At 42.8% G+C, this 144,179-nt stretch overlaps 8 protein-coding genes across 19 annotated transcripts; 1 reads left to right on the top strand and 7 right to left on the bottom strand.

Moving 5' to 3' along the window:
* Positions 1-1,304: 1,304 nt before the first annotated feature.
* ssr4 (signal sequence receptor, delta) lies at positions 1,305-6,461 on the bottom strand. Its single transcript, XM_083768747.1, has 6 exons — positions 6,300-6,461; positions 5,943-6,061; positions 5,727-5,801; positions 4,271-4,360; positions 4,096-4,161; positions 1,305-2,012 (listed from the first exon to the last, which is right to left on the bottom strand). The coding sequence occupies exons 1-6, from the start codon at positions 6,349-6,351 to the stop codon at positions 1,908-1,910; spliced, it is 507 nt and encodes a 168-aa protein (XP_083624873.1). The 5' UTR covers positions 6,352-6,461; the 3' UTR covers positions 1,305-1,907.
* A 1,147-nt stretch (positions 6,462-7,608) lies between these two features.
* On the bottom strand, positions 7,609-22,081 carry LOC310861839 (rho GTPase-activating protein 4-like). 4 transcript variants are annotated; one of them, XM_083769513.1, is made up of 22 exons: positions 22,007-22,081; positions 19,880-19,969; positions 19,442-19,613; positions 18,947-19,109; positions 18,053-18,115; positions 17,689-17,817; positions 16,270-16,398; positions 15,131-15,352; positions 14,353-14,457; positions 12,780-12,959; positions 12,198-12,282; positions 11,960-11,987; positions 11,690-11,783; positions 11,304-11,364; positions 11,081-11,158; positions 10,597-10,725; positions 10,156-10,261; positions 9,472-9,699; positions 9,152-9,207; positions 8,803-9,046; positions 8,652-8,694; positions 7,609-8,456 (listed from the first exon to the last, which is right to left on the bottom strand). In XM_083769513.1, exons 2-22 carry the CDS (start codon positions 19,947-19,949, stop codon positions 8,331-8,333), a joined length of 2,511 nt encoding a protein of 836 aa, XP_083625639.1. In that variant the 5' UTR covers positions 19,950-19,969; positions 22,007-22,081; the 3' UTR covers positions 7,609-8,330. The 4 variants fall into 4 exon arrangements, with proteins under 4 accessions (XP_083625639.1, XP_083625638.1, XP_083625636.1 ...); XM_083769512.1 differs by lacking the exon at positions 22,007-22,081 and adding an exon at positions 20,306-20,360; XM_083769510.1 differs by lacking the exon at positions 22,007-22,081 and having other exon boundaries at positions 19,880-20,224.
* A 3,332-nt stretch (positions 22,082-25,413) lies between these two features.
* naa10 (N-alpha-acetyltransferase 10, NatA catalytic subuni) lies at positions 25,414-30,867 on the bottom strand. The gene is made up of 8 exons (XM_083768844.1): positions 30,662-30,867; positions 30,369-30,467; positions 30,176-30,234; positions 30,039-30,084; positions 27,624-27,739; positions 27,230-27,274; positions 27,051-27,135; positions 25,414-25,980 (listed from the first exon to the last, which is right to left on the bottom strand). Exons 1-8 carry the CDS (start codon positions 30,680-30,682, stop codon positions 25,798-25,800), a joined length of 654 nt encoding a protein of 217 aa, XP_083624970.1. The 5' UTR covers positions 30,683-30,867; the 3' UTR covers positions 25,414-25,797.
* Positions 30,868-32,433: 1,566 nt separating this feature from the next.
* Positions 32,434-44,575, top strand: LOC310862263 (ceramide kinase). Its single transcript, XM_083770076.1, has 13 exons — positions 32,434-32,819; positions 33,636-33,731; positions 35,028-35,165; positions 36,197-36,325; positions 37,452-37,515; positions 37,630-37,775; positions 37,890-37,964; positions 38,428-38,580; positions 39,323-39,428; positions 40,432-40,535; positions 40,888-41,087; positions 42,960-43,267; positions 43,812-44,575. The coding sequence occupies exons 1-13, from the start codon at positions 32,681-32,683 to the stop codon at positions 43,924-43,926; spliced, it is 1,773 nt and encodes a 590-aa protein (XP_083626202.1). The 5' UTR covers positions 32,434-32,680; the 3' UTR covers positions 43,927-44,575.
* Positions 44,576-46,034: 1,459 nt separating this feature from the next.
* On the bottom strand, positions 46,035-59,917 carry LOC310861163 (glucose-6-phosphate 1-dehydrogenase-like). The gene is made up of 12 exons (XM_083768504.1): positions 59,784-59,917; positions 58,924-58,961; positions 58,655-58,763; positions 57,267-57,481; positions 56,662-56,820; positions 56,122-56,247; positions 55,938-56,031; positions 51,802-51,988; positions 51,372-51,607; positions 47,083-47,159; positions 46,803-46,895; positions 46,035-46,286 (listed from the first exon to the last, which is right to left on the bottom strand). Exons 1-12 carry the CDS (start codon positions 59,898-59,900, stop codon positions 46,196-46,198), a joined length of 1,542 nt encoding a protein of 513 aa, XP_083624630.1. The 5' UTR covers positions 59,901-59,917; the 3' UTR covers positions 46,035-46,195.
* LOC310861264 (kelch domain-containing protein 3-like) lies at positions 48,594-49,902 on the bottom strand (the record flags this gene model as incomplete). The annotated part of the gene is made up of 2 exons (XM_083768660.1): positions 48,594-48,679; positions 49,188-49,902. 2 exons carry the CDS (start codon positions 49,900-49,902, stop codon positions 48,594-48,596), a joined length of 801 nt encoding a protein of 266 aa, XP_083624786.1.
* Positions 59,918-61,000: 1,083 nt separating the features above from the next.
* galnt6 (UDP-N-acetyl-alpha-D-galactosamine:polypeptide N-acetylgalactosaminyltransferase 6 (GalNAc-T6)) lies at positions 61,001-72,577 on the bottom strand. The gene is made up of 11 exons (XM_083768814.1): positions 72,452-72,577; positions 70,313-70,833; positions 69,217-69,389; positions 66,816-66,965; positions 65,503-65,737; positions 65,288-65,405; positions 64,519-64,719; positions 63,452-63,583; positions 63,255-63,356; positions 62,149-62,307; positions 61,001-61,613 (listed from the first exon to the last, which is right to left on the bottom strand). Exons 2-11 carry the CDS (start codon positions 70,804-70,806, stop codon positions 61,488-61,490), a joined length of 1,890 nt encoding a protein of 629 aa, XP_083624940.1. The 5' UTR covers positions 70,807-70,833; positions 72,452-72,577; the 3' UTR covers positions 61,001-61,487.
* A 4,157-nt stretch (positions 72,578-76,734) lies between these two features.
* Positions 76,735-139,019, bottom strand: LOC310861872 (adenylate cyclase type 6-like). 9 transcript variants are annotated; one of them, XM_083769565.1, is made up of 25 exons: positions 138,752-139,019; positions 136,775-136,847; positions 135,357-135,455; positions 134,249-135,146; positions 104,243-104,392; positions 103,254-103,375; positions 97,953-98,064; positions 97,096-97,223; positions 95,548-95,706; positions 95,157-95,298; positions 94,324-94,452; positions 93,727-93,755; positions 91,776-91,923; positions 91,554-91,651; positions 91,265-91,352; positions 90,638-90,754; positions 87,617-87,766; positions 86,882-87,057; positions 86,635-86,664; positions 85,278-85,310; positions 85,033-85,165; positions 84,068-84,331; positions 82,773-82,977; positions 79,476-79,600; positions 76,735-78,886 (listed from the first exon to the last, which is right to left on the bottom strand). In XM_083769565.1, exons 4-25 carry the CDS (start codon positions 135,140-135,142, stop codon positions 78,758-78,760), a joined length of 3,561 nt encoding a protein of 1,186 aa, XP_083625691.1. In that variant the 5' UTR covers positions 135,143-135,146; positions 135,357-135,455; positions 136,775-136,847; positions 138,752-139,019; the 3' UTR covers positions 76,735-78,757. The 9 variants fall into 9 exon arrangements, with proteins under 9 accessions (XP_083625691.1, XP_083625694.1, XP_083625693.1 ...); XM_083769568.1 differs by having other exon boundaries at positions 134,249-135,143; XM_083769567.1 differs by having other exon boundaries at positions 135,357-135,417.
* Positions 139,020-144,179: the final 5,160 nt, after the last annotated feature.

Genomic DNA, 144,179 nt, shown 5'->3' with positions numbered 1-144,179 from the left:
GTTATTATTCAATTTGTGACAGTATATTCATAACAGATTTATGTTACTATACGATAGGCCGACTATAAATCCTTATAATAGCCATTTATAGTATCGCTTCACGATAATGAATATCACTGGCCCTTAACAAAAAGGGAAGGGGGCAGTGATAAAGAGCCTCTAGTGACACTACAAAAGCAACAGTGAGCTGCAACTATGTGTGCATTTGGCAGCACTGCAGCAAATCAGACTATTGCAATACAAGATGCTACGGTGCCTCTATACCAGGGGTTTTCAACTGATTTTGGGACCACCATCCCGACTAAGAGAAACCTGGGGACCACCACTATTGGTTCATGCACCACAGGGAGCTGGAGAGAATAGCTATAATATCAATATAATATCTAATAAGTGATTTTGTTTTACTGTGATTATGGTAAGCTCACATTTCATATCACACACACACCATACCGTAATAACTCCTGTAAGTTATTAAAAGTAAAATAATATAATTTTAATGCATGGCCAGGGACCACCTGCAATACCTCCACGGACCACCAGTCGTCCACGGACCACCACCAGTTGAAAACCCCTGCTCTATACTATAGAACAATTCTACAAGTTATATTTGCTTACTGCATGAAGAGAAAACTGAACACTTTGCTGCGTGTGAACTCCTGACGCCCGAGTCGTGTGTGTACCCCTCCTTTGGACATCTAGGCATACCAGTGGGGGAGCTCTTCACTGCCACCAAAGACAAAAATAGCACCCTATCTCCACTAATGGTGGAGTAAGATCTTCTCAAAGTTAACCCGTGATCATGTTTACACTTTACAGCAGCAGCAAAGCTACAGCACAATGTTGATCTCAAATAGACAATACTGTAGGAATTATATAAGTGCTCCAAGATAGGCTAGAAACTAATATTTAACATTTGTCTAGCTTTAGGAAAATATTTCCCCTGAAAATGATGGCCCTATCGTCTTGGCTTATTTTCCCAAAGACAAATCAGTCAAAATTGGAACAAAAACAAAAACTGATGATCCCACTATTTTGTTATTTACATTGCTATTTTAAGAATTCTTAAGTAGATTCTACTAAAGTAAAATAATAATAAATAAAAAGCTTTATGGAATAGATGTGCATTTGGATCTAGAGGTCAGTGGGTCTGATCAATCATTTACTGAAGTCACCCAAAACTCGTGCAAAGAATGTGTTGCTATGGATCGACGGCTCGTTAACCTTCCTCTCTGCCTTGGAACAAGAAGAATTTATGGAAGAGCCAGTCTGTTGCTGGATTCTCTCACAAAGCCAAAACACAACAGTGGAAGAAAAACAGAGCATTTATTCAGTTCACCGCTATAACAATGTTGGGCTTATCCAGGCCAGCCAGTGCGGTCACATTTGTGATGATCACTAAACAACATTACAATGTCATAAACAGAGGCGGAGATCTCCTGCTACTACTCAGATGTTCACCGTATCTGCAAAAATCCCAATCCATCCGACGGTCACCCACAGTGAAGAGAGAGTGGAGAAAACTGATGTCTGCATGTTCCTACTTCCCACAGACATTAATTAGTGCAGGTCCTTAGCTTTAGGACATGACCACCTGTTTTTCTTTATTCGCCGTTGGGTTTACAGGACTGTTGCTGTATATTGTTCAGATTTTTACAAAAACAAGAATAAAAGACAAAATATCCTAAATGTATCTGTAAATTGACAAGACTGACAGCATACAGACACAGTCTGCTTGAATAAAAAAAATTACAAAGATGTTTTGCTCTGGCTCCTCATCTGAAAACAGAGTCGGTGGCCAAATTAAATAGATCTGCCACAATATTAGATGAGAAGACTGGCAGATAGGTTGCACCAGAATGCAGTCTTTAAAGATCCAGTGGTTAAAATTATTTGACGTGGGGATCCTTTTATGCCTGAATGGTGCTCTTTGCGGTGAAAGCCAGATAGTAGACCAGAATACCAATGAGAGCAGCCAGAACCTCAGTCGACACCCATGGGCCATTCCAGGCACCCTGTTGTTAGATAGGAAAGACACCAAGATCAATACACCCCCGTGAAATGCAAATGAACAGAATCCAAGTTTAAAGTGCAATGTCCTGAATAAAAAGAACAACAAGTCCCTACAAGTCTAGGAAGAAAACAAATTACAACAAGCAACCAATGTTATTGTTGGACCATCTATGACTTACCACAGTCAACGTTTACGGGAGGGATCATTATCTTTAACATGTAAATGACACTAATTGGACACTTCCTGGAATTTGCTCTGAGATGATTTATCGCTGGCTTTACCACCTTAGATCTCGGTGACCAAATCCATAGAGCTTTACTCAAATGGCATGTGCACTTTTTAATTGCTTGTTTTATCCAATGGTAGAACAAATTTGTGAGGTTTATGCTAAAACCATGTGCAGGTTTCTTTGTTTTTAATGCAATGTTTACTTATGTGTAAAACTGCCTGTATTGTAGTATTGGATATTTTCACTGCCTCAGTCATATATATATATACACACACACACAGTCACACACAAGTCATCATTGCAAAAGTGAAGCACCTTCTCAATTGACTCATCTGGTAAAATAAAGTGTAAAGAAAAAACTGTTTCTACATGCAATTTGAAACTGGCCCCCGTAAAATCGGAATCACCACCCCTTTTTCCGCTCACTGTATGTGTTTCTTTCCCCTTTTTGATGAATTCCAGTTCTGTTCTTTGGCTATATAGAAGTGTTTCAGAAGAATATTTCAATCAATAAAATAAAAAAAGCTTGCGCAAACAGAGTACTGCGATCGGCTGGGTATGTATGTGTGTGTGTGACTTTGTGTATGTCTGTGCACCTCATGGCACGCTCTGCTTGCACACAAGTAGGCCATACATGGCCTACTTGTGTGCAAGGCGCAAGTTGGCATCTCGACAGAGTTCTAGTTGCATGTCAATTTAGCCATGAATAAGTGAATTATCAGTTATGTTTAGGTGGTTTGTACAGTAAAAGTCAAATGTTTCTATTTTCAATATTGTGAAGTAATTTTGAGCTACATTCTACGTTATGATGGCAAGGTGCCATCTATGCACAAGGCTATGTAAGTGATAAAGCATATTGATGTCCCAAAAATAGGAAATGAATGAGGCAGGGAGGTACAGGGACAGTTGATCATCAAGAAATCTGTGAATTTGTGTTTACAATCATGCAGAGACGAGCCTTTTCAGCTTGGCGTGGTTGAGAAGCAAACATTAAAATAATTAAAATAAACGAATCAACAAGAGTTGGCAGCCCTAATATGAAGAACTGTGCTTAACATTGTCAGAGTATGTCACCTTGGGAGTGCATTAACGCACTTATATCATATACCATGTATCAAGGAACAAATAAAACAATGTTCATAATTATTATCTATTCTTTAATATTTACATTATAGTTAATTTAGTCCAGTATGATGTGCAATTCCTCCCAACATTATGCTGAAAAAACAAGGGGATTTGCTTGTGGGGGGCCTGACTTGAAATTATTCACTGACTTAGTATGGGGTGCATACTTAGTTTAGACTAGTCATTGGTTAGACATAAAGTTGGTGAGGGGTGCGTTAAAACAACGGGATTAAGGTTGGTGAGGGGTGCGTTAAAACGACCGGATTAAGGTTGGTGAGGGTTAAGGTTAGGTTTAGGTGTGCTGCCCTGTGGGAGTATTAACAAATTCCCTGCCAGGTATTAATTAATTATTTTGCCCCTGCTGAGGTCTTTCCATTGGGTGCAGTACTATTGACATGTCGGAAAAGCGTACACACACCCTTTGTGTTAAGGCGAAGATTACCCCAGGTTGTGAACCGGAAGTGAAAGTCATCTATGTAAAATCTTGCTTGTTTTTTTTGTTCACCCGAAATATTTGTAACCATGATCAGCGACGCTTTAGTTATCGGCCGTGAAGCTTGTTTTGATTAGAACCAGAATCTGGGGAAAGAAATTTGGACGGGTGCGGCCATCTTGTTTCCGTGTTCATGGCCCGTTTACCTGAACAAAGCAACCCAGTGCTAATCATACACAACCACGACGTAAATTAATCAATATAAACTCTTAAAAGACTCTGTCTAACCAGACTCACCCTGTGATCCACGTTGACGGAGAAGAGAGGCTGGATGGATGCTACATCCTCATTGTTTCTCTGGGCCTGGGACACATACAAATCAATACCATCAGTCATAATGTAAAAGAGGGAGAAGCATAGCTTTCCCAATTACACAAGCACAGTCCTCTGTATGCTTGTGATCAAAACCCACCTTGCGCAGCACACTGTAAGATTCCTCATCATAGAACTTGACCTGATAGGTTCCGGAGCTGGCCTGTTTGTGAGGAAGGCTCCAAGACACCTGAGAAAAGTAGAATGGTATACATTGCCAGAGTTAGCCAGCAAACAATGCAGCATACTACTGTACATAGTCATTAGAGAGTCATTAGGGTTGGGATCTGGAGGAATCGGATCAAACATCCAACATTGTGGAACCGGAATCGGTTCCATCACATTTTGGAACAGTTTCTGGAACCAGGTTTTAATAACACTGTCAGAGCTCGTATGTGGCCTTCACGACTGGTGGTTCTCAAACTTTGAAATGTCAAGGACCACCATAACTTCCATTTGTTCCATGTGTACACTCTCGAGTTACAGACCTGTTAGGGTCTATTTGGAACCCCCCCATACCCATAGTCGTTAAAGCCTAGGGAACCGTTAAGGAATCAGACCATTAAGAGGTATTTGTTAAAAGAACAGGATTGATTGCTTTATAAATGTATTCACATTAGTAAGCACAGTTTGAGGAAAGCACAGGTCAATTATACAAGGTCTGCTAAGAGGAATCATCAAAATCCTAAAGGATTGATTGATTGATTTATTAACAGTTTGCAGAATTACAGTACATTTCAAGTACAACTACAACTGTTAACTGCGAGTGGACGACACCATAAAGCATTACACTTGTTTACAATAGGGCCCAGTATTTTCAATTCATCAAAACAATTAGACGTACGAATATACACAACTACTGTATATAGTCAAAACAGGAAATTATCATAGGTGGTAAAAAGGGAAAAGAAACATATACAGTGAGGGGAAAAGGGTGTGGTTGGGGGATTCAGATTTTACGGGGGCCAGTTTCTAATTGCAGCCGTCCGTAGGTGCCCTTTGAGGGCGGTTTTGAAGGAGTCAAGGGATTCACATGTCTTAATGACTGTTGGTAGGGCGTTCCACATTTTTGTGGCATAGGAGCGAAATTAATTTAGTCCCTCGTTTGTGCCGAATCTGTACATGGTTAGTTTAACTCCTTCTGGTGTTGTGGGTGTGGACTTCGTTGACATTAAGGAAGTATTTAGACAGGTACATGGGTATCTTGGTGGTGTATTGATTGTCTAATCTTGTGGACCAGACCCATTGCAAGATGCTGTACTCTGTCGTCAACCCTAAGCCATTCCAGCCTGCCAAAATGGGCAGGGGTGAGGTGGGTTCGGGGAGTGAGGCCAAGTAGTAGCCTGATCAGTTTGTTTTGGGAAGTCTGGAGCCCAGTTTTAAGGGCCTTAGAGGTGCTGCGGTACCAGGAGGTGCAAGCATAGTCAAGGTGGTTTTGTTGACCAGTGAGGAGATCCTGTATAGGAATCTTGTTCTTTGGTTGACTTTTTAGTTTTTCATTGATTTTTGGATCACAACCCAACATAGAAAGTAAGTACAGAGCACCATCCTCATACCTGGTACTTGCCAACATCTTGGCCTCTTGTCACTGGGAACTGCCTTCCGTTGACATCAGCATACAGCGCCACACTCTGGTGAAGAAAAGAATAAACAGGGCATTCCGTTAATCATTCAGCAAACCTCAGTTCAGAGGGACACGTTGTTTAAGAAATTTCATGTTCAGTTGAAATGATTACGAGTGTCGGTCGCATAATAATTAAACAAACAGTCACCTGCGCGCCGTTGGCACAGGCAAGGCTCAGTTCCACAATGAACACGGACTCGGAGGAGATGACAGCGTCATTCGTAGTGTAGGCCGAGGGAGTGATCACTGGCTCTGTGCAGCTTTCCGCTGTACAGAAGGGAGATACAAAAAAAGAATAGAGCTTGTATTGCAAACTCACAAAAAATAAAGAAACCTTTCCCCTAATAAGTTTAAAGCCTTTAGCGGCACTCAGATAGATGGAATGGAAGTCAACTTAGCACAGCCAGAGGGGGACGGTTTGGTTTGGCTAAAAGCTAACCAAAAGCTCTTAAAAACAAATTAAAAGACAACCAAAAGCAGAATTTTATCTACCGCAGTGACTTACCCGAACAGGCGCACACTAGCAGCGAGAGGAAAGCGGCTATTATTCTGATCATGTTGACGGGCTGGTGTGTTGTTGTAGTTCCAGAAAGGTTCTTATGTCTGGATGAAAAAAAGTGAATGAAGTCCACCTCAGCTATCCGCCGGTGCGCTGTAATGACGTGTACGTACCGTGGTGACGCAAAGCATTCTGGGAAGTCGGCGCCGAAAATAGCAGATCTCGAAGCTCACAGCGCGTGGCGGAAGCGACGTGCTCTGAGCTTATAGATCTGCTTTTTTCCAGAGCGCTACACCGTCGTGCGTTTAGAGCGAGCTTCTTGACACGTCATCAGAAAATTAGAAATATGCCGTTCTTATTTACTTATATTGTAGTTTTAAGCTTATTTATATATATATATATATATATATATATATATATATATATATATATATACACACACACACACACACACACACACACACACACACACACATACACATTTGATTTAAAATATAATTAATATTAGGCAATACAATAATCATTCTAGATATTCCCATTTACAAACATCCATAAGGTCTACTTCATCATGTAATTTGAATGGAGTACATTAATTAAACCATTTGAAAGTCTATCTCAAAATATTGTAAAACACTGTTGCGTTCATTGTATCAATCAGAATGGTTTATTTGATGTAAAGCTGTACAGAACATTATTCGTGTTGATGCATAAAAAAATATATCTCCATTGGAGGGCGAAGATGAAACTGACCACATAATACAGTTTGCCCTCTCAGTATGACTCCCATATTTTTTTCCAAACTGACAAGTGGTAAAACTGTGTGTGTAGTGTGTGTGTGCGTGTGCGTGTGCGTGTGCGTGTGTGTGTGAGAGAGAGTGAGTGAGTGAATTTGTGCGTGCCTGCGTGTGTGGCTGTGTGCGTGAGTGCGTGTTTCACACACATGTACGCACTCTCAGTATGACTCCATCATGGTAAAGTGGTAAAACTGTGTGTGTGTGTGTGTGTGTGTGTGTGTGTGTGTGTGTGTGTGTGTGTGTGTGTGTGTGTGTGTGTGTGTGTGTGTGCGCGCACTCGTGCATGCGTGCGTGCCTGCCTGCGTGTATGTGTGCAGGTGCATTATGTGCCACCCGTGTGTATGTTTGTCTGGGAGGTGGACATAGAAGTGTATGAGGGCATTTATTTCAAGGTCCAATGAGCAAAGCTAATTAATTTGCTATCGGCAATGTGGCATAAATTAACATTTCTGTCTGCACTGATTAACAGTGGTAGCTTACATGAAGGACAGGACAGGCACAGAATCAAGTTGAACACAATACAAGCTACAAATACTTTATGTCAAATAATTTCACAAATACAAAATCAGTAAATAAATGTATAAAAACATAGATCCATAGCCTCTTGCTAGCCTACTCTTTAGGCACATATTGCACTGTCAACTGACATGCTGTACATTGTACAAAACACTAACAAAAGGCTTCTCAGTATGAATGAACTCTTGTCCAACCGGAATAGCTCATAGTCTCAGAGCTGCTGTCTGAACAGACATGTCCAGCGAGGTGATTGTCAGTGCTCTCAGCCTTCAAACTGCCCATGGATGCTGACACTAGTACACACACATTCAAATCCTTTTCCTATTTTATATAATCCATCTACTGTCTGACAGAAAACTTGCATCTCCATATTTCATCTATATTTTTGAAACAAATCAATGCCCTATTATGTCATACTTTATCGTATGACGGTCACACAAAAATAGTGTAGTTTGTAGATCGGCTTCTTGTTTAGCTATTTCTTTAAGATTAACAGTTTCGCCTATAATGACATGCCCAAAACAGGGACGCCAGGTTGAAAGTGGTTTAACTGTGTCCATGGGTTTTTATAAATATGTCATTAAACCATTGAAAAGTAGTACCAAAAGCTTGTGACAAAATAATAACTACTTTGGATCCGTTGGAACACGGGTTCAAGGTTTCCGACGGCGACGATATGATCCAGTCAACCCAGTCGTCTTTCCATTTTTCTGCTGGTCTAAACTATCTAAACTTCCCTGCGCCTCCCTTTTCTCTGGAAAGGTAGCATGAAGCGAGAGGAGGAGGAGGGATCCTGTAGTGCTTTCTTAGAGAGCAGCTCCTTGAAGACAGAGTTCATCTGACGACAGACCTCCTGTGAGATGAAACAAAGCACATTGAAGATGGAGAGGAAAGATACAAGGCTCTGTGTCTCCTCTGCACTGCATGCCCCACATCCACTGAACCTCTAATTATGCTTCACTCAATGAGTTTGATAATAGCAACAATGTTCTGTGGACAGTCATTATGAGAAAAGTAATTTTGAAACTAAATGTGAAAGAAGCCAGACCTTGTCAACAGTGAAATCTTCAGAGGGAGAGACGTCCTGGGCCCTTAGGTGGAGATAAAAAAAGGCCTGTTAAAAAGATTTGTTAAAAAACCATACTGTTTCTTTACTGACCACGGATCAGTTGACGAACTGTCTAATCTGGCTCACTTACTCTCTCCATATGAAGCCAATGGACTTGGACCGTAGGGGCTTGCCATGGAAGGCGCTGTAAGCCATGGAAGGCGTTAGCATGAACTTGACACTTTGTCTTTGAGCAATGCTGGTCGCTGGTGAGAGTGGTGGTGAGATGACACTAGAGTTGCTCTGGTCTGCGGAAGCCCTGCTATCTTTACGCTGTATCAGCACTGGAAATGAGCTGGTGGTGTTTTGGTCAGTCATGGTTCCTGTTTCCAAATCTGTAGCGCAGTATAAAAAAAGTTTTTACTATTACTGAGACACACGATTTGTGAAGACAGTAACTGTCAGGGCTTCAGCATATGCACCGAATGATTTATTTGTACCATCTTTACCGTGGGTGTTTTCTGCCTCTCCATCTCCCTCTTCTGTGATGGCATCACTGAAAAGATTATATAAAAACAATAATACAAGTTTTATATCTCTCTCACACACACACACACACACACACACACACACACACACACACACACACACACACACACACACACACACACACACACACACACACACACACACACACACACACACACACACACACACACACACACAAATCGTATATGATCAAGAGTGATTTTTACAATGAAGTGTCTCTATACAAATATATATATGTGTGTTTGCAGTTGTAACATGTATCTTATCTCACCCGTCATCATGTTCCCGTGTCATACATTTCTCATAAACAGGTCCCTGTACCTCAGCCTGGCTGGGGAAGATGCTTTCATGTTGGAGGATTAGGTTCTCGACCAAGTTATTGATCTGAGCCTGCAGGGTGACCATGTTGTCATCGAGGGCACCTCGTACCAGAGTGGGGCCAAAACACACAGCCAGGTTGTACGGCTTCATCATGTTCTCATCACTGTACTGGGACACACTGGGTGGAGAAGGAGGAACCATGGTTATTATAGTTTTTACTTCATGTTTTCAATTTCAAGGGGTTTGCTAGTTTAGTTTAGTTATTATTTTGTGAAAGAGCTTAGCTTTAGTTGAGGTTTTATTAGATTTAGAGATCGTCAACTGAACTCGTCAACTGCTTGATCTGCATTCAATCCCTCTGTTCTTAATCCATTTCCATTCTCTCTGTTCCTACATTTCCCATGATGCATTTCAAAGGCATCAGCCTGGCATCACAACTTCGGCGACGTTTCAGAGACACATAGAAAACTACTCGGTTTTATCACTGCTAATGGAACGTATGTATCGAATGTATCGATAATTGTGAAAATTGTGAGCGTCCTTTTAAGCAAAAGGTTCCAAGTTCACCTTAACAATTGAGTCAAATTAATGTCTTTTAAAAAATATTTAAATGCTGAATTGTTACATCACTCACTGATGGAGGAATGCAAACAGGTATCTCAGTACAACAGTCAGAGGCTCAGGGTAGGATGAGATGACCGTTTTGAGATGAGCTGCTCTCTCAGCCTTCTCATCTAGTTCTGTGAAAGGAAACCACAGAAGGGAGATAAATTAAGAGATTCAAGCTGCCGTTGAAAACCATGCACCCACAGGCACACGCACCTGCACATACTAGATACAGACGTATGGCTAATTTATATTTCGAAGAATATTTATGTCAAAACTTTCACTTGTTTGCCTGTGACCCAAACAAGTGAAAAACAATCTTTGAATTTGTTTTTAATTCATGAAATGTTTAGCTTTTTGGGGATTTATTTTTTATTTTAATAACATTCATTAAAAAATGTAGGAAACAAAAAATTAAGGGACCCATAACAATTGACCGTGACAGAGAGTATACATTATTAAGCCTTACGGTAATGTTCCAGGAGCTGGCCGGTGCTGTCAATAGGGAATAAGGGCTTCTCCAAGCTTCTGAAATAAAGCTTCAACACTCCAGCCACAGAATCCAGGGAACAATCCCTCTCAGCCAGCGGGTCCTCTCCTGTAAGAGAAGCCCACAACACACTGTCCCACATTATTAATGCTCTTCCGAAAGGGTACATAATTATACTAGGGTTGATTCTGTGAGCGCACAAACACACACACGCACGGACACATGCACGCAGACACCCATGCATGAACACACACTCGCGCGCGCACACACACACACACACACACACACACACACACACACACACACACACACACACACACACACACACACACACACACACACACACACACACACACACACACACACACACACACACGGACGCATGCACGCTGCACGCAGACACCCACGCATGAACACACGCGCACACACACACACACACACACACACACACACACACACACACCTCGCTCAAAGGCATCCCTTAGGCTGTTGACATCCAATTGGGACCCTGGCACCCTGAAGATCCCCTCGTGGTGAAGACCTGAAATTATGGACAGATGGATGGATGGGTGGAAGGAAGGGAGGGCATATATTAACCAAATAAAAAGAATACACGCATGACACAAGTTATTGAGAGACAGCACTGACGACACTGTATCACTGTTGTCTGTTGTCAGTTGACTCACCATTGAGGTTGATGAATCGAACACAGCTCTCCACAACCAGTGGAATTTGTTGTCCAGATGCCTAAATGAAAAGAACAAGTTATCAACTTAAGAGATAAAGGGAGTCAGTCTACCAGTGCGCCTCAGCTTAATACGGCTAGTCCGGTGTATCACAGGAGCAGGGAAAACAGTTGCAGAAGAAGGGATAGACCTTAACCCTTTATTCATGTGATAGTACAAGAAAAGTTTAAATCTTCCTAATTAAAGTACTTATGAGAAATATAATATAATAATATGAGAAAAGGCAAAATAAATTAAATGAATGGACAGCTAGACCAAAAGAAAACATAAAGTAGGATGTTTAACTGTGACAGTATATACTGTGCTATTTGTTACCTCTATCTTACCTGTATGAAGGACAGCATATCCCCACTGAAAAGTTTGTGATTGTGAGTCAACTTGAATTGACTGTGAATTCTTCTCATAGACTTTCTGTTGGTTCTGCAGGGCGATACAGTATACCATGCAGTCACTACAGTGTATATATATATATATATATATATATATATATATATATATATATATATATATATATGGAGTAATACTCACAGTCATTGTATTTTATTTTTTACAATATTTCTTTCAAACAACTCCAAATAAGCATAATTCAGCTGTACCTGGGTTTATGGTCCTTTGTGACTACAGCTAGGAAGAAGAAAAATGAGAGAATGCAGAATTAGCTGTTATAAAGGAAAATAACGGTGGGTTTGTTTTGTTTAAAAAAAGGAACAACAATTTACTACTGACACGTCCGTAAAATGAGTTCATTGCAGTCAAGCTGAACAATGTGGTTCAGTGTTTTTGCCTTGCTGTAGAACTACCCTATGTAAGAATTGCAGAAGTGCTTATTGGTACCTTTTTCCACAGCCACTTTAAGCAAGTCATGTTTGGCTTGCAGTTTAGAAACCAGAGAGCTGTCTACCAGGTACTCTTTTACTCCCTGCAAAAGAAGTCAGCATTTCAAAGTCATTATAATGATTATTTATTAGATATTATTAGATATTTGAAGGTACATGTGTCCATTGTACGTTCATTCAAAGTCACTGTTGTCGTGCAATCGTCGGCTTGTGTCATCGCCACTATTTGTCCCAATTACACCATGTAAAATAACACTGTTTCTCACAGTGAGGTCAGGGGACCTCCAGGGGTCATTGAAGGTGTTCCAGGGGATCCCCAGCAATATGAAGAACAGTTTAAACACCAGCTATTCGGAAACAGCCGATCTACACACTCATGAAGCATTTTGATGTGATGCGTTGTGTGCTTGCGAATCTGCCATTTCCGAAACATTTAGCTAAATCTTGACTTGTCCTCTCTTATGGTAGTCCCATGGCATAAAATATTTTCAAATGGAAGTCCAAGGCTGCATACATATCAAGTTGGGTTCGAGAACCCCTGCTATAATCTATGAGGTTTAATACTACTGTGTGGACTCACAGTGACGTAGAGATGTTCTGCTTCTTGTAGATTGGCTCTCCGTTGAGCCACACTCGGCCTACTGGCTAGGTTCTCAGCACTGCCTTCCAGAGCTGAGCTGCTGGCTCCGCTGGGCTCCAGGTCATCGTCACAGATGCTTTCCAACAGGAAAGCGTGACCTGTCAGCAAGCATTTATGAGCCTGGGTTGCATCAGGAGAAAGGACGGTGAGAAACAAATGGAACTGGACCATCACCGAGAAGGAATGGATCTGTGGGAAGTGTCACTCTTGACTCAAGTCATGCAAAATCTAACTATTGGAGTGTGTTCTGTCCCAAGTCCATATTATTCCACAACTCATCAGATGGAATACAAACAGATCTTTTCTGGGAGTGAGGTTGAGAAAATACAAATACTCCTTGGGGTGTTATTCGTACACATACTGTACATGAAATTTGGTTGTTCAGAACTGCTTTAGAAATGTGGGCTGTGCCGCTGTGGCCAAATACAGTCTCAGTTTGGGAGGTTCTTTGACATGAAAATGTTTGACAACCACTGCTTTATGACTCGTACACACTGCCCGATATTTGCTCCGATTATGCTGTCGGGGACCATTTTTGGCGCTCGCTGACAAAACCCTCGATCTGACGCAAGATCGGGCTTTGATCGCAGAGGTTTTGCTCACTGTGTGTGAAAGGCTCTGCGAGAAGATATAGCGCCGATAAAAGCGCTCACCGATGCCTTCCCGACCGTTTCTGAATATCAAGCAGGTTTGATATTTGGCTCTCTTGCCGACTAGACATCGTACAGTATGAACTGGGTTGCGACCACGTCCTGAGAAGGCCATATTACAGCCAATGAGAGCACAGGACAGCTGTGCTCACTCACTGACTCTGTATGTCTGTCTGTCTGTATAGATAGATGATCATGATAATATATATAACCTTATAAAAACTTATAAAATAATAGTCTATAAAACCAACGCATTTCACTTGAATAATGTTGATAAAACCGCATCGGAATCAACAGTGCAGAGCAAACTGTTGGACCTTGTGCGCTCTGTGTGTGTGTGTAGTGTGTGTGTGTGCATGTGTGTGTGTATGTGTGTGTGTGTGTGTGTGTGTGTGTGTGTGTGTGTGTGTGTGTGTGTGTGTGTGTGTGTGTGTGTGTGTGTGTGTGTGTGTGTGTGTGTGCGCGCGCACACATACAGCGAGAGACAGTCATTTAATGAAAATCAAGATGAGAGATGCGTCCTGTGTCTGTCGGTCTCGCGCTTGTATCACGGTATCCTGCACGTGCGTGAGATGTCAAAATGAATTGGAATAAAAAACAAATGATGAGGCCTATATCGGGTCTGGATCTGGATCTTGGTGAACTCTTGTGTGTGATGCCTAGTCGCCGACCAATCGTTTAGTGTGAAAGCCACACAGATATAATGTCAGTCGATTAAAAAAAAAAGACTCCTGTAGTGTGAAATACATCAACAACGATCTGATGACTCGCCGACAACTTTAAAACTCCTACAGTGTGTAGGGGCCATGCTTTAGGGGGATTGCAGTGCAACAACAGTGTGGTGGCATAGCAGTGAGATGTACCTCTTCAGTTTCCTGGGTGACTGCAGTCAGTCTGGCCTGGATCTGTTCGTATCGGTTCTCCAGGTCACTTCTCATCTCACACTCACTCGCACTCACCTCTGACACCTGAACGCAAACAGGAAGCGGTGACTGAGCGTATAGTACATACAGTATTTCATAATCAGACGCACTCACGTTCTTGTGCAATGTGCATGAATACACACATTTGCACGCACTCATGCACACACCACAGACATACAGTACACACACACACACACACACACACACACACACACACACACACACACACACACACACACACACACACACACACACACACACACACACACACACACACACACACACACACAGTGCACAAGTGTGATTTATTATACTCTTTTGCATCTTTATCTAATTAATTTTTATTTACAGTATTTCGAAAACAATACTAATATTCACCTAGCCCAGGGTTCCCCAATTAATTTTCCTCAAGGGCCATATTTTGACTAGCGTACCAGGCTGGGGGCCGAGTCTGCACGCGCGAGGTCGAGGTCTTTCCCTGAAATTCATTTTCAGGGCAAGACCCCATTTGAAAAGGATGCCCAGTTTGACATGCATAGGCTACTGTCCCCCATTCAATGCCATTTATATCTGGGACCCTTAAAAAAAGGAAATTCTTTCATGGGCCACAAGGGGACGCTCTGTGGGCCGCAAATGGCCCGCGGGCCGCCTATTGGGGTACCCTGACCTAGCCTATGGAAGCGCACACGTACAGCACACACACATGCTGCAGCTGTACCTGGTCACCATCGTGAGGCAGGTAGGGGAACCGTAGAGGCATGCAGAAGATGTTGTGGTGGGCCTGCAGCAGGTGGTCTCTGTCCTGCCTCTCGTCCAGCCCGTTCACGGTCCCTTGGAGCTGCTGCAGGCCCGTGTCCAGGTTGTGTTGAGCCCGCCACCGGCTGGACATGTAGGCCCTCATCACACGGCCCAGGGTGAGGTGGTACCCCGCGTCTGCACACTGAAGTGAATGCATAGCACTGGTGTTACTTACTAGTCTCTCAAGACAGACTGTTGACTCAGACAGGGGTCGCTGTTTTCCCGTTATTTGCTGATGGGATTCTCAGATTGTTTCATTGCAAACTAGAGAGCGGCCAAAAAGTGGCCAATTTCATAAATAGAAGAGTTCTAAAAGCTGATTAATCTGATTTTTTTTTTTTAAATGAAACATTCAGGTGGAGAAAATATGAATAAAAGACCTGAATGTTGAGGTTAAATGCGAAAGTAGCCAATTGCCATTCTCTGAGACCCCCAAGGACGTCCCATGCATTCAACTTGAGGTTCCCTCAAAAGACTGTGTGAGACCTGAATTCATACTGAGGTACACTGATGTATACTCTCAGTGTGAATCTATCCGATTAAATGGATACATTTGCACACTCTATTAAAATGAACACATGACTTTACAGTTTGAGGACTGAGGACATCAAAGGTTATATTAAAGTCATGTTGTGTAACATTCATTCGAGTAGACTTTTGGATGACAACTCTGTAGCTCTGTTGTCATTACAGCATCTGTCTGGGTCTGTTAGAACTGCAATTCCCAGAATTCAGTTTGATACAAAGCCGAGAATGCTGCAGGGTGCCTCATTGGGATAGACAGTCGCAACTAGAAGTTCTCAAAAACACATTTCTGTAGAAGGTTTCTGAATTGCCCACAGCCCTCCGATGAGACACAGAAAGAAAATGGTGGTAATTTATCATGAACATTAGTGAGGACCAATTATATGATTGAAGATAGGTTGAAATGTAAAAAATAACATTTGTTTAATTCAAGCAATTTAGAAAGTTACACAGAATGGCTTTAAATGAATGCAGGACTTTAAGGTGTATGGGTATATTAAGGGCTGAGGCTGAAGCTGAAGCTGAGTTACTCACGTCTATGATACTGGAGATGTCTTGGACGTAGTACTTGTTCATGGATGCGTTAGCTGCTGCCAGGTTGAGGAGGTACTCATTACGGGCCTTGGTGCATTTCTGACGGATCTCCTGGACCTTCCCCTGTCTCTGTTATATAGTACATGGTCAACACGGGTCAGCCATGAAAGAACAATTAAATACACTATACAAGTCTGTGTGGTGGGTAATGGTTAGGTAATGTTTAATGAAAAGTGTGTGATGACTGTTGACAGACCAGAGCTCGATCAGTGAGAGAGGATGGAGGGAAGAGGGAGGGAGAGAGACGCACGCACGCACGCACGCACACACACACACACACACACACACACACACACACACACACACACACACACACACACACACACACACACACACACACACACACACACACACACACACACACACACACACACACACACACACACACACACACACACACACACACACACACACACACAGCCTGAATACTATTAACTAAAACGTTTGTATATTGTGTATAGTATCATTTCATATACAGTATAGGAAGCAAAGCATAATGTAGTCTATAAGTGTGAGACTTAACCCCTAACTTCTCTGTGTATTAAGGGCAGTTCCCCGCTGCTGCCTCCTAGTTAGGATGGGTTAAATGCAGAGGACACAAATGAACAACTAACAGGGACTCAAATATTATGTTATAGATCTCATGACATAATAAGTGAACATGAGAATTATCAGGAAATGCGACTAAATACGATTTTGAGAAAGCAGAGCAAAGCCCGATTTATGTTCCGTTGCATGTAGCAGAGCTTTCGTTTCTGGTGTAAACTTTTTCAATAGAAGGGGTGAAGAAGCTCTGTCTGTGTGGTATGATAGTAACCACATCCGCTGCTGAAGTGCCACTTGCTTTAATAACAGAAATAGACGCCAATGGCGCAATAATAGTTAAGGCATAGAAAGTTTTACTTTCAATGTAGAATGTTAATGATTATGAAACTAGTAGTAGACTGGTAGGGAGAGAAAGAAAGAGAGAATACCCTATTGTGCTGAATATAAGAAGTTATTTTCCAAATGGAAATATCCTAAAAAAAACAGGGTCGTATTATAATCGGAGACTAGACTATTTGACATTCAATGTTCTTTTTCCACAAATTAGTCTTGAAAATGGTGTCTTATTATCAGGGTCGTCTTATATTCGGCACAATACGGTATACTACAACAGTGAGCATTTACTCAGAGAATTCTTGAATAAAGGCAGAGATCTTTAATAAACCCTATATACTTATAGTTGACAGGGGTCTCCCCGTGTTCTAAACTACAGATCACTTTTAAGCTTTTCTCTTCTGCATTGTGGTCATATATATTTGCACATACTACGTGACATGTGTGCGTCCGTTATTTGTCATAGTAAAGGTTGTTTACTTTTCCAATTAGTTTCTCCACTTTCCTGGCGGCACTCTGCTTCTGTTTTTCTTCCATCTTTTCTGCCTCCTTCAGCTTCCCTTCTGCACTCGCGTACTCTGAGTGGTACTGGTAGTATGTCCTCCATGCCTGCACACACGCACACACACACACACACACGCACGCACGCACGCACGCACGCACGCACGCACGCACGCACGCACACACACACACACACACACACACACACACACACACACACACACACACACACACACACACACATTATGTACAGTAATATGCAAACACCCACATGCTGTAATTATTATTTTTAAAGTGCTTATTAAAGTGGAAAGATGTTTTGGGTAATTCATTTCCCACGTACAGTCTGTAGTTCTGTGGTGACATTCAGTAGTCCATCCTGTAACTGGGTGCAGACGTCCTTACTCTGTAAACATGCAGGACAGACCAAACAACACGGAACGAGTGAGATAAGGATACTGCACAACTGCAGGGAAAGAAAGACGGACAACACTGATGAGGTCGAGAGGTGCATAAGGGACAGAAACCAAGCTGTGAAACATTTGTGTTATTATGGACAGGTATACAGGGTAGAGAGACAGTAAACAGTAGTGTAGGGGGATGACACGCAGCAAATGGCCCGGGACAGCTGAATCAAACAGGGACTGGCTGTCAGAGAGCCCATGTGGTATGTGTGCACTAACCATTCAGTTGTCGGGTCACCCCAAAATGAGACCAATTTGAACCAAAGACCACCCTGGTAAATAGACTATGCACAGAGAATAACTCTTCCTACTTCTGAGCCCCAGCTTCCACACTTCCTTCACAGGTGTTATCGGTGATACTAATTAAGGCTCTGTTCAATTTGGTGTACAGACAGTCATTCTCAAATGTTTTAATTTCAAGGACCCTCATAACTCTCAGAGTCACATACCCGTACGGCGTACAGGGACATTTGGAACCAACTCAAGGACACTTTGAGACCCACTGGTGTAGCAGAGTGTTTCCAGTGAGCCAACGTACATGCACAATAGTATGGAGGGCTAAAACTGCCATATCTAAAAGCACCCAGCTGACTCTGTTTGACCAGAATGGAACAGAGCCTTAATTAGTATCATGGGTAACACCTGGGAAGGAAGTAGGGAAAGGGCCCGGAAGTAGGACAAGTTATTCTGTGTGCATAGTACAGAGCCACATGGCAAGTGATACAGTGTTTAGTTTCACCCCGTGTGAAGGGCTTATGTAAGTAGTACCGTACCTTCCTGGCCAGACGCTGTGTGTACTCCAAGCAGTGTGTGAGTGGCTGTATCAGAAGGTTACTGTAGCTCTCACTCAGCACGCTGTGCCCCCGAATCTCCTGACGATTCTGGGTCAACAGGGTCAGCCAGACCTGAGCCACTGAATGACCGCCAGGGTCCTTCCTGTAGGCCAAAGGAAGAAAGGAGAAAACTTCATTAAAGCATAATTTAAACACAACTTTTTGGTTGTTGAAAATCAGTTATTGTCAGCAAGCAAGCAAGCAGCACACGACAATCACTTTACAGAGCGATTCAGTAGTACGTTGTACCGATGTCAGTTGATGGAAGATATTTCACTTCTAGCATGCAGTGTCCAGCTAATACCCGTCGCAGGGACTTACCCCCAATCCAACCCTTGATGCTGAGTGTCAAGCAGGGAGGCACTGGGTCCCATTTTTAGAGTCTTTGGTATGACCCGGATACCATAACATAACCCCATCAGCTATTGCACCCACCTCTTGATCTTGGCAGAGAACCTTTCGGACAGTTTGTCCAGGGAGCGGGCGTACTCTCCCTCGATCTCCCCCCGCCGTCGCAGGTAGTCGGTGAGGTCCAGCAGCTGCTGGCTCTTCTGCTCCAGCTGGATGTCCAACACCTTCAGCTGGTCTACCAGCTGCAGACGTACCTCTGAGAGAGAGAGAGAGAGAGAGAGAGAGAGAGAGAGAGAGAGACAGAGACAGAGACAGAGACAGAGACAGAGACAGAGACAGAGGAGTGTTAATCATTATTACATTCATCCAAAGAACGTGTTCTGACCTGATCGCTTAAGATATATAAGACATACGATATACCGTATATACACATCGTATATCACTGTATATCCATATACTGCATACATAATATGCTGCATTATTATTATTAATGATACATTACTATAAATGTTTTTCATTTACCTTTGATTTGCGTGTCATAGTCCACCAGTCCAGTCCTCTCCTTCCTCAGCTTCACATGCATGGAAGTCATTGTTGTTCCAGGGTGGAATTCTGTAAAAGAGAAGCAAGGGTGCATATGTCCTTATACCTTATCTCGTTCAAAGTATCAAGTCCTTCTCACGCCTCTCTCCGAGTTTGTTTTGGTTCCTGTGTGTGTGTGTATGTGTGCACGTGTACATACATGGGGGGAGGGGGGGCTATTTTTGATCTTACTCCCCTGAACAAATAAAGTCTGGTAGAACTCATGATCCATATATACTCCATTGATGGACCTAATCAGTCCACCTAGTTGACACACTTTCTCATTCCCCATGCCCCCTTCCCTACCCCTCCTATTACACACACGCTGGTTTCCTCCTGTCTGAGTGAAAATAGAGCATGCCTTACTGTAACACATCTCCTGAAAAGTGGCCTTCCTCTGCACTTCTGCTCTGCTGATTGGAACACAACAACTAAACACGAGTTGGCATGTGTTGCCTGCTGCATGGCTCTCTGATGCAAGAAGTTCATAGGGGGGCAAAAATAGCACCAGCAACATGCCAGCTGCACTAAAAATAGGGGCAGCAGCACCACAAGGGCGCACAACTCTTGAGGGGATGTTTGTATTGAAGATTATAGGTGATTTTGGTCATGTAATGGTGTTGGTAACCGACTCTGGCGGTTCTATTCTGGTTGATATAGTTAGGTTAGGATAAACTTTAAAAAAAAATCATCACTTGAAGTATGCTAATCTGGATAGGCAAGCTTAATGTGAATCCACAATTTCATTGTAAATTTGTTCATTACTATTAAAATATGTATTTATTGCATTAGAGAATTTAAGTAACAGCAAGGGAAGTAGTATGAGTTCAACCGGGTATTAGTAGAGGGGTGGGTGAAGTACTGAGGTTATGATTGGATGATTCGACTGTAATACTCCTTTCTTCCTGTTTAATTTGAGATGGGAGCAATAAACCTCTAAGCAACAAACTCATCAAGTATAGAAACGGGAGAGAATACAGAAGTCTTTTTATGTAACGGCCTTTGGCTTGGAGCCCAGTGTGCCTGTGTGTGTGTGATGCCTGAGGGGCAGCCAAAACACATGATCGTTTAACAAGGCCTGTGATGAAGTGAAGATTAGCAACTATGTCGCTCTGTGTCATTTGTTTTTCACTTAGCTCTGTGGCGAGGAGAGCTTTAGTGCACTATGGAAAGGGGAAGCCAGGGGTGTTTCCTTGCTGAGGAAAGTGGATGTAAACCTTTTGCATTAATCCATGACACAGTACTCTTCGCTCTCTCTTTCTATCACTCTCACACACAGACACAGACACAGACACACACAGACACAGACACAGACACACACACACACACACACACACACACACACACACACACACACACAGACACACAGACACACACACACACACACACACACACACACACACACACACACACACACACACACACACACACACACACACACTCTCTCTCTCTCTCTCTCTCTCTCTCTCTCTCTCTCTCTCTCTACTTCCCCTTTCTTTTGAAACCAAAAAGTTGACTTGACAATGCATCATTTGTTCTCCCACATTTCCCAAGACAATTTAACGAACTTCACTAATGAACTGTACAGGACATGGCTCCACAGCATTGCAACAACACCCAAATTACGTACTTTAATTGCTCTACAGAGTGAATGCGTAATTTTTCCGCTCTCCTGTCACCCACTTTCCATCAGTCCCTCCATTCCTTCTCTATGTGGTCACTGCTGAATCACGCCATCTAGCATGGGAGGTTGTCATCACCATGAGCAACAATATTTCACTGATGCTCATTGCTCGTCTTTCCTCGGATGTATCTGTTCATCTGGTTACTGATGTAACCTATTCTTCAACTCTTAAATTTTCAATAAAACCTCAGGCTACATATGCTGAGATCAAGATGAGAAACAATGGTGAAAAGAAGCATATGTTCCCAGTCAATAAAACCTAATTATAAACATGTGAAATCTTACAAGATGGCCATTGGATGGAGATCTTTTTTTAAACAAGAAGCCTGGCCTGTCACTGAGAACAATATGTATTCAGTTCAAAACCAAATTGAAAGTCTTACCTGAAGAGAACCCTACTCCTCTGGTTTCTTCTCCACAATGAGATTCTGTAATGCCAGTTGGTGGTACAGTAAGCCCTGAACTGTTTCACCTCCCCCTCACATTGGACACGGATAGATGTGGGTGGGTGGAACTCACCATCTTCCTCTGTTTCTGTCTGTCTCCTCTCTCTCTCTCTCTCTCTCTCTCTCTCTCGCTCTCTCTCTCTCTCTCACACACACACACACACACACACACACACACACACACACACACACACCTCCCTCTATCTGTCACCCTATCTCACTGTCTGACACATAGACTTTGATACATACAGTACAGTAGTGCCTTGTGCAAGAGTAGTGAGTCTGACCCAGACCCTGTCTTGTCTTGTGTGGTTAGCCACAAAAAATAATTTCAAAAATGGATTGCTTTTTCATTTAAGCGAGAAGCAATACAAAATAACAAATCGATTAAACCACTCTTCTTTTATACTTCGTCACACAACGGCATCATACAAAGATAGTCCATCTACAAGCTAACAACGCATCGTTGCAATGCATTGTGACGTTGCTATTTTTTGAAAATATATACCTAGAATGATTAGAGGCAGGGTTTGGCTAATCTGCCCTACAAAGCCAAAGTGCAGTATTGAACTACATTTTTGGGCACTCCCGATTTATAGAGGGAATTACCTCAATAACAGATAGGCCTATACAATATACAATACAAAAATAAACACTTAAAGCCCTTTTTATGGGTTCAATTCTGTGTGTAGTTACTACACTTTGGCTTTGTAGGACATCAAATTATAGATTTATTCTTATAATAGATTAAATTGATTTAACTGTGCACCAATAATTTGTGACACATTGAGTGGCATAATAGATAGATACTCTTATAGATTATTTTATGAGAGATTTTTAGAGTTTTATGAATTTATGAAAGTTTGATTGATAAAGTTCAGTCTGGTACCCTAGTCTGTCATGTCAAGTCATGTCGTTAGCAAGAAACCGTTCCCTTCGTTTCCTTCCTTCCTCTAAAACAGGGGTGCCCAAAAGGTACATCGTGATTTACCAGTAGATTACAAAGGCTGTGCAGATTGACCACATGACATTCCCCTAAAAATATATAATTCAAAATATAAAAATAAATATATATATTTTTTGGCATCTCCCACTTGAATTAAGTTGACTTAATTGATTGACATCAAAAAGGGTTAGGGTTGTCAGCACAAATTTGCTTTTTTTCAGTGTTGCACACAAATGTCAGTAGCCTAGCATTACAAAGTTATATAATGTATATAGCCTACAAGAAAACCCTTCCAATTCCATTCTCCCCCCTTCTACAGTATTTCCCATTCCAAATGTTTGTCTTAACGCCATCAACGCTATTGCAAAGCTCCCTCTGGTACATTTTGAAACTATTGTCAGCAATAGGATAATATCTCTTGTTGAGCTGGCCATTTTGAAAGCTCTCAAGTCAAAAATCACACCCGTGTGAACTGAGTGGTGCAACTCCCCTCTCCCCCCCCCCCTCTCTCATTAGCAGGCAACAGTGCAGCACTATCTCTCTCTCTCCGTTTCTGGCACAACAGCGCCCCTACTGGTACTCATTAAAGTAACATATTCAGTCACATAGGTTAACACGGACATTGCTGTTCCTTGGAGTGGTTGCACCACTCAAAAACGTGTGGGCACCCCTGCTCTAAAGACTAAAACATGCACTAGAATCTGTCTGAATATCCCTGAATTTGCTGTTTTTGATCAATATCACAAAGAATATGGAACAAGGGGAAATCTACTGTAAATAGTCCATCCCTCATGTACAATTACGTTGCTCAACTTCAATATGACTACTTTAGTTCAAAGTAGGGGTGGGGGTGGGGTGGGTAAATTGTACATACAACTAAGATGTAAGCATAATGCATAGTTGATCCAGTAAGACAAGAGTGGATTTTCTGAGAAGTAGTTTGCTGGTCAAAAAAAGTCAGGTTGCTAAATATAGTCTCATTACTGTAATGTCATACATAGCACATTTTCAGCTGTGTACTTGACGAAGTTGACGGCAATCATCACCAAGAGCAATAACTTTCAGAGGAAAGCATGGGTTTCTGTGCCAGGCCAGAAAAACCAACTGCAGCATTGGATGTGTGGTATGTACAGCAGTCCAAACTAATGTCAGACACATACAGTACATTACACAACTAAACTTAGATTTACAATAGAACATTCAGCAGAACAATTTCAGCCAGTGACCAGTCCCTAGTATCCCTATTCTTGGCATGATATCGTAAGCGAACATTTGGCTGAAATAGGTTAACATTTGACAAAACATACAACATAAAAACAGGCTAAACAGCACATGCATTGTGAGCTTGTAGATCTGCCATTTTCGTCAAAGAAAACCAACCAAGCTATTTTCGTGCTCAGACAGACCCAGGGACCGACCCAGGGACATGTGGCCAGGCTGTTTCCGGCGAGCCGCCCCGCGTCCAAAACAGTTGAGAAATGAGTTACCTGAAAACCAACCAAGCTATTTTCGTGCTCGGAAAGACCCAGGGACCCACATAGCTCTGTAATGGAGTGGTTGCACCAGTCAAAAAGTGGGACCAAGTAGACCCATGGGGGACACGCCCAGTTCGAATAGAAGGCAGCATGCACGACTCCACGGACACACCCAGTTAACAGACCCAATTGTTTTTGTCCAACAAAAAAGCTCATTAAGTCGAAGTCATTTCTATAATTCCATGATTATGGAACTATTCATTGTACTTGAACATAAACTGTCACTTCATCGTTGGGTTGTCTTGGTACAGTCCTGCAATCGGTGCAAGCTCAGTGTGTGCAGGAATTCACTTTCTTTCAAATCTTGGGGAATTTGATTCCCTTCGCCACTGAAGACATAAAGCAAGTGGTGTGCATGTCATGTTGGCTTCAACGCTGTGTAAATATAACCTCGCATCACCAGGCTTTCCACCTCGGAGGAAAGCCTGGTCCGTTACAAAATTGCCGTGCAGTGAACCGGGTCTGGAGTGGATGTTATGGTTACGTGACACGTCATGTTGTAGTTATCAGGCAGGAAACATCATCTGGAACTTCCTTTCCCTCAAACCTCTCTCGTAGCTTGCGGCTTTTGAGAAAAATCGGTTTGAGGGAAGAGGAAGTTCCATATCGATGGTTCCTGCCTGATGACTAAGTCAAAATCGTAAGATTTGTCACACACATTACCGCTGCAGTGAAATTTGTTCTCCGCTTTCTCCGCTTTGATGTCGAGTGCCAAGCAGGCAGACACTAACCACACGGCCACTGTCTGGTTAAACAATGACTACAACATCATCCGCTCCTGACCTGATCATAAACCCGAAAAGGAATGCTGCCCAGGCTAGTGTAAATACGTACTCAATGATACAAGTGCAGTACTATATATATGTATTCATTTTACAGGTTTATTGGTAGTATTTTCGTTAAATACTCAAGATACCTGACAGAGGCAAATTGAAAAGCATTGTAAACATTTTCAATTTTGTACATTTGAAGCCGGGGCCCTCTCCGGAAGCAGTAACAACACCCAAGTATAATAAAATCTTTTGAAACCAGTTGTGAATTTGAACATGATTTTCATTTACAAAGCTTTCTCCCCATTTCCCAAGTCTCCGTTGTTGGTCAATACAATGAAAACAGAGTTCTGGAAAAAAGAAACTGTGGTTAAGGTATCAACAGCCAAGATGGTGAGACCCTCCAAGTAGCATCAAGTGAGGTTGGGGATAAAAAATAAAAAAAAGAGTAAAGGATGAATTTAAAAATAGCTAGAGTCATTGTGAATCAGAGGAAGAATCTTTGACGTCCGTGCTTTCTGTTGCTTCGCTAACTTCACTCAGCTCTTTACTCTCTCCTCCGCTGTCTCTTTCCCCCTCTCTCTCCTGGTCACCAGACCCCGACAGGCTGTGGGCAGATGGGGCATCTGGTCCCAACACACAGACTCCTGGTTTTCGATACTGCAGGCCACAGAGAGCACATTTGGCATTGGTTTTATAAGAGTTCGGCATGCTTGTATTGATTTCTTTACATGGAGTTGGAACAAAGCAAAATTTGAATTTCTTTCTTGTACCGTACCAAAGTCTTGACGTCACTCGTTCATCCCCTGGGTCGCGGAGGTTTCTCTCTATGGAGAATAACATTTGGTCATCTTAAAATCGTCTCATATAAGCATTGTGGTCCAAAAATTTACAAACTGTCTCTGCGATATTGTCGGGGAGGAGGCTCTGAATAATTTACGATACAGTCTCATCTCATATTTGATAGTCTGTAACTAATTTGGCGGCAGTAACATTAGCGTTTTATCACCATCAGATGATGCTTCATATTCATACGAGTCAAACCACCGTTTGTTTATTTTTTAACCCAGTTCTTAATTGCTGCGCTATATATATTTTTTTAAAGGTTTATGAATTCAGAATTTGAGAAAAAAAACACGACCCAGGTAGGATGTGTAAATTATGTCAGACTTCGGTGCTCTATTATGCTACATGATAAATCACTAGTGTTTGAGAAGTCATGAAGACTTTCAATGAAGAACACTAGTTCAAAACTCATGGCAAGCAATCAGCATGCATGTAGCTCTACCGTTACAGCCATGTGTGTTCCTGGCTTCTCAATGCCATTCTAATAACCTTGTGAACTTTACAGTTTTATTCACTTCAAGGAGCAGTTCTCAGTTGTTAACTTGTTACCGTGTAGATAAACAATGAACATGAACCATGAAGGAAAAAGAAAAAAAATCTGACTTGAGTAAAGAGAAGAGTACAACTACACATAGATATAATATTAAAAATCACACCTGTGTGAAGTGAGGGGCGCTAATATATTAAAGTCTAACTCATGTTGATTAGGTGATGTAATGGTGATGTAAAACAGACGGTGCAAACACAAACATTAAATGCCTTTAACAATAAAGATATGACGTAATGAGGCACATTATGACGTAAGGAACAAGGAACTAGACAACACACCATTAGTGCTAGAGAGTCGCCATCATGGCAAATACAAATTGGGATTAGAAAGTCACCTCGTCTGGTATTGGGGTCAAGTCTCTCTTCATGGCGTAGGCGTCCTCCCCATCTGCATAGTATTTAGGCTCTACTTCACTAATTCTGTGAAAGGCCATAGGAAAATGTATCAATATAACAAATTAATATATGAGCTACATGCAATAAATAATATTGATCGACAGACAAAAGGACTTACTGGAATTTCAGTGTGTTGGAGTACAGGTGCAAGGCAGCTCGGTTGCTAATATGATGAGAAAATAAGTAAACATAAGTTCATGGCAACAAAAACACAGGTGCCCAATTATTACATCCAGGGGTTGCTAGGTGATTGGGAACCTGGTTATTTATCTGAAAGAATAAAGAAATTAGTCTAGGGCTGCAAATGTCGATAATCGAGACATATATTGGAACTATGTTTAACTTTAACCACTGAATACAACACATTGTTGTAAGCATACAAGTACATCTGCCAATTTCACAAGAATGGGGGATTGATTATAAAACGATTATCAATTTCGTTTTACAATTAGTCTGATTAACTGTAAATACAGAAATACAAATGTTATGGACAGCTAAAAATGGGCATTTACCTTTTGCGCACATGAAGAGAGACATATTTAGCATTGAAGTTTTCAATCATGGCCCTGCTGGCCTGGTCCATGAGCTTTTGAGCAAGACCCAGCCGTCTGTGGGAGCGTTTCACAGCCTGGAAGACACAGACAGCAACTTATATTTACATTTCATATTTTGGCGGACTCTTATCTACAGTATCCATCTACAGACGTGTCGAACCGCGATCGACCGTCGGTTCTTCAAATCAGTCACATTCGACACAACATCCCTGCCGAGTGCCAAGGAGCCGACGCCTAGGCTTCTTGAAGCCTTCAATGATCGCTGAAACTGAGCCTGTGTGAGCCAACTAGGTCTCACTAAAAAGTTAAAAACGTGGATTCCAGTGTTACTTAACCTTTCTGGCTGGAGACCACGAATTTATTTTATTATGGTAATAAGTAGTTAGTACAGCTATCTATATATATATATTAGGGCTGACCTTCGATCACGTTTTTGATGATCGACGCTTCTATATAAATTTGTTTCGAACGCTTCGAAACCCAACGGGGAGGGGGGGGGTGCGATGTGAGGTGCGCGATGCGATGCGAGCAGTGACTCTTCGGCTTAAACAACGATATAGCGGAGAGAAAGGCATGCTTGGATTGGTCTCATTTATTTTCAACGATAAGCAACAACTGTTGCAGCCTTCATGAAAGCAGTGACGCACAAATAATTAGGCTTAATAAGTTAATAAAACATCCGACCGTAACAAGTCAACTGCCTGACACAGGCCTGACACCTCTCAAATAAAAAATATATAGCCTATAATCCAGAAAATGTAGGGATTTAGCTTCTCTTCCGATTGAAACTCAGATGTGAAAACACCAAAAAAAGCACCACCCGACCGTAACATGAATGCAACTCTTAAATCAATCAACCCCTTCAGACCAGGCTCTGTCTTGGGGTCGAAAAGCGCGGTTTTCAGTTTCACCAGCCCCTGGAAGTCCTGGAGCTCCAGGCGCGCTAATTTGCGCCGCGGTCTACGCCGCTCTCAGACCCTTCCGACGAGGCTCTTTCTTGGGGTAGAAAAGTGCGGATGACCGCGGCGCAAATTAGCGCGCCTGGAAGTCCCTCGGAGCCCAGGAGGTCGGGGGCCTTTTCCCCCGTCCCATGCGTGAAATTTTCGCCCCACTTGGGCCATCCCATATGTGATACGCTAATTTCTTGTCACATAGTTAACACACCACTTGTTCTTTGTTCTCCTTGCATATTTTAAAATGCAACCACTTTAGATTTATTTTGTGGCGGCATGACTGCAGGCTGCTGTGTGTTTACTTCCTTGTTACCTTAACACGAGTGAGGGGGAGAGGGAAGGAGGCGTTGCGGTGCTGCGAGGCACGAGCATGGCTCGCGGACCAAATGGGGCCGTCTCGCGGACCAAAAGCGTCCGCTTTTTTTTAATGACTATTCCCGTGCGTATCGATTGAACGTTGATTAATCGATTTTTTTGGGTCAGCCCTAATATATATATATATATATATATATATACATATATATATACATACATACATACACACGCACACACACAGTATGAATAAACATACCCTTTTCATTATGGCTTTAATCTAAAAGTACATTGTCTTAAAAGGTTTTGATAAGAGGGGGCTAATATTAGACTCAAAACCGAACCATCCGAGGGAAAAGACACACCTCCAAGTCCAACAGCTCTTTATTCTCTATCCTACAGTATGCGTTTGTTTATGAAGTCTAAAAGTCAAACAGAAAAGCAATTTTCCATTCATGTTTGCCAAAAACACTTTTTTGTGCGACAATTAATCGGAAAGTAAAATTTGCCGCAATTTGCAACACTAGACACTAGATAATGGGATAAATCTAGCCCCTTTCGGAACCCTCAGTTACCTTTTCTGTATTTTGGACGGCGGTACCCTAGGGTCCCTTCTCCAATTTTCTCCCTGGAAATAAAAACGTCTGGGTTTCCTAGGCTACTCTCCAATAGACTCACTGCACCACTGTCTGGTCACGGACACATGTATCGTCGCTTGAGTGTTGATTAGATGTTTCAAAGATGAATAAAGCAGCAGTAGGCGACCGCGGAAACGTGTGTAAGCGACGTTGCCATTAAGTATTTTTAATCTTTATTTGTGACTGGCTAGCTGGACGTTGCTGTATCATCTGGGCTCAGACATTTTAGAAACACAGATTTAAAAAGGAAACATGTCCTCTTCTTATTTTGAAATTAACAAAAGCTAAAGATCAGGCCATAACAGGAGTTATTAAAATAGACCCACGACACGACAGCATTAAACAAATCCAGCATGCCATGTATGCGGTCGGCCAATCAGAGGCAGTAACTAGGACATGTAAAATGTCATAATCATGACACAAAAGAGGTGTGCACTGCAGTCTCTCTGTGTTGTGGAGCATAGACTCACCAGGGATGTAATGTGACCATGAGGGACGTCATCTGGGTCCTCCTCCCTGGAAAGAAACAATTTGGTATGACCCATTAAAAACACCACAAATCAGATCCTACTTCATTCAATTGTGCAAAATATGGTTAGATACTCACATCTTGGCCAACACATATCCAACTATTTTACCATTTTCGTCTTCTGCAATGTAGGAGAGCTGAAATGTTGGCAATGGACATTTTGTTAAATGTGTGTACACTGTGTGTGTGTGTGTGTGTGTGTGTATATATATATATATTATACGGACGACACATAACATGTTTGTAAAAGTATATTAACAGTATAATTCACCTGAGGCCAAGACAATCCATGATAGAAGTAATATTTCATTTGGTAGTTCTCTGGCAGACACAGCAGGTTACAATGCTGCATGTTCATTAGGTCCTCTGGCTGTATGAGAAACAACGAAATGAAACAGGTGGCTGTATTAATCTAAATATTTATAGCATAAGCAGGAGTTATGATGACACAACATCAGCATCGCTAATAACGACTGCTAATCTTAGCTTTGGTAGCGAGCTAGGTAGCTAAGATTAGCCGGTTGGAACTGCATGGCTGCTAGAAACGCTCGTCGGCAAACTTACCCTCGCGTTTCGTATGTTCATTTTGTCAGATGGTTTGTGTATCAGGACTATGGAAACGCCAATGAACTCAACTGTAGCACAGACCAGAGGTCTATTAATTCATAATATTGACAGAAAAGATTAGATTGTACAAAGCTAGTCTAGCTAGCTGAGTGTGTGTGTGCTAGCAGACAGTAGACAGAGAGACAGGGGAAGGAACCAGGATGAAGCTTCCGTCAAACTGACTACAATCAGTAAAAACAGCGGCTGCACTTTGACTCCAAAATAAAAGCTCAGCTGCCGTGTACGATCGATTGATTGAAATGTACTGTAATTCATCAATCAATCAATTCAATTTAAATTAATCATACCGCGTCCGCGAATGAAAGTTTTTCCAAAGTAAATCATACCAGTGTCCTCCGGCCCCAAAACCGGAGAATATATTTTGGAACATTGCCGTTAACTTCAATATATGTTTATCACGCCGGAAGTTCTCGATCGGAGATCAATTTCCACATTATTGACAGAATTCTTCTGACAGCAGACCGTCACAGCAGAAACCATTCAATGACTTCATTTATGTGTGAGATGTTAAGATTGGTTATCAGTTAAATTGGACCAAAAAGACACACGCACACTATTTTACTATTGTAAAACAATAATAAACTGCAACTGCAAGATCTACTAGCATTGAGGCAATTTGCATCTGATTTTTCTTTTCTTTTTTTTACAAAAAACGAAAATGATATGCCCAGTTTTCATTATTTTTATTATAATTAAATAATTAAATGTATGGTTTACTTCTTCAAATTGCATTTATAATTTATGAATGCGTTTAACACGGCTAGGGGGCGGAGATACATATTCAAACATGGTGTCCGTGTTATGGGCCTTTCATTAGCTATGTCTAAAGAATATAAATTAATATATAGGGGATAGCTAGGCCAGTAGGCTACTAGGCCTACATACTGAAGCTTATTATTGATATTTTTTTCTCTGAACAAAACAACAAAAATAGCATCTCACAATATAGACCGACTAGGCTATATGTTGTGAGTTTATCCGCTATGTGTTATATGATGATTATGAACAGTGTGTGATTTTATCTGCCCATTTGTCTTTGTCACAAAAGTGTTTGAAAACCTAGGCTATCTATATCTCTCGCGTGTGCGAGTGTGTGTGGGTGTGTGGGTGTGTGTGTGAGTGAAACACGCACTCATGAGTGCGTGTGTGCATGCATGCATGCACGCACAAACTCACTCACTCACGCACTCACTCATACACGTAGGCGTAGCCACACACACGTAGCCACACACACACACACACACACACACACACACACACACACACACACACACACACACACACACACACACACACACACACACACACAGTCACACACACACACACACACACACACACACACACACACGTGACAGTTGTTAGTCTAGTAATAAGACACTTATTAGTTATTAGACAATTATTATAGTATAATGTCTAAAATCGTCATCGATATAAGCCATCTATATGCGCGCGCAGTCGCGCACATGTGCGCGTGCAACGCCTGTCTGTCTGGTTATGCAGGAATTCATCCTACCCTTGGATAACCTATAGGTATTCTTGTTGTGCGAGTCTGTAAGTGTATTCATTTTGTAGCCTACTGTAGTTTCGCTTCTCTTGTCCAATCAGAACACTAGGCTGCGGCGTGCAGGTGTCAGGTGGGAGGTACTGTCAGGATATTTTTTGGAACACCTCCTAGACCTAGACCTATGTTATGACATAGGATAGGTGCAACAACAGAGTGGTTTGGAACTTTCTCTGGACTATAGATTATTATAGCGCTAAAAGTTAATGTGCATGCATCTAATTTAAGCGTTATCAGATGAAGATGGATAGGAGGTTGGTACGGATAGGGATGCTGATTGATGACGAGATCAAAATGGATTTCTCCTCCCGGGATATATAGCATAAACTATGTGATCATAAATTGTTGAGCGCAGACTATAGTGTGACAGAAAAAGCGACCCTGCGAGTACGTTTATGGACATTTTCAGATGTGGGATGGATCAGAGGCTGGAGTCGAGTTTATGGGTCGGGAAAAAAAGGTATCGGGCGGTACTGACCGGGTGGTACTTCAACTGGACTGAAGTTGACAAGAAGAATCGCGACAAGAAAACCAGTAAGTGTGTCGCCTTTTCATCTCCAATATGGTTGGTCGTTAATTAGGCTATTATGGAAGTTGTAGAATATTGTTTCCAGCCGTTAACATTGCCCAGAGTTACATGGGGAACAAAAGAATATGGACGCACGTGTAATGAGCCTGTTCAACACGCAATGTTGTTGCTATGCACTTAAAGCCACCCATCCTGTCTGACAGCATGCAGGCAGAAGGGTACAGATAGTGAGATAAGTGAGATATGCTAAAAACTCTTTGTACATTGGACTGACTAGCCCACTTAATCTGTATCTGTCAGAAATGTGCATGCATGGAAAAGAGACATGCAACCAGTCATATCAATGATAACAAACAGGAGTAGGCACACACACACACACACACACACACACACACACACACACACACACACACACACACACACACACACACACACACACACACACACACACACACACACACACACACACACACACACAAAGTGTAATTTGAAGTTCACATATCATGCAGCCCAAGAACATTAATCCAGCAGCACAGTCTTCTTCTCTTATATATTACAGGCAGCCCAATCCTATAGGCCTATATTTTCTCTCAGTTAATATTGATTGATAACAAAATGCAACAACAAAATAGATATTTTCCTTCCTAAGGTATAGGGTCAGATTAGCTCCAGTGCTGGAATTAGGTAACTAAGTAGCCTATACATTAATAGTTTTATTTTATTATTATTTAACTACTTTTACTTGAGTTTCCTTTTTGATATAATTTAAATTATGTATCTTTTTAACTAGATAATCATAGAATATATGTTTTTGATTGAAGTTTCAGTGCCAGTAGCTGAATTGATCGGAGTGGAAGAGGACCAGGTGGAGATATTTCCCCTCAAGTCTGTTGTAGACACAGACAAAGACTTCACAGGTTGGTTTAAACCACGTATGCCCTATTTTATACACTGCCTACCCCTCTAAAATAGCTGCTCTTCAAGCTCACAACATGTCGATGCGATGGTTGTGAAAAAAAATAATATATAAAATCAATTAGTCTGATATAGATACTTTATCGTACACAGAGAAGATTGTGTTCACATCTTATGCCTGCATGTATATACTTAGGCCAGAATCAAGGAGAGGATAAAAATAAATTAATGCATGCTCTATCAATTCCAGACATTGCCTTATCCAGTTCCGAGTCCTACATAGACTCCATTATTCCAAATTAAAATTACATAACATATACCCAGATATTTCTTCGCATTGTGACAAATGTAATACAATAGATGCAAATCTTCTTCATAGCTTCGCCCTTTGCCCTCGGATACAAAGATGATTAAGATATTTGAGACGCTCTCTGATATTTTGAGTATTCATATTGACCCCGATCCTGTACTGATAATTTTGGGTTTGTCAGACTCCATGCCTATGTTGACGAGAGCACAGAAACAACTCTTCTCATATGGTCTGATTACAGCGAAAAAAACTAATTCTGACACACTGGAAGAAGGAGGAGGCTCCTGCATTTAAGCACTGGTTAAATGAAATGACTAGTACACTTCATCTTGAGAGAATAAGGTATTTCCTGAGAAACAGGGAGAGCCAGTTTGATAAGGTTTGGCTGCCCCTTGTCCATTACCTGAGTAGAAACAATTAATAGACAGGATACCATTGATATGGTTGACTGTACGCCATTTTCTTTTCAGATGTTTTCCATGAGCTTTATATCATCTTATTATATAGTATGCAGTGTCACTGAGCAGTATGGGTGGGAGGGTTAAGGGATTTCTTTCTCTTTTTTGTCTTGTTTATTTTTTCTTTAATTTTGTTTCATAAAAAAAGTATTTCATATCATAATGTTTGTAATTTATAATCTGTTCAATAAAAACATATTTGACAAAAATATCTGAACACTGTTTTATAGCTCCAAAGAACGTACTTTTTATTAATTAAGTTCGACCTTTAGGCATCAGGCAAAAAGACGGACAGATACTTTATTCATATACAACAGCATCATACTAAAATATAAAAAATAGCCAATCTACAATCTCATCAAGATGCGTTGTGAGTTTTGGAGATCCGCTATTTTCAACTTTTTTGTTGTTGGTGAAAAATTGGATTACAGATTGTTTTATTTTAAATTATTATGATTCATAATCGATTAGGCTAGATAATTGTTGCACCCCTGGTTTACTTTGAGTTCTTCCATATGTTCCGTATTCAGTGTTTTATGTGAAGCGCAGCAGCAGTGGCGGTTCCTATGGCTTGCTATGGAGCCTGGGCCGAATCCAGTTCAGCTGCCCCAGTCGGGATCTCAGAGACCAGTGGACAACGCAACTACGAGCCGCCCTCAAAACCCACAGTAAGGATATCCATGTCATATCATTCAACATCATCATACACCACATTCCGTGCTCAGCCAATCAAATCATCACATTCCGAGGTACAAACACACACAAAGCTGTGCATAGGAGGGGCTAGCACCCCACAAGAATATTTTTATTGCATGGCAATGTGCAATGTAGATCGACTATTTTCTCTATTTTTGCATGTTTCAGGGGTTCTAGCCCCGCCTATACACAGCTTTGTGTGTTTGTACCACAGAGTTTGATGATTTGATTGGCTGAGCATGGAATTTGATGATGTATGATGATGTATGATGATAAGAGCACCGCACCTCACTTCACACAAGTGTGATTATTTTTATATGGTCAAAATAGGGCTTTGATTATTAATCGATTATTTAAATAAATTATTGATTAACGCTATTTTTGATTGGCGCTAGGTAGGCCTTCAGCTTTGAGGGTTTGTGTAAACACAAACATTGTGTTAACACAAACATTAAATGCCATTGATAATGAATGGCCAGTTTTGAGTGTTTGTGTAAACACAAACATTGCATAAACACAAACATTGAAGACGAAGGTGAGGACGCAAATTCTGATTGGCCGGAATAAGATGATGTATGATGATAGGAGCACCCCTCACTTCACACGGGTGTGATTTTTATAGGCCTAATCGATTAAATTAATTAGTTTGATTAACTAACTATTGATCGGTAACTGTTGCACCCCTAGCTCACAGTAAGGTTGAGTCATTATACTGTATGAATGATGAGATCCTGACCCATTCCAGATGTTTGTGTCCCATGCTGATCCCAGTTTTGGAAAGTCCTAGCTAGCTCACCAATTACAGATGTTTTGACAGATCTTGTAATCAATTTTAAAAAGTGAAACCAGACTTTAAATACACAAACATGGTCATGATTTTACTATGCATGCCTGATTATTTCCACTATTACTAACAGTCCCTTGATGGTGGTGTTGTACTTGTAACTGACCTACAGTGTTTTGTTTGAAACTGTGGTTATCTTATCTTATCTGTCATCGTCAGGCCCTCTACGGCCTCACAGACTGTTGGTGTTCATCAACCCATTTGGAGGAAAGAAGAGAGGAAGAAAGATCTACCATTCTGTGGTTGCCCCCCTGTTTGAGCTGGCTGGTATCAGCTGTCATGTCGTTGGTAAGACAAGACAACGTACCTCTCTGAGACACCATTGAAGGTTTTCAATGGTTTTAATATCTATCTATTGAGCCTAAATGCACAGCTCTGTGTATCTGTCTCTGTCTGTCTGTGATGGCATAAGGGAATTTGATTGGATCATCAGCTGATCATAAATATTTAACTGCAAATGCACAGCATCTCTGTCTGTTCCCAGTGGTGTGTGCATTGCAGAGGACTCAAGGGTGTGATGTGCCAAAAATCTTTGTCTGTCTGTCTCCCAGGTCCCCTTTATGCCCATATTTGGAGATCCCTGATGTCATAGTACTGACATCTGGTATCCCAAGTTCCCAAGGCTTTAAAACAGGTGTCAAACAAACTTGTGGAGAGGTCAAATGCAGCCTGCAGCATGATTTAAACCTTACCTTCTTCCAACAATAGAGGCAGTTATTCCCACACCGCTGACTCTACCTGGAAGTGAAGGTCTACTCTATGGTGACCAAACCTGTTCTGTGAGAACAATAGCCAAGCCATGTTATATGGCAATGGTCAATTTACATGCTGGTTGACCATGGCCTCTCTCACAATGGAAGCTTGTTTTCTATTCCTCCTTCTTCAGACTTCAGTTCCAAATTTGCATTTCCACTTTGTTTACAATGTCCACCATTGTTAATTTTCCAAGCTGGCATGGAATGGAAACAAGCCTGGTTTTATCTAGCATCAGTATTATAATGACTCAAATATTAAATAATCTGCATATCAGCACCCCCACCACCTCAGGACATTGTGGAATTGCAGCTAAAACTGCTTTCAAAGTCCAGAAAGAAATGACAATGCCTGGTTATATCAGAGTGGTGATTGAGGCTCAAACCATTAGAAATAACTTTGGACATAGACAATATGATATTAAATATTAAAAGCAGTTTTAAAATGCATGTTATTTGCGCTTTAACCCATTTTGGGCGGGAACCCATTTTGGTGTGCCACCGAGTGGCACGCTACGAGCTTGTAGGTCTGCTATTTTTGAAAAATCGTGAAAATGTGGCTTTTTTGAGAACCACTGATACAGAAATATAAGGTCAGGCCTAAATGGGTTGAAGCTTAATTCATTAATTAATTTTGTAATTCCTTCGCTCCTGTTGTATAGTGACTGAGCGGGCAAATCACGCCAGAGATCACCTACTGAAGAAAGACCTGACAGGCTTCGACGGGTAAGTGTGGGCGTAAACAACACAAGTGGAATGAGGAGCATTACAGCTGACCTGGCTGCTCTCACCGGGAGGAGAATTTATGACAGAAACTCTCTCGTTGTTTGCTCACAACAGTGTGGTCTGTGTTGGCGGGGACGGAATGTTCAGCGAAATAGTGCACGGCCTGATTGGACGCACGCAACAGGAGGCGGGCCTTTCGGAGAACGATCCCACCGTGACTTTGCAGCGCTGTGACCTTCACATCGGGATTGTTCCTGCCGGTAACATATGCTGTGAACTGTGAAGCACACGGCAGTATGTCAGTCCATAAATACATACATTTTAAAACGTAGCTTTGAGTGCCACTTTCATGGCGTTGTGTTGTACCTATACAGGCTCTACAGACTGTGTGTGCTTCGCCACAGTGGGAGTGAATGATCCCACTACGTCAGCTTTGCACATCATCATTGGTAAGAGATGCTTATATTCTGGGTATGTACTTAATTATCATATGATATACAGTGCTACTTCAGTATAATAATAAAAAAATCTGTCTCAATCTCAATGAATTGAACACACAAGACCTCAATGGAAATAAGCCCTGGGCTTATTTCTCTTAGCTTTTTTGTTGTTGTTTGTTGATAAAACTATCGTGTGTGTGTGTGTGTGTGTGTGTGTGTGTGTGTGTGTGTGTGTGTGTGTGTGTGTGTGTGTGCGCGCGTGTGCGTGTGCGAGTGCGTGTGTGTGTGTGTGTGTGTGTGTGTGTGTGGGGGGGGGGTATATCAAAAGCATGGATCCACCCCAGCGAATCAAACCCTGGTTACAGTATATTTCCCTTGCATAGAGCACTAATATCAATATCCTGGATTATTGGAAATCACTTGGAAATCTGGCTTCTTCCATGCTTCTGTGTTCTTTAAAAACACCCTGCAGGAGACTCTCAACCTCTGGACGTGTGCTCCGTCCACCACCCCTCGGCTCTGGTACGCTACTCTGTGTCTCTGCTGGGATATGGCTTCTACGGAGACGTGCTGGCAGAGAGCGAGAGGCACCGCTGGATGGGGCCTCTCAGATATGACCTTTCAGGTATGGCACGCCCGAGAAGACCGCTCTACAAGCTCACTTTGTGACCTTGTAAATCTGTAAATTTTTCACTATTCTCTATTCTATTTAGCTTAAACTAGTCGTTGCCAGGTTTAAAGTGGAGAATGTCCCCGCATTAACCACTTTCAACCTGGCGTCCATAATGGAGATGATGGAATTTGTTTTGTAAAGGTTATATTTTTGGGATACATTGTTATATATAGACTGTATAGACTGTACAATACATACTGTAGCAGAGTTAGTGAGAAGATCAGGGGCGGAGGATGGAGCCGACATGATGATGCTCAAAATATGAACCTGACTATGAGACTGAAGAAAAGAAAAGCAAGGCATAACACATTAAAATAATAGCAGTAATGCAATACAGTGAGGACATGAATAACAAGGAATTTCTTCAACAAGCAATCAGGGCTGCCCATAGCATAGGCTATGGGCAGATTTGTGTTGTTAGGGAGATTTGTGTTGTTACATTTAGTTAAAAAAATGATTCAAAATGTGTCATAATTTTTACATTTTTAAATACATATTTCGAAAACAGCTGAACTTATTAGTGGTTAAAGTAAACTGTTCGTCCTCCTTTAGCTGGGGACCCCCTGGAACCCCCTCAAGGACCCCTAGCGGTTCCCTGACCCCACTGTGTTACTGTGCATGGCTCTGTTTCAAGCCTTTAAAATTGCATACGGTGTATACAGAAAGTGTTTCTAGCTCTCTGTTCTCTCCTTAGGTTTTATGGTGTACCTGAGTAACAGGACCTATGCAGGCATAGTTCACTACATTCCAGCAGACCAGCCGCTCTCCAGCCCCAGGGACAACACACGCTGCCTATCTGGGTAACAAGAAATACTAGTGCTAATGAGATAATATTGTATATTGTTTAGATTTAGATAGATCCCAAATGTACCTTGTAGTTGTAGCACATACTTTTTTCTTAGCACTGTCCATTTAGGCATTTAGCCGACACTTTTATCGACTTACAAAGCGCAAAGTTGGAGTAAGCACCATGAACCTTTGTCAACTAGTGACATATTTTGATCAGTCATGTAAATTTGTACACTCTAAGAATGTAACACTCAGAATTTGATAGTCTACTGTAGCTGGTTTCTATGCTTTTGTACAGCGCTTTATAGTTCCCACTGTCATGTCACTGTAGCTCGGCTATGCAAAGAAAACCAAACCACATAGTCGTCGTGTCTGTGTCACTATGACAACTAGTCAGTCCCTTGATACTCTAAGCACAATGAAAATTACCTATTTGTTAGAGTGATGGCCAACACCCTATTTACAACAGTGTTGTGAAATGTAGGACCTAGGAGTTAAGAAACAAAGATTAACCTAGTTTTCCGGACACAGTCAAGTTCCCTCATGGGAATGGAGGAAAGTGTTCTTGGCAGTTGCATCACAATTGCACGAGTGCCCCAGACATCATGGTCTCAGTTCACAGTTTGCTCATCGTCGTTGTTGCTACATGCAACAGAGACTCAGGTGTTGGGTTCACCTTAAGGAGGGCAGGAACCATGCCAACGCTAGGGGAATTTGATCTTGAAGAAAGATGAGCTAGACTAGTGTGAGAGTATGCACGTGTCTTTGTCAGGCTGTTACTGGGTACAACGTAAAGTATTGCATATACAGTAGGAATGGAATCCAAGGTCATTTGGTTTGTTATCCAGTGCCTGTGCGTGGTGGGTTTGTGATCTCAGATTCTGTGTCATGCTTGCGCAGATAATCTGTAGTATCACAGGAGCGGTGTTACACCACCAAACCCAATGCAATAGCATTGCAATAAATGGTTATTCCTGACGAAAGTGTCTAACTGAAAGATATTTATGTGTTTAGGTGCAGTGTGTGTTCAAGGAGTACAGAGAAGCTGTTTCCCCCGTCTTCAGATTGTGGCTCACTGTACAGCTCCCATTACAGCCAAGTCAGTAATGATACAGAAGGTAAGAACTAAGAATAACATAACTCCCAAATAGTAGTATATAGTGACTACATGGCATGGGACAATGTGACCAAATGGCAAACGTTTGTCATTTGACACCGTTCTTTCCTGCGGAAGTGCTGTTTTCAAACCTAAGACGAGATGATGGTGATGCCTCTGCTGAATAGCTGTTTAAATGATGGAGGCACGCCATCTGAAGTGGCCTTGAGCCACGAGAGGCACCACCGAGCAAGCCTAATGCGTGCCGCGCATACACATGCACGTCCACAATTTAAAGCTAGACATTTACAAGGATTAGTGCTATTTTACAATGAAATGCATCATTCCATCTATATCTCTACATCACTCTCCAGCTGCTGGATGGGTGAGAGTGGAGGGCAGGTTCAGGTGTGTGGCTCTCACATGTATGTCCAGCTCCTGTCCCAAAAGTCCTCTGGGTCTGTCCCCCTCCGCTCACCTGGCCGATGGGACAGCTGATCTCATCCTGGTGCGGGAGACTCATCCACTGGGTTTCCTCACCTTCCTCCACAGACACACCACTGCAGAGGACCAGGTACTGTAGAAGGCCGTCTGCCACAACATGGCGACACATTTATTAAAAAGTGGTTGTGATCCGCTCTGCTTCAGTGGTTAATGCAGTAGCAGCAGGGTGTGCTTGGCTCATGGGATATTGTTTACTTCAGAAGAAGGTTCCAAGTGAATACAGTAGTACACTATACAGCCAAATGACTGTTAAAAAAATGAGTTAGTTAGTTTATTTTCCTCCGCTTACTCTTTTATAGTAATATGCCTGAGCTCCCTACAGTAACTGATGAATAATCTGTTACTTTACATAATATGAAGTCCACATGGAAAAGAACCTAGACGCTCATAGAAAGTTAAAGGAAAATTCTGGACTAGCACCTTTCTTCCCATAATCTGATGGCAGGTTTATCACTAAATCGCTTAATTTGATCGCACAACAATTATTTTTTGTTTTATACATCTGTCTGACCGAAAAAGGGTTAGGGTTAGGGGGACTGCCGATAAACCCCACCTCCGTGCTTATAGCATGCTAGAGAAGGATTTGTTTTTTGCCTCTACCACTGATTGTTGGATATCATGACATTAGATTACGGTAAGAAAAGGGCTTGTCCAGAATTCTCTGGTTTTGCTCCATAGACCTGCTGTTGTACTTTAGTGTTAGATACGCTTGGTAAAATCAGCATCTGTTAAATGTCTAGGTTGTACTTACTTACTTACTTACGCCTATTACCCCTTCTGGGGTTAGGCCGTCAACAAGAGTTATCCAAGCATCTCGATCCTCAGTCAACACTTCCAGCTGTCCCCAAGTGTGGCCCATAGTTTTTGCATCTGCCTCCAGGTCTCTGCGCCAGGTGTTCCGTGGCCGACCTCTCTTTCTTTTCCCTTGGGGGTTCCACTTGACTGCCTTGTGGTGTTTGAGGCTGGTTTTCGGAGAGTATGGCCTATCCATCTCCAACGCCTTTTGTCTAGGTTGTACATAGAGACATTGTTAAATACCCTCCCTCACCACACACACCAACGTGTTTTTGACTTTCCAAATGTAATGTTGTTGATGAACATCAGAATCAAAATAACCTATTGGCCAAGTATGTTCACATAATAAGAATTTGGACATGGTGCATTCCTCTCATAGAAGAAAAGAAAATCGACAGATGAGAGTATAGATAATATAGTAGTACATCCCGTAACACCGGACGGATAGCTTCCACTCGATTGGCTAGTTCCACCACATACTTCAAACAGGTATGCCATAGCCTCAGTGAGTCTGAGATGATGTATTCACAAAGATTATATAACATAGGTGTCTTTGACACACTGGAATAATATTAGAACACACACACACACACACACACACACACACACACACACACACACACACACACACACACACACACACACACACACACACACACACACACACACACACACTTATAGTTAATAGGAATATAAGGAGTATATATCGGGAGATTTGGGACAATGCTCCACACGTCCCAGACTCTTCTACCTTTTGCCTCCAAAGCTATGGAATGAACTTCCGATTGCTGCAGACTCACTCCCAATCCTCCACCATAGTTTGAAAACTCACCTCTTCAGGTGCTAGCCCGTAGCAGATATTCTACTGTTAGACGGATTCGTTCTTAGCTTGCTTATAATTCTTGATGACTCTTTCTATGTATTTGATGTATTACCATCTGTTGTTCTTGCTTACTTTGAATCCCTCTGGATTAAGAGCATATGCAAAATGCCTAAATTGTAATCTTATAATATGGTAATAAAGTATTATTTTTCATCGTCATGTCAAAGTCTGCATATTGTGGAAATTCAGACCTCTCACTGGCTGTGAGCGTCTATCAGGACAATGACCATAATTGTACCGTATTTGTCTTCTAACATGTTTCAGTTTGACCTACCCTTTGTGGAGGTTCACCGAGTGAAGGCTGTGCGTTTCTCTCTCCCTCCGGGCGAGGAGGAGGATGCGGACGAGGAGTGGGCAATGGGTGGAGGGACAGGTGAACAAAACGCAGAGATCATGAGCAACAATGGATCCCAGCAGCATCTGGCAGGGGGATCGGCGGAACGAGGGGTGGGAAGCGACAAGAAGCAGCAGAAGAATGAACTGCTTTGTGGACTGTGCTGTAGAAAGTCACCCTCAGTCTCCGTGTGGAACTGTGATGGAGAGATCCTGCCTTTCACTGAGATTTCCTGCAGGTGAGGAATTGATCAAAGTACAGGGATAATAGTCACTGGGGCCAAAGACAGGCTTGAGAGACCTAACCTCCCCCATAACTGAAAGATCACCTGGTCAATCCCCATAAATAATGACTGTTGATGCTGTGCTCTTGAAAGACATTAAACCACTTTCTTACGGCTTTGTAGTTCACTGTGGAAAGAAGTGAGATCAATTGAATTGATGAAAGCACCCACTTCTATTAAACAAACCCCCTCCCCGCCCACCCTCCTCAAAAGGTCATCCGCTTCATTCAATTACATTTTTATAAAAGAGTCAAATTACAATAAGTAGTGAAGTCAAGACACTTTATGTAGAGCAGAGACCTGGCAGAAATCATTGGGAACAAAATAGGATACATACATATTGTAGGTACCATTCTGCTGCTGTATTTGCCATAGCATCATGTAGCATTCTGCTGCTGTATTGGCCATAGCATCATGTAGCATTCTGCTGCTGTATTGGCCATAGCATCATGTACCATTCTGCCAGTCTTCATCAGCTTTGCTGTATTTTCTCCCTTAGGATCCATGGTCAATTGCTGCGTCTCTATGCTCGAGGCATTGAGGACAGAGCAGCTATCCAGAACTCTAGAGAGGGGACCAGGAATCGTGAAGGGACACATGTTCTTCACAACTAATGTTTGTTCAGTTCAGTTGTGCAGTAAGGTCACAGTTGTGAATGATGATGGGTTAATGAGGTTTTAAGGCAAGGGAAATGCTGAATGTATCAACGCTATAACCAACCAAGCCTTCGGTTTCTGTATACTGTTATCTCTCTTGCAAAAAAGACCTCAGGTAGGTTTTTAGCAACAATATAAGACCTATTAAGTGTGTTTATTTATTCTGAATGTCTGTGTTTGATGTAAATGGCTGATCCATGAGTATACGTACTAATGATATACTTTATTGTGATAATGTTTTCTACACAAAAATTGTCACTTGAATTTGATAATGTACTGTATAGTATGGTTTTTGCATCGGTCAATATATTTATGTTATGAGTGTCCAAGTCAGTGACATATTTGCACATGCTAACGGAGACCAAAAGGCTATTGAATGAAAACACTTTAAAGACCATTTTCAGTGTATTAAATGGCTGATCCATGATATACGTACTAATGATATACTTTGTGATACTTTATTGTGGTAATGTTTTCTACACAAAAACTGTCACTTGATTTGATTATGTACTGTATAGTATGTTTTTTGCGTCAGTCAATATATTTATGTTGTCCAAGTCAGTGATATATTTGCACATGCTAAACAGAGACCAAAAAGCTATTGAATAAAAACACTTTAAAGAACATATTCAGTTTATTTTTTTTAACCAAAACAGCACATCATCCAATGACAGAAATCCTGTCTATGTATCCTTGGACACAGTAACACCCATAAGTCTATGTACGATAATCGCAGCATGTAACACTTTGGGCTGCAAACCTTCCTTTGCAATTTCTGGCAGGTACACAGAGCAATCACTGTGTCTGTCATTTGCTGGTTTGTGTGTGTGTGTGTGTGTGAGAGAGAGAGAGAGAGAGAGAGAGAGAGTGTGTGTGTGTGTGTGTGTGTGTGTGTGTGTGTGTGTGTGTGTGTGTGTGTGTGTGTGTGTGTGTGTCTGTGTGTGTGTGTCTGTGTCTGTGTCTGTGTGGACGGGGGCCCCCCCAGCTAGGCCATGTACCTGGTAGAGACAGACACGGGAAACAGTATCAGTCAGCAGCAGAGGGCTTAAAGCAGACGCAGGGCGGTCAGGGCTGACTAACTGGAATGTACACTCTACAGTCTGGTGAGGTAGTAATGATCATTGTGTGAAATCTAGTTCATGCAATACAAAGGAAACTAAATATAGATGTGTTTATAAGGTGTTCAGCAGCCTAAATTTGAGCTGAGATCCAAACTTACTTAAATTAAGTTGACTGAAACTTACCTAAATTGAGTTGACTGTTCGAGTTCCTGTCTTTTCCCAGGTCTGTCTTTGTACAGTACTAGGTAACACTTCACAACCACGAGCATCGGTCAGAAGAGCACCACTTTGTACTGTATACATGTTACTACTGAGCCAGGCCAGCCAGCTTTCCTGGTCAATGTAATATAACTTAAAAGGGACAATACTGTATGCTGTGGAGCAGAAGTTAACATAGGTGTGTAATTGTTTATCATTATAATAATAATAATTATTTATTTATTTTAACAATTTTATGGGGGACTTTTTTGCATTCATTGATAGATATACAGGAAACGGGGAGAGAGTTGGGGGAAGACACGCAGCAAAGGTTGTCGGGATCGGGACTCGAACCGGCAACATGCTGCCAGGCTGGATTGCCAGCCTAGGTGTCCGGACCACTAGGCCGGCCCCGGCCATTATAAATGAATGTTGACACTAGTAAACACTGGACTGCTGAGTAGCACAGAACACAGTCCTTGGCATTAATGCGACTCCAGTGTAAACTGGAAAAGGCATTCCACTATCAGAGGGTAATGGCTGATTTATACTTGGCTGCGTGCTGTGTCGTGACCGAAAATAGCAGCTCTACAGTGTAAAGAGCAATTCACATTCACTGTGTGACTTACGCTGGTTAGGTCTCAACTCAAATGCATTTGTATAGCCCTTAAGCAGTGACATCCACAGCAGTGAGCATAAAGTAGTACAGGCACAAAAAAACCCGGCAAAGTGTAATTTATTCAGCCATGCTATTTCAGACACACACTGATGGAATCAAGTTATTGCAATGATTTTACATTTCCAGAATCACACTTTGTGGATCTAAATCTTCGGGCAAAAACCAGTGAGCTTTCTTTCCATGCAGTGGTAGTGCGGCAAAAAGCAGCAGTGAAGGATTGAAGTGAGTGATCATCATTCGCAAGTTGTAAACAAGCCTACACTTTGGTTGCATATGTGTGTATTAACAATCAAACAGTGTGGGGCTTCACCCACTTGTATCTTCCTTCGTAGCGGAATCCCACCCTCCTCACAAGGTCATCTGCTTCATTAGGACCACGGCTGACAGGACAGAGACAACAGGATACACTCTTATCGTCATACTGTACATCATCATACATCATCTCATTCCGGCCAATCACAATCATCTTTCATCACGTTTCCGTCTTCACTTGAATTCTGCCCTGACTCTTCAATATGTACAAATCATCGCCAATCACAAGCCAATGTTTGGGTTTACACAAACCGGGAAAGCTGGGCATAGGAGGGGAATCGAAGCGTGGCACAATTCGCACAAACCATCCAAAATTTGTTAGAAAGATAGCCTCTTAGTGTCTTGGCCTAAAAGGGATAGTTCACTCCCAAAAATGTATTTTCTATTGTTTACGCACCCCATGCCTGGAGAGTAGACTAACTCTAAGCCAATAATTTGATGACCACACAGTGGTTCCCTATGGAGACACACAGAGTATCCTTTGTGTCTCCATATAGGGAACCACTGCTGGTCATGAAATCGTCAAAAGTCATTTGGGGGGTGAACTATAGTCTATGTATGCCTTTAAGCCACACTTACAGTACCTTCCATATATGTAGGGGATGGGACTTATCTTCTCTTCCTCTATTTGGTGAAGGAGAGGGGTGAGGATTCTCCAGGCCTCTCGCAGCTCATCACTGCAGGGACAGAGGGGGAGAGTCAGTTTAGTGAGAAAGTGCTAGCCTGCTAGTCTGAATTTTCATTTTGATTCACTTCATAATTCGCCAGAACATTTTTTTTTTCAATGGCCGTGGCTAGCGATTCAGGGCTGGAGCCAGGCTAGGAAAGTGCTACATGATGGCAAAAGATACAAAGATCACTTACCTGCGAACAAAGTGCATCTGACTGCCACAGAACACATCCAGGATGAGTCTCTCATACGCATCTGGGAGCTTCACATCCTGGGGAACAGTGGTGGAAAAACTACTCAAATGTTTTACTAAAGTAAAAGTATCAATACTGCAATGTAGAAATACTCTGTTACAAGTTAAAAGTCCGGAATTAAAAATGTACTTAAAATACAAAAGTAATGGTTTAAAAATAAAGTACCAAAAGTAGGAAGTAAGCAGAATGTCCAATTGCACAACTTTTCAAATAATAAAAAAACGTATAAAAAAAAAGCAGATCAACAAGTTCACATTGCGTTGCGACGCATTGTGAGCTTGTAGATCGGCTATTGTCAGATGGTCAAAATGTATAGGGCTGAAGTGATTAATGTATGTTCTGTAATAATAATAATAATCTAAATCTACAATTTGAGCCAGTTGCACCACCTTACACTAAGTTCAAACTTAGACTAGTTATATCTTAAATGGCTTGACTTAATAATTGTAGTGGAGTAAAAGTATAATAATTGCCTCTGAGATGTAGTGAAGTAAAATTACTGAAAATTGGAAATACCGGTACTCCAGTAAAGTAATACCAAAGAATTGTGGTAAATGTAGCCTACTTAATTACTTTACACCACTGCTGGGGAATGAGACATCCGACCCGCTGTTATTTGCATCTGCCCTTATATAAGAGCAGGTACAACACATATTATGACACAATTTGCGTCCTCACCTTCGTCTTTAATGTTTGTGTTACGCAATGTTCGTGTTTTCACAAACACTCAAAATTGTCCATTCATTGTCAAGGGCATTTAATGTTTGTGTAGGACAAAGTTTGTGTTTGCACACACACTAAAAGCTGGACATAGGAGGGGCTATCGCCCCTCAAAAATACCTGAACACTGGATAGCAGTTCCAAGATTTAGAGAGGTTTCAAGATCATCTGATCCTTATACAGTCAGTCCAACATGTACAGTATATATAATGTGACCTGGTGGGTCACAGAGTAAGAGCACATACCATTTCAGTTCACTTCAGTTCATTTTCATTTTCGTATACTGGACACATAACGGTACATTTTGTTGATCGCCAATATACTTTACATACATGGTGCTACTAAAGCATTGTGTCTGAAAAGTGTCTGAAAAAGTTATAGAAGTATTTAGGATTATAACCTCTAACCTAAGCTAGAATCCTTCTTGCAGCTGCCACGGTTCAAATCCGACCGGATGTACTTTACTGCATGTCATTCTCCTTTTCCTGTCTCTCTGTTCACTGTATTTGAAATAAAGCAGTGAATGCCTAAAAAACTAAAACAAAAACATGACATAGCAGTAGCAAAAAAGAAAGCGTTAAATAAAACACAAACGTCTCTTGGAGAGGGTTCACAGTGTTTGTATTGTTGTCCTTGTATATATATAATGTGATTTAAACTCAATGAAAAATAAATAAATATATACATATATAAAAAAAGAACTGCAAAGGTCTCTACTTTTGCAGGAATTCTCATCTCTGTTTCTTGTAGTTCTTCCATGACTGTCTGTTCTTTTCCAAAAGCATCTCTTTACTTTGTAATTCATTCCTGATGAAGACTGAATGGGTGTAGAGGTTTGTGTTCTTAGAGATCTTCTTTGTAGTCATGTCTAGCCATAGGGCGTTTCATTTGGTAGTAAAGTTCTCTAATCTCCTGTATAATGCTGCTTAGTTCCTGGTTCCTTTTAGTGGGCTATGTGATTTTTTCTCTTGCTGTTGTCATGACTGCCAATTCCCACCTGATGCTGTGCGGGAGTCCCGACTGCTCCAGATCGTACTGCATAACTGCTACCTTGCATAACGTCTTCAGACTAGGACTTAAGTCTAAGATATACAGATCATCTGTTGTGTATCTATATCCTCCAAAGAGGATGACACGATCTCCCACCATGCAACAGCACATATTAGTCATCCTACACGGGCCTTTCCCTCTGGGCTCAACCCTCTTCCAGGAGAATGTCTCTGGATTAAATTTCCATAGGTCGTTAAAGGTCTGGACCTGAAAAAAGTTATGGCCACCATATACATACAATTCTCCATTGAAGGCAAAGGTTGAATGACACGCACGTCTTGCTGGAGACGGTGTAGAAGGCATGTCCAGCCAGCAGTTGGTCTCTATGTCAAACATGCTCATGTCATTGTGGTGGTCGGTGTATGTCCTTTTGCCGCCATATACAAACATCTTTGTCCCGATGACGGTGGCAGAGTGACACGATGAAGCAGGTGCTGGCCTTCCTCCCGTGTTTATTAAAGACCAGACCATTGTATCAGTGTCCAGCTTGTAGATGTCATCACTTTCAGGGCGTCCTGGCCGGTTGAACCCTCCAAAGATATACATGCACTTCTCCAAGACACAGGCTGAGTGCTCGCGCCTCATCTGTGGAGCAGTCCCAGAAACCTTGGGCTTGAACCATGTGTGGGTGTCGACGTTAAATGCATAAAGCATGTTGCAGTTGTCCCCCCTGACAGTAGACTGGTTGTCATGCTCCTCTATCTCAAAATTCACCATCCCTCCCCAGAGGTAGATTATATCTTCTATCAGCACAGCTGTGTGGCTCATGCACATGGAGGGGACCTCAGGGGAACATTCTCCACTTCCAGTAGTCAATGGTTTCAACTTCATCCACCGCAAAGACACTGTGTTGAAGACATGCACGTCCATCTGATCCCTGCCGTTCGAGTTACAGTAACCTCCAAAGGAGTAGACCTTGTGCCCCACTGCCACAGCAGCATGGTTGAATCTCTCTGGTCCTCCTTTCACACGCACCAACCAAAGGAACATTGCAGACAACTACGGCGATTCAGAATAATGAAGTTGTATTGCGCACACTTCCGCTTATATTGATACGGCAACACAAACATCACATGAAGCTTGGCCATTGGCCATGAGGCACATATCAGGGAATTGATAAGCCAACATCTGCCCAGGAAGGTTCTTTAAAAGTCGCTAGCCCCTTCTATAAACAGCTTTTGTCCCAACATGTCTCAAGATTTGCCATTGACAATGAAAGGGGAATTCAGGTCAACTGTCCGCTAAATCTTGTCCCCACACATCTCAATATTTGCCATTGACAATGAATGGAGAAATGACGTCAGAATTCCACATTGAAGGAAATCGAGGAAACAAGGAAATCAGCTAACCAATCACAGGCAACAGGCATTCTATTGGCCAGTATGAGATGATGCATGATGATGTATGATGATAAGAGCTGATATTTCTGCTAAATATGACGTAAATTAAACATCAAAACATTAAACGCCATTGACATTGAAGGGAAAACTTACGGAATATGTAAACGAGCAAATCGGCTAGCCAATCACATATTGAAGGGAGTGCTTGGCCAATAAGGGACCACCTTATGTACCTTATGTAGCAATGTCAAATGTCCGCTAACATAAATTGATGTACGATTACAAGAGCGCCCCTCATTTCACACAGGTGTGCTATACATCTATTGTGAGGTTTTCCCATTAGCTGGAGGTTGTGTCTCTGCCATGGGATATACGTAGCTGGTTACAACGGTCTCACAAGGTTATAGGGCACAACAAGCCAACACCTCAAGTTGCTCTGTATAAGAATGTCTGCTAAACGCCTAAACTGTAAATCTGGCATCCACTGTGCAGGTATTTTTCCTTACTCTCAACTGTGCAGGACATTTCTGAGGGACGCTATGCCCAGCTTTGTGTGTTTGTACAACGGAAATGATTTGATTGGCTGAGCATGGAATGTGATGTACAGTATAAGAGCGCCCCTCACTTCACACTAGTGTGATTTTTCCTTACTATCCACTGTGAAGGTATTTTTGAGGGGTGCTATATTCAGCTATTATTATTTCCGTCCTACACAAACATTAAATTCCCATTAACAATGAACGGAGAAGTTTACGTCATAGTGTCTGAGCAAATCGACTTAGTGTCTATTTCTGTCCTACACAAACATTAAATTCCCATTAACAATGAATGGACAATTCTGGCCAATTTACATCATGATCATGTACAATGATAAGAGCGCCCCTCACTTCACACGGGTGTGATTTTTCCTAATTACTTACTATCCACTGTTATGGTATTTTTGAGGGGCCCAGCTTTGTCTGTTTGTGTGAACACAAACACGATGATTTTATTGGATGAGCAAATATATTGAGGATAAAAAGTGAGGGCTGAGCACGGTGATGATGTATGATGATAAGAGCACCCCTCACTTGACACTTTGCGATCGGGCTTCTTCGTGCACATGAGCATATGTGGTACCTTGTATCTGCTGCGGTATGTCAGGTCCAGCTCTGTCTCCTCTGGGCTGAAGAAGACCCCAGGTTTCTTGGTCATCATCTTCAGGTAAATGGCCTCGTCAGGCTGCACTCTGACCACCAACTCGTTCCTCTGACAGTGCAAGTTAAAAATGTCCCCCGGCACGTCTGTGAACTGGAGACGCACTTCAGCCTTGCGTTCATTCAGAGCCTTCCCACAGCGCAGGATGAAAGGAACACCTGAAGAACACAGAGGGACGGATAGATCGACAGATGGATTGGTGGTGGTGAGGAAAGCAAAATACAGGAGCAGTCACAAAACAAGCCAAACATTAAGTCTAGTAAAGTAAGGATTGGATATTAAATACAGTATATTGAAAGTGAAGAAGTGTGAAACAAAATGATTACAAAAATGATAAGATGCCTGCCCATACCGTCCCATCTCTCATTCTGCACGTAGAGCACCACCGTAGCAAATGTCGGTGTACGGGAGTCATTGGGGACAGTGGGGTCGTCTAGGTAACCAAGCTTGGCCTCGCCCTCTCCATCTGGGTCTCCCACATACTGACCCAACACAACATCTGACAGCCCAACTGGAGCTATGCACTTCAACACCTTCACCTACAGCACGCACCAGCACAAGAACAGCAGAAAGACAGGAAGGACTCCGGTTACTCATCAAATCCATCACTACTAGTGATGCACAGGTCGACCCACTTGCATGGGTCAACATGTAAGGGGGCGCCATGCAAAAGTGCTCTAAACAAACAAAAAGGAGAGTTTAAAGAGAAATATGCATTTGTTGAGATTTTTCAGTGCTTTGCACAATTTGATCCTTGTGCTGTAAAGCCTGTCGCTGTCCACTGGCAGTGGTGCTGAACCATTCACCAATCGATGCATGTAGACCTTGGTTTGTCCTTGGTTTGTCACGACTACTGCTACAGTAACAGTATGGAGCCACACATGATATAAGCCATAGGCTATTATTTCGTCACGGTTCACCATCATGATGAAGGATGTCTGTGAGGATGGGACATCAGGAACATGCTGGTCTGGTCTGGTTTGGATGACTATGGAGAAAAGATCCTGGCCAGAGAATTGGTTCAGATACGATAAATAAAAACTCCAGTGCAAGGAGGTTGTGAAAGTGTGTCTGCTGACTGCTTTCAGATTCACTCATGCACACAAAGGAGGAAAAAGGTTAACTGTCTGTGCTGAGGGCAACAAAACGGTCTATAATGGTTCCGTATCTGGTGCTGACCATGCACGTCTCTGTGGCGTGCACTGTACTGTACTGTACATGCGCTCCCGGCCTGTTTTCTGTTAATCTAGGAGAGCGCACAATGCTTTCATACAATGTCGATGATAATGGGGCTTACATAACCTGATAGCCAAGTAACTGAATCAGATCGCAGGAGTACGTGTACTAAATGAAAGATGTCTGTGTGTGTGTGTGTGTGTGTGTGTGTGTGTGTGTGTGTGTGTGTGTGTGTGTGTGACTAAATAGTAAATTTATTGCAAATTTTACAGAGATTGGCAGGGAGTGAAAGAGAGGCAGAGTTCATGTCGAAGGTATTAGATTAGTAGTTATAGTAGATGCTGGTCGCTGAGGTAGAGTTATATTATTATTATGTATTATTTTGTTTTCAATTATTTTTTATTTTGTTAACCTTTTCAGTTTTTTCCTTATCTTTCTATTTTTATGTTCTCCAAATATTTGCTAGTAAAGTGTGATAATGCACTTTAAACTAGAAATGCACTCTGTCGAGCTGCCAACTTGCACTTTGCACACAAGTTGGCCATGAATGGCCTACTTGTGCAACTTACCCCTGACTCTTGTCAACTTAAAGACAAATAAAGATGAAACCCATAAACAAACATTTAAAATAAAATTATAGTTAAAACTAGAACTGCACTCTGGCGAGTGCCTACTTGCTTGTTGCACACTAGTAGGCCATAAATGGCCTACTAGTGTGCAACGTACTGTCGACCGCTACAAACTGTCAGATCTCAGCTTCTCTGTGAAGGAACGTTTGAAATGTTGAATTATTAGGTTTAGCTATTTGCTACCTACCTACTTATGCATGTAAAAAAGTAGTATTATGAAGTATGGTACAAGTTTCTATCTATAAAATAAATAGTTTTAGCGATTTAATTATTCTGGATCGCTTTTTAGTTTTTCAAAGACAAATAAATCATCAATATCAGATGAAAAAAATATAAACTGAAATAAAATATGTTATCACATAATAGTATAATTATTTAATTATTTATTTTAAATTGTTTAAATAGCCATATACTGTAAAAATATGGACAAAGCGTTCTCCGGGTCCCCCAGAGTTACTGTCGAAGTGTCCTTGAGCAAGACACTGAACCCCTAATTGCTCCCGATGTGCTAGTAGGTGCCTTGCATGGTTTCCGCTGCCATCGGTGTATGAATGTGTGTGTGAATGGGTGAATGTAATGTACAATCTCTGTAAAGCGCCTTGGATAAAGGCGCTATATAAATGCACCATTTACCATTTACCATTTATATGGACGTAAAATGAAGCCTGTCAGTCCTTCCAAAAAGAATATTATGACATGAGAAATGAGACTTTAAACTAGAGACTGGAAGCAGAAAGTATTCATGACCATGTTTATTAAGGTAATACAGTCTAGGTGAAGTTGGGCCCAATGACAGCGACACAACAGGCCATTATATGAACTTTCAGGAAGTCCCGATTTCCTTAGTGGCTTCACAGCATATGACGTCAGGGTATAACTGGTATAACTAGCTCTCAATGATGACGTAATAAAGATGTGGATTAAAGGAGTGCAATTGGTTTTCGATGGTGACGTAATGACGATATGTTTTAGTGTCGGGAGGATTAAAGGTAATGCTCCTATGTATACATGTATGTAATCTGGCACCACTGCAGAAGTAGTCATTACGCCATTTGCTGGGACGGTGCATAGTGCATACGCATCGAATATCGTTCTGGGCGAAACTAGTACTTGCACGCTCTGCTTGCGCAAGTAATAATAGTTATGCCATCAGCCAATCCCTGATTGGCCGAGTGACGCCACCAACATACGGAGCCAATCCAATTGGCCAAGGGGGCCACCGACATACGCAGCAAGCTGGCAACTTGCGCTCTGATTGGCCGAGCGACGCCACCAAAAATACACAATCCCTGATTGGATTGGCTGATCAGCGACACCACCAAAAATACACAATCCCTGATTGGCCGAGGTAGTCACCGACATACGCAGCCGAAAACAGTACTTGCGCTCTGCTCGCGCAAGTAATAAATGTAGCTTGCCCAAATGTGCTGACATCATCACATTTGTGATGACGGCTATGGCCATTTTTAGCCCAAGGAGTGTTTTTGTGCAAAACTAATACTTGGAATGGATTCAGCATCATGAAAACCCCCTAGTTTGACATTTCACATGCTAGATAAAGCATGATGAAATTTAGATTTTTGCCTTCTAGGTTGTTAATGGAATGGTCACATATTATGCCAATTATGAAAATTGCTCAACATTATGCAAGTTAGCATCTCTCAGTTTCTACATGCTGGGGACCCATACTCAACATTTCTAACATAAAACTTTGGTGTACTCAATATGATTTTAACCCCTTGGCCCTAAATAAAAGGGCAATGTCGCGTGCACGCATCCGCCTGGGTGACAGCAGACTGCCGGGCGAGCGCTGGCGCTTTGGCATGCGGGGGTCAGATCAACATATGGAATGAATTCTGTACTGGCCATATATGGAGTGTGTCTTGAGTGTACAAGGTTTGATGAGGCCAGATCACCATATGGAATGTCAGAACAGGTCAGCTCCATATATGGAGATCTAAGGGTGGCAGCGAGGGCAGTGTCTTGAGTGTACAGGGTTTGATGAGGGCCTTAATTTTCGGGTTTGATGATGTCAGAATGACATATGTGCGATGTCACGAGGCGTGATGGACTGGCAACCATATATGGTGATCTAAGGTTCTCTATGATGTCACGTGGTGTCACGAGGCGTGACCATATATGGAGGTGTGATGTTACGAGGCCTGACTGAGGCGTGATATGGCCATATATTGACATTCCCATGGGAAGGGCCCCTGGCGATGTCCTCTACGTCGTGACTACATATAAACTAATATATATATATGTAGATCCCTGATGTCACGTGATGTCACAAGGCATGACCATATATGGGGGCGTGACGGACCAACGGGAAATGCACATTTTCATAGTAAATGCAACCTGCAATAACAATAACAATAATAATACTGTTGACATGTAAGAAGCTGTAAAGCTGATAAGCAGATCAGCAACACGAGTTGGAGAGCATGTGCACATGCACATGCGTGTGTGTGCGCGCTGGCGCGTTGGGTGCACAAGGGTGGGATATCAACCCTGGCTAGATAAAGGGAGGGGCTAAGGTTACATAGATAGCACAGTAACACTATACAAGGAAGTGTACTTTGTACCTTCCATATTGTGTGTGTTCTTTCCGTTTCAAGTTTCCCTAGAAGTAAAGTTTGACTTGCCTTGACTTGGCATTGCTGTGTGTGCAGCACAGTCCTACCTTCTCATCCCTCACATCATCAGAGGCAGTGGAAGTTGGTTTCTCCATGGCAACCAAGGAGAGCATCTGGAGGAGATGGTTCTGCATGACGTCACTAATTCAGGTAATAAAAAACAGCGGAATAAGCCCTGGAAAACTTGTACAATAAGAAGGGAACATCTTTCTGAGTTCATGTATTTCTCACCGAATGATGCCAAAGTCATCAAAGTACCCGCCACGGCCCTGAGCGCCAAACGACTCTTTGAATGTTAGGACTACACAAGCCACGTTGTTCCTGTTCCATATAGGGCCAAAGATACGGTTTCCAAACCTGGCAAAGAGAGAACAAAATATAATAATGAATGCCAGGAAACAGAGTAGCCTATAGCGGTAGCAGGGCAAAGTTCATTAGGATCTGAATTCTTTTATCTACCACGTAACTTTGGGGTCTATGGACGATTGAATGAACACTAAGCAAGTATGAGTATAAAACACTTTCAAAGTTGGATCCGGGGACCACAAGGAGTCCTAATGGACCCTTGGCAGGTTTGTAACTCTAGTGTACAAATGCAAACAGTGGAACTTTATGGGTTCATTTTGAACACTGTACTACAACAACAAACAAAAACACACTATAAAATCAGGCTCCGTGGCTTAAAACTGAGACCCCTGAAATTAAAAAACAATGAGAAGCAGTGGTATAGAAGCGCTGAAGCACTAGGAATGACTTGAGTATCCACTATACCTGAGCACCATGAGATTCTGTACCATCTCCTTGCCCAGGTAATGGTCTATGCGGTAGATCTGGTCTTCTGAGAACAGGCCAGACAGATGGGCTGACAGTTGGTGGGAGCTCTGGAGGTCACGGCCAAACGGCTTCTCCACAATCACTCTGTTCCAGCCTCTGGGGGATGATGAGAATGTAAAGTATTGCAATCCAATTCAAGTGAGATTTATGTTTAGTTATAGTATATTTAGTATTATGGCTAAAACAGCTGCTATGTTGTGGGGTAGCTGTGGAAAGCTCTAAAGCCCACCATGCACAGTGACTAGTCTCTGTCTGTCTGTCTGTCTGTCGTCTCTCTCTCTCTTGGGGTGCTGGGTACCCCAAAATTAAAACAAAATGCCCCCAAGTTTTTGCTGTACAACTGACAACTGCATTAGTGCACTATTAGTGGCTGTACTCTTTCGTTGTTGCTCATCTCTCTTTACTGTGATTTTATAGAGCACATTGTGAATGAACATGTACATGAAGATTAAGTTATTGGTTATAAATATCAGCTTTGATATATTTTCAGTTAATTGCCCAGCCCTACACTTAATTTAATAGTTTAATTGACAGACACTGACTGAGTCATGCAGTGGGCTTTGAGGTTTGAGCTGATGTCGTGGTAGACGCTGGGAGGCAGAGCCAGGTAGAAGACTCGGTTGGCATCAGCACCCCTAGGCAGGGACGACAGGTGAGCGTTAAGCTGAGAGAATGACTCTGCATCATCATATCTTCCTCTCAGGTAAGAGTTCTTACTAAAGAAGGCTGAGAGAGACTCACTGTCTTCATCTGTAACCTGTGAGAGAAAGGGACAGATCCAAGTACATTAACTAACCACCACAAAAACACAAAACAGTAAACAACTCAAGTTTACAAAATATTGCTTTGGGGCTCCTCTGCAGCCTATGTTAAGGTCGCATTCACACCAGCATGCTATACTGCGATTAAAACGAATCCTGCTGCGTATTGTCGGAAAGTGTGCTTTGTTTGGCAAGTGTGAAGGCTCATTCGGATCCTGATGTGCATCAAAGAAACCGCATTCTATTTCGCCAATAAATGGGGGTTTCACTTGGCTTCCAAGCGCACCTGACTTCGATTCACTGCAGGAGTGAATACAATCGCATCAAAACAAGGAAATTAAGCAAACAACGTGGTGGATGAATGAGGAGTAAACACAGTTAGAGACGGAGAAGGCACATTTTAGGCAGCGTAAAGATGTCCCGTTGGGGTCGTTACCGTGGATAGACGTGGTCAAATGAGGAGAACGAAGCCCTCATCGAAATATGGTCAGACGAGCACATTAATCAATTGCTTAACACATAGTGTACAGAATATTCTGTCTGTGCGTAAACATGGAGGGCTGTCACTGTGTGTGGGGATCTGAGTGGAGACTTTCTTCATCTTGTTTAAATATAAATACTTAATTTAACACATGATGTTTAGCTCAGCATGATGTATAAACTGTACTGGCAGAATAATTAATTGAATTTCAATTGAAGTTACATTACTATACCCCGCACACACTTTTCCCAAAGGACCCCCTTGGTAGCCGCGGCCCCCCACTTTGAAAATAAATACTTCAATCAATCAATCAAAACCTGTATGTTGCGTGAGCGTGTATGTAAATATGCAGCAGCACACAATAGTCAAGGCTTCAATTTGTCGCGACCTCACTGCCCTCCTACAGATTGGTCAGGGTGCTGTTCAGCCTGTCAGGTGCAAAGAAGCGGAAGCCTTCCACATGACCAACTGTAGGGGTTAGCAGCAGACTAGTGACAGGAACTACACTGGAGCAGAAGAAGTGGGAACTGGCATAGCATCTCCATTTTTTCTTATTGTAAACTGTTAACACACACACACACACTTACTTGGTCCACTCTTTTTCCCTCTACACCAAATCGAAAATAGACAATGCATCGAAATGCATCGCGTTGTGAGCTTACAGATCAAGGAAGTTAAGGAACTTTACCTTCATATTAGGCAGACATGCTGTCTTGATGTCCTCTACAGTCAGTTTGGATCGTGCAAAACCCACAAAGTAGGTCTCTTCTGGAAGCAGGCCATCTCTGAACAACCACCTAGAGAAAATACAGATAAACATTCATCCGAAAGCAATGATGCAAAACACTGGGCGAAGGTCAACCTGTCACACAACGTGGCTACAGGGAACAGAAGAGAACAAAATGAAACTTTTGTCTGTCATTCAATATAATATAAAAGGTAACTTTCTTATCTTACCATAATGTGGGGTAGATCTTCTTCTTTGCAAGGTCTCCCTGAGTGATCGATAAGAAATCAAAAAGATAGATACATAATAAAACAAGCACTCCAGATAGTGGTGCAGGCTGTGATGTGTGCTAGGAGCAGAGTCCAAAAAGTACCCTAAGTTAACCTGAAACTGAATGGTCAGTTACTGGGGGGTGTTACTGTGTTTCAACACAGCGACATGATTCTGCGATTTCTGGAATGTAATGTGATTTTATATACATTAATTCATAGTAATTGTTTTGCAGATTAACAAAGAATTAAATGGAACAAGGGGGCATGATTTAAGAATCATAAAGTGAAAAAATAAAACTGCATTTAGGAATTTGTGACCTGGGATTCGTGATTGGATTATGGCCAAGAACAGTGTGTAAAAAAATGTCTAGCTGCCCTAAAATTATCACTCTCTTTCATCACTGGACAAAGGAATGGACAGATACAGCACATTTCAGTCAACATGCACTCACTGGAGGTTACCACACTGAAATATTCCCCATTGAATTGCTCCCCTTTGTGGCTTTGTGCAAACTGTATAACCCATTTCTCCCGTCCTGTCCCCTTGTCACAAAGTGGACACTGTTTAACCCTCTGTTTGGAATGCAGAGCAGATGGAAAATAGGATGGAGGCACTCATCTCCTATGGGACCGAGAAGGCCAATTCAAACAAATAAATCAGTTTCCGTAAGAAAGCCATGTTAACAAACAGTAGATTATGTTTTACAGGATAATTCCCATGAGCTCCAGATAACACACATTATGGTAGGAACTATGTCAAGCAATCACAGATGTAGTTCACACAGCCATAATCCTTGAATTTGAAAGGTTGTACTCACAGAGGCTCCTAGTATGATGAAGATGTGTGTGTTGGAGTGACTGGATGGTTCGTCTCCATAGAGGTCCCGCCACAGCTGTCCAAACACCTCAGAGCGAGTCAAAGCCTCCACACTCATCTTCTTTAGGTTGTGTTGTCTCACTCGGTCCCCAGGCGGCTCTCTCCTTTCCCCCGTGGTCTAACTAACTACTACATACAAAGTATATGTGGAATTCTCAACTGTCATCGTTGCATTGCAGGAAAAAAAGAACCCAGTGAGTCATTGCTGCCACCTATTGTTGTAAAGAAATAATGTCTTGGCATCGCTCAACACTTCCTTCACATTCTGAAAGCTTTGTTCTGTGCTGGGTGTAGAAGCATGGTTCTCTCCCGCCACCACCATGAGTATTAACTCAAGTGTTAAGGGACAACTCCCCACGATACATTCCATCAGACCTGGTTTGACAACTCCAGGGTGGATTCTACATCACACACTCGCACATGATTCATTTCAGTTTTGGCTGAAATGGCATGAAGGAATGGCTTCCACCACCACTCCTTTGATAAACATACTGTACATTGTGCTGGAAAGGCAAATATTAACTAGTCCCACTAAGATAATATGCTTGGGCTTATTATTGTCTGAACAGCTCTTATCAGCAGATAGGCTATTGTATGCGTCATAAATCAAGGTTGTGAAGTTAGGGACATTACTTACAGGTGGCCATTGCAGGCAGGTGGACATCAAGTGAGCTTTTTTTCTGCAGTAGTCATCAGCAAGCTTGCAAACTTTGAATGTTCCATACGTTTAGACCATGCAGCAGGTACATTTGTGCATTTTATTAGTCACTTGAACACTAATGTCCCTATTCTTTCGCAACCATTTGGCCGTTTTCAATATTTGCGCAAGAATCTAAAAGCTCACAACGCATCTCGACGCATTGTGAGCTTATACTGTAGATCGGCTAATTTTGGCAAAGGTATTTTATTTAGTGCAGCAAAACTTGGAAGGGGCCTTGTATAGAGCCCAGGGGGACATAAGTCATCTAAGTACAGCATAAAGTGTTAAGTGGTTAGCTGACTCACACCCTGAAGGAAAATATATTGGTAGACATACCTGTACAATACTGCATGATTATCACTGATGAATGGAAACCAACACATTTTCTTCGTATTTAAATAGCTAAACAAATATAGTTTTACTTTTATACAATGACCATTTCACTTGAGTAGCAGTACATAGCTTTGCTTTTTTAATTTAAAATAGACCCATGTCCCTTTGGCAATACATTCACATTTGCAATATCACTATACATTATTTTACAGTATTAGGAGACAACAAACAGCCACGTGTTGCACCTGAAAATGCACAGCATTGCAATCGTACAGTACATAGCAGCTCTGATTGAACATGTCCTTTATCCACACATCCTGTTCTGGCTGTCAAGTTCACATAGTCAACAGGAAGAAGAACCTGCAATGTTTCCACTGTCTTTCCTGAGATTCCGTCATAAATAATGATAAAAACCAGTCCCAGGTTACCCTGAGACGGCTTTGCACAGATGGGTTTGGTTCCTCATATGTTCACACAGGTCAACCCAAAGTCCCAGAGCTCCACGTCATGCAGTCAGTCCTGTAGGCTGGAAGCAGAGCTCATTTCTCAGACCAGTGTGTGTTAGGAGAGGAACGCAGGGAGCTGTTGGTCCCTGGTGTGCAGACTGGCTGGTCAGCTGATGGACCAGTGCTGGTTCAGGTCTGTAGCGTTACAGTCATCCATCTGAATATTGCCTCCATTCAGCCCTCCTTTCCACACTACACATCTTCCACTGGCTGGGTTCTTCAGAAGCTGCTCCTGCAGCACCAGACCAGAAAAACAGATAAGTGAGTGCCAGCGCTGCACAATGAATCATGTTTAGTCAGCTTTTGTTTCGTTTTTCCATGTCCGTAATTGCACAATACTGTACAATACTGGCCCAACTGGCATACAGAAAGTTATTTTAATTTAAACAGTGAGTTTAGTCAAAACATTATTATAAGATGCAAATAAATACAATTATTACTAGTTCCCCAAAACTAATAATTGTAATAAATATTGTTAGTACAATACCTCACATTATAATTTTAGCCACAGTTGTGCAACATTATCATTTTAGCCACAGTTGTGCAGTCTTAACCCATTTTGGGCGGGAACCCCTTTTGGTGTTTTAAACATTATGTTATAATTTAGCTATTGAAAAATAGCAGATCTACAAGCTCATAGCGCGCCACCGAGTGGCGCGCTACGAGCTTGTAGGTCTGCTATTTTTGAATAATCGTAAAAATGTGGCGCAAATCTTTGAATATATATTCTTTCAAAGTGAATGTTTTTAAATCAGGTCCATCCATACCTCAGTGATGAGCCACTCCTGCTGTGGTGACAAACTGGTACCCTTTCCCTTCAGCTGGCAGAGCTCAATCTTCAGCGGCTCCGGCGGGGGCGCCGCATGGAGACACAACTGCTTTCCAGTGTTGTGACGCAGCTCCTTGTGAGATGTGTATTCAAAGTACTGGAAGAGACAAAAGCCTGATCAGACACAATTATCGAAGAGGACATTTTTGCTTTTCATAGTTTGGATTTTCGGTGGTGAGCTGACCACCGCGAAATAACGTTGAGCGGTGGCGAGTAAAAACAGAGAGAAGGGCTGGAGCGGTGGCGGTGGTTTGCTCTTCACCGCGGCTCGTGACGTCATGTTGTAGTTCGGTGGTCACCCCACCACCGAAAATCCAGACTATGTATGAGCCTTCAGGGGTGGGGGATGTATTGATATAATAGGTTTATTGATGGATAAGATATAGCAACCAGGTTTGGTTTGGGCAGACTAGAATGTGATTTTATGGAAGCAGATCTAACAAAAATAGAAAAGGAACCACCGCTCAAAGAAGAAGAAGAAAACTTTAGAGAGGTGCTGGAGCCACAAAGGGAATATGAGAAAAAATAAAGGGAAGCTCCTGAAGAAGGTCAGTAGACCGAAAGCTTGCCAAAAATAAATTGATTGTGCGCAGATCTGAGTGTGCAGAGCTTCCCTTTATTTTTTCTCATGGAAGCAGATCTAAGCAGGTGGAGCTGGGGAGTCGGATATATGACACAACAGCAACTGGGTATGTAGTGTACGCCATATAGATCTGGACATTAGGGTGTGTAAATCATGATTGGTCCAATCATAAATATGTGCTATTGCTTGGTCCAATCAGTTCAGTCAGGTTGATGCATTGATGATATAATACTTTATTTTCAGCTCACACTGAAATTTGTCTTGAGACATAAAATTGCTCATTAAATGAGCCCAATAACCTAACAACACCTACTAATAACAAGGACATTTTGCTTGTTATTATAGGTGCCATATAGTGACATACAGCATTGCTTTTATATATTATTTTGTCTAATAAATGTTTTAATGAAAAACCATGTTCACATACTGTAGAAGAAGGGTTTGACATTGAGTTAGTGTACCTGGTTTCCTCCCATGTTGTGACACTGGTACATGATCAATGGTTTGCCTCCCTGGTTTGCCTCTCCCACATCCAAACAGGTCTGAGATCCTGAGTTCTTCATCTGTGCATTCACACAAACATGTAATGACATTGATGCATGCATGACCATAAGGATAAAGTGGAACACAGATTAAGAAAAAGGTGAATATGTCTTACGGCTCCAAATTGGACAGGATGCAGGTCGGGAATAAAGGCCTCTGGGTAAACCGTGTTGAGAAACCAGGTGAAGTTTTTGCACTGCAAGCTCTCTCTCAGTTTCACACGTTCGGAGATGTCACCATACCGATTCTGTAACACCCAAAAGAAAGTACTTTGAGCTCTCAAGAGCCTGGGATTCTGGACAAACTACTAAATACAACACAGAATGCTGTCATGAAACCTTTGCTGCCTGGGGTATTATGTGTCATTAAATTAAAATCTCCTTAATTGTACAAAGTAAAAACTAAGGGCATGATTTTTGCGTTCTCACTTTTTATTCTGCGCGATTGAAAACGCTGTAGTAGGTGGTGGTTGACGTGCTGCCAGATACACCAGTCACACACATGCATGGAACCACTTCCGTTCTACTTCCTATCACAGCTGTTTGTTTACATTCACCAATGCAGCATGGTTCTACGGCTCTGCACCGTGAGCCGACGTGAGCCATTACGTAACACGTTTTGCGGATTTCCAGGTTTACATGGAGCGTTTCCAAAGAGTTCCACTTTGGAAGGGGTTTTCACCCCCATTGACACCGTTTTCTCTAGAGACCGTTGTCGTTTATTAACTTTGAACACTAATTGGTCTAAGGGGTTCTGGCAACAGGCATGGCTTCACATTAATAGGCATGTAGGCCCAGAACAGAGTCACTCAACACCATGAAGCTTTGTGGATATTTTGATCATCAGGCAAGGAAGAACTGATTAACTTAACACAAATTGGGCAAAGGAGAGTGTGAGAGAGAGTGGGTTGTCATAAAAAGCCACTCCAGATTCAGAATATGGATTATTTTGTTAGCATTTACTTTTCCGATTAAAACAGCATGAAACGTTGTGTGCGTAACAGCAGACAAAAACCGTAAACCCTACCCTATTGAAACAAACCAAATGGGTGAGTATTGGTCTATGGGATGAGTATGGTCGCGTTGGTGGAGTTATGTACTCTGAGTGTAATATTCCTAGTTTGTTTTTCTTTTGAAACTGTAGTTTGGCAAGAGCTTTTATCATTACTATCGGATTACTGACCTCACTGGCCATTTTGGCAGCAGCCTGGTTGCGGCGGTAGAAGATATTCTTATAGTCATCCATCCAGACCTCAGCCAGCCGCACCTGGTTGCGCGTGATGACCTCTGTGCCCTTGGGGAAGGTGTGGGGGCTCTTGGTACGGAAGACATGACCCACCACAGAACAAGGAAGTATTTCTAATTGACCCCCACACTGCCACACCTGAGGATGAGATAGGCAAAGACAACAATGATGAGATGACAAGACTATTTATAAACAAAAAAATTCAAGATGTATTCATTTACAGTATTATATTCATTTATATTATTAATTATATTATTTCACAGACGGACTGTCTTGTTGAACTGTATGCTATGATTTTTAAGTGGTGCAACCACTTCAAGGATCAGCAATGTCTGTCTCTATACAGTATACTGTATGTCTGTCTGGCTAGGGTTTTTTTTACACTTGTATGTGTTTCTGCATTAATTGTTTATGGCACAATTAGGCACATGCTGCTTTCACACGGGCAGATGCAAAGATAAAATCGACAAGTTTTCATTTTCAATGGAAGCCAGCGACACGAAGATACAAAGATATATCCGACATTTGTAGCTGCTACAACAGCTACAAAGATACAAAAAATGTAGCTGGTTCCTTCAGCTAGATGTATCTTTGCATCTTTTGCATCTGCCAGTGTGAACGCATCAACAATGCGTTCACAGCTATATTGATTAATGTGAAACTAAATGGAATCTTGACCACCACGAGTGCAGAAAGTGAGACTGACCCTAAACGACATCTCCACATTCTCACCACCCCAGATTTCCATCTTGTCGTCATAGGTTCCAATGTGTTCAAAATACTTCTTGGAGATGGAAAAGAGACCACCAGCGAAGGTAGGGGTTCTGAGAAGAGAAAAGCATCATCAGACATTAAAATCAGAAGATCATTTAAAAAAGGGGGAACAACATCAGGTCACATAATAATGAACCCCCTTTTTACTTGACGGGGTAGGTTTCATCCTTGCGTTCCTTCTTCGCATAATCAGGGATCGCCTCCCAACCAAAGGTCAGACTCCAGTCGAAGTTGCCACGGTTGAAGGCGTGGCCGTTGACCACGGGCTTGTTGAAACTAAAGGTGTTGAGGTCAATAGAGGTGATCTCTGGACTGACCACTGCAGTGGGCTCCTCCACGATACGAGCCAGCAGGGGCTCCAGCCAGCCATGGAAACATTCACCTGGGTAGAGGAACAGCATATAGTTAGTACATGACTTCGTATCTTCTAACCCTAACTCCATATCTAGTTTAGAGACTGTGAAAACAGGTGTACAGCTACAACATCTCACAGTTTGCCTCTGGCGCAAGGCCAACAAACTGCATAACATGCCACCTGATTGTATGAATACTAGTATAATACCCATTGTCAGAATGTAGGGCAGTACCCATTATCAACACATACCCATTATTATCAACACACACACACACACACACACACACACACACACACACACACACACACGGTAATTATTATTTGTTCGCCGTTATCCTATTCTAGAAGGATGTGAGAGCAAGGTCATAGAATGTCTGCGCAGACAAGCTTGTTGGAATTCAATTGATTTATTCTGCAATTAAAATACCATAAGAGAGAAATGAGAGGCAAGACTGGGGGAAAATGTCTTAAAGCTAAGGGACAATATAATATACAGGTATGCTGTTTTCGTACAGCATCTGTTCTCCCTCGCCTCGCCTTTTGTGTCTCAATCTCAAGGTACAACTCCCACACCGTTGGTTACTTGGTGTCAGATCCTGCGTCTATAGGTGAGACATGGCTTTGACACCATCTAAATGTCTCAATAGAAGAGCAGGGAGACAAAATACAACCACCCCAATTGTATAAGTTATATCGTATAGACATAATCTAACATACCGATTGGACTAAATTACGTTTAAGTTACATAGTAAGACTTTAAGTTAGAATTTAAAAGACGTTTTAGGCCCGGGCTAACGGCGTGGTGGTCCGGGCACCCTAGGCTGCAACGCCAGCCTGACAGCGTGTCGCGTGTTTGAGTCCCGATCCCGACGACCTTTGCTGCGTGTCACTCCCCATTTCCTGTCAGTCTATACTGTCCAGGCATAAAAGACGTTTTTAGAATCGGCTTCTGGTGTAAATGGGTTAAACAAGGAATTAGTTCAAATACTTTGAAACAATTTTTTTAATACTTTGAAACTAATCCTAAATATATATTACTAAATAAGTCAAGGATTGGCTTGTGTGTGTGTGTGTGTGTGTGTGTGTGGTATAAAGGTTTCCTCACAGTGTGCATCCAGGAAGGTAAGGGTTTCCCCCTGAGCCACGCTGGCCCCCAGCAGCCTGGCTGTGATCAGGCCCTTCCTCTCCACCTGCCTCACCACGCGGACTATCTTGTACTGATGAAGGAACACCTCCAGTTGTTCCTTCAGGTGCTCTGCAGGGGGACACAAGCATCGTTAGCAACATTCACATTCAGATTCCTGCCATTTGCCATTGTGTAAAACACATAGGAACTTGTTTTGACATTTGTGTGTGTGCATTCCATATTCCTTTTTTCACATATAACAAATATATACAAACACAAATGTTGCGGGGGAATATATATTCAATTATTACATAATTGCAATTATTTGAGATAATCGCAATTTTTTTGCATAATCGTCAATCGTTTTCCTGTTGAAAAATCCATACATTTTCTGAAATAGCAGAAATAGCAGATCTACAAGCTTACAACACGTGTTGTAAGCATGTAGATCAACTATTTCGACTATTTTGTATGTTTTTTGTAAAAGCTAAATATATATATAAGAAATGATTTAATGTGTCAGTGATTTCTTTGTATATATTATTTGTCATATCTGCCCTGTGCCATTTGTGTTTACGAAGCCTAAAAGGCAAACAGAAATACAAATTGTGACGTTTCAATGTTCAATGCAAAAAATACAATTCAATCAATTATTTGTGTGAAAATTAATCAACTTAAATTTCTAATCGTGACAGCCCTAAATATGAGCCGAGCAAAACAGTGTTCATTTCGTGGACTACACTATGACTAAAAATTACTTCTAATCTTTTCACAGACAAACACATTTCACATAACTAAAATATGTCAAAATGTAATTTAATTAAAAAGTCTATGACTAAAACTAAATCACCCGACACTGGTGCAAAAGCACCCATCAAAATGTCCCCCCATCCCACAAAAGATTAATAAAATAAACTATAAAAAAACAGCAAAAAGAAAACGGAACAACGACCACACCTATTGGTTCGAAAGGCATTCTGCTACTGCTTTGACTCATCTCTTGAACACTCACTAATTTAAATGAATTACAGTTAAGTGGATGTAGGCCATGGTGTACTAGGACTCATTGTGTTACATTGTTTATTTAAAGTATATTGCACAATTCCATTCCAGTGCTTTGTAACTCACTCAGAAATTATATACAGGGCCAGGGCATAGCAGTCGTGGCTATTTTGTGGTTCGTTCCACCGATTCAGAGCGCATTCATTTTCCCCCATTTCCCATAATATTATTATTTTAAGCCTAGAATCAAGCCATCTACTGTAGGCTCCTGGTGAATTGTGACAATAAAACTGTGAGTGAGAAAAAAGTGAATATTTAATTATATTCTATATTTAATAAATACCATTTGTTCTGCGGTTTTCAATGTTCTTCTTCACAGAAAAATAGTAGATCTACTAACTCACAAGTTGTATGGCCAGTATAGATCTACTAGCTCACAAGTTCTATGGCCAATTATTATTAGTTAGGTCGCATTCACACCCGAAAGCTTTACTGCGATTAAAACGAATCCTGCTGCGCATTATTGGAAAGTGTGCATCGTTTGGCAGGTGTGCTCAATCGAATCCTAATGCGCACCAAAGAACCGCATTCTACTCCAAATGTATTAAACATAGGGAGTGAATGTACCATTGTGGGATGAAGAAGTTGCACACGAGAAGGAAGGAGAAGGCATTACGCAGCGTAAAGATGTCCCGTGGACACGCGTGGTCTAATGAAGTGATAGAAGCCCTTATTGCAATATGGCCAGACCATCATAGGCTTATGCTGAAGGTTACACACACGAACAATGCAGTGTGCAAGCAGGATATATAGCAAGTGAATGAAGGCGTTTAGGTTCCATCGCACATTTGCAGGTTGCATAAAGTGTTTGCGCTCATAGTACAGACCGGGAATCCTGACGGGCGGCTCCGCTGATCTGGAGTCAGATAAAAGTGGTATATGTGTTTGTGTAGTAGAGTGTAGACAGTAGGCTACTCCTATTAACCTACCAGGTTTATTAATGTATGGAGGCTTTAGGAGGCTAGCCGCTACTTTATAAAACAAGTTGGTAAAGTTGTAGACATCCGTTATTGCGCACACACACACACGCGCACGCACGCACGCACACACACACACACACACACACACACACACACACACACACACACACGCACACACACACACACACACACAACCATCACTTTACGTCCTAAAGTCCTGTTCACTGTGTAGTGTATGAATTGAACACATTGATAAAAGGTCCCTGCTGCGTTTCCAATTGCTGCGGATGACAGCGCAGTGTGAAAGCAAATTAAATAATGCAACTTCTCCACCCATTCGCATCGAGTCTACCAAATTAGAGGTGTGCATGCGACCTTAGTTAGTGTGTGTGTCCTACCAGCAATGCTAGCATCATCCACCAAGATGATCTCTGTAAGCAAGACAGCAGGGGACGTGTGCAGGACACTTAGGACTGTCCTGAGCAGGGTGGACCAGGCCTCGTTGTGGAACACGATGATGACACTGGTGGTCGGCAGAGGAGGACAGCGCCGGAACTTGTGCTCCACACACCTGTGCAAAGTCAAAGCGTGTCAAAATACTTGCGCACACATTATATGGAGCCAGCGTGTGCGTGTGTGTGTGTGTGTGTGTGTGTGTGTGTTTTTATAATAAAGAACAGAGATACAATACAGACACACACCCACAGGCATTAAAGCAAAACAAATGTCACAACTGAAAGGTTTTGTTAGGTTAGGCAAAGCCCCAATCTGTGACCCATTCTTACAGTCCAATCCTAACAAATGTACTGACACACACACACCATCAAACTACAGTACGTGTAATAGCCAACCATTGTTTGCATTAGGCTTATGGGATGCATGCTCTCACTATCTATTTTTAGACAAATAAAGCACAGCCCTAAGCGTAAACAATTCCCCTGTGAAGAAAAGCAGTTTAAAAGCTATTCACAGAACAAATAACTGTCAAGTGCATTAAAACGTGTCTGTGACACGTCTCTCAGTTGGGAGATAAAGGAAAATTAACAGTAGTAAGTTTCAACTGATAAGCTTACATCCTGATCAGGAGAGCCTGGAGTAGGATACAGTAGGCAGCTATAAACCCATTTTATCTACAACACTGATACAAATATATACGTCTAATCCTGTTTTACCATAATCGTAATCCACAATTTAGACCTGGTGCAAGATTTGTTTTCTTTTTTAAGAAGAATTTGAAGGTTTTCAGAAAGCGTTTTTAGAATCATGCCTCAGGTCTAAATGGGTGAAGTTCGGTTCCATGGCAATGTTCAGATCATAATATTGAGATGGAAATGCTTTCTGCAAGTATTACCTTGACTGAGAATGTGGTTATTATCTGTAGCACAATGTGTATGTAAATGCACTTTATAGCAGTAAAAAATAAAATAAAAAGATAAAAAGAGCTAGCCTATCAACTATCGACCAGTCAGGATAATTCTAGGAACGTCCTCTTACTCTACAGGCCGGGTGTCGTCGCCAAGGCTGCGGCTCAGGGAGATGCGGTCACTGACAAACTGGTTGAAACAGTGTCGGGTCATGCCCTCTTCTTTCTCCTTCTCCTCCTCTGGGGTCATATTTTCCTTGTTAAACGCCTTGCCGTCGGCGCCAGGACCCTGGGGGTCCTGCAGGGGCCTCTCCAGGGCGGGCTTTAGCTCAGCACGGCTGTAGAACCCAGAGCGGCACGTGCTGTTTTCGGTGGGGATCAGCTCTGGAGACGGCGGGGGAGCTGGTGGAATGATCTGGTTCTGGATTAAGCCCAGGTTGTTGACGGCATCTCGCACCATGACAATGACCTGGTCCTTCTTGACCACCAGCTCCTGGAACCAGGGGTCCTGTGCCGACTGCTGGCCCACGTCTCTCTGGAGAGCCAACAGGGTCACCATGAACACAGTCCCTCCCAGGAGAACGAGCTTCAGCAGGGAGAAACGCCGGCGCAGTAAGAAACGCATGGCGCTGGATGGATGTCACACTCCAACCTAGATAGATAACATGGCACAAATACAACAATTAAACTATAACAACCTGGTCATGATGTAAAAGGGCTTGTCACCCAAAGGTTTGAAAAGGCTCTCTCTTTGAAAGCCCTTTTCTCTCAAAATCCAAAACCCACATAAATCTTACTTGTGTTTTATCTGCCAAACAGCAGGTATTCCTTTGATTAACACAACACACTAGTCTGAAGAAATCCTTTAAATCTCGTCTTGTTTATCTTCAAGTGTCATAGCAGCCGGCTGCCTAACCGCCAGTCCTTCTATGCTCCTCCTATCCTTTCTTCTCTGTGCAGTCCCAAAGGGCAGACAGGGAGGGCAAGGAGAAGTAGAGAGTGTGAACAAACAGAGCACACCTTCTGGCAAATACCTGAAGCCACACGCCCCCTCCCCCAGGTACACTATACAGTGTATACAGCCCTCCAGGAGTCAAGACCCACGTGGCAACAGGTAGTACTGGCCAGGTGGCTCAAGGTACAACTCCCACACCGCCGGTTACTGATTGACACGTGACGTCTCCCAGAAACACCTGTTAGCACACGTATCCAGATACCACAGTAACAAAGGCGGTCATCCCCCTAACAGGAAATATGCCGGATATATACAGGCCTAACTTGATTCTTGTTCTGACACACAATAGGGGACATTTTCTCAGGCTGGTACTGCATGTGGAATGAGATATCTATTCTATCGAGGGCATCCGCAAAGTCCTTAGTTGATCACTGTTCATACTAGAGTCACTCTTACTAGGTCATAATTAATTCACTCTGGTCTCAAACCAGCCTCATTTATATTTGATTCAAGGAGACAATCTTTTAGTGACAGTGACAGGCAGTGGCGACTGCAAACCGCCCTCTTTGTACTATAGTGCAATGACATATGTACTACTTGGACTGTTGGACAACCAGTTTGTCAAGTTTGCTGTCAACACATGGAAATGTGTTGGAAAGATAAGACTTTCATTCATGCCCGACATTTTAATATTTTAATGATAATTAGTGACATGATGCTTAAGATTTGATGCTTGTCACATACATTTATAAAGGTACTAACAGATACAAAAGAAATAGCAACATTTCAGCATAGAACAAATGATAATGATAATAATAATAATAAAACAGGTTTGCTGTGATCACATCAGAAAATGGGCTGATCTATATCTCACATATTCCAAACCTTATTTTCAAGTTCACTGGTTAAAAAAAAACATTTATAAAAGCCCAAACATAACAAAGTAAACATAACAAAAAATAGTCTGGGTACGTTTAACACACAGAACGTTCAGTTGCACGTCACGGGCGTCGTGCCAAAAAGAAACAGGAAGGTTGACAAAATATCAGGAAGTTATTAAATCCATTCAGTGCATCATTACATAATCCCAATTTAAACAGACATGAATGTTGAATTATTATTTTTTAAGTGGTGTATAATATGCGCTAAAGTAAGTCTAATATTACCGACAAAGTATTAAAATTAATAGTCAATCTCAAACAAATTACGTACAGCGCAATGAGCGCATCCGTGTCATCATCCGCCACCGGGCAAGTGTGTATTTTTTACTACAAATGATTGAATATGTGTACTGGCTGGCAGCACACCAACTTACCTCAAATAAACTCCCGATATTTGATGATGTCAATTGTCAATGGCTCCAGGGTTAATATCTGTTTGAGACTGGAGAAACGAATCAAGCATTCACTTCATCGAAGTCGTTAATGCGTGAGTGAGAGAGAGAGAGAGAGAGAGAGAGAGAGAGAGAGAGAGAGAGAGAGAGAGAGAGAGAGAGAGAGAGAGAGAGAGAGAGAGAGAGAGAGAGAGAGAGCTACAGCACGAATGATAGACAGTACACACTTCTCCTTTGAACGTAACAGGTGCCATGCCGTTCACATGATTAGATGGATGGAGTCCCCCTGGTGGCAATGCTGCTGAAGCACTGTTTCTCAACCAGTGGTCCACGACCCACTGAGTGGTCCATGGCATAATTACAGTGGTCCATGGGAAAATGTTTCAATTAATACTATTGTACTTTTATTAAATGCATCAAAACATGTTCAAAGGACAACTTTAGTTTTTTTCAACCAAGGTTCATGTTTTAGGTTATTATTAGAGAAAGTAAAAGATAAGTGTTTTTTCATTTGCTGCTTTCTTTCGTTTTGGGGATTTTTGCTGTTTTTGACAGGGGGTGGGGGCATTCGAGCATGGGGCTAAATATGTATTTTTTTTTTACAACATTTTATAGCGATTTTATTTATTTATTATTTACTATAGTCCTACTAGACCCCAAGAAATTACATCTGGCCACAAAATATCACAGGATCTACTGAATGTGAAGGTAGCATAGCCACAATTTGCAACTCTAGATTTTTGAGTGGTGCAACTGCAACCACTCCTACAACTAGCAATGTCCGTGTACACCTATGTATGTATGTATGTATGTATGTATGTATGTATGTATGTATGTATGTATGTATGTATGTATGTATGTATGTATGTATGTATGTATGTATGTATATTGTATGTATGTATATTGTATGTATGATGTATGTATGTGGCATGTGGTCATGAGCACGCGTATATGACTGTAGGGGGCGCCAGAAACAGAGGGATAGTGCTGCAATGTTGCCTGCTAATGAGAGAGAGAGAGAGAGAGAGAGAGAGAGAGAGAGAGAGATGGGGGGGGGGAGCTGCACCACTCAGTTCACACGGGTGTGATTTTTTATAATGGGATGAATCTAGAGTTGCAATACCCATTCACTCCCCATTCATACAATTTGCGTTTGCGATCCGCTTACGACGTTAAACTCACCAACATTGCAGCTGTAGGGCAAACTTGAATTATCCTCTTTCAATCTGCCGAGCTTTTGTTTCATAAAAATCCACCGTAGACATATATGAGCTACAAAATTTCTGTCAGGTGATTGGAGTTTGGAAGCACTCGTTTTTAAGGGGTCGCGCTGCTGTCTCCTGTATTATGTGCAAATGCAAAACAGATGGCATGCAGGGCCGTTCAGTGATATTACAAACTCCAACACTTAGAAAAAATCACACCTGTGTGAACTGAGTGGTGCAACGAGTGGGGAGTCAATGGAGGGTATTGTAACTCTAGATTCATCCCATTATTTAAAAAAATCTAGAGTTGCAAATTGCAGCTAGCCTACTGGGGGGAAGCCTTATGTGTGTTGTAGGCTCAATATGTCAGTTTGACACATTCAGTAGATCCTATGATCTTTTGTGGCCAGATGTAATTTCTTGGGGTCTAGCAGGACCATAAAAGAAATCGCTAAAATAAATGAACACTCATCTTTTACTTTCTCTAATAACAAACTAAAACATGGACCTTGGTTGAAAAAAACCTAAAGTTGTCCTTAAATGTGCTTTATAAGTATCACATTTAAGAGTCTTTTTGAACTATTTTGGGGGACGAAAGCTTGAAATGAACTATTGACAGTGCTGGTGCTTTGGCATGGGGGTCAGATCAACATATGGAATGTCAGAACAGGAAGGACAGGTTGGGAAGGATCAACATATGGAATGTCAGAACAGGAAGGACAGGTTGGGAAGGATCAACATATGGAATGTCAGAACAGGTTAGCTCTGGTCCATAGCCCTAATGCATTAGAGCTATGGACCAGAGCCAAAAACAAGGGTTTTAGGTTTGAGGTCAGATGTAGAGTTGCTGGCTGGCTAACCTCGCCTCACCAGGCTTTCCACCACCTCGGAGGAAAGCTGTTTAAAAAGTCTGTATGATCCGGGCGGGAGCGGATGATATCGTTACGTCATGTTGTAGTATTGTATTGTAGTCGACAGACAGGAACAACAGGCGGCAGCAACTTCCTTTTCCCTCTCAATAAAAGCTCTCGTAGCCTGTAGCTTTTATTGAGAGGGAAAAGGAAGTTGCCGCCGCCTGTTGTTCCTGTTTGTCGATGGTGCCCAGGCTACTGGCTGGCTCCATATATGCAGATATGGAGATCTAAGGGTCTCCATGATGTCACGAGGCATGACCATATATGGAGGCGTGATGTCACGAGGCGTGACCATATATGGAGGCGTGGGTGACTAACTACCTAACGGCAGGCCCGGCGCCACGGAGGGGCAAAGGGGGAGTTTGCCCCCCTAAATCAACCTCTTTGCCCCCTTAGATCAAATAGTTACAGACAAAACAATGGAACATTTCCAGGCATTCAATTAAATGCCATTGCTTGAAAGCCCTCTATAGATATGCAAATGTGGCGCATTGTCTTCATGTCCAATACCTGCCCCCGATTGCCCCCTCTGTCATTTCATCGGACGGACGGCAGGGAGATAGTAAATGCGACCTACAGTCGCAATTACTGTTGGAAAGGGGGGGCTGAAATATGCTAGCGGTCCAGAGCTCAGAAAACCAGAGAACCTGCTATAAAATCAAGGTACAGTAAAGCACGAGGCAGCATATCCAGCTGCATTTGCATTTAGGCCTACGGCACTTTGCTGTCCATGTTAGGATAGGCCTATATTCCTCAACTATCATAGTAATTATGCACAGAATTCATATGGTTTAATTAATGTTCAGCATAGAGTGCGGTAAGTTAACATGTACCCGTTACCTCAACAGAAATCCATTATTCATGCAAAAGCAATTAAATACTCTCTCCAGTATCACCGTCGTGAAACCGTACACTGGTTTATTCAGAAAATGGAGAAGCAGTCTGGCTCTGGCTTGGTAGTGTCTCCAGTTACTGCCACTGGTAGAAATCTTGATTGCAGACTGTTGATTGACGTGAAATCTAAATTAAAATCAAGAAAAATAAGCAAGGTATATAGCAGGGGTGAGGGAGGGGTGACCAAAAGGTAGATCGCGATCTACCAGTAGATCACAAAGGGTGTGCAGATAGGGTAGACCACATAACATGGCCCTAAAATATATATAATAACTATTTTTGGCATCTGCCACTTGAATTAAAGTGACTTGATTGACATTAAAAGGGTATGTCAGTTCGACATACATTATTTCCCATTCCAAGTGCGTTTGTCTAATATGTAACTACAGAGCCCCCATTCTTATTCCAAAGCCCCATCGGATACACTATTATTTCAGCAATGGGATAATATTTGTTCGGTGGGTAGATCTTGTTCAGTTGGTCATTTTGAAAGTAGCTCTCAAGTAAAAAAAAGTGTGGGTACCCCTGGGTACAGTATAGGCTAAGCAACATAGGCTATAAGAGTTAATACCAGTAAGACGCCCTGAGGGCGAGGTCGCGTGCATGCATCCGCCTGAGTGACACACTGAGAATGCTGGCGCTTTGGCATGTGGGGTCAGGTCAACATATGGAATGAATTATGTACTTTACAGGGTTTGATGGTCAGATCAATATATGGAATGTCAGGACAGGAAGGACAGGTGGGGAAGGGTCAACATATGGAATGTCAAAACAGGTCAACTCCATATATGGAGATCTAAGGGTTTGATGTTTGAGGTCAGATAGAGTTGCTGGCCGGCTCCATATATGCAGATCTAGGTGATGATCCAGTCTTCTCGATTTATGGATATCCAGGGTTAGATGAGGTCAGTGTCGTGATTTTTATATATATTTTAAATGGAGGTGTGATGTCACAAGGCGTGACCATATATGGATGCATGATGTGACGAGGTGTGACCATATATGGAGGCGTGACAAAAACACACACACACACACACACACACAGACGCGAAATGCGCAATTTCATAGTTAACTGCGACCTTTGGTCGCAATGACTAGATACATCAGGATTAATGCAAAACAGCCATTTATTGATTTTATTTTATCCGAGGGAAAAATCAAATCAGCAGAGTAAAGCCTAATGTACTCCCTGAATTTTGGCAAGCAACACCATCATACTGCAAAGCATAAATTAGGCTTAAAAGTCTTCTAATTCTGCCAATAGTCTTTTTAATGGACAGTGAAACAATACTTTATTGTTGGCCTTTCATTTTGAAGACAGTAACAGACAATTAGCAGCCTGTGGGCCTCCTGAGTACGAGGCAGCATTTGGCTCAGGCTGAGAGAGAAAAGAGGCTAACAGATGAGCATAATTCCACCATGAGCCGCCATTTCTTCTATGTAGTGTCAAAGCGTCAAAGGTCATCCAAATGTAAAAACACATCCCTAAAACAAACCTGAAACCAGATCAGTATGTCCTCTTTTCTTCACATAATACAGTGATTCAGATCCTCTGCCAGTGACATTGGCAATAAAATGAGTGGTTTTCTCCAACAGCAGTGTCATTAAGGGCATGGATGTTTTTACCTTAAACTTACATTCATTAGATTAGCACTTCAAAACACTAGCTTGGGTTTGATGTGCCAGATCCTACCAAATACTATAAAATACTGATGTCTACTGTTGCTATTATTGGTGCTATACACACCTGGACCTTGGAATTGCATGACCTCAAGGCAATGCTCGTGAACAGAACCCAGATACTTCCTATAGTTTATCCTTGACCCAGTGTTTATCACCTGGACAACCAGGCTATGCTCACATTTTGTAACACAATCCAGGAACATAACAAAAACAAAGATCAGGCTTTTAGTTACCTAGGATGGAATGAATAAAATCTGAATATCACAGTCCAATAAAAGGCATAGTACACATAATTCTTCCTCAATCAACTGACAAATCAGACCGCAGTATTGTTACAAATCAGGAATGGACACAACTCCAAAGTATAATATAAAACATGCCTTGCAGCAATCGGTTTGGCAAGAAAGCATTTGTCATACCGTTTCATAAAAACCTCACAGTGAAAGGTTATAACCCCTCATATGACAAAGAACAGCATTTCTGTAAGCTCTCTCTCTCACACACACACACACACACACACACACACACACACACACACACACACACACACACACACACACACACACACACACACACACACACACACACACACACACACACACACACACACACACACACACACACACACCTGACAGAAACAATCTTTCTTTAGTACCATGGTACTAATGCAACTGTTTTCCTTCATTTCAAAAACTTCCATGTACCAAAAACACATACGTAGGCCAGGATCAACTGTCAGGAGAGTGAATTCAAGACTAGAGGACCTGATAAGAACACATTAATCCTAGCCAAGACGGCTGTGTATGCTTGTTTTCCTTCATGAATATATCCCGTCCAAAACAAAAGAAGCGGTTGCACTGCATCAACGACAGTGATGTTACCATGGCCTTTTGTTTTCAAAAGTTAAAAACTGATGATAATAATACTAATAATAAATAAAGATAGCTGTTCAATCCTGAAGACATTTTTAAACATGATCACCAGACGTGTCTAGTGGTGTGTTTCATATCAAAACAATTTGTTCTTTGGTCATCTTCATACATCACCTTTCTCCTTGCATATTGTCACATATGTCCCATAGTGTTGTTACAAGGTCAAACGAAACCTTCTCCAGAAAAAATAAATAATGTATCTGGATGACGTACTTGTACCGTACTGTGTAGCTTACAAACCTAACCAGTCACTTCCTTCTAAGGCAACTGATTTCTCAAGCAGCTTGGAGGGTGAGTGGGAGGGGGGCCTTCAAAGAACCTAGAACAAGCTTCCCGTGAGTGGTGTGTGTGTGTGTGTGTGTGTGTGTGTGTGTGGTTGTGTGTGTGTGTGTGTGTGTGTGGTTGTGTGTGTGTGTGTGTGTGTGTGTGTGCGCGAGCGCGTGCGCACACGCTTATCTGAGTACACAAGAGCACACAGACGGGCCAAGCGTGTCCCATCTCAGCCACGGTGTCTGTCTGTCCCCCCAGAGTGTATTGCAGCGTGCTTCAGTGCTCGTCACTGAGCTGCGGACCGTCTCTGAAGCGTCTCCCTGGACTCTTCTTCTCAGTGCAGTGTGTGCGAGTCCCAATGCGGCCAGTCTGGTCGGCTGAGCTGTTCTTTTAACTGCCCGGGGGGCCGCTTGTGAGGAAATAGGTGGTCATCTCTCCTTTGCCCTTCACTTTGACGAGGCCTCGACAGTCCAGCTGGTAGCCGTTGTTGGCCAGCACGTGGTACAGGTCCGTGGTCACCTGGGTTGAGGTCAAAGACACTTGATATCTAGGCCATGAAAGAGACACTCTTGCGCTTTACAATGACAGCAGGAAGCAATGTATTTGTCCAAGCTAGCTGCAGACATGCAGGCTTTTCCTCTGTGTCAATAGACGACAAGGGATTTGTGACAGATTGCATGAAAAGTGGTGTTTGAAATGTCAAATATATGTTATGCAAAATATATGCAGCAATTACACTTGAGTGGTTGTGTACAGGCCTGCCCGTTCTGTACTGGGCTAGCACCATTCTGATCTGCAGTAACACAGTGGACAGCAGATGGCAGCACTGCTCTGATTTAGAGTTTCCATGAAACCAATTCAGCCATTTGTTTTCAAAATGTAACTGTGTGGGGATATTTCTTTTTGCAAATCTATAAAGTAGGTGGTCATTGATCATAAATGTCGATTTTACTTAAAAGTATGTCATTTGCACATAGTGGGTCATAATTACCTCTCCTACAATTAAAACAATGCTGCTTACTACTATGAATACTAATAGTGTAATCATATACTGTATTTAAAGCACGTTGTTTAATAAGACTAAGGATGGAGTCGACTCGCGCTATACCTGGATGCAGTCTGGTACTCCTGTGCTGTCCATCCTGCTGGCCACATTCACCGTGTTACCCCAAATATCATACTGAGGTTTCCTGGCTCCAATCACTCCTGCCACCACTGGCCCCATATTCAGCCCTGACGAGGGATTAAGGGATGAAACCATTCAAAAATGCACAGCCTGGTTCGATACAATACAGAGGTGTCAGTTCAGTACCTTTTCCGTACAGCAAAAAAAGTAGAATGGCCAGAAAAATGTCCTTGATTATTTAGTTAGTTGGTAAGGTACCAAGATCATAAAAATAAAGTGTGATCTTTCAAGAATATGACAATGTTGGAGCTATACCTGACCGATCTTCTGGGGTGTCTTCTTAGCAGCATACATGTTTTTAGTTTTATTAAACAGCTCCTTATAAAAATGATGTGTGGTATTGTAGTAGTAGTTCTGTTTTTAATGAGCTTGCAAAGGACCAGTGTTACAAGGCTCAATTACATTAATCATGTTTCTAAAGCCTGTGTTTTGCAATACAGAGTGTGTCTCAAATCCGCTGGCAATAATAAATGTACCAAATGCTGTGGTGATTTATTTTGCCTGTTTGAATCCGTTCTCTTTGTACATGTAAGTTGGAACTTTAACTGCTGTGCGACTCTGGGCGACTGAATTTCCCCTGCGGGATAATAAAGGATTTAGACTCTCAGACCCAAACTTGGAATATTTTGTTATTGTTGGATAAGTCCACAATTTCATGCTGTATTGATGTTGGTCCCATAGAAGCGATAACAGGCAAATGTACATTCTCTAATTGTGGCGACTTCTTGTAAATTAAGTAATACAGATGTTTAACAATAATTTAACTAATTATTTGAAGTAAAATGTAATCATTTAACTGGGGACCACGGCTGGAACCCCCTCAAAAGTGTGCCATTTTCATGGGTTTCCTAAATTTTGTCATGAATAATTATTTTCCAAAGATTTCCACAAAAGAAATCACACATCATAAGTTGAAAATAATAATTTTACAAATACAATAAAACTAAAAGAATTTCCCTAAATTTGAAAACAAATGTTTAAGTAGTGAAAATAGCAGATCTGCAAGCTCGCAGATCTGCAAGCTCGCAATGCAGCGCGAAGCGACACTTAGTATTAGTAATATTGTGTGTGCAGTTAGTCCATTGCATGTCAGCTCCCTCAATTTGTAGCAACCTATTTTTTAATTTTGAGTTAGACTGCAATCACCAAATAGCATCCCAGGCTGAATGTCATGATGCCCTAACTGTCAACTAATGGTTCATGAAACGCATCAGGAGAGCTTGTGTTGTCTCTCTCTCTCTCTCTCTCTCTCTCTCTCTCATAACACGAAATGGTCTTAATGTTATAATGAGCATGGTGAGGAACAATTATATTAAGAGAAGCTGAAAATCGGTGTCCTTTAATACTCCGTCTCTATCGATTTGTACACATGGCATACCTACTTCCTATTTTCTCAAATCCAAAATCAAAGCCTGTGCAGTATAAAGGTCTGGCATAGATATTATCCTCTCAAACATCTAAATGCGTGAATGCAGTATGCAGTACTGTCTGTCAATAAAATGGATATTATGATGTCCATTATCGTCCTAGGACCACATGACAATAGACATCATGTTGTACTATAGCACACAATGGCCCCTTAATTATTAACCATTAACAAGTTTTGGTTAACGATAATGAAAAACATTCAAAATTGTCATCCTGTAGTGTACAACCAACCATCCAAGATTGTTGTGTTTTCCAGGGCCACAAGAAAACTCCCCTATGGGCCGAATTTGACCCGCGGGCCGCCAGTTGAATATGACTCCAGTAAACCATCCTTCCTCCCATGTAGGATCTGTATATTTAATTAGGTTTTTGGCTTTTAATTAATAACACTTTTTAATATTCTGGTGCTGCTGTGATGAATATAATGAATTAAATGTATTTTGTTTTGATAATTCTAGTGACTGCTTTAAAAACAAATATTGCACCATTTTCAATCTTCTCCCTCTTTTATTGGATGGTGCAGTGCAACTTATATGCACAGTCTAAGCAAAAATTAAGAAGTTTAGGAATATAGGCTTACCTTCACAATGACAGCTGTCATCTGTGAGAGGGTGTCTTTCAACGCAAGAGCCATATTAGCCATAGTTATTCCCTTGTAAGATATCCAACACTTCTGCAAGTGGCTTCATAATGGTGCCATACGCCTGCAGGAGTTGGTAGGCTACTCCTCCTTGAGAAACTTAAATTCCCAGTTTTATATTAATTGTATATTTCTTTTCTCATTTTCTTTTCTCCCCAATGTAGTCGTTATGCCAGTTAATTCCTCCCCACACACATGGGACTGACTCACCTGCCAGTGAGGAGCCCACACCGGGAGGGCGTAAGGCCTCCGTCTTGCTCCTCCCGCCCATCACTCCCCGCTGACAGGTGGCGGCCGCAGCCCAGTGACAGATATGGGCCGATTCATACTCCTATTTTACCGCTGTTTCGGCGCTGTAGTGCCGAAATGATTTCGGTTCGTCAGAGATTTTCAGTAGCACCGAAGAGCCGACTATAGGACGGTACCCGCCCCCCCGAACCTCAAATGACGTCACATTGTAGGCTCTACAGCGCCGAACCGACTTTTATTCGGCTCTAAAATAGGAGTATGAATCGGCCCTATGACCTTCCCCACCCGGCTTCCCTCCCCCGAACACAGCCAATTGTGTTCGTATAGACGCTCGACAAAGCCAGATGCACCGCAGTGGATTCGAACCCCTAGCCTCCGTGGTGGTGGGCAGGCTCTTTGCCGCTGCGACACCCGTGCGCCCCCTTTGTATCAGTCAAAATCAAAATAATGACAATTCTAGGTGTTGAAAGTAAGCCAGATCCACCATCCTTACTTAATCCTTTTGGACAATAGCCGACGTGTCTTGAACTACGCTGCACAGTGGGTGCACGACTGCACGTACACATCATAATTTAGTCCGAGGGTGCATGCTTAAAAAGAACAGATCTAGAAGCTAGCAATGTGTTGCTAGCTTGTAAGTCTGTTCTTTTTTTGCACGTGACAAGTTTGTACAATAGATTATACATTACAGGCTTGATATAGCCTATCTAGATTAAAAATATATAGCATGTCCTGGTAAAGCATTAACCCAGTGTTTCTTGGATTAATAACTGTAATATTATTAGTGTTAGTGTAACATTACTCGTTACTGGGGAAAGTAATGATGATTACAATAGTATATTACTTAGTAATGCAGTAGTAGTGGTATTAGTAGCATTAGTAGTAGTAAATGTTACCATTACCTATCTTCATCTGGAAGTTGTTGAAAGAGTGCTCGTTGATGTATTTCATCTGCTCCCTCAGCCTCATGGCGTAGTCAGCCAGCGCCAGGATGTGAGAGCGGCCCTCCTTGTCATAGGTGGACTCATTGAGGCCAGAGGCCGCCATGTAGGTGGAGCCGATGGTCTTGATCTTCTCCAGCTGACGGAACCTGTCCTCACTGATTATCTGGAGAGGAACAGATCAACATATGGAACAAGAAGATGAACCACAATGTCATGTTCGCTTCAAAGTCGACAGTGTGCTATTATTAGACATGATGAAGGAACAACAACACAGATTGCATAGGAGTGTCGACCACTATCACTAACACTATCGAAATTATGAATTTAATCGATTATAAAATATACTTGACTTTAATAAACTAAGAAATACAAATCTGGTAAAAGGAATGTGACATTCTTTCAATTATATTTTAAATAAGAATGTACAAGCTCACAAACTACATAGATGTGACATGTTGTAAGATTGCAGATCAGCCATTTCACTTATTTTTGTGTGACAGTTGTATAAAGTATGAAATAAGGTTAATCATACAAAGTGAGTTAGTAGACTATACAAAATATCTTTTGTATCAATATCAGTCACATACAGTATAAAGTATATATGTGCTTCTCAATTATTTGATTAATAATAATCAATAAGATAATCGACAGTTGCAGAGCCCTACATTAGTGGTTTTTAACCAGTAGTCCTTGAGGGGGTTCCAGGTGGTGGTCCCCAGCCAAATGATGGAGCGTTGGTAACCAAATGGGCGCTTATATAACTTTAACCCTCATATATCTTTAACCAAATGTATGCCAAGAACGTGGGACCTCGTTCTTCTCTTCACGACGTGCTTGTGCCAAAACGAGGGAACTCGTCTTTCTTTCATTTAATTTAATCCAGCAATTTAACTTTTACTCACATGTTAGACAGCCTCCCTTTTCTCCTCAAAATGAGACAAACTGCGATCTTTGAGACCTCAAAAAGTCAAAACTTTTATCACGCTAAGAAAGTGAATCCATTGCGCATCGATGCATAGCCTGGAATGAGAATGTGGCTCAAATATGGACGGCTTTCACTTCCGGGGCGGGCGGAAGTGATACCAAAATATTCTACATTTTCGGTCGAAGAGGCTAAATGTCATCAAATGGTAGTCCATGGCTCAAATGATGAATAAAAAATGGGCCTCGCCCCTTGATATGAAAAAGTTTAACCACTGCCCTACATTCATTCATTCCTCCCCTCCCCCCCTCCTCCCCTGCCCTCCTCGCACCTCATCGAAGTCGGCGATGATCTCGTTGAGCAGACGGAGGCACTCCACTCCCTCGTTGTTGGCCTCCAGCTCCACATAGAACTCGGAGAAGTTGCTGATGGAGGCGAACATGACAGCCACGCACTCGCACGACTGGTAGTACAGCTCGTCGTTGCGCCGCTCCTGCTGCAGGAAGTGCGCCGCCACGTACTTGGGCAGGATGTTGTGGAGGAGGCGGCGGTTATACGCCTGCAGCTCCTCCATCTCCTCCTTCTCCTCGGTGGCCTGAGGGTGGGGTTGTTTTAGTCACATTTTAGTCACCGGAGTCTTTTTAGTCGACTAGATAGCATAAGATTTTAGTCGATTAAATCTACAGTTGATTTAGTCGACTAAAATGTATTTTGGCGAGCCTTGATGCCGTCGTACTGACTGGTTTTACACTTGCTGAAAATAGGCGATCTACTAGCTCACAACGCGTCGCGACAGTCATTTCTTGGTATATCTGACCTGTGCATGTTTATATTACCAAGCCTAAAAGGCAAACAATTGTAATCTATATTCATAATGTTCCAATATTCAGTGCCAAAAACACAATTAAATTGCAGTTATTTGTGTGACAATTAATCGTCTAATTTAAATGTGTAATCTTGACAGCCGATACCTGAGGGAGGACATGAGAGGAGAGGAGGGTGTGGAAGAGTTAGAAGATGAGAAGGGAGTAAAAATTGGGGGGGATGTGGTTGAATAGGATGCAGAGAAGGGGTCATGGGAAAGGGGAAGCGGAATAAGAGACAAATGTTTATAGAAGTTGTCTCTGTCTTAGGAAATGAGTGCACACAATGTACCGATTGTATGGTTGTATATATTGTAATAATAATTTGAGCTTGTCACAAAATCCCAAGGCACACCTGGACTTGTCTCACCGGCACACTGTTTGGGAACCACAGCTACTGTATGCTTGGGATGATACAATGTATTTGACCTACCTGCAACTTCCAGAGGAAGTCAAGGCGTGCAGTGGATTCCACCTGTTGGGCGTGCAGGTAGAGAGCCAAGACGAACACGGTGAGGATGACTGGGGTCATGATCTTAAGGGGCACCTTGGTCATGTGTTCCAGGCTGTTTGGAGGGTAAGATGGAGGTACGGAATCAACTTCTTGCAGGGGAAAAGTTATAGAAAATGCATGAAGATACAGTATAAACACCTAGAGATCGAGTGACGGCAGCTTACCACTCGGGTGCTGTTTCGTTAGCATCGTTGGGCCTGGAAAACAAACGGACATGAGAAATTAACACAGTCTAAAAACTACAGGGATCATCATTAGATTTACGCTTTTACAGAAAATGTCACGGTCCTGCCTTGGCTGTAGTCGTTTCCCTCTCCCCCTGCGTCTCCCATTTTCCCCTGTGTGTGTCCTGGTTACTATACTTTGGTCCGACGGAGCATTGGTCCGATCGACAACCTACCTCAAACCCTCACCCTAACCCTAACCTCCCCCGGGGCAGACACCTAAACCTAACCCCAACCCTCTCCTGACCCCCAGCGCACCTCGGACCAATACTCCTTCGGAGCAATGGTCCGTCGGATCATAGTATGCCTCCCGTGTGTCCTGATATACGGAGCAGAGTAGCTCTGTGGTTTCCCATGTGGTAGAGCCGGGGTCGAATCTCAGGTGTTACATTTTGCAGTGAACTGGATCAGGTATCCCATTGGGATTGCAAAGGCAATTTCCACTAACATCTAAATAGCGGTAGATGTTTGGTTTCCCACATGAGTAGCCTGGGGACCACCTATGCTTTCTATGGGAGACGCAGCTGCGCAACATGAGACTAATTAATTAGAGCGACAGAGAGAGAGAGGAGTGTGTGTGTGTGTGTGTGTGTGTGTGTGTGTGTGTGTGTGTGTGTCAATTTGAGGTGCAGACGATCAGAAATCAGCAGAGAGTGATCGACGTTTGCGCTACTCTATGCCGAATTGAAGTGGACTCTGTCCCAGACTTTTTTTTCTCCTCCCTGGAAATAAAAACGTGTCGGTTTCCGAGGCTACCACATGAGAAACTTGGGTGTTACACTGGCATTCTCCAGGCTCTCTCATATTTGTTGCTCATTTACCTCACCTTCACATCCTTTCATCGAATATACAACTCTGGTCCTCCATCCATACAGTATATTACCAGATTGTCCACACGTAATTTCTCATGTTTGCTTACTTGTACATGTACCATGTTTCATTATGCCTCCAGGATCACTATTCCCTCTTGCCCCCGACTGCCTGCCTGCGCACCTCAGCTGCCAAACCCTGGAGCGTATCCTGAGCCAGTCATGCTCAGCTCATCAGCTCTGCCATCCAGCATCCAGCTCAGCTCAGCCATGCTGTCTCCTGTCTACCTCCTGCCCATGTACTGCCTGCTGCTCTCATTCCCCTTCATCCCGAGAATAAACCCCTTTATATTACTTCATTCCATCGTCTGCGTCTGTATTTGGGTCCACTTTCACCGATCGTCTCGTACTGATCGACTCTGGATAAGAGCGTCTGCTAAATGCCCACATGAAAGGAAAAATCACAGTACATACACAATGCAACTTACCATTGTTCTGTATCATTAAAATCGTTAAATCTGAGGAAAGAAAACAGAATGACAGTCAATAAAAGAGGATCTAAATGATTGACTTAAATAATAGATCAAGTGCATTTGAAGCGAAGAGTGAACCAGGTGAGTGTGACACTGAAATGTACGTGTTACTGTGTGTGTGTGTGTGTGTGTGTGTGTGTGTGTGTGTGTGGCGGCGTGCGTGCGTGTGCAGGCGTGCGTGTCAAGCAAGCGGGCCACGTACAGGGTGTTGGCTGTGACCAGCAGGTCTGCGTTGTCAAACAGGGTGACATGAGGCCACTCCACCAGCAGGAGGAAGACGAGCTGGATGAGCAGCATGAGAGCCAGCTTCCCGATGCTGCTGATGTGGAGGAACACGGAGCAGGCCAGCAGGGTCAGCAGCACGCTGTAGCTGAAATACTGCAGGGGTGGAGAGGAGAGACGGAGAGCCATTACGACCGGAGGTCCATTACTAAAAATGTCTTCTAAATCATGGCAGTTTTAGTGAAAAACCTATGTTTGTAATGTCAGTGGTTCTCAAACGTTTTCATGTCAAGGACATCCGTAAATTGTCTGTATTTGGCCGTGGACCCCTATCTGAAAATATCTTACGCAAAATCGCTTATTTTTTATTGCTCGGAATTTTGTAATTTTTTTGTGCTGCGCTCGGGATGGAGTTATGTACTTTTTCACCTGTACTACTCATTCTCCTTTAATTTTTATGGTATGCTATATACAGCACCCATTGCACAGGAACAAAATGTGTAATCTGTAAAGCAAGTAAACATGTAGGCACTCGACAGGGGAATGTTGTGAGTGCACACACGCATCCAGCCACCCACACCAAAACATACATACGCACACACGCACACACACACACACACACACACACACACACACACACACACACACACACACACACACACACACACACACACACACACACACACACACACACACACACACACATAGAGCCGACCTCAGGGAAATGGCAGGAGTTGGCCCGGCTGGGACAGAGGGTCAAGCCGTCCTCTGCGGTCTTCGTCAGGTTGTGCAGCAGGCATATCGTTACTGGGACATCAGGATCTCCTGATGCACAGTCCAGGATGCTCTCTGTGTTGCAGGTAAACTGGCAGGAAAAGGAGTGAAAAGAACACCACAAAAATTCAAAAACATCGCGATTCAGGGGTATTTGAAACGCGGACAGATTTGATTTGATTAGACGTCATGCAGGAAAAACAAGTTACATCATGTTCATCGGAAAAACGTCAAGGATACGAACACAAGAAAGTCTTTTGACTTATTTCCATTGCCGATTAAGCACTGATGACCACAGCATGCACGCGCAGGCCGGAAGCACAAGAACCCCACCTCTCATAAGATGCAATGGAAAAGTTCTAAGCCCCATCAAACTTTCAGATGCTGTTTTTCTCCCAGTGTGGAGGAAGAATGATTAAGATTTTTATTGTGATCTTTCAATATATAATCAATTAGTTTCTGTTATGTGTGAACAATAATAGCAATTCAAAGCAGTTGTCTTCAAAACCACAACTCCAGTAGCTGTAATAAGAATGGGTGGTGCGCTCATGATCACGGCAGCAGAGCCTGTTTATGCACGGCTCCACGCGCACCTGCAGCCCATCAAGTATAATGTATGCTTCGCCCCGCAATGGTGTCGCACATGCAGACCTCTACTCTCCCAACAGTCTCATCCGTGATGCGATGTGAGATTGTATATCAGCTGTTCTCTGTGTGCAGTACTGTTGCGCAATGAAGTATAAATGTCTCCTAGGGTGCACCTCACTAGCCAACACACAAGAGGAGGTTGAATGGACTGAAACCAGCGCTCCCCAAAACAACAGGTTTGGAGATCTGTTGGGAATTGATTACATGAAACAGTCAACATATGGAATGTCAAAACAGGTCAACTCCATATATGAATATACTGTATATGGGTGGCAGCGGGGGCAGTGTCTTGAGTGTACAGTGTTTGATGAGGGGCCAGGTAGGGCCGGGTCTTCATTTCCCGGGCGTATTTTCGCCGGTTGCGGCTGCACTAATAACTTTGGGGCGGGACTTTAAATGGACAGGTATCAGTCAAAACACATCGAAGAGGAAGGACGGGTGGGGAAGGATCAACATATGGAATGTCAAAACAGGTCAGCTTCATATATGGAGATCTAAGAGTTTGAGGTCAGATGTAGAGTTGCTGGCTGGCTCCATATGTGCAGATCTAGGTGTCCAGTCTTCTCTATGTATGGCTATCCAGGGTATGATGAGGTCAGTGTTGTGATCTTCATATATGGAGACGGCCATATATGGAGCGTGTCACGAGGTGTGATGGACTGACGGCCATATATGGTGGTTTGACGTGTCACGTGGCGTGATGTCACGAGGCGTAATGGACTGACAACCATATATGATGGCGAGACCCGACTGACGGACGGATGGATAGGTTTTGCAGGTTTTCATAGTAAATCTGCAACATACGGTCACAATTTAAAGAAAAAAGATAGAACTAGAAAAAGTGCCCTTCTGGGCACAGGTCTCCACCAGGATGAGCAGATGTGAAGAATTCCAGGCAAAGGTTTTTCCTTGGCCTCTAGGGAGTTGGCATACAAAGTTATCCACAGATCCGTGCAGTTAGAGGTGAAAACAGTTTTCGGCCAGTTATAGCGCCACCTTGAGGCTGAGTTGAAATTGTTCATGTGGCATTTCGTCCTCGGCCTAGTGGGAATGTGGGTGCACAATTTCACGGAAATCACGCGATGTGTTCATGATTTGCAGCATTTTGTTTGAAACTGAGCACTCCTGTGAACTTTGGAAGCCAATCTTAACCAATCAGGATGGAGTCTGAGAAATCTGAAAGACTGGTTTCGTTGAATGGCTCTAGAGAGACTGTGTACCAATTTGCGTGATGTTTGGACGAAATCTGTAGGTGTACTGTGCAAAAACTTGTTTTGCACAAAGCGGCCTCCTGGTGGCGCTATAACAGGCCGTTCTGGAAAGTTTGGGGCAGAGGTTCATCGTTGGCATCCAGGGAGTGTGTGTGCAAAATTTGGCATCAACCGGGTTAACGGTGGCCGAGATTAGCTGCTCACGGACACACGGACGGACACACGGACAGACACACACACGGACGGACGGACGGACGGACGGAGTGCAAAACATACTCTCCCCCCATGCCTTCGGCCTGGTGGAGACAAAAACATTTTGGTGACAGCTTAATTAAATATATGAATCTAGTTTCGTAATGTTTGGACAAATTGTTTATGGCAATTTGCACCAGGCCATTCACGTGTTTGGAACTGGTACTGTAGCTTCCCCTCCCTCCCCTATTGGGCGATTTCAAAATACTACACACATAAACACATTCAACAGTGTGAAACATATCCTGTGAATTGTTTTTGTTTTGTTTTTTTTAACCCTAACCCTAACCCTAATCTGTATTTCATTAGGTCAGTATAGAGAGATGGGAACCGAGGGCAGAGAGAGAGCGGGTCAGATTCAAACCGGGTCCTCAAACGATTTGTTATTAATTATATATATCAATGTTTGCATTTCTAGTGCTCCCTAGTGGTTGATTTGAATTATACATTATTGTATCTTTCAGGTACGAATGTAGACGCATCCTCCACGTTTTGTTACTTGCGCGAGCACTGCGATCTGCACTCAGCAGTCGTACCAGCAGTGGTGAGTGCACCTCATGGCGCGCTCTGCTTGCGCACCAAGTAGGCCATGTATGGCCTACTTGGTTCGCAAGTTGGCATCTCGACAGAGTGCATTTCTAGTTATGATTGTGATTATGATTGCCTATTTGTGTGCTGAGCCATGCCATGAGACCATTGGTCAATATCATTAAAAACTATTTTAAATATCAATAAACTGTTTTGGTCCAATAATGATGCACCATCTCTTCACGTCATTAGCTTGAAAGTTAGTTATTTTGGTAAGCGCCAACACCATCATCATGCATGATGGTGAATGAGGAGAGCCCTACCATGTTGACGAAGGCAGCGATGAAGAGGAGGAGGATGGTGAGGACTCCCACCAGCGTGCTGTTGGTGTGAGACTGGACAATGTTCTTGGTGGCCGTCTGTAAGGCAGCTGGGAAGATCTGGAGCGTAGAGGGATGGGGGAAGAATTAATGACACAGACATTAGCTTCCACAACTGTACACATGATAAATATACATTATATATTAGTATATGCAGTGGTGGAAAGAAACTAAGTACATTTACTTAGTACTGTACTTAAGTACACCTTCAAGGTATTTTCACTTTCCAATACGTTTACTTCTACTCCACTACATATCAGAGAAAAGAAAACTTTTACTCTACTACATTTATTTGACAGCTTTAGTTACTAGTTTGTAGATTTGGATTATTATTACAAAATAATACATTACCCACTTCAGCCCTATACATTTCGGCCATTTGAAAATAGCCAATCTTGTACATGTAGAGCTGCTATTTTCAAAAGATTTTTTATACATTTGAAAACTTAGTAGTAGTATTTCTACATTGCAGCATTGATACTTTTACTAAAGTAAAAATAAAACATGAGTTATTTTTCCACCACTGGTTATGTGTGTAGTGTAAGACCAGAGGAGAACGTGTGAACTTACTTTAACGCAAGAGTAAATGGCACAGATGAAGAGAATGTTGATGAGGATGACGAAGATGGTGACAAAGAGACCCAGCATGAGCGGTGTGCTGTGGAAGAGGACAACAATCAGGGTCATTAGCAGGATGTCCAACTGTCGTTAAGTCCTCATAAAAAACAAAACAAACCAGGATTGTATTTCCCGTTCGCGGAACAAAATTACTGAAAAAAAACAAAAAGTAATTTCCTCCTTTGGGAAAGGCTTGACCATGGTGATCTAATCTAGTATTAGATTGGACAAAATGACTTACTGCGGGAAGATGATTATCTGAATGAAGCAGATGAAGCAGAAGACGAGGAGTGCACAGGCCACGTAGCCGCCGAAACGATCGTCCACCTTCTTGGAGTACTGAGAAACAGAACATGGGACAGGTCACACTGTACGCCCGTTTAGTGCAACTCACCCAGCATTGTCATAGACTGAGTATTGTTTAATGAGGTTTGTTTGTTAACTTTCCCCATTTTCGTCTTACCTTTTTCTCGAGGTCGGGGGTCTGGAAAGTGAGAAAGAACTTCTTGACGTGGTCTTTCCTCAGCTGGTCAATGCTCCGAGCATCGATGGCACGGCCGAGAAACTCGTCTACCTCGTCCTCTGGGTTCATGGCCTCCTGAACACAGCGGCTATTAACAAGAGTATCATCCCATTAAACAAGTGTATACAAGACAAACATGTATTTCTTCATCCAAAATAGCAAACTAGAAATGGCTCAAGGGAGCGCATATCTCCGGCAGGCCGAGTGGGCTATCCAAAGCTGTGTAAGTGTAATACATGGGTTGCAGCCGTCAGGACCCGAATAAGATGCAGGGGTAAACAAACAGCATGTCGACTACAACATACTCCCTGGGCAGAAGTGAAATTGCGTGTGGGGATATGCACTCCATAGAGGGACCTCAACATGGGATTTCAATTGGGGTTGATCAGATGCTGAATTCATGATAAAGGCCCCTCCTGCTAAGTCCTTGAAGTCAATTACAGGCAAATAGTATAGAGTAGACACTAGAGACTAGACAGTGGTGTTTTGGTCACTACACGGGACACCAAGCGTTCCAGTAGGAGTAGGCTAGTCTTTTTTCACGCTACGGATGTGCACATGCGTGCACGCTAGAACGCGTGTGTCCCTCGATTCATGAGCCAAGTGAATGCGAACCCCAAATGGCTACATTGCATAACCGGTTTACAAGCGAGTGTGCAAATTAATGCATCCTCACACCTCGCATATACGGTAAGCAACACAGCATTTTGGCTTCAGTAGGGCTGCTGGCTGCTGCCACTGCCAGTATCCTACCAAAAACGCTGTCTGGGAACAGAAAGCAGAAAAAAACTAATTATAAATCCTATATTATACTAAACCGTCTTGGATTTGATTTGATCACGTTTTTTACAGACGTCCTCTGATCCGGAAACTGTTCTACCACAATACAATCTAACGTATCTGCAACCCAGATAACATACATGGGTATTTGACCTAAAATGCTGTGTGTGTGTGTGTGTGTGTGTGTGTGTGTGTGTGTGTGTGTGTGTGTGTGTGTGTGCGTGCGTGCGTGCAACATAACAGATAAGACAGTATGTTAGTGTCATACGCCTGTTGGAAAAAAGCTGTCCCGGAGCCTGTTAGTCCAGGCCTCGATACTGCAGAACCACTTGCCAGACAGTCGCAGCTGAAACAATCCGTGGTTGGGATGGCTGGGGCATTGGACGCTGTGTATGTCTGTGTGCTTGACTGTGCATGTGTGGGAGCTGGCCGGTTCTGTGAAGGGCAGAATGAGTCAGAGCTACCAGAAGGCCGCAGCCACCTGGAGACAGCCAGGGGTGGACTGACCCTCGGGACTACGGGGAGAATTCCTGGTGGGCTGATCTGCATGTGGGCCAGTACTAGACAGCTGTTTTTTTTTCATCCTCGGGCTGACTGGCCCTCGAGCCAGATTGTTGTCTCCCACAATTTTAGTATGCTTCTTTCATGCTTTTAAAATATGTTTTCATGAACGGAAATGACAAACGGGGATTTCAGGAATCAGCTAGTTCTACTCTATATAGTATTGAAGATCGTGTAATGATTGCGGAACAGTAGTCTACGCATGACGGCCTACAGAGTGGTAGCCTCATTCCCAGCCTTAACTCATCAGCGAAGAGATAAGCCTGATCACAACCTACACTACAGTGATGCATCAAGTGTCTATAGGGGCGGGTCTTCTGTCGTATGTATTTCTTCCGGAAAATATTTTTAATTCTACTACACTCGCTAAATTCATAAATAAACAGATAAACAGATTTTAAAGTGTCAACGTAATTTCCTTGTGCGGTACTACCGTTTAGACACTCTTGCCCAGAATGAGAGTGGAGAGAAATATTGGCATCACTGATTTGTGACTTTGTGTGCTCTAAAATGTTAAGCCAATAGCAGCAGCTAGCACCAAAACACTTACTTATATTTACTGGTTGCTTCATCAACGCCCTGGAGAGAGAGAGAGAGAGAGAGAGAGAGAGAGAGAGAGAGAGAGAGAGAGAGAGAGAGAGACAATGGGTGAGTCAGAGAGAATGTGACCAAGAAAGAGACACATTGTGCAGAGAGAAAGACAGAAATTGTCACATGGCTAGAGTGAAACCGCAGTGATACAAAAAAAAAAAAAAAGAATACAGAGAATACAGAGAGTCATCTGTACAGCTAATCCCTGAGAGCTAGGCTGATGTTTTAATTAAAGCTTGGAGGCTTCAAATTACACCCTCCTCATCCCTAGGGCACCACCACTCCGAGATGGAGAGAGGAGAGGAGAGATGAGAGGGACGGAAATAGTTACAGATAGAGAGATTAAGTGAGGTAGAGAGACCGATAGAGTGAGAGAAATATAGGCCGAGACTCACATCTGCATATTGGAAAGAGCGAGATATAGATACATAGATAGACGGACAATGAACAGTACTTAATTGGCATGACACCCTGTGGATACTGAAAGCCGCTAAGAAGTTCAAATTGGTGCGTGCTGGGTGTGTGGAGTGCTAAGTGCTTCCAGAGTGTGTCTCACCATCTGTCTGAAGACTTTGGAATCCTTGCTTCTGGAGAATGATCTGTCAGGAACCCAGCGTGGCATCAGACCATCAACAGAGTTAGCACGTTGCCGCTGCATCTTAGCCATCATGGCCTTCTCTTCTTTCTGTAATACATACATATATACATACAAATAAATTCACATCTATTTTGAGTCGCCCTAATTGATCTTTGAAATATACATGGGTGTGGTTTGTTGTGGGCTGCATGGGGAGTGCCTGGCGCCCAGTGCAGCTGGCCTGTTTGGAATGTACAGAATGTGTCTCACCTGTTTCTAATTGGGTTGATTTGCTGTGAGCCTACAACAATGGTGAACCTTGACCGCGCGCCAACCAAAAGGGCAGAAGTGCCGCGTGTTGACTGCACTTGGCAGCCATTTCACTTTCCACTCCAACGCAAGTCAAAACAAATTAGACGCCGGAAAACAGGCAGTGATGCCGGCACTGTCTACAGCCCCACAAGATAACATGGGAAATGGATGCAGCATCGGCTTGTATTTCAGATACGTTGAATATGAATGTTGAATATGAATGTTAACCTACGTTAACCTTAAGGAACTAGGAAATCACTTGATCGCTATAACAAAACAGCTCCAATCCATTCACATTCTATAGTATCTTTTCCACATGCGTTATCTCTGCTCCTGTATTGTTACTCTTCCTGGTCTGCCATTGTGGGATTTCAATAGACTGAATAGAGCACATCAAAAGAACGCGTCGGCGATAGTAGAACTGCTATTTTCACTAGTTTGGGAACCACTGGTCTAGAGGGTTTAACTGGTAATCAGTTGTGTGTGTGTGGTACACTGACCCTCTTCTGACTACAGCCCAGGACTAAAAAGGTCTCAATGTCGTGATCCTTCAGATAGGTATTTCTGTCGCCTCCATGGCCTGGTTCCACATCGTAGTCTCCATTCAGATACTGCAGTGTGGCTTTAGTGATGTGAATACGCCTGCACACACACACACACACACACACACACACACACACACACACACACACACACACACACACACACACACACACACACACACACACACACACACAGACACACACACACACATGCACAAGGTCATGGAAGACTCCGATAGATACATCAGTGACAACAGCCTACTAGAAGAAGTGGAATCAATACCAAGCTAAATGCTTTGCGACCCTGTAGGTAGGAGAACAACACGAATGATGGGAGGGGCTTGCTTACCCTGCCTTCCCCCCTGCCTCCATGTGATTGGCCAGCGTCACGTCGTTGGACCAGACATCAAACTGCCACTTGCGCAGGCCCAGCACCCCACAGTGGACACGCCCACTGTGGATGCCCACCCGCATGTTAACGTTGACCCCCATTACCTCTCTCACCAGCCTGTAGACATAGAGACACACACACACACACACACACACACACACACACACACACACACACACACACACACACACACACACACACACACACACACACACACACACACACACACACACACACACACACACACACACACACACACACACACAGCGCTGGGTGACCTTCAGTTGTAATGCCTGTCGTGCTTGTCCTGTGTTGTATTACCATACTGTGAAATCCTGCATTGTCTGGTGGTGGATTAAGTGTATGTATGCGATATACACGTGCACTTGTTTTGAGAGTGTGTTGTACGAGTGTGTCCCGTTGTTCCTGTGAGCACACATGCACGCATACTGTATTTACAGCTGTACATGCACACTGTGCATCTCTCTTCTTAATGTCCATCCATTGTCTATTCACTGGTGTGCATGGTTGCATGTGCGAGTCTATGTTCTTGCACTGTAGCACAAGCGTGTGACAAAAGCATTATTAATGTCGTTCTGCTTTATTTTCTGTGCATATTATTTATTTTCAAAAAGAGCTATGTAACATGTGGGTTGTGGAGTCTTATTCTTTCCTATTTGTATATGAAAGGTAACGGGTCTGGTACTAAGGTGATTGACAGGTGTCAGTGACTGATTGATGCCACCACCCAAGTTTACTAAGGGAGGAAGTGACACACGGGAGGGATCCCCCAAACAAACAGGGTGTAGGCCTACACGGAGGAGAAGAGGAGCTCCAGGCGCCAGATAGCGTTCGAACCGTTATTAAAGTTTAAACGCATTTATCTGCAGCCGTAACAATTGGAGAACAGTCGGGCCCGTCGGGTAAAGCATAGCATCGCGCTTGTTGCTGCCGTCGGGAATCGACGTTGGAATCAGGGATATATCTGCCGGCGGTTGGAGTCTAACAGAGCTGCTGCGACCGGTGAGATCATTCCAAAGTGTTCATGGAGGATTGTAAATACTAAGGGGTACCCCACGCATTTTGTTCATTGCGTTGGATTAAACTACTGTAGACTCTCGCTTGCGCACGCCTCGTTGGAAGAGGAGGACGGACGCGGTCTTTATTTTATTTTTTAATTCGAAGCGCAGTTGCGGTCCACTGACTTTGGGACTGGGGGGAGGGGGGGGGGTGAATGTAATTATTGACTGTTGGTTTGAGTTTGTTTTCTTGTTTGTTTATTTCATTTAGTAGGGAAAGAGACAGATAGAGACGTCATTGTGAAGTGTACTGTTTACCTGTGATTTCGTCAATTACAACTTTTGAGCATCCCTACATAGTGTTCAGAGTAAACCCCACGATCCTGCTGATTTATTCCTTAGTTAATAATTTGCCTTGCTGTGAAGAGGGCGATTGTTACAAGCGTGTGTGTGTGTGTGTGTGTGTGTGTGTGTGTGTATGACTTACGAGATTGCTTCAATCATGTCTACTCCCATCTCCACACAGCAGTGGGCATGATCAGCCCGTGGGTCAGGCAGGCCTGACACACAATAGTAACAATCACCCAAGATCTTAATACGCAGGCAGTGGTTCTCCTACACACACACACACACACACACACACACACACACACACACACACACACACACACACACACACACACACACACACACACACACACACACACACACACACACACACACACACACACACACACAATACAGTATCAGGCCCTAATTCTACCAAATACACACCATGCGTTATGTCATGCATAGAGCATGTTCTACTATAGAGAACAGTATAATGTGTGTATACTAATTAAATTGACTTGTTACACAATGCTTAAGTAACTCTCCACAGGGGACATCGTGTTAGGTAACTTGTGCACAGTACATGAACAAGGGGCTCAAAGCAACAATGCGAGAAGGAAAATGTTATGTCCAGACAGACAATAGTTTAGCCATACCCACTCAAAAATAACATATCTTTTCACCTATAATGACATGCCACACAATAGGGACGCCATGTTGAAAGTCCCCTGTGCACCATGCACTGCTGGTTAGAGGATTTGATAAACACAGGATAAGAAGTGGGCTGTCACGATTACAACTTTAAGTTGACGATTAATTGTCACACAAATAATTGCGATTAACGATTTAATTGCGTTTCTTTTTTTGAAATGTATGGACATTTTCATTTTCAACAAGCAAAAATAATTTCTTGATTATCTCCAATAATTGTGATTAGACGATTAATAATTGTGACAGGCCTTATACATTATATATAATTATATATAGTGTTGGAGTTGTTGTTGTAGCGCTCACCGAGGCCAGCTTGTCGAAGCGAGCGAACAGCTCATTCAGTGTCATGACCAGCTCCTGGGCCGTGCACTGGGATGCCAGACTGGTGAAGCCCTCGATGTCTGCAAACAGGATGCTGCGGAGGAGATGGGTGCAGTGTTGATTTGGACAGCACATCTTGATGAAGTTTTAGTCATATTTCAGTCACGTGAAATGGTTTTCTTTTAGTCTTAGTTTTAGTTGACTAAATATCATAAGATTTTAAATGCAACGTCGTTGGCTGAAAATAGGAGAGAAAACTCTTCTCCACTAGTCCCTCCCAAACATTTTAGTCAATATACTTAGTCCTAGTTTTAGTCATCATAAGTAGGTCGGTAGAGGCTTATTGTTGGTATCAGCCGGTAACACGCAGGAGTTTGTGGGTCCCCATTATATTTAGTTTGTCAGTGTAAAAGGGTAGTAGAAAATGTTTCATTATAGTAACACTGGATGTGTGATGGAGTAACGTGGGGGTCAAGGTACAGAGGAAGACAAAAACAAAAGACACACACACAAGCCGAAACAGAGGAAGACAAAACACACACACACACACACACACACACACACACACACACACACACACACACACACACACGACAGAGACAGATCAATGAGAGGAGCGTTAATTTAGCCACGGTCTAGCACCTTCCTCCTTCCTGTCCATGTACTATGACAAAGCCAGGGCACGAGGGAGATGGAGAGACAGAGAGAGAGAGACAGAGACAGAGAGGGAGAGAGAGAGATTACTAAAATGTCAAGATTGTGGCATTTTATGTTAGGTCAGTGTAGACAGACAGGAAACCACGGGCAGAGAGAGGAGAGAAGTAAGGCAAGACAGGGGTCGCAATCAAACCTGGCTCCTCAGGCTCGCTAGGAGCACATGGTTGCTGTCGGCCACAAACCTTGTATCTAAATATTTCAACTCTTATAATGATTTAGTTTTTGGTAAATGAATGCCCTACTTTGCCACACCACAGGGTCACACAAACGTAGCAAAAATTGCCGTTCTGACTACACAAAGCGTATGTCTTTTAAAGTGAAAGTGAGAGTGGTTAAGTGGGTCTGTGCACCCGTGTGCGTTTTATGAATATTTAACCAATGAAAAGGATTAACAAAAGCTTGTGACTAAATAATATTGTATAAACTACATTGAGATCCATTTGGAATACCGTTCATTATATATCTTGAAGTGTTTTGGACATATACTGTATAAGCCAGGCAGCCAGCTGCCCGACAGCGACAATAAGGTACTGTCTGTGCGGACTGAGCCACCAGGCACCCTGAGCTCTGGGTTTTGTGTGTGTGTGTGTGTGTGTGTATGTGTGTGTGTGTGTGTGTGTGTGTGTGTGTGTGTGTGTGTGTGTGTGTGTGTGTGTGGGTGTGTGTGTGTGTGTGTGTGTGTGTGTGTGTGTGTAGGCTGAGCCACCAGGCACCCTCTGGGTTTTTGGGTATTTTTTTCGTCTAGAGGCCAAAGTAGGTCACCTCATCAAGCCCTTCCCTTCCAGAACCAGCACCGGTGGTGGAAAAAGTACTCGCATGTCTGACTTGAGTGAAAGTATTAATAATATACACTGTAGAAATACTCTGTCCGGGCCCAGGCGGCTGGCACATGCCGTCTGGGCATCCAGGCTGGTTCGAGCAGTGTAGCAGGTTCCACCCCCGATCGCAACGACCTTTGCTGCGTGTCACTCCCCATAGGTCTCTCCCCATTTCCTGTCAGCCTACTGTAAAACTATCAATAAAAAGGCAGAAAAAGGCCCAGAAAAGTAATAAAACAAACAGCAAAAGTGTCAAAATATTTAAAAAGTACTAAAGTGCAAAAGTATTGGCAACAAAATGTACTTAAAGTAAAAGTACTCATTATGCAGAATGTCTCATTCACAAATGTATACAAATAATTTGAATAGCAGATCTACAAGTGAGCTTGTAAAATGCTATAGCCTACTATAGTAGTTATGTCAAGCTGTTTTTCTGTTTTTTGTTTTTGTTTTTGTGTGTTATGTTTTTTGTTTCTTTCTTCTGTTTTTTGTTTTCATTGATTCGTATGTTTTACTTGTGTTCAATTATTCATTATTATTTGGTGTAAAAAAAAGAAAACTTTTGAATAAAAACAAAGTAAAAAAAAACAAGTGAGCTTGTAGATGTGTAACATAACAGGGCTGAAGTGGTTACTGTATGTTTTGTACTAATAATGCAAATATACAAAGTAACTTAAGTAAGTACATTTTCAAATTAATTAAAGTGCTGTAAAAGTACAATATTTCGATCCGGGAGTACAAGTAAAAGTATTGGAAATTTACTGTACCTTAAAATTGTAATTAAGTACAGTACTTAAGTAAATGTACTTAAAGGTACTTTCCACCACTGACCAGCGCTAGGTTGGTTTGTCTTGCTCTCCCATCTCTCCTCTCCTTTCACTCTCCGTCTCTCTGTCTCTCCTTTCCTCTTGCCCTCCGCCTCTCCGCTTTGTGTGTGTGTGTGTGTGTGTGTGTGTGTGTGTGTCTCCGCTTTACCCTCCATCTGATCTGATGTTTTCCATCGCTCTCTGTCTCTCCCTTACTCAAGCCTTACCTCCCCCTTCCTCCCCTTCATGTTCATTTCTTTTTTCTGTTCCTATTCCTCTCACTCTAAAACTCACCCCCCATCTCTCTCAGACTCATCCTTTTGTCTGCATAATGTTTCTCCCTCGATCCGTTCCTCCCAGGCATGGGAGGAGAAGCTCTGTGCGTGGCTTTCATTTCTAACTTGTGATAGTAATTAACGGAACAAGATGAACAAGGCAACAACGCAGCAGCCAGAGACCGAGTGTCCTCCATAGCCTTCACCCTGCAGACAGATGGCGGTGTTGGGCCCTCTCTGTGGCGTTCAGCCTCATTACATCCACTAATAACGTAATTCAGTCTCTCTTGGGTGAGGCAGCACCTTAATTCTCATCTGTCCAGCGCAAGACAAAGAGGGTGCATCTATTTGGGTCATATCACAGGTGTTACTGCAGGGACTGTGTGCGTGCGTGTGCGCATGTGTGCGTGCGTAAGCGCGTGCGTGCGTGCCTGCGTGCGTGCGCGCGGTGGTCTCAGCACTTCGCCTGCCCTGCACCCTGTTGACCTCGACAGAGTGGCCTCTCCACCGCGGGCTAGCGGAAAGGAAAGATTTAATTAAGCACTCAAACATGGCTATTCTCTGCTCTGGAGGTGAGCTCCAATGGTGAAAACCAAGACGTCTCACGTCGGTGTGTGTGTGTGTGTGTGTGTGTGTGTGTGTGTGTGTGTGTGTGTGTGTGTGTGTGTTTTTACACACACGCATGTCTCCGTCAGGCATTGCAGCGACTATGTTTTAAATCCTACAGATTGTGTCCAAACATTGCGCAAATCGGTACACATTATCTCTATAGTCGTGTGATCAAGACGTATCCGTTTTCAGATTTTTCATATATCATCCTGATTGGCGATTTCCGAACCATTGCTGGCCCACAATAACCTACCTGACCTGGCGGAGACCTGTGCTCCGAGGAGCACCTTGTCTAGCTTACAATAGAAAGCACAGCAGGATGCCTCAGTCAGTGTCATTATCACAGCCAGCGCTGTCAATGCCCATAGAAAACAACATGCATAATGTATACCGCCTGACGTGGAACTTCTTCACCCAACCAACACTTGAACACTTGCTGTGTAAATCAGGTCAGTGTGGACATCTCCCTTGTCACTTTCACACACTTCTGTGTGTGTGTTTATATGTGTGACAGCCAGGGCTCGACGCTTAGCATTTTTCCAAGTAGCACGTGTGTGAAAAATCTAGTAGCACACAAATTATTTTAGGAGCACGATGAAAAATGATGTATTTTTAAGGGGCGCCCTCCTATATATAGCCTTTGTCCCCACACATCTCAAAATGAGCCATTGACAATCAACAGAGAAATTACGTAAGAATTCTGCTAAATATGACATAAATTAAACACCATTGACATTTAAGGGAAAATGTATGAAAATATATGTAAACGAGCAAATCAGCTAACCAATCACAGGCAACAGGCATTCTGATTGGCCAGTATGAGATGATATCTGATGATGTATGATGACAAGAGCGCCCCTCACTTAACATGGGTGTGATTTTTCTTTAATGAAGTGATATGAGGTAGGGGTGGAAAATAATATGTCAAAATATTATATCACTATCCTTTCAGCAATTATCACAAAATAGTGATATTGATCATGATATCATTGTTATCATTGTTTGTTTTCATATAATCTATATAATCAATTTGTTTTATGCTAATACTTTGTAGATAGATCGATAGTAGCTCTGTTCCATACCTCTAATACGTGCAACACATTAGAGCTTTGGACCAGAGCTAGATAGAATATGTTGCTCATGGATGGATAGACAGGCTATCCGTTTTTATCCTGTTGTTCTGTCATGTTAGTGTGACATTCAGACAGTGCAGAGGTTGCTCGATGGTGAATTAGTATTGTAACATTCTCCTTGGCTTTGACTGACTGACTGATATTAATACGGTAATCCAGCCAGTTCGGTCATTCGCATTATCATTTATGCTGGGCACACGCTTTTGTAAGCAAACGCTAAGCAAGGGTTGTTTTTGATAAACATCAATCCGTCCACTCCATGTGTGTGTGTGTGCGCGCGCGTGCGTGCACGGCTGTACGCTGTTTCACCCGCGTTTGGTTAAAAGTAAGTTACGTTTGAACTTTGAACATTACAAACAAACTTTGCAAATAACGTTTCGGGGTCCAAGCAATTCCCTCTGAATCTGTGCTATCATGCTAATGCTATCCTGCTGAGTTCGCTCCGTCTTCGCTGCTGACAGTCAGCAAGCAGTGACAGGGAAGAGAACAGAGCAGCAACACAGTGAGGGGAGGGGCGGTGGGAGCAAAGGGGACAGATCTTCAAATGAACACCGCATTGAGCCTCGACACGTTGTTAGCTTGTAGCTCTGCTCTTTTTGGCGAACGACACCGCCGTTCAGAAATATAAATTTAGGTATAGAACCACGACTATAGAATGTGCACTTGCTGTAGACAGAGACTTGTCTTTATCACGATTGAATGGTCAAATCCTGTAGTCGCACCTGTGCTACAAATCTAATTTTACAAGTCGCACGGTGATATTTTTTGTCGCAAATGCGAGTACCTAGTCGCACTGTCGAGCCCTGGTGACAGCATGTGCACAATCTGCACATGTACTGTATGTATGTGTGCACATGTATGTAGAGTATGTACTGTGAGTGTGCGTGCATGTGTGTGCACGTGTGACTCCAGTCAGTGTTTTTACCTGACATTGTCGTGTTTCTGGATGTAGATCTTGTGAAACATCATGTCTTCCTTCTTGGCATTGATATCTGCCTTCATCTCCATGGCAACGTGCCTCGGCAGCACCGACAGCAGTAGGCGCTCCTGAGAGAGAGAGAGAGAAGAGAGAGAGAAGAGAAGAGAAGAGAAGAGAGGAGAGGAGAGGAGAGGAGAGGAGAGGAGAGGAGAGGAGAGGAGAGACAGACAGACAGACAGACAGACAGACAGACAGACAGACAGACAGACAGACAGACAGACAGACAGACAGACAGACAGACAGACAGACAGACAGACAGACAGACAGACAGACAGACAGACAGACAGACAGAGACAGAGATAGAGACAGAGACAGTCAGAGAGAGACAGAGTCATAGAGAGACAGAGAGTAGTGGGAGGGCATTCAGTTCAGTCCATTCACATCCATCAGTTTGCACCAGTAGAATGCTCAATGAGTCACTGTGCCTTGGCTGCATGGCCTCTGAGTGGGAACGTGTTAGTCAAACACAGAGACGACGTACCGTACCGTACCGTACAGTACACTCCAGACGCCACAACATGTTATTATTGTTGACCTCCAAAACGCTCAGACAAACAAACCTAACTCTGACAGTGTAACGAGTGTTAACAGGTGACAACATTCTGCTGACATTTGGACGCCGGCACCGAGTCAGGAACGGATTAATCCACACTAACGATTGTAGTTGCTTTCATTATCTTCCCTAGAGGATATGGGTGGGGGGTGCTGATTTCATTTTGCAGTGTGTGCCACCTTCTGTGTGACTGTGTGTGTGTGTGTGTGTGTGTGTGTGTGTGTGTGTGTGTGCGAGATAGAGTAACGTCAAGTGCACGCACTTGAGTGAATATGGCTATATTGACACGTGTGCATGTGTGTCCGTGTGTGTGAGTGTGTATGTGTGTGTGTGTGTGTGTGTGTGTGTGTGTGTGTGTGTGTGTGTGTGTGTGTGTGATCACCTGCTGCTGGTTCTCCCTCTGCAGGTGCAGTCTGGCCTGTATGTAGCCCCTGGTCTCCTGGAAGGCCTGTCTCTGGGACACCTCCGCGGGGTAATGGGTGCAGATCCCAATCATGTTAGTGCACAGGAAGATCAGCACGTTGGCACTGATCTGAACACACCCACATACACAAATATTCAGGTTCACACACACACACACACACACACACACACACACACACACACACACACACACACACACACACACACACACACACACACACACACACACACACACACACACACACACACACAGAGGGGAGGAAACAAAACAACAACATTACAAAAATACCTTCAAGGATAGATAAGATTTCATAATACGACAAGTGCTGTGAACCTTCCGTGACCTGGGCAGGTCAATAAACAACATTAATATGACTTTATGTCATAAGATCTACTGCAAGCAGCAAGAATTCCTCGAATGTCTGAGGAGTCATCGGGACGTGATCTGGTTAGCGATGATGAGCACGGCCTTGTGGTTGTGTTCTTGAGGGGACATTCTTATCGCGTCTGGCTTCCTATACGCCACGGCAGATAGGAAGCCCCCGGGGGACCAATGCAATGCATCATTGGAGTCACGTGGTGGAGACCCCGTGACTCCAGTCTGCCTGTTTTTCCTTTTCATACTTGGGGGAAAAAAATAAAAAAGACAGTTTACAACATCCTGTCAACGGCGAGCATCATGGGTCTACACAGTAAAATGTTAACGAGTGTTAAAGACTTGAGGCTGATTTACGCAGCCATGTGTCACATGGCCAAAATAGCCCATCCACAATCTACTGTGGCTATTTTCGCAGAGCAATATTTATTGCTTTTATTTTAGTTTAGTTGCTTTATTTCTTTTAGTTTTTCTCAAAATATCTACGACAGGTTGAAAGAGTTTAATTTATATATACTGTATATCAGAGAGTAAGTCCACTTTTACACTGTCAGAGTTAAATGAACTGTGTAGGGGCTCGTGGAAATACTTCCTGAAGGTATAACAGTAGCTAGTCGGTCCGTTTTGTGAAATGTTGACTTTACACTTGACTTAACGTTCTTTTCTTTGGTTGCACTGGGTGGCTTTGTTATTGTGTCTCAATAGGGTATATTTGAACTGGAAGCTGCAGATAACAGAGAAAGACAGAGGGAGACTATGGACTACAGATTAGTTCTCATGTGTAGCCTGTGCAGTTCTCCGGTATGCCCTGCTGAACAATGGCTGTCTCAGACCACAGTGCAATGCAGAACGCCATTATCTACAGTATGGCTTCACTGAATTAACTTCAGATATAGGCTACAGCAGTGATTCTCAACCTGTGGGCCGGGGACCTCTGGTGGGCCACGAGGGTATTGAGAGTGGCCCCCCCAAATAATAATTGGCAAAACACTAAAGATCTTAATGATAACTTTCCCATTGTGATAGCGATAAATAGGAATACAGTGTTAGTTCCATTGATCCAAACCAGAACACAATTAATTGACAACATGTTTATTGAAAAATCCATAAACATGAAAACAAAATAAACATGCTCTGAAAATGCACGTGGCCCACCCATCTGACCACTAAACACGACAGCCCAACACTTTTGGGATTTTCAAATGGGCTCTCATCCAGAAAAGGTTGAGAACCACTGTCAGCTTAGTAAGGCTAATGACCTCGAAAGCAATCCTCCAAACTGCTGCGTGTGTGTGTGTGTGTGTGTGTGTGTGTGTGTGTGTGTGTGTGTGTATGTGTGCGCGCGTGCGTGCGCGTGCGTGTGCCATGTGCATGTGTTAGCCCAGTCTTTTAGTCATTTCTTCCTGCAACTGGACCACAGACAAAGCCAGAACATCAGAAAATGATGCCTTGAGCTCTGGACTTCCCCTTCGCTGTGAAACGTGCACACACATGTGTGCACGTGCACAAACGCACTCAGAAACACACTCCGGCCTGGGAAAATCTCTTGACCCCTGACCGGAGCATGGAGTGCTTCCTCTGAAGATTATATCATCAATAATGAGAAAAGGACACGCAAGAACCAAACGCACAGTTCATTGGGTTGGCGTGTTTTTTCAGACAGTGTTGATAGAACATCTCCACTAGGCAAATCTAAACACCAGTAGCAGCATTCACGAGTCACGACCGGTATGTTGTCAAACCTGTGTGTGTGTGTCTGTCTGTCTCTGTGTGTGTGTGTGTGTGTGTGTGTGTGTGTGTGTGTGTGTGTATATGTGTGTGTGTGTGTGTGTGTGTGTGTGTGTGTGTGTGAATGAGAGACAAGTCAGCCAGCTTCTGAATTTTAAGGGTATGTTGAATGATGAATCAGTCTCGCTAAAATCATTAGTGGAGTACCTTGGTTGCATTTTAGTGAGGAATCTGGACGGTAGAAATGTAGAAAACAAAGTACTATAGGACTGTCACAATAATTACATAATCGTCTAATTATTTTGTCAAAATCATCATAGCAGTTCTACAAGCTTACAACGTGTTTGGGGCAATTCTTAAAAAGCGAAACTGGCTGGCTTCCAGTGGAATCAAGGGTCACTCTGTACAGGCTGACCATGGCTCAGAGGATTAGTCATGGTGATGCCCCTACCTTTTTTTTCAGTTGTTTGTTACTCATGTCATGGAGGCATAACATATCTTCACAAGAGCCAGCAAAGCCCGAAGTCTTGTTCGAAAAGGATATTCTTTTCTTTTTTTTCTACTTTGCATAATTTTTATCTCACGATTTTTGTAACCCATTTTTCACCCCTGTGTCAATTATCTAATGTGATCCTGGGCTCTACACAGTACACCAGGGATGTCAAACTCAAATACACAGTGGGCCAAAATAAATAAATTGGTACAAGTCGAGGGCCGGACTGTGTTTCAACAGACGGGCCATTTTGGGGCAGAGGGGTAGGCTGCAGGGTAGCTGAATGTTGACCACAAGTGATATACTTTCACTGCTGATCAATAGTGAAGAGAAGACGCTTGCGCTTGCGGGCCCTCGATACGTGACAATGCACTCGCAGTGCATTGTGGGACTTGTAGTATTATGGTGGTCCGTGCAATATACCAGAGGGCCAGTTCTAATACTAATTAAATATCATCCCACGGGCCAAAGATAATTCATTCACGGGCCTGATTTGGCCCCCGGGCCTTGAGTTTGACATATATGCAGTACACCCTCCGCCAACGAAAAGGATCTTTTATATAAGGAACAGCCTGGACACGTCAATTAAAACCCACTTCTAATTTGAGAATATTTATATCTATAAACAAAAACATGGCTCTTGAATAAGCTATACCTACTGCCGGTGTGAGTCCGGCAGGTGCAGTTTATTGTTTCCACCAGGCTGAAGGCATGGAGAGAGAGTATGTTTTGCACTCCATCCTTGTCTGCGTCCGTCCGTCTGAGTACAGCTGATCTCCGCCACCTCTGCCCTAAATTCTCCACAATGCCCCGTTATAGTGCCACCATGAGGCAGAGTTTTGCAAAACACATTTCTGTACATTACTCGTACACATCTTATCCATACTGTACATCACGCAAATCGGTATACACTATCTCCATAGTTATGTGATCAACACGGATCTGTCCACATTCCCATATTCCATCACGATTCACCCTTTGTCAGCCTTCTGATTGGTCCCTGACTGACTAACCAGCAGGCTCTTTCTGCCTTGTTCCGCCCTGGTTCCGCCTTGTTTACCGTATGTTGAATTTGCTAAAACATATTTTTTGGAAAAAAATAAAAACAACCAATGGGTGCGATGAGGGCCACAACCAAGGACGGGACCTGACAAAGGGTGAATTGGCTAAGATTGCCTTCCAATGTTTTCAGGATTGGTCCATTTTGAACAAAATGCCTCAAATCTTGAACACAGCATGTGATTTCCGTGAAATTATGCACGCACATTCCCACTAGGCAGAGGAAGAAATGCCACTTAAAAGAATTCTAATCAGCCTCATGATGGTGTTATAACAGGCTAATTTATGTTTTCACCTAGCCTAACTTTGTATGCGCACTAAACATATTTTTACATATTTATAATATGTAAAATATGTAAAATTTTGTATTTTACATATTTATTTTTAATGCCCTAGATATACTCCTATACTACTTATATAGTACTCCTACACCTTTTGTCCAAACATCACAAATGCTATTATCCTGGTGCCCCGAGGGGCACAGTTTCTAGTTTTATTTTATTTCCTATTATTTCATAATTTATTTCATACTCAACTAGAAAAAAAGGCCCACTTTCTATGTGAACAGGCCCCTGTAAACCCAGACGGAAACAGGTTCAGTGGGCATCGAAACATTGTGGCCAGCTGAGCCCAATGTGTAAAAACAATGAAGTGTTTTTGGGGCGACTGTGGCTCAGGAGGTAGAGCAAGGTCGTCCAATGATCCATGGGTCGGCGGTTCGAATCCCGGCTCCTCCTGTCGAAGTGTCCTTGGGCAAGACACTGAACCCTAAATTGCCTCCAATGAGTTGGTCGGTGTGAGCTTGCCACCATTGGTGTGTGTGAATGTGAGGACGCTGTTCGCCGCTTCACCTCCCAATGTATGAATGAATGAACCATTGTAAAGCGCTTTGAGCACTTGGAAAAGCGATATAAAAATGCAATTCATTATAATAAGTAATGGTGGGAAGTAATGTAATGTATCCATGATTTTTAACATGCATGGAACATCATTTTCAGGCCTACATTTATCCTCCAAGTTGTTGTTTATCCACACAATGTGTGGATATACAGGTTTTGTAGCAATTTGTATGTTGGCCAGTGTTGTCCCTGTCGGGGGCTTCAGCAAGGCTGGACTGGGACAAAACATTTGGCACTGAAATTTAATTGGCTATCAAATCAAGTTCAGCAGGGCTGCACATAATTATACTGGAACCCTGAATATGCGTAGGTGAAGTGAAGGGGCTCTCCCCAAATCTGCTTTGCTAATAGAAACGGAAAAAAATACATCACTGCCACTGCACTTTCGGACACACGAAGCAGCAGCAGCTCATTATTTAATTTGGTTGCCTTACTTTCTTTATTGAGCTGCTTACAGTATTTGATTACTTCACCGTTGCGCGCGTGCGTGCGTGCATGCGTGTGTGTGTGGGTGTGTGTGTGTGTGTGTGTGTGTACGAGTGTCTCGCTTTGAACTCATGAAATAAATGTTTGCACGCACACTCTCGCTAAACCTTTTTTATGGCCTCCGCAGAACAAAATCTTCACGCGCGTGGCCTGTCAGTCAGGGTGTGTGGTGTGCGTGTGTGTATCAGTGTCAGACACAGCGAAACAGAGGGAGAGACACCATACATTAGAAATGAAGCCATGTTAAATTGTTCATGTAGGCTATATCCAGGTCCTGCTATAGCAAGAAAATGCAGTCCAGTCTACTTTCCAAAAAATGCAGTCCAGTCACGGGCACAGAGATGGTAGGGTGTTACACTGAATGTTAGACGTCCGATTCTGTGACCTGCCATTATTGCATCGAAGGCAGGACGCAACAGAGATGAACAGAATTCAATAGGTAACCAAATGCGGTGTAATGCACGACACACACAGCTTGCTTTTAACAAATTCCTCATGTTCCTGAGAGAGAGAGAGAGAGATGCAACGCTGAAGTAATCAAATAAGCAGTGGGTTGGAACAGTGTCTGTGTCCAGTGTCCACGCATGCGCCGTACAAAACGAACAGGGCAAAATGTGGGAGAAAATGCCAAACACTTATTGATTATTAGAAGTGGAGACACATGTAAAGGTGGAAAAGTAAATGGTTGCCTTGCCAGAGCAGACTGAGCCATGAATGATTTTTATTTTTGTTTATATTACAAGCAGATATCACCCTGTTTATCAGAGTGTTCAGGGCAGGTTTCAGTACTCGCTCGGCAATGTCTGATGTCAGTCAGCCATGACGCTGGTTCTCAATCTCACGGCCGATATGGCCACCAGGTGTCCTGCAAATGGACCCTTTATAGCAGTGGTTCCCAAACCTTTTCATGTCAAGGACCCCCAAATTGACACTAATTAGCTTGTGGACCCCCATTTGAAAAGATATGCCAGGGACCCCCATAAGAGAAGCTGTTTATAGCTCTAGCAGTGATTCTCAACCTGTTTAATTTCAAGGACCCCCAGTTTGACATGCATTAGTCAACGGCCCAACGGGCGCCCGTTTAATGGCTTTTGTATCTCTGGGACCCCCAAATTTATATTGTAAAATCAATGTTTATTTTACTCTGAGAGGGTACAAACGGGACCCCTGGGGGTCCCCGGACCCCACTTTGGGAACCACTGCTTTATACTGTAGATCTGTAAATCTGGGAGGGTACAAATGGAACCTTATGGATCCATGTGGTTCCATTGGTACACTCTTGGAGTTACAGATCAACTCCTTGCAATGGAACCATTTCAGAGACTGTTGCAGTCTTCATAGTTATTAGTTTGTCACAGATGTGGGTTGTAAACGTTTTTGTATTTGAAGACCACAACGGAAATAAGTCCTGGACATTATTGTGTGATTGTGATGTAGCAATTGAGGGAGCGAACATGAATAACACCTACAAGAAGAACAAGGAAAAGAGGGGGGAAATAGCTGTCAAATGTAGTTGTAGAAGATGCAGCAAATTGTATGCCATTTTTTCACCACAGGACGAGGATGAGGTTTACACTGTATACATATGGGTTGGCCCTTTGTTGTCACAACAAGACAAAGACAATCTAGCAACAAAACACCTATTACAACAGGACAGTGACATGCTAATCTGGAGCCAGTGACCACTCCTTGTTCTGTTCCAGAACAATGACCCAACCAACTGCAATAGGAGCTGGTCAATCCCCGACAGTTTTCGTAGCGCCTGACCAATATACCACAACAAGACATGACATGTTGTGAGCTTGCAGACCAGCTATTTTTGACCAATGAAATAAAATTAAGCCCAGTTTAAATGTTTATTTTTACTACGTGACTCTGCGAGAGGCCAGCTGTCTATGACAGGGTCCGTCTGTGTGCCGTGAATCTAGTTTGAAAACTCTGGCATCGTGCATCGCTATTCTCTAATTTCCCTCAAACCTCTTCTCATCTTTTATTTCTGGGAAGTCCACATCCTGTACAGTAAAGTGCACCCAAACACAAAAGCAAGGGTTTCTTTTCCTTCTCCCTCGATACATGAAGAAAGGTCAGAGAAAGGTTGGTCGCAACTTAGTAGTAGGTTGACATTTTATAAATGTGTTCATTATGGATTTCATTCTTCTGTATGTCTCTGCTACAAGCCCCCACATGGCACTCACTTTACCCACATTCACTCAAAGGACCACAATGGAAATATGCTCTCGACTCAAGCTATTTTTTGTTTCATCTTTTTGACAGATGTTTAAATATACGTTCATGTACAGTATATGCATTTTCAAATTTTTCTGTCAATAAAAATATCAGTCGATCGATTGATTTTCAAGACTTTCAGAACAATGTTGTCAGGAGGACGCCGCCTCCCCGTTATCGTATTGACAGATGAGGTGTGTGAGAGAAGTGCAAAGGTCTTGTGTTCATTCTAATAAAACATTTGTTTGGATTAGCCAGGTACTTGTTACTCATGCTCAACCACAGTGTTGGACTTGTGCCATATAGTAGCTCAATTACTGATGAGCCTATTGCCTTCATGAATCTTTGATGAGCCAATGCTTCCCACTAAGTCCCGCTGTGCAATCCCAGGGACATCAGTGAAGGCACGTCGCTCTTTAAGGCCTCCGACACGTCTTGATCACATTAATCCTCAACAGATGGCTGGAAAGAGTTAAGTGAGCCGGGTAACTTTGTTAAGTACCCGCCTGCGATACAGGGCCACCTGCGGCAGGTCGCAGGACCAGACAACTCGGCAACACTTTACATGCAGTCAAATCAACTGGGCACAGCCCAGGCACGGTGTGGGGTTTCAGTCACCCTAAAGCAGTGCTGTCAAACGTTGTCATGTCAAGCACTCCAAGACAAAATATTCAACACGTTTCACAACCAAGAAACGCCCCCCCCCCCCCCCCCCCCGGGCACCGCTCTAGTCTATCTTCTGTCTATATGCCCCCCCCCCCGGGCACCGCTCTAGTCTATCTTCTGTCTATATGCACCCCCCCCCGCTCTAGTGGCTTCAGATTCACAGCTGACAAATTAACAGGTGAAATTTATGTCATACAACAAAACATGAAACTCTCTTAGGCTTATGTTAACAGACCGTATTCGCTGCATACAAAGTGAACTCATTGCAAACTGACTTCTTTTTTTCTCTCTTTTTTTCTTAGCACTATCAAATGACCGTGTTTTGAATTAGTTCAAGAACAACACTTTCTTGGAATCACTGCTCTATTGAATGACTGTATTGTATTACTTCAATAACCACGCTATTGCTTGGAATCACTCTAGTGAATGACTGTTGTGGGTTGTTTCAATAACCCCACTATAGATTGTAATCGATCTACTGAATGACTATGTTTTAGGTTAATTCAAAAAACACGCTATTGCTTGAAATTGACTGCTTTGGGTGAGTTCAATAACCACACTAATGCTTGGAATATCTTGGATGACTCAATGTTCTGGGTTAGTTCCAGAACCACGCCATTGCTTGGAATCAGAAAGAGGAAACAAAGAGTCTGGTGTGTTAAAGGTGGCTGATAAAGCTTCGACATACATTTTACATGTCAGTGTTCCGAGTGGATCTGAGAAATATGAATAAAGGATGAAGCTGTGAATAGACGATGGCGTATTTAGACGGGCATCCTTTGAGGAGGACACTAGACCTATACCCAATAGCCATTTCTCAAGTCTGTCACAAGTCTGTCACTTCAAATTCTGTGATCCGTTGTTTAAAATGCAGTGCTGGGATCTAGCAGGATGAGGACAGCTGTTTTATTTGCATCAGTAGTAATTCTAAGGATTGTTGACTACTTTTAGGGTTAGGGTTTCAGTGCTGTGGTTGACTCGAAAACCAGACTGAAATGTATCTAAAATGTTGTTATTCATGATCATATATGTCATTTGGCAGCTTATTTATGAACAATCTATTATAGTGAATAAATAGGTACTGTAGTCAACCAATATTCCTGTCCCATCTACAGCTGCTATTTTTACATTTTCATTTCAAAAACACGCTCCTGTCCAGTCCATACAGTCTGTTTGTTCACCACAACACGCAGGCATGTAAGTTGAGACATGAGTGACGGCTGCCACTCAAAACCTCGGACACGCTTTTAGCTTAGCGTCATGCTTTAGTTTCACAGCTTTTATATCTGAACACAGCATGAGGCTTGGTTTCAGGGGACGTTCTGGGAGATTCTACAGTGGCCCTAGTCACAGTCTCCTGATTTGAACCCCATAGAAAATCTCTAGTGGGATTTGAAGAAGGCGTTTGCAAAACGCAAATGAGTGAATATGAGTGAACCGGAGGAGCCTGAGGAATGCTGCCAGAAGCTGGTGTCTGGCTATGCGTGCATCATGTTTGCAGCAGGTTGTAACAGCAAAGGGGTGCAAAGTCTGAATAATTCTGAGCCTGCAGTAGTTATTAAAAGTGGCATTTTGTGTTTAATTTGGAAAAGGAAAAAACAGTGTCTTCAAATGCAGTTGAAAAGTTTATTAAAGGGAAAACACGTTTCGGTCTATTCAACCTTCTGAGCCCTAGGTTGTCCTTCTCACCTGTCGCATGTAGGTGTGCAAAAGCCCTGCTTTTTAGTGTTTTTTGTGTGTGCTATATATTTTGTTCTTGTTTGATTTGTTTATTTCATACAATGACAGATTGTGAAATGGATTAGCAGTGGTGTTGTTACTGTTGTATTAATTAACTGTATGCATTAATGCTGTCAACGTGTTAACGCATGACCGAATTAGCAGCAGTGTGTGTGTGTGTGTGTGTGTGTGTGTGTGTGTGTGTGTGTGTGTGTGTGTGTGTGCGTACGTGCGTGCACATGTGGTTCCATTCAGGCTGACAGCTCTTTGATCCTGCAGCCTGTTGTGTTTGCTACTGGTCTCTCTCTCATCATCAGCTTGGCTGGCTAAACCAGCACAGACGGTGCCGGTCATTCTGACCAGATAGAGAAACGAGGTGTGAAGAGAGGAGCAGGAGGACTCTCTGTCTCTCACCAGATAGAGAGGAGCAGGAGGACTCTCTGTCTCTCACCAGATAGAGAGGAGCAGGAGGACTCTCTGTCTCTCACCAGATAGAGAGGAGCAGGAGGACTCTCTGTCTCTCACCAGATAGAGAGGAGCAGGAGGACTCTCTGTCTCTCACCAGGCATAGAGGAGCAGGAGGACTCTCTGTCTCTCACCAGGCATAGAGAGGAGCAGGAGGACTCTCTGTCTCTCACCAGGCATAGAGGAGCAGGAGGACTCTCTGTCTCTCACCAGGCATAGAGGAGCAGGAGGACTCTCTGTCTCTCACCAGGCATAGAGAGGAGCAGGAGGACTCTCTGTCTCTCACCAGGCATAGAGAGGAGCAGGAGGACTCTCTGTCTCTCACCAGGCATAGAGGAGCAGGAGGACTCTCTGTCTCTCACCAGGCATAGAGGAGCAGGAGGACTCTCTGTCTCTCACCAGGCATAGAGGAGCAGGAGGACTCTCTGTCTCTCACCAGGATCACGAGAGGAGCAGGAAGACTCTCTGTCTCTCACCAGGATGAAGAGAGGAGCAGGAGGACTCTCTCTCTCTCACCAGGATGAAGAGAGGAGCAGGTGGACTCTCTGTCTCTCACCAGGCATAGAGAGGAGCAGGAAGACTCTCTGTCTCTCACCAGGCATAGAGAGGAGCAGGAGGACTCTCTGTCTCTCACCAGGCATAGAGAGGAGCAGGAGGACTCTCTGTCTCTCACCAGGCATAGAGAGGAGCAGGAGGACTCTCTGTCTCTCACCAGGATGAAGAGAGGAGCAGGAGGACTCTCTGTCTCTCACCAGGATGAAGAGAGGAGCAAGAAGACTCTCTGTCTCTCACCAGGATGACGAGAGGAGCAGGAAGACTCTCTGTCTCTCACCAGGATGAAGAGAGGAGCAGGAGGACTCTCTGTCTCTCACCAGGCATAGAGGAGCAGGAGGACTCTCTGTCTCTCACCAGATAGAGAGGAGCAGGAAGACTCTCTGTCTCTCACCAGGATGAAGAGAGGAGCAGGAGGACTCTCTGTCTCTCACCAGGATGAAGAGAGGAGCAGGAGGACTCTCTGTCTCTCACCAGGATGAAGAGAGGAGCAGGAGGACTCTCTGTCTCTCACCAGGATGAAGAGAGGAGTAGGAAGACTCTCTGTCTCTCACCAGGATGAAGAGAGGAGTAGGAGGACTCTCTGTCGTAATTGTCGTTAAATGTTCTCCATATACTCGTTGGGGTCTTGAAGGCACACCACACACAGCTAAACATTGGCTTATAAGGTGCGGCTCTCAGCAAGGTGTTTTATTGGGCAAGGCGGAAGGGATGAAATGATAAAGAAAGTAGTAAGTACACTGTACTGGGTGAGTCTAAATCTGCAAACAAGCCTGAAACCCCATCCTGACTTCAATAGGAACTGGTCAATCAACTCACATACTGAGACATACACAAATGCATGATGACAATGTGGAAGGAGATATAAGGTGGCGAGCTTAAAAGAGGGTCCAAGACAGCTCTGTCCAGTTGAAGTAGAAAAAATCCTTTATTTCATTAATTACTTAAATATTAAAAACAAGGGTTAAAAACACGACCAATGCATGGGCCTTTTGTTGACCCTGATGAACTGGACAGAGCTGCCTTGGACCCTCTTTTAAGTTCACCACCTTATATCTCCTTCCACAGTGACATTGACTCAAGGTATAGAACTTTTTAAGAACTCTTGTGCTTTGCTCCATCCGGCACCCTGGCTGACCTGGGGGATGCAGTATTATAGAGACCAGGATTACACCATGTTTTTTTGTGTCAAAAGGATGAAAAAAAGAAGGGCGAAATCAGTCCTCAACGGCTTCTGCCAGAAATATGGGGAGGGGATGGGGAGGACGCCTCGCCGCGTAGGGGCAAAAGGCCCTCCCCTCCCCCCGCCCCCACTGGGTGAGATTTCTGACTGAATTTCTTTCATTTTACATGAGTTGGGCATTGTCATATTCTAGGACAGCCTGAAAACGCATTCTGGTAGCCAGTTCTGTGGCATGGCTGGCTAGTTATTAGACTCTGAATTCACACCTCCCGAGCCAGACCTTCTAGCTGTGAAGCGACGGTGCTACCAACTGCACCAACAATGTGTGGATTTTAAGGAAATTTGACAGCATTTGACAATGGACGCAGTGAAGGATAAGTTCAAATATGTTTGACCGCTATGCCACCAGCCCATCTGTCTCTCTATAGTACCAGAGTTGAAAGTTCAGAATGATATTTCCCCTAAGGCAGAATAAATGAGAGCTGAGAGCTTTTGAAATGTCAACATGATCAACAGAGATGAACTGCTCATCTCTGATGATCAGTCCAGAGACTCTTCCGACTGGACCCAAATCTGAAATCAGCAACGGCCTGTAATCTTGTTGCAAAAGTACACACTACTTTGAAACACTGTTGTTCTGCTAGATCTAGACTTGAACAAAGCAAACTCATTCCTTATAAAGGTTTAAATGTTGCAGAAAAATGAGGCATGGTCGCGGGGTTGGTCTATCTTTGCCAACTTGGGTCATTGCCATCTGGAATTGAAGCTCTGTTTGCGTCATAGCTAAATTGGTCTCCGGTGACCATTGAGACCATGGAGTAATCTTTGTGAAACACTGTGTAAACTGAGTAAATTCCACCAGGCTCAAAAGCTTTGGACTTGGGCCGCACATCTCTCAGAGGAACAGACCCTAAATTAATACTAGCAGATGAATGTTTTCCAAACATGATGCAAATCTCCCAGCTATCCAGGAGCTATTGAATAGAGCTAAGCATAACCACCTCCGCCTCCATTTTCTTTTAGTTCAACAAATCCTCAACAAGTCCTCAAATGAAGGGATTACTGTGCTTATCATTTCTTAATCCTCAATGTACCTGTCCTCACACACATTATTGCACACTGGCATAATGTTCAAAAGGATCCAAAATGGTGTATGTTTGTTTGTGAATCTTCAGCCTAGTTCAGACCAAAGATTTGCAGTGAGAAAAAACTGTTTTAAACCTGATTAATACTTCATCGTATGGCGGCGTCACGTAACCTATCTACAAACTCGCAACATGTTGCAATCTGTCCCATTTCAGATCACCTTTTGTGTTGACCAAAACAAAGATGGGTTGTGTGGACACAATTATAGCTTCCTTACTTACTACTGGATAGTATCTATCAATCTGAATCTATTAACCCATTCTGGGCGGGAACCCCTTTTGGTGTTTTAAGCATTATGTTATACTTTAGCTATTGAAAAATAGCAGATCTACAAGCTCATAGCACGGCACTGAGTGCGGCGCTACGAGCTTGTAGATCTGCTATTTTGAAAAATTGTTTAAATGTGTCGCAAATCTTTGAATATATATATTAATGTTTCTAGCTCAAATGCATGTGTCAAATCCCATTTAGACCCGATCGATTCTACAAATGTCTTCGAAATCCTGACAGTTTTCTGAAAAACCTATATGTCAGTGGTCAGTGTCAGTGGTTCAAGGAGCCCCAGAATTATATGCATTTCTCCGCCGATCCACATCTGAAAATATGTTGTTCCAGGGACTCCCCCAGAAGCAAATATTTGAGTTAAAAATGTAATATAAAATAAAAAATAATATATATTCAAAGATTTGCACCACATTTTCAAGATTTTTCTAAAATAGCAGATCTACAAGCTTGAGTGCAGTGCTACGAGCTTGTAGATCTGCTATTTTTCAATAGATAAATAATGCTAAAACACCAAAAAGGTTCCCCGCCCAGAATGGGTTAATCAATCTTGAGTCTAGTCTAGTAGTTTTCTGGATCCACTTGAAAAAGCATTCGTGGCCCACCCATCTGACCACTTAACCACCATGCTTATTTTAATTATCAATTAATTAATTGTGTTCCAACTTGAATCAATGGAACGGACATACAGTAACGTCCTATTTATCAATATCACAATGAAAACTAATGTTCCATGAAGCTATTAAAGATTAAAAAAAACATTATTTTTTTAATATTAATGTTAAATTATGAAATCTATTATTACAACTTTTTTACTTTTTACAATTATTTTGGGGCCCACTTATTATCCACATGGCCCACGCAGATTAGAGATAGCTGGTCTAGACTGAAACATGAGAGGTGATCGTGTATTTACCATCAAGGCTCCCAAACATTGGAGTGACCAGCCAAACGTTTTTACTACTTTAGTCAAACCTTTCTACTACTTTAGCAAATATATTCGCTAGTATGGTTTGGTTTCACGCTGCTGTGAATGGGCATGGAAATACATGTCTGTCATTGTGTGCTGCCTGTCAGGAAGTGTCAAGTGCATTTTGTTAAAAGGTATGAGTGCACTAGTGTACTGTTGGCTGTCCGCCGTCAGCTGTCTGGGGCCTACTTTGGTGGCCTGGTGCTTGCTTGGCTGGACACACAGAGGGATGGATGGGCAACAGTGGACACAATACTCTGCTCCCAACTGTGTCCTCGCTGACCCTTCCACTTCCTGCCCACTCACACACACCCAGCTGGAGAAGGTACAGCTGCAACTAGAGAAATCTGCTCCTCAGAGCACAGATCCCCGCCAGGCCAGGTTGCCTATCCAGGGAAAGCATAATTTGCATGACTCCAGAGATAATATGTGCCGAGTCCGGCTGGTGTGTGGGTTTTGCCGTTTGGACAGAAGTCTAGGAGAGAGTAAGAACACAAAACGTGAAATGGCAGACAATCTATTCTGGCACAAATGGCCGGGGCTTACAGTATAAGGAGAGTTGCGTCATGAAGGAATGCATGGGAAAATTATTTTGATTGTAGCCTACAACATACAATACAATAGTTATAGGCCAAAACATGAAGTGGCCTGTTATAGCGCCACCATAAGTCAGATTTTAAATATTTAGGGTGGAGGTTATTTCTTGCACAAAGTCGCATGGCAATCGGACATGGCATTCAAGATTTGTAGCATTTTGTGCATGCACGTCCCGCAAAATATTAAAGCCAATCAAAGCCAATCAGTAGGTAATCTGAAAAAACTGACAGAAACAAGATGAACATGTGGCCGCCGGCCGGCTGGCCGCAAAGATGATGTGTAGAGATTTGCTTAAGTTTTAACCCAACCAACTAGGGATGCCACTCTCGATCATCTTCTTAGTGACTGTTCTGATTACTTTTTCGACTAATCGAATAATCGAGAAACACATATTTTTTCCTTTTTTTTTCTTCATTATATTAAGTATTTAGTATACAAGATTGATTAGTTCCATTAACTGCCGCACCCCAAAAACAAACCCAAGTGGCCCATCGGTTTCCAACTAAGCGACGGAAGAATTCTCATTTAATTTGTTTCCCCCCATCTCTTTTTGCACAATGTGACAGTCCAAATCAATTAATGTGATTATCACAGTATTAAACGACCACAGGATGTATCCCAAAATGTTGCTTAACAACAGGAAATGAATGGAGCAAACTAATTAGTTTAAGCTCAGTGTAATAGCATGCATACTGGATGAGCACATTTTGCAATCAAAATACAGTAACAGAAGAAAGACCAACATAAAGTACATCAAATGAAACAGTGACTGAACCACAGGCCGGGAACAAAAACACACAAGGGTCTGGTTTCACAGTCCAGTAACATAAGCATCAGTTAAAGCTCACTAACAAAACTCTACCATTAACAGCATTAACTGGTGTCCTCCTATCCAGTCCTACAGTACCTCCCAGAACTATGCCTAATATTGACTTTTACTACAAAGCACACCGATCAATACTGGGACAAGACAAACAGGTTATAGATTAAACATCAGGAGAGTGAGAGCAGTTTTCAAAAAACAAAAAAGAAAGAAAGCCTCATCAGTTGTTCAGCCCTGAACTCATGCATGAAACCAATCTGTCTCCTGAGGCAGCTTAAGGTAGCATCACGTGTCCCACATGTTTGTGAAGCTTGATACGTCAGTCGAGTTTTACAAAGATAAAGCCACATGGGTGTTGAGTGTCAACGTACGGAGTGACAAGACAACCACAACAAGTGGCGCTACGTTCGTTGTGGCACTGTGTCCCGTTCTGTCCCTGTTATTCAGGATGCCGAAAAACAAAGACTCTCGGGATGGGGATCCACAGATACAGTAAGATATTAGAACACGTTTACAAAGCATGTGGGCCCACCCGGGGTGCCAGGAAGGCCTATTGGATTAATGAATTAATTAGTTTTAAAATAAATAATAATAATAATAATAATAATAATAATAATACAAATTCATTATTATTTTTTCTTTCTTTGGCAATAGGGGGCCACAGCCATAAGCTGCTATTTGGGGGTCCATGGCATGGAAAGGTTTGGGAACTCCAATTAGACAACAAAGACTGCATGCCTCTTTGCTGTAAAGGTTGCCATCAAAGGGGCCTGGTCAGTGTTGGTCGGTAATTCAGGATTGTTCAGGATGTTTTAAAGGATGACGAACATTGCGTGGCTAAGCCTCTTCTCTACAACATCAAGAGGCCCGTGACAAATCACTATGTCATCTAGAAAAGGGAATGCCGCAAACATGCAAAGCTGCCAGTCATCTGGTTTTGGTCTGTAATACAGCCTTAAAAGGCAAGGAAATGGGTTTCCCTTTTCAATAAATCAAATGACACAGAAATATCTATGGAGCGAAAGCATCATAAATCACAATTGCCTTTTTGAGCTATGGGAGCCATTGGTTGGGTGAATGTTATCGGAGGCATCGAGTGCCCCAACAGGCTAACGAATGTGGCTTAACCCCCATGTCTGTGAAATGACATCATGAGACCATGGGTCTTGTTATTATACGTTACATCATCCACTGACAATGGGGATAAGATGACACGCCAAATGTTATGTGCTTTTGCTGTGATACCTCTGCATTTGTTGAACAATGACTTGTTAAATGAGACAGAGAAAAATTAAGATAGAGAGAAAAGTAGCTGCAATCTTATCTATGGCATCTCAGTGTCTGAATAACATTTGAATGAGCATTGCCTTCCTGTGCTGCTCCACGGTTCCAAACAGCCATCGGCTCACTGTGTAACGAAGACAACATTTCGTGTGCAATATATCTGCCCTGAAAAAGTGAAGCAGAGGACTAAAGAACACACTGTCCTCCTTGTGTGCGGACAAAGCATGTCACGATAACCCTCCTTTTGCAAGACAGCCACTATCAAAATAATCGAACAAATAAAATATCAGAATAATTTATTAGATTTATTCATTGGAGTCCTACTGCTGTAGCGTTATGATGCCATCCTCTGCGTGTCTGTCGCAACGTTGACACATGATTGACAAGTATGCTAATGAGACAGCATAAAGGCATTCACACCCTCTCCTAACAGTGGGCACACACAGTAAAATGTGTCTGTGCCGTCTGTGCTAATTTAACTTACAGGTTCATTTGGTTCCATTTATCCGCTCGTCAAAGTCTTTGGATTTGACTGTGCAGCGCACAGCATTTTCAGTAGCAGCTGCCGTCACAACTGCCTTCCAAAGCCTTGAGGCTTGCACGTCATATTGTCCAACTGTTATCACCACTAAATGGATCCCTAATATGTAACAATACCCATTCTCCGTTTGGCAATACAGGGTCCGGATATTTCACCCATTTTAAACCTAAATCCCATTGTTCTGATGGGAGAAGATCAATAATAGGCTACAGTGTGCAAGAAAATACCCTACAGTATGTCTTTTGTGTATTTTGCCGTGGAATGTTGGCATCGTGAAACGAAGGTGTCAAATGCGTTGTTAGACAACCACAGGCTACCTGTGTTAATAGAAGCCTCCGCTTCAATATATTCAGCCATTATTAGTCCAGCTGTTATTCGCCCTATCGGTGTCAGCATTATAAAGAGCAATATTTCTCAGCCATAATGGTGTTGGTTGTCCAGGTGTACGGTGGTATATCATTGCTCCAAGCTGTAATACAATAAGTGGATGAATCACAACAAGCCCCTTCCCTCTCTGAGGAGGGGGGGGGGGTACTCCAGCCTATGTATTTTTTGCACAATTATTGTAAGCACGCACCAAAGCTGATCATGACAACAGTTCAGTGATCTGGAGCTGTGAAGGGGGGCGCACGCGTGCGTGCGTGCGTGCTTGCATGTTTGGGAAGCGTCACTAGCATGACTGAGAGATCATTTTGATCTATATTTTGAGATTTTGAAATGTATTATCGTTGCTCATGAAGGTTTCAGAAGGTTCCCCTTCCATGACCATCATCATCCATCATCATTCCATCATCTCAGAAATGTTTGACATCTGAAACATTTTCTAAATATGAATTTAAGCACATGCTACTTCTGTCACATTTGACTTCAGTCATGCTAGTGACGACTTCTGAAGTTGACTTGTCTGTCATTAAAGTTTAAGTTGAGTCAATTGAGTCATTTGTTGATGTCACTCATCACATGAATTAAAGTAAGCGGGGACACAAACAAGACTGCTTGTCATGTTTATCCTAGTCTCGCGTATCCAGACAACTATTCCACAATCTCAGTCTGAATGCTATATACAGTAGAGTCTGGAACTACACCTCCCGAAATCAGAGTAAGCAAGCTGCCATTTCCGTTCACGAAAGTATATTTAAAAATATCTTCAGAGCTTATTTTTTCATTTCCTATTCTGCTAAGCAACAAGCAATATAATTATGCTTAGATGATTTGTATTTAGATTAGGAGAAATGTGCGCGACTGTAAAGACGCAACGGAAGTGGGGAGGAGGCTCCACTTGTGTGTGTGTGTGTGTGTGTGTGTGTGTGTGTGTGTGTGTGTGTGTGTGTGTGTGTGTGTGTGTGTGTGTGTGTGTGTGTGTGTGTGTGTGTGTGTGTGTGTGTGTGTGTGTGTGTGTGCGCGCGTGTGTGGCTTCACAGCAGTGACACTTGGTGGTCAACAAACGCTATACCGATATTTCCGTGCACAGACAGATCCAGCCAGCTGCACCACTCAAAAAAAATCAGTTAAGATAGGTTGCTGCGTCAACCTGATGTTCTTACGTAAGTCCAATGTTCTGGCCTAAATGCATTATACACGCCTCAGTCAGGTGTGCGACAATTCATTGACAGGTCTGGTATCTTTTTCAGCAGTGAAGGATCAGTATGTTTCCACCAACTCTGCATTCACTGACCCCACAACAATCTGCCTCACGAACAGGTTTTTCCTCTAGTACCAGCTCTGCATAGAAAACAAACACATAAATAATGTACCATAGGCTCCACATAATAAAATCCTCAATGTTAATTTAACCCAGAGAGATTGTCACTCAGAGATCTGTTTCCATCTGTACACTCTTGGAGTTGCAAATGGATAAATCAACAGCCACCTGCAAGTCAATAGCTCCTTTTTAGAGGACTTATGAAGACACAAATTGCCAAATTGTCTTTGGTCTCTCTTTAATCCGTGTACAGCATAATGCCTAGGGCCTTATTTGCAGTACGCAAACCACGCAATTGAGTGTGCCCTGAGGAGGGGGGGGGGGGATGTCACCGACATATGCAGCCGAAAACAGTACTTGCGCACACTCTGCTCGCGCATGTAACTAGGCTACCTGGCTAGTAGTGGCTTGGCTACTTCTATTTTTGAGGGGCGCTAGCTAGGGCTGTGAATCTTTGGGTGTCCCACGATTCCATTTGATTCCGATTCTTGGGGTCACGATTCGATTTGTTTTAATTCAAAAGCAATTTTCCAGATTCAAAACGATTCTTTATTCAAAATGATTCTCGATTCAATGTATAGGATTTCATCATGATCTACTTCAGTCTTGTGGCATGAAAGCAGAGTACAGTTCTTAAAAAAGCTGACTGTAAAAGGTTTTATCAGCTGAATGATGTGAACACACAAAAGGTAAATCCAAGACAACATGTCATGTCAACTCAGTTACCAGAACAATACATTCAAGTAAAAATCGCTGTAAAATGAATAAAACTGGTAGGCTTGGGCTACCTGGTAGTAAAAATGCACACATGCAAAGTATGCAGAACCCCATAATGTATTGCACAGGTTGAACTCAATGACTTGTGTAGAGACACTGTAGACACACTCACACTAAAGTTACCTTGATGCCTGTTGCCTGTCAATGAGGGTCAGCTGGCTCCTCGTTGACAGACACAAAATGACTGAAGATAATGTTTACTGTGATTAGGGTAAGCTTACATGTCATATCACAAACACCATGTAGTGAAAACTTCTGTAACTGTAACCAGTGAAAAAAAATCTAAAAAAGATAAATCGATTTTTATAAATTAACGGGAATCGCGATTCTAATTTGAAATCGATTTTTCTTTACACCCCTAGCGCTAGCCCCTCCTATATTCAGCTTTAGAATTTACATCAGACATACACAAAGGTTAAATTCCCATTAACAATGAATGGAGAATTTATGTCATGTGTCTGAGCAAATCATTTGATGATGAACACTGAACTCATCCGGACATCCAAGCCACCTGCCAACTTGACCCCCTGCCATCCTCCCTGGTTATAGCCTCCCTCCCCTCTCTGCTGCCACTGATAACTACCATCATTCACTCCTCCCTCACCTCTGGTTCTGTCCCTCCGTCTCTCAAATCTGCTGCAGTCACACCATTACTGAAGAAACCTGGTCTAGACCCCAACATCTTAAATAACCTTCGCCCCATCTCCAACCTGCCATTTCTCGCAAAAACATCTGGAAAAAGCAGCTTCACTGTACAGATTCAAGGTCACCTCACCAACAATAACCTCTATGAACAGTTCCAGTCCTGTTTTCGCCCCCGTCACAGCACACCCCTAGACTGGTTTCACTCATACCTCTCTGGCCGTACTCAGTTCATTCAGCTCAAATCATTCACTTCCCATCCCTCCCCCATCTCATCCGGTGTTCCCCAGTGCTCTGTTCTTGGCCCTATCCTATTTATCATCTATCTCCTCCCCCTTGGACAGATTTTCCGCAAATACAACATCCTTTTCCACTGTTACGCAGACGACACCCAGCTCTACGTCTCCTCCAAACCCTCTTCCACCTTCCCACCCTCCTTCCTCTGTACCCGTTTGCAGGAAATCAAGTCCTGGTTCACCTGTAATTTCCTCAAACGTAACAGTGATATTAAACCGAGGTTGTCCTTATTGGTTCCAAATCCACACTCACCAAGCAACCCAGTTTCACTCTCACCATTGACAACTCCTCGGTTTCCCCCTCGACAGTACCCTATCATTCCACACCCACATCAACACCACCATCCGGTCCGCCTACTTCCACCTCAGAAACATCAACCACCTCCGCCCCTCTCTAACGCCCCACAGTGCCGAAATCCTGGTTCACTCTCTTGTCACCTCCCGTCTGGACTACTGTAATTCCCTTCTTTTTGGTCTCCCCCACCAACTCCTCCATTAACTCCAGAACGCTGCTGCCCGTATCGTCACCAGAACCCGTGTCATCAGTCACATCACCCCTGTTTTACACCAACTCCACTGGCTCCCCATCAAATACCGTATCGACTTCAAGATCCTTCTCCATACATTCAAGGCCATTCATAACCTCGCCCCCCCCCTTCCCCCCTCCCTGTCTGACCTTGTCCACGTCAACATCCCCACTCGGTCTCTTAGGTCTGCCTCCTCCATCACCCAGAAAGTCCTCCCAGCCCGTCTCTCCACCATAGGGTGAAGAGCCTTCAGCCGCTCTGCCCACCACCTCTGGAACTCCCTCCCCCCTGACATCAGAAACATGGACTCTATCACCATATTCCAAACTCACCTCAAAACCCACCTGTTTAGGCAGGCATATGGCTGACCTCTGTGTCTTCTGCTGCAAGCTGTGCCCTAGTTTTGTTTTGCTTTTAACTGTTTTGTATCAACTGTTTTCAACCTGTACCTTGAGTGCCCTGAAAGGCACCATATAAATAAAATGTATTATTATTATTATTATTATTATAAGAGCGCCCCTCACTTCATACGGGTGTGATTTTTCCAGTACAAACTAAAAATAAAACAGGTCCAAGCAATACAAAAACATAACTATATACACGATACGCACAATAAGCCATAGAAACATAGAACGCTGCAGTTGAGAGAAAGAAGACCATACAATTAACAAATGAGCATTTTAAATAGCTGACCCTAACCTAATCTCAGTAAAACTATGCCTAAACCTAACCTTAACCCGGACCTCAGTAAAACTACCGTAACCCAAAAAGCCCCACACACAGCAGTGGATTTTTAGGCATAGTTTTTGTAAGGTTACAGTATATATCCACTTGTCCAAATGAACACAGCTGAGCTCCCTACCCCACTGATGGCCAGGCGGGGTAAAACAAGCTCCCCATCAGCGCCCATCAGATCCCACGCTCTGTGAAAACGCTAGTCCCAACAGGTCTTCCTCAGCGTTGTCAAGAAAACAGGAAGTGAGGTATAAATAGTGTATGAAGCAATCAAATCCAAATGAATACAGGTGCCTACTGTCATCACCTTGAAAGCCAACAATAAAGACTCAGTATTATTCATAGGGTACCAATGCTATACAGTATGTAAAGTCACTTGTTTGTGAGCCGTACACCTGGCTCTGGAGTGTTGCAGTGTTCTGCTTTGCAGTGCTTTCTCTTAGTTATAATAAGAAATGGAAACAGACCCGGACTGCTGGCGTAGCAGCCCGGGCACATAGGCAGGGTTCGAATCCCGATCCGGACTATCTTTGTAGTATAGCTTACTGTCTGCAGCTCATTATTACGCCCTTTTGCAGAAAAACAAAACAAAACGAAAAGAATGGCAGCCCCCAGATTGTTAAATCCGCCACTGCATAATGCATGTCTACAAATTCCTATAACAAAACAATAGCTGCCTCAGTCATATAATCCCGCCAAAAGAGTCAGACACTATGGTATATATACTCTATAGCTGTGCATAGTGCATACTTCTCTGTGGAAATACACACACACACACAAAAAAGGAATATATATATATATATATATATATATATATATATATATATATATATATATATATATATATATATATATATATATAGTAAACAAATTATAGTGTGTGTGTGTGTGTGTGTGTGTGTGTGTGTGTGTGTGTGTGTGTGTACACACACGTGTCTGTTCACATGTGGGGGCTCTATGGGCATCAGCAGCACACAGTTACCGGTATGTTTGTGTCCTAGACTCCTAGCCATAGCATAGCCAGAGTACATGGCCCAAGAAGGGAAGCCATAACTCAGGTACTGAGATCAAGTAGATGAGCGGAAGAAAGCAATATAAGTTTATATTAAAGCTCCAACAATATGCACGACAGGAGTCAAATCTTCCCAATAGAGTACATCTTTTTTGAACGTCGCCATTTTGGAAGCCAATTGTAGCCAATGGGAATGGAATATGAAAATTCTGACAGATATGTCTTTGTCACATGACCATGTGTATGGATTTGTGTGAGGTTTGGGCAGAATCTGTAGGAGGCCTCATGGTGACGCTATAACATAATCTGTAGGAGGCCTCATGGTGACGCTATAACAGAATCTGTAGGAGGCCTCATGGTGACACTATAACAGAATCTGTAGGAGGCCTCATGGTGACGCTATAACAGAATATGTAGGAGGCCTCATGGTGACACTATAACATAATCTGTAGGAGGCCTCATGGTGACACTATAACAGAATCTGTAGGAGGCCTCATGGTGACACTATAACAGAATATGTAGGAGGCCTCATGGTGACACTATAACATAATCTGTAGGAGGCCTCATGGTGACACTATAACAGAATCTGTAGGAGGCCTCATGGTGACACTATAACAGAATCTGTAGGAGGCCTCATGGTGACGCTATAACAGAATCTGTAGGAGGCCTCATGGTGACACTATAACAGAATCTGTAGGAGGCCTCATGGTGACACTATAACATAATCTGTAGGAGGCCTCATGGTGACGCTATAACAGAATATGTAGGAGGCCTCATGGTGACACTATAACATAATCTGTAGGAGGCCTCATGGTGACACTATAACAGAATCTGTAGGAGGCCTCATGGTGACACTATAACAGAATCTGTAGGAGGCCTCATGGTGACACTATAACAGAATCTGTAGGAGGCCTCATGGTGACGCTATAAAAGAATCTGTAGGAGGCCTCATGGTGACGCTATAAAAGAATCTGTAGGTCTAGGAGGCCTCATGGTGACGCTATAACAGAATCTGTAGGAGGCCTCATGGTGACGCTATAACATAATCTGTAGGAGGCCTCATGGTGACGCTATAACAGAATCTGTAGGAGGCCTCATGGTGACACTATAACAGAATCTGTAGGAGGCCTCATGGTGACGCTATAACAGAATCTGTAGGAGGCCTCATGGTGGCACTATAACAGAATCTGTAGGAGGCCTCATGGTGACACTATAACAGAATCTGTAGGAGGCCTCATGGTGGCACTATAACAGAATCTGTAGGAGGCCTCATGGTGGCACTACTGTATAACAAGCTCATTGGAAACAAGGTTCTTCCTCAGCCTACTGAAAGTGTGCGATTGGTCCAGCGGACAGACAGACAGACAGACAGACAGACAGACAGACAGACAGACATGTTTGGACTAAATCTGTAGTAGTAATATATAAATCAGTTCCATGGCGGTGCTTATAATAAGAGGCCAATGTTAACCTTCAAAAGAGCATGTTAAAAGGTTGGGGTGGAGGTTCTTCTATGCAAGAGAGACAGAGAACAGAGCAACAGCCCCTGTAAAGCTGGGTGCGTCAGCCCCGTGCTATTTCACGCCCTTGTGTGTGGTGATGCCACTCGTCACCACCATAACCTCCGTCGTCCACCCCTCTCTGCTTCATCATGGATGTCTCTCTCACAAAGATGCCTTTTGTCCCCTGCCTGCCATCATCAGACTTGCATCTTCTCAGCCCTCGTCCTCTCAAAAAAAAGAGGAGGGCGGTACAGAAAAAAAAAAGAAGAAAACAGTTTTTCCCATATCACATATTCTGGCCCTGCGGCGCCAAGGGCCACTGTGTGAGTGCGTGCATGCATGTGATAAAGAGTGTGTGGCAGTTTGAATGGGATCTAACTTATCACAAAGCCCCTATTGGCTCAGAGCCAGACTGATATATGCCTATTCTTAGACGAGATTGACAAATTGTGTCTTGAAGATAGATACTGTTACGGCCCTATGTGGCCTCATAGTGTGTGTTAACCCTCTTGAGTGTTACCTGCTATCTATTACGCCATGGGTGTGTTGGCACGCTTTCCCCTAAATTGCTATTTGGGTCACACACATTTGGGAAGGCGCATAGTGGAGTTTAAAAGCACCTGCCAAATTAGTTTGCAGCACAAGTGAGACTTCAAGGCAAACAAGTAAACAACGCATCACTCTTCCATGGGCTATGAGCATAGACTGTAAGGCTATGAAGCAATATAGCACTGGGCACAACGGGCAACGGATAAGGGATCTGGGCAAGGGCAATGGCATGTGGCACGGTGATTGGTTTCATTATAGTAACGCCCAAACCACACCTATGCATAATGCAACAGGTAGCAGAGGTGTTTTAGGGATTTAGACAGGTGACCAAAATAGCCACTTTAGTGCGGGAACGCCCCTTCCCCAATGCTAAATAGTAATGCAAATAGTGTCTTTAGGATGCTCGAACGAAAATAGAGCCCTTTGTTTGTAGCTAGCATTTCAACTCTGTGTTCCAAGCCTATGCTTAATAAGGTAACTTTAATACTGAGTGTTTAAAGTAAAGACTAAGGGAAGCTTGGTAGGGGTGTGCTGCCATTTCTTTTAATCCATTGTTTTGACTTTGTTTATGTTTAGTTAGGGAGCTTAGATTGTCATTTTTGTTTGGAGTGCTGTAGCTTAACTCTTTTCCTTTTCAGGTAGGGTGGAGTTTTGTTTGTTTAGTGGTGTAACCACTACAAGGAACAATGTCCCTATGTCTATCCCTGTGTCTGTATGTCCCTAGCCTCGGTCCCAGGCTTACTTATCTGCGAAAAGAAAAGCCTGGTCACAACGTAAGGCAGAGAAGCTATCGGCGGATGTATCCTCCGGAACATCCGGCAGATGTATTTCCCCCGGATACGATATTTTCCCGATCAATCACAACACTTACTTCCGCTAAAATCCTGCAACTTCCGCCCAAACAAATGACAGTCTTTACAGAGTAGGTCTTGCCCAGGGTGGTATGTCCCTATGTTTAGGTTACCAACAGGGGGCACTGTTGCACCACTCACTTCAGACAGGTCTGATTTTTGTTTTGGCCTGGGCCTCCCCGACGATATAGGCTTTCCCTATTTGTATTGACAGTGATATCAGTTTCTGTAACATCAACTTTTTTGGTTACCTGTCTATGTGTTACTCCTTAACCCTCTAGACTCGATATAAGGTTGTAACAGATACACACAGAGACAATACTATACTTCCTCCAGATCCTATGAACTGAGCATCAACTATCGAGCACAGTGATGAGTATAATGTAGAACAGTTTCACAGTATCCTAGTGTAAAACGGATTATTTCCTGAGCAGAACTTTTACAAGAGTATTTCCTTAAACTGCAGTAAGAGTGCATGCAGCTCAGCTCAGGCTGGTGAGTCGTGAACGATCACTGCTTGCTCAGGGGACTGATACATATTACAATGGTTGGTCCAAAACAGCATAGATGAAAACCAGCCAGGCCCACAGCTGGAGTACAAAAGGGGCACAAGGTACTGGGCCTAATGTTCCTAAAGCCAGCATGTCTAGGACACGGGTACTTAACACATAAGTTCACCGGACCGCTAGTGTTATGTCAATATTGGCTCACTCAGAGTGGCTCCATCATTATCATCATCTGGTGGCTTTAAAGGCAATAAAAAAACAATAACTTTTGTCTGCTGAAACATAGGCTGTGACAGAGTAAATATAATTGAGCCACCTCAGAATATAGGAAGTCCATACACATTTTTGAAGGGTGCTAGCCCCTCCTATGCCAAACTTGGTCTGTTTGTGTTAACACAAACAGATGATTTGATTGGCTAAGCAAAGTAGGCAGAAATGTGAAGACGCCAGAAGTGATTGGCCGGAATGACATTTGTGATTATTTGATTGGCTGAGCATGAAATGTGATGTATGATGATAAGAGCACCCCTCACTTCACACGAGTGTGATTTTTATATATGCCAAAAAAATAAATTGCTAATTTCTATTTTTTAACAATGCGGGGGAAATTTCATCCCAAGCACCTCACAGAGCCATTGCTGGTATACGTTTAACATTGTGCCCCCAACACTAAATAGCCGTTAGTTCTTGTATATAAACTAGTAATATTAGTCAAGTATATTGTGTATTGTGCAAATCAGCAAATGACTTGTGTGTGCATGTTTATGAGTCGTATATATATTTTTTAAATTAATCTGAATCATCCCTGTACACTCTCTCTCTATCTATGGTAAAGAAATTATCATCTTGTTTTTGTGTTGTTCAGTCCATTGCGCAAGCCCAGAATCCCACCCCACCCCTTTTCACCTCGCAACAATAGTCTCCTTGTTTTAAGGAATCGAGGCCTGAATGGCACTGTGTTACATTATCATGATATTCGTTCATCATAATACGGCTTAACAGGCTCATTCAACCCAGATGGCCTCAGACAACAAACCCCAGCAGGGCTGCCTGCTCGAGCTGCCCTACAGCACAAAACATAGCCTCATTAAAAATCTAATTTGAAAAGCTGCCAAGATGTACAGTGCCATACCATCTACTTTTAGTACAGCACCTTTATCCTATAGTGGTTGATGATGAGTATGTACCATGTTTGTTCTATACTACTGAATGCAAAGTAAAAGTAAGGCAATTCTGACTGTGAATGTACAGTAGTCATATAGAGAAATGGGGCCCAAATCTTATAATAGGGGACCTGGTGGAGTGGGTGCCAGATCGGTTTCTGTTGAAAGTGCAAGTTCCCTTAAACTTTATGATGTGAATTTGCCATACATATTGTTAGGGATGCACCGAAAGGGAAATTCTTGGCCGAAACCGAATATAGGAAACAGTTGGCCGAATACCGAATATCCGAATATGATTAATATTATATATCTTTTTTCCTACCATTGCTGTCATGGCCGTACCTTAAAGCTACCTGATTTATGGCAAAAGAAATGGTTATGGCAAAACTTAACTTAAATAATAATCACTATTATGGGTCCATAAAACATTTATTCCGCTCTTTTTAATGCATTAATTGCATACACTATTCGGCGATATATTTTCTGCCTATTTGGTCTGAAACCGAATAGGCCGAAAATGCATTTTTAGACGTTTTCTGCCGAATATTTTCTGTGGCCGAATATTCGGTGCATCACTACATATTTTATATTGAATGTAACAATGACTGCGCAGTAATAAAATCACACCTGTGTGAAGTGAGGGGCGCTCTTATCATCATACATCAATCATGTCCAGCTTTTAATGTTTGTGTTTACACTATGACGTAAAACTGTCCATTCATTATCAATGGCATTTAATGTGCAAGGACAAAGTTTGTGTTTACACATACACTTAAAGCTGGACATAGGACGGGCTAGCGCCCCTCAAAAAAGATCTACACTTCATAACAATGTTGGTGTAACTAAAAGAGGGGCGCTTATCATACATCATCATACATCATCTCATTCCGGCCAATCAGAATTTGCTTCCTCACCTTCGTCTTCAATGTTTGTGTTTACGTAATGTTTGTGTGTTTACACAAAACTCAAAACTGGCCATTCATTTTCAATGGCATTTAATGTTTGTGTTAGGATAGCCTGACCCAGAGCGAGACATTTCTCGTCTAGAGGGGCGGGTCGCGCCTCAGAAATGCGCGCACCCTGATTGGATCTCATCGATCTGTCCGTCACCCCCGGCCCCTCCTCTCCCCCCTAGTGCAGCGCTACGTCACATCATTTAGAGCGACGCCCACCCGGAAGGGTTGACTCCCACTTTTAGACTTGTTCAGCCCACGGCTTTTTCCAGGCTTTCATCTTTCGCGCAGACGAAATGAAAGCCTGGCTATCGAGGCTAGTGTTAGGACAATGTTTGTGTTTACAGTACACACACCCTCAAAGCTGGACATAGGGGGGAATAGCACCCCTCAAAAATAGAAAAGAAAAAAGGTTTCACACACTTCACTTTTACTTACAGTAGGGAGAAGTCTTGTCAGCCAACGGCAGACCCTGTTTTCTGACAGAAAGGGGGTCTTTTTTTAAGGGGCGCTAGCCCCTTCTATAAACAGCTTTTGTCCCCACACGTCTCAAGATTTGCCATTGACAATGAAAGGGGAATTCAGGTCAAATGTCCGCTAAATCTTGTCCCCACACGTCTCAATATTTGCGATTGACAATGAACAGAGAAATGGCGTAATAATTCCGCTAAATATGACGTAAATGAAACATCAAAACATTAAACGCCATTGACATTGAAGGGAACATTTACGTCATATGTAAACGAGCAAATCAGCTAACCAATCACAGGCAACAGGCATTCTGATTCTGAGTATGAGGATGATATACGCATGCATGATGATGTACGATGATAAGAGCGCCCGCACTTCACACAGGTGTGATTTTTTATGACAGAAAGGTTGGAACAGCGTCCTCAGCTTAGTGGGTGAGGATAGGGTTGCGTAGCCATATACTTTTTTTGCCAGGTGCTTGAAAAGCACCTGGACTACATTTGCACCCACCACTACTGACGACCATAAAGACGACTTTAGTGGCTACTTTAGTGACGACCTAGTCATGATTGGCTGCCTCCTAGTGACCTTATAAGTTATAAATGCACGTAGAAGCATGCACTGTGATTGGTTTGCTTTTGAGAGAACAGACATACAGTACAGAGCCCTCTGTGTTCATTTAAATGTAACCAAATTGACCTGTAGCACTCCACATAACCTAATTATTTGGATGGAAACGTTAAGGACATCCGCTCACTCATTTATACATGGACTGATAGCTTACCTGTTTGAAGAGAAACTTGTCTTCTTGGTTAAGCTGCCATGAAGTGACTAGATGTATGGTGGAGAGCACGGTTCCACTCAGCACTGCAGCTCTCATCCTGACAGGTAGCAGTGTGTAGATGATATAAATGAAGAAAACAGTCCACCATATCCCCTCTGAGGCACTACGGGGGGCCACCATCAGTACCCCGAACACCTGAACCACAATCAGCACGACGATCACCAGGTAGCTGACAATCCACATGTAGTCCTGGTGGAAGCCATTACGGTTGCACACTGCCATCATGGACAAGAACAGGGCCATGGCCACAGAGAGCACGGAGGCATAGGCCTCATCGGGGGTGGCGTGGATGCAGTGGAACGTCAGCATGACGCCACACACCAGCACCAGCACCCCCATCAGCATTGTCAGGGAGCTCTGGTTGAGTCTGAAAAAGTAACGCTGGTACAGGCGCTCTAGCTTAGCTGAATGGAACTTTTTAGATTGGAACACCCAGACCAACTGTGCCCAACAGTCGGCAGCTGTCACAGCCTTGCTTCTCCCCGTCCCATCCTCTTCCCCTCCTTCCTCTTCTTTTCTGCCCTTCACATCGCCATCGTCAAATCCGAGAGCCACGGACTTCAGGTCCCCACCGCCTCCCGACCGCTTCCCATAGTGGTCCTCTTGCCAGCCGCAACGCATACCGAAGTTGCCCCCGCCGCTGGTGCCCGCTCCACAGTGGTAGTGCTGGGATGGGGCGGGAGGGGGCTCGAGGTCCTCAGGGTCCCGCAGGCAGCTCATGTAGTGTGGGTTGCACAGTGAGGAGCTGTCCTTCCTCTTCTTGCCATTACGCTCGCCCCATGCCGTCTTTCGATCGTCCACTCTGGCCCCAAAGAAGCCTCTGGCCCACGACATCCTACTGAAACAAAAGAAGAAAGTTTCAACATTTCATGATCAGTCGACTCCAAGTGAGAATATTCTAAGAAGTTAGAATTAAATGCACATGAACCCTAGTGTCATTATTCTGGGACAAAGATTCGGCTAACACATTTGGTGTGTAGAGGGGAAAAAGGAGGACCTCTGTGTGTGAAGTGTATACTGGTTAATTATATTTGAGGTACTGTCTCACCTGTGTGGGCTTCTTTATGTGTCGTGACACGGCATTCCTTGGTCAGGCCGCTCATTTATCCCTGCAAGATGGAGGTGTGTCAGGGTTTGAGCCACCCACCTATGCAAAAAAGCCACAATGTTGTCACTTACTACAGTAACTCTATAGCGCAGCTGTCTTTCTAGGAATAGAACAATGCATATGATGTTGTTGCGTTGGGATCGCCAGAGGGGAAATGGATAATAGAACAATGCATGTGATGTTGATGTGTTGTCTTTGACATGGGGGAAAGTGGATAATAAAAGTCACATGACAGTGTTTTGAAATGCTCCCTTTTTGTATGGATCAGCTGAGGACTTGGGGTAGGATGGGTAATGTGTGAGTGCGTGTTTATGCGAGTGTCTTTGTGTGAAAAAGAGGGAGAGAGAGTAAAATAATTTGGCAATCAACAAATGTATCTAATTATCTTCTGTAAATGTATTGTGTGATACTGTTACCCACTCCCTACTGTTATCCACTCCCACCTCTATCCGCACCAGTCTTCCACAGTGTTTCCACAGGAATGACTGTCGGCTTTGTTTGCAAAATACTGTGTGACACAGCAACAACTGGGCCAATTATTGCCTCATGCCGTGCGTTAAAATTTGCCCTCAAAGACCAGTCCATGAAGTTGAACACAGTACTATCCCATTACGATAAACTATTCACTAATTGCTGTATTCTGAACACTTTCTCTCTGGACTCTAGTATTGGTGGATGGTAAGTAAGCCTTGCCATACATGAGGCCCATAGGGCTGTAGCTTGAGCAGCTTGATGTACAAGTACACCGGAGTATGTTGCAGGGACCACCAATCCAACCCTTGATGCTGAGTGTCAAGCAGGGAGGCACTCTGTCCCATTTTTCAGAGTTTTTGGTATGACCCGGCCAGGGATCGAACCCTGACCTCCCAAACTCAGGGCGGACAACCTAACCACAAGGCCACCGAGCTGGTGGATGGTGCTCAGCTGTATTACTACAAATCTGTCCATAAGATCAGTCTTGAGTGGGCAGAATTGGGTGTGCTCTATTTGACAACAAAGGCCTACTGAGTGAGCACCATCAGAGATCAAGAGCTCTCCATTCCAGATTAAATTGTCCATGCTTCCCCCATTAGCTTTCATGAGTCACTGGCTAGCTTCTGGCAGCACATGTCAAGGACACTGCTAACCTCTAAACTTAATAAGCAAATCTCTGCCAGGTCCACTGAGCAGAGACAAACAGCAGGAGGATGGGAAATGTACAGTACCTTGCTTATAATCAACAGCAGCATCTATTAACCACTTAAGCCCTATAGCTATTTTTGAAGATTTTGAACAAATTCTAACTTTTTCCCCTTTTTCTAAGATATATTTTTGGCATTTTCATGCTTTAGGCCTATTCAAGTACCGTTTACACTTACAGTGAGAGAGATACGGGAAACGAGTGATGGGGACGCAGCAAAGAGCCTCAGGTCAGATTTGAACCTGGGCTGGCTGTGCATGGACTGAGTCGTAATGGTATGTGCTCTGCCAGGTGAGCCACCAGGCAACCTAAAGGAGAAGTATACAAATGCCTTTATTTTGTATTTGCCCAAAATAGAGATGCCAGGGTTAATGTGGTTTATAAGAGCAGCAACTAACACAGTAAAACCTATATGTGACTTACTGTAAATATAAAGCATTGTTCAATCAATTCACTGTCAATGATAACTATGTATAGGCCCAACTAGGGAAATTTACCTAACCCTAATTTACAAAAGCCCATAATCCCCAATAGCAGCCTGCACTGGGTGCTAACTGAGCCAAACCCAATCATAATGAGCCTGTGTATGACACTCAGCAATGGTATTTTTAGAACATCAAAAGCAGTCACTCTCTAGAATAACCCGTGCATGCAAATATATATCACATGCTTTCAGTGGACTGAGAGGTCATCCGAAGTGCTGTCCCTATGTTTTCTGTGAGGATGATGAGCATAATAGTATAGGCTACTGTACGTAATGCACTATACGCTCTCACCTCTGGTGCATTTACAACAGCTCATGAAGCAGCATGCGGTTATGTAATAAAAACTGTGCATGCATGCATCTATGCGAATGACATCTGAATATAACAACAGTCAAGTCTGTCGCCGATTTTAGTCGATTACCATACACAGAGACAATTTGATTGACTGTATGTTCATCACAACAGTTTATAGCCTATAGTAGCATACCGTCTAATGTGTGACACTGCACACTACAGCAGCATCTCTATCACTGTTCTATCACCAGCCGCGATTTTGACAGATATGTTAGCAGCAATGAAATTACACACGTGTAGCCTATGTAAGCCCATGGTTGCAGGCTTCCGAACGCATGTTACATAACGGGACGCTCCGCGCAGGCAACCATGTCAACTGCTGCTATATCAGTGCTGAACTGTAGCATTTCTAACATACCACGTATGGAGACGTTGTGCGACTAGAAGTTCCACAGAGAAAGACAATATAGCCTAGCCTATACAGCAAAGCTGTGTTGGACGCAAAACGAATACTTTGTGTTCGTAAGACGGCGTCGCGTATCAGAAATAGTCGATCTACAGGCTTGCTTTGGCCTCTTTACTAGTTGAACATCTGCAGCAACGTATGATTGTCCCTAAAATGACATGGGCATTTAATTTGTTCGAGTCCTCTCTGGACAATGCTGCCTCGTCGTCTTGACCCTGCTCATTTGCAAGGGATGTGCTGCCCAGCACACATCTCCACTGGAAAATGCGTAGGCTACTGTAGTGACATTATAAACTCAACAGTATAGAACAGCATAAAGAAACAACACATGAACCCCTATGCTGAGACGAAATAGAAGATCGTAAATTGTACAAGATCGGCTATTTTCAGAGATTTAATGTAGACTAGAGATAGGGGGCGTGCCTAGCACAAAGCCCTGTGGGACCCCTGTCAATTATGTAGGCATTAGGGTTCAAGTGACTATAACATGTGTATAATAGCACGTCACATTTCTAAGCAACAAACCTATTTGGGTTTGATGGTGATAATGGCAGTGGAGTAGCCTAGCCTGCATGCCACGGTGGTAAACGGCTCGAACAGCTGATTGTCTTGTTACCAATAGCAACATGATTTACTGCCAGTGTAGGCAGTGTAGGCAGTAAAGGTTTCACTAACGCACTACAGTCCCGCAGGAGCAGCTATAGGACACTTGCAGTTGCAAAGACAATGAATGCAGCGGAAAATATTCACTGTGGAAACACTGTAGCAAGTCAGTCAGCTGTAGCAAGAATATTATGATGTTGGACTCCAGCGTTCATCTCAGGTTTTAGCCGACTTGCTACAAAATAATTAACATTCACAACTGAACATTTTGTCATCAGCGGGAAAGCTTGGGAGAGCTCGCGTCTACTTACCATGGACACCCTTGTGTACAGGAATGAATAACACTGCAGTGGTGCACAAATTGTACGTCGCCGCCGATAAGACGCGAACGCCGGTCGTATTTGTTGTTCTTGAGGGAAAGGAAGAAAACGGCACATTTGTCCGAACAACCTTCGTGTTCTACCAGTGGTGTTTCTACTGGGTCGACCTCCCTCCCTCTGGTTCACTCACTCACACACACACTCTCTCGCGCTCTCGCTCTCTCTCACACACACACACACACACACACACACACACACACACACACACACACACACACACACACACACACACACACACACACACACACACACACACACACACACACACACACACACACACACACACACACACACACACACACACACACACACACACACACACACACAAACGCTGCATTCCCGTTTGTGAACTGAGGAGTCCCCCTAGAGGTAGCCTGGTATGGTATCTCGCGTGCACGTGGTGTGCGTATGCGCTTTACTTGCTTGCTTGCCGTGTTTCTGTGTCCGCGCGTGCACGCGAGTGCGTGCGTGCGCCTGTCTGTCTGTCTGTCCGTCTGTGTGCTGACTGTGAGTGTGAGTCTATCTGCCTGAGAACATAGTTGTTGGATAGTCGAGATATCTTCAGATATGGTCAGTAGCCTACTATTCCATATAGTAGGACATTTATTACACAATCACATTGGATTCTTCCACTCTTTAAATGGCACACAGAGATAGACTGACAGCCGGAAAGTTCAGCCTGACCCAGCCAGCATTGGCTTTGCTGCCAAATAAATTGTCATGTCTTCAGTATTACAGCACCATCTAGTGGTAACCTTTTAAAATGTCAGCAAACTGTCAATGATGGATGATCTATGACACTTTGTTTTAATTTCAAGGACCCCACTTTGGTCACAGATCTCCATAACCATTACCATAGGGGGGGTCCAAAAGATACACAGACATGTTGTCTCAACCTCTCTCCAGGCCAACGGTGCACAGGGACCCTAGTACACAGGGGGTATTGATTTCATTTTCTCCCAAATGAAATGATAGAAAATGAAAATTAACTGTTAAAAATATCTAGTGTAAATAATATAGTTTGTTCGTACCTTCAGGTTTTATAAGAACAAACTAATCTGTGCAACGGAATAAGGCTGTTCTACCACTACCAGTAGTCCAGTACCAGTAAAAGCTTAACCCTAAAGTTGTGGAGTAACCAGTAAGGCAACGCTATTGTTGACACAAAACAATTGATGAACTTCCGCTTTCTGCTGCCTTTTCAAACCCTATACTTAATTGACCATATTCCCAAGGGATACTATTGTCACTTTACTCTAAATATCTTTGTAGAATATAGCCGCAAAACATGTAGATCTGCTTTTTTTTTTTTTAATAAATGTTAGCAAGTCATCATACCTGTAAGTCATGCGGGAACGCCTACTGAGTGGCAAAAAACTATACTTTCTGGCCTTACAGACCATACATCCAAGTCCTTTCTGATGCTGTATGCCACTTAATTTACCACTCACTTTATGCATGTTCATACCCTGGCCTCCATAGAGTTAGGGAGAGCTGTAGTCCAGGAGCCTTCCCGGTTGGTTGGTTGGTTGGTTGGTTGATTGATTGATTGATTTATTGATAATTGTATTAACAGTTTGTAATGGGTACAGTTCAACTTAAGTACAGGTCAATACAAAATCTGAGGATAAAATCAGAAAAAGCACTAAGACTTGTTTACATTTTCAATTCATCAGAACATTAAAGACATACTTACACTTATATGCAAATAAAATATAGCCGATTTGCTCAGACTCATATGACGTAAATTCTCCATTTAATGTTTGTGTAAGACGAAAATCTACACTAATAGCTGAATATAGGAGGGGCCCGTAAGTGCTGTTTGAGAGCGGTTTTGAAGGAGTCTAGGGATTTACATTTCTTAACGGCTGTTGGTAGGGCGTTCCACATTTTAGTGGTTTAGGAGTGAAATTAATTTAATCCCTTGTTTGAGCCGAATCTGGGTTGAACGTGGTTTGTGGAAGTGTTGTGATCGTGGCCTTCGTTCACATTAAGGAAGTATTTTGACAGGTACATGGGGTAGCTTAGTGGTGTAGCAAATCTTGTAGACCAGGCGCATTGCAAGTTGCTGTACTCTATTGCCAAGTCTGGAGCCTTATTTTTAGGACCTTTACGGTGCTGTGGTACCATGAGGTGCATGCATAGTTGAAGAAACCTTGTATAAGGGCTCCTGTAAGGGTCTTCAAGGTAGTTTTACTGACCAGTGAGGAAATCCTGTACAGGCCTCTCGTTCTTTGGTTGACCTTTTTGATTACATTGGTAGCCATTTTATCACAGGAAAGATTTACCTCCAGGATGGAACCTAGGTAGGTAATTAATTTGGTCTTTTCTTGTGATAATATTGTCACCCACTTTAACTGAGAAGCTGCATGTCTGCCTTGCTGAGATTACTATTTGATCCAAAGAGAATGGATGCTTTTAGCTTATTAATCAGTATGGAGTGGTTTACAGTGTCAAAAGCCTTTTGGAGGTCCAGCATGACCAAGCTGCAGTATTTGCCAGCATCTACCTCGAGTTTGATGTGGTCGTTCAAATAGCATGTGTCAGTGGAATGGGATGTTCTGAAGCCAGATTGGAATTTGTACATTCGTTTTTTTATTGGCAAGATACTTTTCAACCTGTTCATAGACAATTTTTCGATCACTTTCGAGATGGAGCAAAGAATAGAAATAGGACAGTAGTTGCCGGAGTCTAATTTGTTTGATACCCTCTGTGTCAAAGTGTCCTTGAATGAAACCCTAACTGCTACACACACACACACACACACACACACACACACACACACACACACACACACACACACACACACACACACTATCAATCAATCAATCAATACACATTATCTCTATAGTCAAGTGATCAAGACGGATCTTGCTATGCCACCTGACCTGGCGTATAGACCTGTTCTCGAGGAACACTTTTTTGAGTTATTATTATTATGATGTTTAAATACTGGAAAACTATGCTGTAAACCTCCATGCCCAGCAGAGGACGCCACAGTAGTGATGGGAATTCTGAGTTTCCAGGACCAATAAGTTCATTCAGTGATTTAGAATGCATGCCCCTAAATGAGTTGTGAGTGTCACAATATGAAGACAAAATTAAGCAAAACCATATTGCCAATGCCATAGCCTATTATTAAATCAATACAGTATACCAACTCTGTCCCTCGCCACTCGTGCAGCATTTAAACGTAGCATTTAAACACTGTATCCCCCTGTAAACCTCACCCAAATTGGTACCCGTTATCTATGCAGTCATGTAGTCAAGATGTATTTGTCAGATTGTTCAGATTCTATGTTCGGCAGTGGCTCAGTGGCTAACATCCTGGGCTCCCCCAGAGTTAGTGTCCTTGAGCAAGATGCTGAACCCCTAATTGCTCCTGATGTGATTTGGATAAAGACTTTCATTTTGATGATGATTCACCAGGATCCTGGATGGCTTGATATGTGTTGATGATAATGTTTTATATAAATATTGTTGTAACTCTCCATGGGGAAAAACTAATGGCCAATTTTTCAGTGGAACCAGGAAACCACGCCCTTAACCAGGGAACCCCCTCAATTGCAAGGACCCCTGTCCCTGGACCCCACTTTGAAAACCACTGCCTTAGATGACCCTGCAGTACTCTCACATCCCTGTGCCCTTGATCGTCTCTGACACTCACTATGTTGCAGTATCCATAAATGTTTTTGTTTTCCTTTTTTTCTTTGTATCTATTTACTTCAATGGTTGAGTCACCCATTGAAGAATAAGGAGTTGTGCACAACTAAGTGCAGTATGATGATGATGTATCACAGGGGGCTGAATAATAAATACAAAAGTATAAATAAAGTTGGGCAATTACTATAGTCTGATAGACTAGCACACTAATTAATAATAATAAATAAAATAATAGAGGTGCTTGCTGGATGCCATTCACAATTGAGGCAAGAAAACATAACAAAGAGGTTCCGGCCGGCGGCCATTAAGCCTACACCTGCGGCCCTCACATCTAGAGTAATGCCTACGTCACAGGGCCGATCCAACTAATATGTATGCCCTATATGGAGATCCCTGTATCTGTCAGTACTTTTATGCCCATCTCTAGTCAGTCTGTTTCCTTTTTATGTCCATGTATGGAGATCCCTGATCAGTATATGCCCATGTGAGCATGCCCCCCTTTGTGCCCATATATGGAGCTGACTGATTTGTTTGTGCCTGATGCCATGAGGACACATTGAGGTTAAACAACACTCCATATTTGGGCGTAGCTGCATTGGGAACTCCTTATGGCTGAGTCATGGTGACATGAACGTGAAGAAGTGGTCTGCAGGCGGGCAGGCAATTAAATATAGGATAAGGCAAGCCCTAATGAGACAAAGACATTACAATGTCTCATCACTATGGCAAAGTCATCATGAACTAGTATGTTAAGTATTAAAGGCTAGCAGGATTATAAAATGGAAAGTTGGAAACTGATGTCTCTGAAACAATTATCTCTCTCTCTCCCTCCCTCACACACACACACACACACACACACACACACACACACGCACACACACACGCACACGCACACGCACACACACACACACACACACACACACACACACACACACACACACACACACACACACACACACACACACAGTGAGAGCAAGACAGAAGAAGGGTGAGGGGGAGAGACACCAAAGTGTCTTGTTCCTGTCTTTTTGACATTGACATTAGGCTACCTGACTGTAGTGGTCGATAACCTCTGTAAAAATGGACAGCGTAGCAGGATGTGAGCGAACCAAAGTGCTGGATCAGTGAAAAAGGAGAAAACCTGCACCCTTCCCCATCCAACTTTAGATAACAAACCCTCCCGAGTCCCTTCCTGCTTTGATGATAAGATCTCAATCAAACACTTTGCCGTGTGCCAAAATCCTAACCACATGAACCCCATCTTGAAAATAGCAGATCTATAGAATAGAAGTTCACAACACATCATATAGCGTTGTGAGGACCTTGAGGGACCTTAAATTATTTAATTTTAATTTTAATTTGGCTATTTTAAAAGACATTTGGAAAATCTTTTAAAAATGTGGGGGCTAAAAACAATAGCAACACAGATCTTCTCCTTTAGGGTTTTCTGGTGCAAAATATTTTCAAATGGAGCACATCATCAATTTGGGGGCCCATGACATTTTTTTCCTGTAAAGGAAAAAAGGAGAAGGCCTAGTATTGCCCCCTGGGGGACTCCGCACAACTAGGGATTTTAAGTAAAGCATAGGAACACATACAGTGCACATGCAGCAAATTAGGACTAATGTGGAAATGCATTTAGATATTTCCCATTTATTTATGCCATAATTATAATTATATTATTATTCATAA

This window comes from Protomyctophum parallelum, assembly GCF_964188405.1.
Source record: "Protomyctophum parallelum genome assembly, chromosome: 7".
Classification (NCBI taxonomy): Eukaryota; Metazoa; Chordata; class Actinopteri; order Myctophiformes; family Myctophidae; genus Protomyctophum; species Protomyctophum parallelum.
The sequence above is the reverse complement of the archived record's forward strand: the minus strand, read 5'-3'. Positions and strand labels throughout refer to the sequence as shown.

What these genes read in the sequence shown, in the direction of transcription:
- naa10 (XM_083768844.1), bottom strand. Translation starts at nt 30,682, where the DNA reads ATGAACATACGAAACGCGAGG. An exon ending in ATGGATTGTCTTGGCCTCAG is followed by an intron (nt 30,235 to 30,368) that starts GTGAATTATACT and finishes CCAACATTTCAG; the next exon opens with CTCTCCTACATTGCAGAAGA. An exon ending in TCTCTTCATGTGCGCAAAAG is followed by an intron (nt 27,275 to 27,623) that starts GTAAATGCCCAT and finishes TCATCATATTAG; the next exon opens with CAACCGAGCTGCCTTGCACC.
- LOC310861163 (XM_083768504.1), bottom strand. Translation starts at nt 59,900, where the DNA reads ATGAGTGTGGAGGCTTTGACTCGCTCTGAGGTGTTTGGACAGCTGTGG. An exon ending in CATGTCTGCCTAATATGAAG is followed by an intron (nt 57,482 to 58,654) that starts GTAAAGTTCCTT and finishes TTTCTCTCACAG; the next exon opens with GTTACAGATGAAGACAGTGA. An exon ending in CAGATGCACTTTGTTCGCAG is followed by an intron (nt 46,896 to 47,082) that starts GTAAGTGATCTT and finishes CTGTCCCTGCAG; the next exon opens with TGATGAGCTGCGAGAGGCCT.
- galnt6 (XM_083768814.1), bottom strand. Translation starts at nt 70,806, where the DNA reads ATGCGTTTCTTACTGCGCCGGCGTTTCTCCCTGCTGAAGCTCGTTCTC. An exon ending in ATGTGGAGATGTCGTTTAGG is followed by an intron (nt 64,720 to 65,287) that starts GTCAGTCTCACT and finishes TCTCATCCTCAG; the next exon opens with GTGTGGCAGTGTGGGGGTCA. An exon ending in ACAACATGGGAGGAAACCAG is followed by an intron (nt 62,308 to 63,254) that starts GTACACTAACTC and finishes TGTCTCTTCCAG; the next exon opens with TACTTTGAATACACATCTCA.
- ssr4 (XM_083768747.1), bottom strand. Translation starts at nt 6,351, where the DNA reads ATGATCAGAATAATAGCCGCTTTCCTCTCGCTGCTAGTGTGCGCCTGT. An exon ending in CCTGTGCCAACGGCGCGCAG is followed by an intron (nt 5,802 to 5,942) that starts GTGACTGTTTGT and finishes TTTCTTCACCAG; the next exon opens with AGTGTGGCGCTGTATGCTGA. An exon ending in CCGTCAACGTGGATCACAGG is followed by an intron (nt 2,013 to 4,095) that starts GTGAGTCTGGTT and finishes ATCTAACAACAG; the next exon opens with GGTGCCTGGAATGGCCCATG.
- LOC310861839 (XM_083769510.1), bottom strand. Translation starts at nt 19,994, where the DNA reads ATGCACCCTTGCTTCTCTTTTACAGAATTCCACCCTGGAACAACAATG. An exon ending in TCACCACAGAACTACAGACT is followed by an intron (nt 17,818 to 18,052) that starts GTACGTGGGAAA and finishes GCGTGTGTGCAG; the next exon opens with GCATGGAGGACATACTACCA. An exon ending in ATATGCTGTCCTTCATACAG is followed by an intron (nt 11,365 to 11,689) that starts GTAAGATAGAGG and finishes CTTTTCATTTAG; the next exon opens with GCATCTGGACAACAAATTCC.
- LOC310862263 (XM_083770076.1), top strand. Translation starts at nt 32,681, where the DNA reads ATGGACATTTTCAGATGTGGGATGGATCAGAGGCTGGAGTCGAGTTTA. An exon ending in AGCCGCCCTCAAAACCCACA is followed by an intron (nt 35,166 to 36,196) that starts GTAAGGATATCC and finishes TGTCATCGTCAG; the next exon opens with GCCCTCTACGGCCTCACAGA. An exon ending in AGTCAGTAATGATACAGAAG is followed by an intron (nt 40,536 to 40,887) that starts GTAAGAACTAAG and finishes ATCACTCTCCAG; the next exon opens with CTGCTGGATGGGTGAGAGTG.
- LOC310861872 (XM_083769565.1), bottom strand. Translation starts at nt 135,142, where the DNA reads ATGTCGTGGGCCAGAGGCTTCTTTGGGGCCAGAGTGGACGATCGAAAG. An exon ending in GCTTCGACAAGCTGGCCTCG is followed by an intron (nt 97,224 to 97,952) that starts GTGAGCGCTACA and finishes GTGTGTGTGTAG; the next exon opens with GAGAACCACTGCCTGCGTAT. An exon ending in CCATTTACTCTTGCGTTAAA is followed by an intron (nt 90,755 to 91,264) that starts GTAAGTTCACAC and finishes TCTACGCTCCAG; the next exon opens with ATCTTCCCAGCTGCCTTACA.